This window comes from Bradysia coprophila, assembly GCF_014529535.1.
Source record: "Bradysia coprophila strain Holo2 chromosome X unlocalized genomic scaffold, BU_Bcop_v1 contig_39, whole genome shotgun sequence".
Lineage (NCBI taxonomy): Eukaryota > Metazoa > Arthropoda > Insecta > Diptera > Sciaridae > Bradysia > Bradysia coprophila.
Window position 1 is genome coordinate 3,261,914 of NW_023503329.1, and position 107,453 is coordinate 3,369,366.

At 36.5% G+C, this 107,453-nt stretch overlaps 16 protein-coding genes, 1 long non-coding RNA gene and 1 other non-coding gene across 27 annotated transcripts in view; 10 read left to right on the forward strand and 8 right to left on the reverse strand.

Annotated features, from left to right (window-relative positions):
- Positions 1 to 1,930: 1,930 nt before the first annotated feature.
- Positions 1,931 to 47,690, reverse strand: LOC119069828 (RNA helicase aquarius). Its single transcript, XM_037173990.1, has 16 exons — positions 47,488 to 47,690; positions 46,931 to 47,402; positions 46,745 to 46,863; positions 46,458 to 46,685; positions 9,857 to 9,970; positions 7,338 to 7,550; positions 7,039 to 7,252; positions 6,765 to 6,813; positions 4,797 to 5,702; positions 4,645 to 4,730; positions 4,368 to 4,572; positions 4,174 to 4,309; positions 3,332 to 4,108; positions 2,902 to 3,270; positions 2,297 to 2,470; positions 1,931 to 2,233 (listed from the first exon to the last, which is right to left on the reverse strand). The coding sequence occupies exons 1-16, from the start codon at positions 47,587 to 47,589 to the stop codon at positions 1,994 to 1,996; spliced, it is 4,404 nt and encodes a 1,467-aa protein (XP_037029885.1). The 5' UTR covers positions 47,590 to 47,690; the 3' UTR covers positions 1,931 to 1,993.
- LOC119069831 (general odorant-binding protein 19d-like) lies at positions 14,189 to 15,685 on the forward strand. Its single transcript, XM_037173999.1, has 4 exons — positions 14,189 to 14,288; positions 14,972 to 15,139; positions 15,209 to 15,333; positions 15,387 to 15,685. The coding sequence occupies exons 1-4, from the start codon at positions 14,232 to 14,234 to the stop codon at positions 15,469 to 15,471; spliced, it is 435 nt and encodes a 144-aa protein (XP_037029894.1). The 5' UTR covers positions 14,189 to 14,231; the 3' UTR covers positions 15,472 to 15,685.
- LOC119069830 (G-protein coupled receptor Mth2-like) lies at positions 24,085 to 34,956 on the forward strand. 4 transcript variants are annotated; one of them, XM_037173995.1, is made up of 10 exons: positions 24,085 to 24,551; positions 30,843 to 31,285; positions 31,355 to 31,547; positions 31,688 to 31,802; positions 31,978 to 32,056; positions 32,117 to 32,274; positions 32,347 to 32,491; positions 32,558 to 32,656; positions 33,200 to 33,369; positions 34,371 to 34,956. In XM_037173995.1, exons 2-10 carry the CDS (start codon positions 31,005 to 31,007, stop codon positions 34,397 to 34,399), a joined length of 1,269 nt encoding a protein of 422 aa, XP_037029890.1. In that variant the 5' UTR covers positions 24,085 to 24,551; positions 30,843 to 31,004; the 3' UTR covers positions 34,400 to 34,956. The 4 variants fall into 4 exon arrangements, with proteins under 4 accessions (XP_037029890.1, XP_037029891.1, XP_037029892.1 ...); XM_037173996.1 differs by having other exon boundaries at positions 24,085 to 24,464; XM_037173997.1 differs by having other exon boundaries at positions 24,085 to 24,346.
- LOC119069829 (probable G-protein coupled receptor Mth-like 5) lies at positions 39,237 to 45,280 on the forward strand. 3 transcript variants are annotated; one of them, XM_037173991.1, is made up of 9 exons: positions 39,237 to 39,274; positions 41,472 to 41,671; positions 43,111 to 43,238; positions 43,298 to 43,450; positions 43,878 to 44,062; positions 44,123 to 44,317; positions 44,378 to 44,547; positions 44,622 to 44,757; positions 44,828 to 45,280. In XM_037173991.1, exons 1-9 carry the CDS (start codon positions 39,252 to 39,254, stop codon positions 45,084 to 45,086), a joined length of 1,449 nt encoding a protein of 482 aa, XP_037029886.1. In that variant the 5' UTR covers positions 39,237 to 39,251; the 3' UTR covers positions 45,087 to 45,280. The 3 variants fall into 3 exon arrangements, with proteins under 3 accessions (XP_037029886.1, XP_037029887.1, XP_037029888.1); XM_037173992.1 differs by lacking the exon at positions 39,237 to 39,274 and adding an exon at positions 40,766 to 41,318; XM_037173993.1 differs by lacking the exon at positions 39,237 to 39,274 and adding an exon at positions 40,766 to 41,236.
- Positions 47,691 to 49,608: 1,918 nt separating the features above from the next.
- Positions 49,609 to 50,304, forward strand: LOC119069832 (cytochrome c oxidase subunit 6C). Its single transcript, XM_037174000.1, has 3 exons — positions 49,609 to 49,765; positions 49,891 to 50,063; positions 50,133 to 50,304. Exons 2-3 carry the CDS (start codon positions 49,891 to 49,893, stop codon positions 50,206 to 50,208), a joined length of 249 nt encoding a protein of 82 aa, XP_037029895.1. The 5' UTR covers positions 49,609 to 49,765; the 3' UTR covers positions 50,209 to 50,304.
- A 1,888-nt stretch (positions 50,305 to 52,192) lies between these two features.
- On the reverse strand, positions 52,193 to 53,850 carry LOC119069833 (zinc finger protein OZF-like). The gene is made up of 5 exons (XM_037174001.1): positions 53,377 to 53,850; positions 53,071 to 53,308; positions 52,797 to 52,997; positions 52,513 to 52,721; positions 52,193 to 52,445 (listed from the first exon to the last, which is right to left on the reverse strand). The coding sequence occupies exons 1-5, from the start codon at positions 53,799 to 53,801 to the stop codon at positions 52,235 to 52,237; spliced, it is 1,284 nt and encodes a 427-aa protein (XP_037029896.1). The 5' UTR covers positions 53,802 to 53,850; the 3' UTR covers positions 52,193 to 52,234.
- Positions 53,851 to 55,458: 1,608 nt separating this feature from the next.
- LOC119069834 (sprT-like domain-containing protein Spartan) lies at positions 55,459 to 57,928 on the forward strand. The gene is made up of 4 exons (XM_037174002.1): positions 55,459 to 55,709; positions 55,820 to 56,137; positions 56,212 to 56,331; positions 56,390 to 57,928. The coding sequence occupies exons 1-4, from the start codon at positions 55,605 to 55,607 to the stop codon at positions 57,824 to 57,826; spliced, it is 1,980 nt and encodes a 659-aa protein (XP_037029897.1). The 5' UTR covers positions 55,459 to 55,604; the 3' UTR covers positions 57,827 to 57,928.
- Positions 57,929 to 57,952: 24 nt separating this feature from the next.
- LOC119069836 (probable enoyl-CoA hydratase, mitochondrial) lies at positions 57,953 to 59,770 on the reverse strand. The gene is made up of 3 exons (XM_037174003.1): positions 59,505 to 59,770; positions 58,218 to 58,933; positions 57,953 to 58,140 (listed from the first exon to the last, which is right to left on the reverse strand). Exons 1-3 carry the CDS (start codon positions 59,593 to 59,595, stop codon positions 58,075 to 58,077), a joined length of 873 nt encoding a protein of 290 aa, XP_037029898.1. The 5' UTR covers positions 59,596 to 59,770; the 3' UTR covers positions 57,953 to 58,074.
- A 1,940-nt stretch (positions 59,771 to 61,710) lies between these two features.
- LOC119069837 (trafficking protein particle complex subunit 10) lies at positions 61,711 to 66,353 on the reverse strand. The gene is made up of 7 exons (XM_037174004.1): positions 66,200 to 66,353; positions 64,771 to 66,122; positions 64,261 to 64,701; positions 64,076 to 64,197; positions 63,200 to 63,324; positions 63,022 to 63,140; positions 61,711 to 62,963 (listed from the first exon to the last, which is right to left on the reverse strand). The coding sequence occupies exons 1-7, from the start codon at positions 66,222 to 66,224 to the stop codon at positions 61,809 to 61,811; spliced, it is 3,339 nt and encodes a 1,112-aa protein (XP_037029899.1). The 5' UTR covers positions 66,225 to 66,353; the 3' UTR covers positions 61,711 to 61,808.
- Positions 66,354 to 67,086: 733 nt separating this feature from the next.
- LOC119069839 (serine--tRNA synthetase-like protein Slimp) lies at positions 67,087 to 68,506 on the forward strand. The gene has a single exon (XM_037174007.1). It carries the CDS (start codon positions 67,165 to 67,167, stop codon positions 68,473 to 68,475), a length of 1,311 nt encoding a protein of 436 aa, XP_037029902.1. The 5' UTR covers positions 67,087 to 67,164; the 3' UTR covers positions 68,476 to 68,506.
- Positions 68,505 to 69,671, reverse strand: LOC119069840. The gene is made up of 2 exons (XM_037174008.1): positions 69,552 to 69,671; positions 68,505 to 69,495 (listed from the first exon to the last, which is right to left on the reverse strand). The coding sequence occupies exon 2, from the start codon at positions 69,488 to 69,490 to the stop codon at positions 68,606 to 68,608; it is 885 nt and encodes a 294-aa protein (XP_037029903.1). The 5' UTR covers positions 69,491 to 69,495; positions 69,552 to 69,671; the 3' UTR covers positions 68,505 to 68,605.
- A 24-nt stretch (positions 69,672 to 69,695) lies between these two features.
- Positions 69,696 to 71,612, forward strand: LOC119069838 (60S ribosomal export protein NMD3). The gene is made up of 4 exons (XM_037174005.1): positions 69,696 to 69,871; positions 69,951 to 70,774; positions 70,835 to 71,282; positions 71,356 to 71,612. Exons 1-4 carry the CDS (start codon positions 69,801 to 69,803, stop codon positions 71,567 to 71,569), a joined length of 1,557 nt encoding a protein of 518 aa, XP_037029900.1. The 5' UTR covers positions 69,696 to 69,800; the 3' UTR covers positions 71,570 to 71,612.
- A 2,638-nt stretch (positions 71,613 to 74,250) lies between these two features.
- Positions 74,251 to 91,447, forward strand: LOC119069841 (zinc finger protein 800). 3 transcript variants are annotated; one of them, XM_037174010.1, is made up of 5 exons: positions 74,251 to 74,541; positions 88,068 to 88,325; positions 88,384 to 88,963; positions 89,031 to 89,178; positions 89,249 to 91,447. In XM_037174010.1, exons 2-5 carry the CDS (start codon positions 88,164 to 88,166, stop codon positions 91,272 to 91,274), a joined length of 2,916 nt encoding a protein of 971 aa, XP_037029905.1. In that variant the 5' UTR covers positions 74,251 to 74,541; positions 88,068 to 88,163; the 3' UTR covers positions 91,275 to 91,447. The 3 variants fall into 3 exon arrangements, with proteins under 3 accessions (XP_037029905.1, XP_037029904.1, XP_037029906.1); XM_037174009.1 differs by lacking the exon at positions 74,251 to 74,541 and adding an exon at positions 79,584 to 80,310; XM_037174011.1 differs by lacking the exon at positions 74,251 to 74,541 and adding an exon at positions 81,147 to 81,445.
- On the forward strand, positions 87,762 to 87,844 carry Trnas-gcu. The gene has a single exon. It is a non-coding gene; the product is annotated as a tRNA-Ser (tRNA).
- Positions 91,448 to 93,761: 2,314 nt separating the features above from the next.
- On the reverse strand, positions 93,762 to 94,390 carry LOC119069842. The gene is made up of 2 exons (XM_037174012.1): positions 94,129 to 94,390; positions 93,762 to 94,061 (listed from the first exon to the last, which is right to left on the reverse strand). The coding sequence occupies exons 1-2, from the start codon at positions 94,278 to 94,280 to the stop codon at positions 93,854 to 93,856; spliced, it is 360 nt and encodes a 119-aa protein (XP_037029907.1). The 5' UTR covers positions 94,281 to 94,390; the 3' UTR covers positions 93,762 to 93,853.
- A 1,195-nt stretch (positions 94,391 to 95,585) lies between these two features.
- On the forward strand, positions 95,586 to 95,877 carry LOC119069843. The gene is made up of 2 exons (XR_005086416.1): positions 95,586 to 95,671; positions 95,733 to 95,877. It is a non-coding gene; the product is annotated as an uncharacterized LOC119069843 (long non-coding RNA).
- Positions 95,878 to 99,717: 3,840 nt separating this feature from the next.
- LOC119069844 (dnaJ homolog subfamily A member 1-like) lies at positions 99,718 to 103,137 on the reverse strand. Of its 2 annotated transcripts, none has more exons than XM_037174013.1 (4): positions 102,979 to 103,137; positions 102,543 to 102,857; positions 100,403 to 101,207; positions 99,718 to 100,300 (listed from the first exon to the last, which is right to left on the reverse strand). In XM_037174013.1, the coding sequence occupies exons 2-4, from the start codon at positions 102,845 to 102,847 to the stop codon at positions 100,187 to 100,189; spliced, it is 1,224 nt and encodes a 407-aa protein (XP_037029908.1). In that variant the 5' UTR covers positions 102,848 to 102,857; positions 102,979 to 103,137; the 3' UTR covers positions 99,718 to 100,186. The 2 variants fall into 2 exon arrangements, with proteins under 2 accessions (XP_037029908.1, XP_037029909.1); XM_037174014.1 differs by having other exon boundaries at positions 102,543 to 102,865.
- A 3,417-nt stretch (positions 103,138 to 106,554) lies between these two features.
- LOC119069846 (dnaJ homolog subfamily A member 1-like) overlaps positions 106,555 to 107,453 on the reverse strand; it is a 54,538-nt gene continuing 53,639 nt past the window's right edge. For both annotated transcript variants that reach the window (XM_037174016.1, XM_037174015.1), the window contains exons 4-5: positions 107,158 to 107,453; positions 106,555 to 107,088 (exon numbers count right to left, since the gene is read on the reverse strand). In XM_037174016.1, coding sequence (XP_037029911.1) covers positions 106,972 to 107,088; positions 107,158 to 107,453 — 413 coding nt within the window. In that variant the 3' untranslated portion in view covers positions 106,555 to 106,971. The remainder of the gene's footprint in view (positions 107,089 to 107,157) is intronic.

Below are 107,453 nucleotides of genomic sequence, written 5' to 3' on the forward strand. Positions count from 1 at the left end.
AGTGTAAAATTTTGTATGAAGCACTGTCAAGTTTCAGTACCCTATTTAGAGTACCACTTTAGCTTGAAGTGCCTTGATAGTATATATTACTACACAAGGGAAGGAATTTGATATTTTGTATTAAGATGGGCTAAAGCCCTCGGACACTTTTACTCGTCGTGATACGAAATGTCAAATTATTTCCCGAGTGTAGTATGACGTAAAAAAAAATTAGAAATATTCAAGCGCACCGAAAAGTCATATTCCGAACAAAAATAAATGGGACGAAAAAATGGGAAAAAGAGGTTTTCCTGAGTCTATGCACCCAATTTTCTAGGCCGGTTTATTTCGTAGGCCCTATAATATCCATTACCCATACTCTATGTCTCGAAGTAATATTCGGTGCAAGATTTTAAAAGTGGAATACTTCGTTATAAGACTTACTGTAAAAAAAAAGGTAATTAATCTAAGAACCCGCACAACAGACCCATCTCTCTTGGCTCAATGGTTTCACCTTATTTTTTTCTTGCGTTTGGTTCGCTTTAAGCTCAGTCTTGCTCTAATCATTCGTTAAACGTCTCACTTGTCCTTATGGATGCATTTAAAGAAAATTTTAAATGAAATTCCCTTAAAAATAGGTCTGAACGGTGCATAGCATTCATTTCAGTATATATGTGTAACAACTTCTGTATGATGACTCCAACTAAAGTTCTTTTTCCGTACCCTTGAGCTTATGTAATAATTGGTTATGGCTAAGGTATTTCACCTATCCGCACACATTATACATGGTACAAAATGATATTTTTAATTACACGGCGCTTATCATAGTTTAATGAAACCAGAGAGACGTGAGTGTGGGTACATCATACATATGTATAATTAGAGTGTGCAACTGTACAACCTCTTATATATATATATATATATATATAGATGATGTTCCGTACACATAAATATCACCATCATCAGCCCATAGTAGTAATAATAAGATGAAACACTCAATAAAATAGGATTTAGATTATGGGGTTTATGAAGGTACACTTTCTTACCTCAAGTTATATGCTCAGACTTACCATTAAATTATTTGTGGTCGAGAATTGAGCTTTACATGTACGTACATACATCATAATTTCGTATATGTACGGTTGTTCTTTGAGTAATATCCAGCTTTCGTCAGCTCTATATGTCAGTAATAGTCAGTATAGGATATAACATGATGTCTACACACCAGACTGCAACAATAAGTTTTGGTTTGGTTATTGTGGTTTTGGGGTTGAAACAATGGATTTGGTAATCGGGTTATTTCAGTTTTAAAGAGGTATTTAAGAGGAGTCTTCAACAGCACCAACATACAACAGAAATGGATTTACTAAGCCGAGGTTCACTAGCTCCGCTCTTCTATTTCTTTATGGAAAATATTAAAAATGTTTATTACGCCGGCAATATTGCAACATTTCCAAGCAACAGCATTCTAAAATCGCAACAAAATTTGTAGTTAAACAATCGGCTCATCACATCGTTTGTTTTTTTGTTTTGCTGAAGAGGATTAGGCTCTTGGTTCAATTGTATCTTTCGTGGATAGGTTTTTTTGTGGATACTTTATAATGCCATCGTAATTACAGGATTTAAATGGAAACGATACATGATTGGTGGGGTAGCGATGAATGGAAGTATTATTAGCAAAAGCAAGGAGGTCCGTACTCTTTCACTTGCCTGCTATACAGAATTGCGCTGCATTAGTTGAAGATAGTTTAGTGGCTTTCTGCATTGATTGGGATAATGCAACGTTGATGTTTTACAGAAGAATCGTGTAGTTAGTGTCAACGTCATCTGACAAAATATTTGTGGATCACAAGAATGGAACTTTTAGGGAAATTTTTCAAGGATTTGTGTCACTTAATTTGTCTTTAACGTTCACCAACTTTCGCAATTATGTATCATGAAAACTCACTCATTTTCACTGTCAATCAATTTCTTTATTGAACAGAATCAAGCAAACATCATATACGTGGTCCCGTCACTCTTCAGCCATTTGGTTGCTTTCAGTCCCTTGCTCGATCCCTTGCTCCGATTCCTTTCGCTCCAACATCGATACATCGATATCGATCTCGTTGCGTATGGTGGTCGGAACGAATTCCTTCTTTTCAGCCGGTTTGTTTTCCCGTTGCTTTTTGGCTGTTGGTATTGTGACTGGTTCTTCGGCCATTTCAACATCGTCTTCGGTGGGAATTTTTTCGTACACATCTTTGCAGGATGCCTAAGAATTCGGTAAAATTAGAAAAGACACATTTCGGGGGAAGTAATTGATTGATGGACATACCATTGCCTCCTTCATTGATTCGACTTTTTGCATGTACAATTTAAATGTGAAATCGGCCATCTGGGTCATGTTCTTTACTACCAGCGGGGTGCTTTTGATTTCCTCTGATGCTAAACGATCTGTTGGATAGGTCTCGTCTGGTAGCAAGTGCAAATCTTGCGGTCGGTTCATGAACTGTTAATGAGATTTTTTTCATTTAAAATCAGAAATTCATCAACCAGGTGGAGATTACGTGGTCTTTCGTAATAACTCCTTCGAGTAGACGAAGGACCTGATTTTTGACTAATCAAAAAGCAACAAGATTCAAATATACGAAAGCGTTGGTTAGAAGAGAGGAGAATGATGGTGTATATCTTTTTTACTGCTCTAACCAACGCATTCGTACATTTGTACAAATGACTCGCTCCCCATGCCTAAACTATTTTTTTAAATTCTAAAAAAAGATACGGGTCCAATATTTAAGCCTTCCGGACCAGAAAAACACCTATTCAGCCCAATATCCCACACTCCCCGGAGTCAGAGCAGGCCTAAACAAGAAACGTGATCACCCACAAATTTATGTCTACAAAAAACCTCCCTTCAAGTCAATATTGCAATAAAATTACCAATTTGAACACCGGCTGCAGTTCGAAGCAGTTACGAAACAGTGACGCCCGTCCGAACACGTACAATCCCAAACGAGCTCGGCTCATTGCCACAACCAGACGTCGCACGTCCCGGAAGTGGCCGACCGCTTTGGTTCGAACCAACGAAATTAAAATGAAATCGTTCTGTTGACCTTGATATTTGTCCACGGTCGTAACTTTAGATGGTCGACCGATCAGTGGATTTTCGCCACACCTTGAATTGATAACATCGCGAATCAGATGCTTTTGGCCATTGTACGTTGTTAAAATCGAGATTTTCTCGGCTGGATATCCGAGGAGTCTCAAGTACATGAACACTGCGACAATGTATTCAGCTTCGGCCAAATTCTGCGATTTGATTTAAGTGGTAAGATCGAGCAGTATTTTAGAAAGCAAATGCGAACATTACCTGATAAAAGAACGGATTCGGTTCGGATTCGCCCACCCCATTGAAATCTTCCACATTGATCAGCTGGTAATCGTATACGAAGCCCGAATTGGCTACCTTGTACTCCATTTTCTCCCTAATGTGATTCAAGTCGTCCAATTTCTTGTACCGCCATTTGTACAACTCACAAATGCTGGATCTGGCACGACCCTGACCATCTAGATCGACTGTTGGCACGCCCAATCGGACTAATCGGGTGAAAAGTGACTGTTCCATGTTGGAATACTTCTGGAACGCCATATTCTTAATGACAGGAGGCAATTGGTGATGATCTCCAATCATAATCCAACGTTTCAGTCGATTGTAGCCGTCTAAAGGATTTTGCAGCAGCAATGGAATGAACGTTTCGATTTCCAATATCTGAGCCGATTCTTCCATCAGGATGTTGTCGTATTTGAATTCCATGTTGACCAGTTCTTTACGTTTCAGTGCTGCATGCGTACATGTCATGGCAATGATTTTTGCTTCTTTCACCAGCAAATACTTGGATCGATCCAGACCACTGCGCAGCAATTCAAAAGCTCGAAACTCTTCCAGTTGGGTGAATATTTTCGAAATGTAACTGAAGCAGCCGTTCGCCACTTTTAGATCATCATCATACGACTGCCCTTTAAAAAGCGGTTCGGTCGTGTTATCGAAGAATTGCGAGAACGGAAATTTTTCGGCAAACAGATTCGGTGTGTAATTATCCGCCAGCTGACTGATTTCGCTAAGAAATTTCTCCCAGCGTGCCACAACCTAACGACGAGATTTCAAAGGCAATTGATTAACCTCACCAAACGGCTAGGAATTGCGTCAATTACCTGGTACAAATAAAAGTATCCAGCTGTTTCGCACGTGTACGACACATCGCCTGACACTTTCAACGAATCTTGAAGCTTCTGCACTTGGTTAAGTAGATCTAAACGTTTTGCCAAGACGTAATTCACGCGTCCATATCTGTAAATGTTTGTCATGTACGCCACGTGGTTACAGTATTCCCACCAATTCAACAAACCTGCTATAGTCCTTTTCCGTTTCCAGGGCCTCTTCACCATGACCCAGACGAAGTAAATGTCGTTCGTCAATGTCCAATGCCATAATTTTTTCAAACAATTGATTCAACGCCTGATTGGAGTGTGTCACGATAAGTGTCCGCTGGTTCGGATGGTTGTGATAGAGATTCGAGATGATCTGAACGGCAACATCTGTTTTACCAGTTCCTGGAGAGAAGAGAAGAAGTTGCAACTTGCATTACTGGACCGTTGCACTAATGTTTATGCTATGCCGTTTACCTGGAGGTCCCACTACTAACGTTAAACCCGGTTGCATGCCAGCCCGAATTGCCTCGATCTGAGTTGGTGTAAAACGAATGGCGTTCCTGTGATTTAACCGAAATTAATTGATAAATAAACGAACGGAGATGATGCTGGAGAAAGAAAATTACTTTTTTGGTTCATCGTAAACATACGGACCGCGATTGCTGAAGATATACGGTTCAACATTAATGACCTTGGGCAGTGACTTTTCATCATCATCATCTTCGTCGTCCATGTCGTCATCACCAGAACGCTCCACTACGTCTTCGAATTTAAGTTTAAATGGCCGAACCAATTGCGACTCGTCGTTGGTGGTAAAACGCACTTCGTAATCCGGGAAACTTTCAATTAAATGTTTAGTGTCCAAAAAAGTGTCGTTAAAATTCAACGTTTTCTCTTGATTTGGCATCCTTGTGTAATGAGCGGATCCCGGATCTCCATAACCGAGCAAAATATCATGCAACCAAGACGGCACCACACATTCGGTGTTCATCAAATGTCGAATTGTTTCCAGGACCGCTTTGAAATTGTTCTCTTTCGGCTTTCGTCTCATGATTATGTTGAACTCTTCGTACGCATCATCAGCACCTTTATGCAGTGCCTCCATATCCAATCGATATTGATTACAATCCAACCATACTCGGAAAGTCCGTTGCTCTCCGACCAGCTGTGGACGCGGATCTGGTCCATCTTCAATCACCCGACCGTTTGCATCCAGCATGCCTTCAATTTCACATCCGCGAACATTCACCAAACCTACTTGCGGTATAAACGGTTCACGATGATTGTATCGCGTTCCAATTGGTTGGGTCGGTCTAACAGTTATTAGGAAGCACACGTCATGCTTTCGCAGATTTTCCCATTCCTCTTGTATGTCGCGCCGAACACTTAGTGTGACGGATACGTCGGCTCTGACACGAGATGGCTTCTTTTCGCCTATATGTGGTTTGGACACTTCAACGACAGCAAATGATGCTATGGGTAGAGCCATTCGAGCCCATCCTCCGAAAACGACTTCATCTTCTTCCGATTTCCTGCAGGAAACGATTTAACAAGATCACATCAACAGTTTGATTAGAATTTAATGGAGACGATGGAATAAATAAGCACAACAACTCTGAGTATTTTAATTTGTACAGATCGGTGTCCCTAATAGAAAGAAAAGTGTGCGGTGAAAATGGACGGTCGTGTTTTTCTTTTCGCTCCGCAATTTTTGTGAATTTCTCGGTTTATTTGGGGTGAAAATTGTTTCCGAGGGATGTGTGTACGATTTAAAGTTAGCTGGAACTGTCCCGTGTGTGAATAATGTGAAGTGTGAGCGTGAGTGCTGCGTGAATAGCCGGTTAAGTCGGTCTTTGGCGCCGTGACAATGCGATGCAAAATGAGTGAACTGCACAATGCTAAACGCTGAGATTGCTACGGTATGGTATACGTTCGCCCATGGCATCGAAGCGAGATGCTGACGGATGATCTTTCTAACATGTATATTGTATGAAAACTGACCCCTCGACCCTACGTAAGAATCATCTCGAGCAAAGGCTCCGGCGAGCGGTTCATCTCCCTGCTGCCAATCTTCGGGTCTACGAACGTTGTTATTACCGTACCCGTAGGCCCGTCGTTGGCTAGAACAGTCGACTTTATAAACGGACTCAGGTAACTGGACGAATACAGGTAATTTAATGAATGCAGTGGGATGACAAAGCAGGTAACAGGTAAATTTTCCTTGCGGCATTATATTGTGTCGGACTGTATTGCAAGCCTATGAATGATATATGCAAAAGTAGCTAGTCCAGTCACTTAGTCCGGCGACGGTGATTGTTGTTAGTCTTAAGTTTAACACATTTCGGATGGCGGTCCGGCGCTGTTCAATACATCGATACGATGTACACACAGAGTAACAAAGTATTGAACAAGGAGGGCAAAAAGGGGGATCCAAGTGGGTCATTCCACTGTGAGTGATTCAACGTTCAAGCTCTTCCGGAAAGACCACAGGGTCCTATTCGAAATGTGCAAGGTCAAGGTCAAGGTCAAGGAGACGATGGAATAAATAAGCGATCGAAAAATGTTCGAAAGACAGGTAAATTCAAAAGACTTACCAAGGCAGCATTCTGCTGACTGCGTCTTCTATGTCCTGGCGAATTTCATCTGAAAAATATATCGAACATTAATGTCTCCAATCCAATGGCGTACGACGTCTGGGGAACGCAAATGGATTATAAAAAGGGTACTTTTATGAGTAAACATTTCTCACAATTTTCGTGAAAGCATTTTTTTCTTGTGAGAAAATTTATTCAATGAACTGAGACTCAAAGTTAAAGGAAACGCCTTTACTCAGACATAGATTATGTTTAAATCCAATTGCATACGTACATGTCGATTCCAAGCGGAATAGATTGAAATTCCTCAGCAAATAATCGTGCAACGTAAGAAACTGCAAGTTAAGCTTCGGTAAAGCTAGACAGCCCTCTCCCGAAAAGTATTCGGTTGGCACAATATTTTCGTCCCAAATAATGTCGTCTGTGGGATATAGCGGCATTTCATTCAACGCATCCAATTGCGATACGCGCCGTTCGTGTCGTGATATCTATTGTTCATTATTTTAAACAAACGAAATTATTTTAGTCACCGTGTTTCATTTACACATCTATTTATAATGCGGCTTTATTTACCAAAAGTTCTCGCAGAAAATTGTCATCCACACGATGCCAATCGAATGGACTTTCCAGTTGATCGGGAATTAGATTTAAGTAGCAGGCAATTTCTCGTAAATTCTTAGCGTCCAATGCACCGAAATGTTTAATCAGTTTCTCGCGCGTATCAACATTACCAACGTTTGTCAGTGCAAACAGTTTAAGATCGGGAAATTTGGCAAATGCAGCACGCTGAAATAACAGTTACCAGTTGAAACAATAAATTAAAAATTAATCCAGAAGACCGGAAGTACGTCACGGTCACAATGGTTATTCCTTTCTCTGCGTTATTGCTAAACTTAATATTTAATTTCCACAAGGTGAGCAAACAATTCAGAGCAAATGTTATCGCTGGTAAGTGACTCATTAATTGTGTACGCACGCACAGTACACAGAGAGAATTTTGAGTTAAACTATTAATTCGACGAAAGATGTTTGTTAGGATTTCCTGTAGAATGTCGAGATGGATATTGATGTGACTGTGTGTCAGCGACCTATCAAAACTAAATTGCTTATGTGGGTGGTACAAAAAAGATGGCAATATGACCATTCGTATTTCATCTCATTAAAGTTCGGATTAATTTAAGCGGGCTTTTAACACAAAATAAACCGATGATAAGTAGGATAAATAGATGGAAAACTGATAGTGAATCAACCTACAAAGCAGCGTGTCATTAAATTTTTCTACCATGTCTATTGTAAAGCTGAAACAGCTCATAGTTGTATCTTCTTCTACAATTGCCGTTCACATTGACACCTTCAAAAATTTATCGAAGAATTCTACATTAGTTTGAGCTCATGTAGCAATTCCCCTGGCATGAGCTACACATTTCTACCATGTTTTTGTAAAGCTGAAACAGCTCATGGTTGTATCTTCTTCTACAATTGCCGTTCACATTGACACCTTCAAAAATTTATCGAAGAATTCTACATTAGTTTGAGCTCATGTAGCAATTCCCCTGGCATGAGCTACACATGGTCAAATTCATCAAAATAAATCGATTAAGATGGCTCGGTCATATACAAAGAATGAATGAGGAACGTGTACCACTGAAACTGCTAAATACAAATCCCGATGGTAGTCGCAGAGCAAGAAGACCGAGAGCGAGATGGAAAGATGCAATTGAGTCTGATCTGAAACTACTAAGAGTGAGCGACTGGAGAAACCAATAGTAGGTTGTAGTGCCCGCCTAAGTAAGTAAGTAAGCTCAAACTAATGAAATTTTTTTGCTGTAATCCAAGAAATTAGTCCAACAATAAGCTTGTGTATAAGGATCCACATTTTGTGATTCCTTAACATAAATTCACAAATTCTATTTCTAATTTATGTCGTTGCAAAGAGATGTTTTTGAAGAGTGGTTAATTCTCTAAGGCAATTGCTGAAGGTAAAACAATTTCTTATTTTGCATCAACCACTCGTCTAACCAAGTCCAGGTCATATTTTAGGAAAAATTCATTCAAATTCTCGAAAATTCCAAAATTCTGGGCTCTCTTTAATATTAGCCGATTGTAATCGAATTAGAAAAGGTCATAGAAAAAACGGAGGTACTTCATTCTACTGTTATTTTAGATAAACAGATAAAGCGTGACGGAAAAATTAAGGAATTTTCGGGAATTTAATTCCCATAAAATAGGCCCTGCGTCCAACCCAAGATTTCTCTCTGTGTTTGTTTCAAATGAATCGATAAATCCATGGTTTATGTCTCGTTAAATGTATGATAAACGAACCAAAAATTACTAATCGAACATGTATAGCTCATCAAATGCACAGAAAATTCCGTAATAATATTTTAAATATCCGCGCACTAATTGTCACAAATTATTTTTGAATTAATTTACAATCGTCAATTGTGTTGGTATTACATTATATTTCGCTAATAACCGAATCTGTCACACAATCAAATTACCATTGATTCCAATATTTTGTCGTAGGCGACAATTCGTTAATTAGGACGCTAGTCTTTATTTGGTAATTTTGTTTTTTTTTTTTTTTGGAGACAGTTGAAGGTTTTACTAATATTCATAGACAACAAACGATTCACATTAACCCTCAAAGAAAAATTGTTTCTAACAACTTTTAATACCTTTATTTTTCCTAAGACGCACGATCTAGTTTCGTCTATGGAAGAGAAGCATCAGCGGAAACCTAATTAGCAAATAAGTTCGTGTTTCTCGCTACTAATTGGTAAAGCTGTACGAGACAAGTTTTCCTTTGAACGGTATAATGAAATTTTGTCGAATAAACACTAGAGCACCAACAAGCGCAGAACAATCCTGGTTGTAGGATTAAAAATGTGAAAATTGTGTTTTCTCTCTCGATTGAATAGAAAAGGAATTGACGGCGAAAGAATTAATATTCGAACTATTTTACCGACAGCGCAGACCAATACCGACTTGTTTGTTGTTATTTTTTAAGTACCTTCGCTTTACTCAATCAATCCATAAACAAACAAGCATTTACGCGATTCATATTTCATTCACGTATTTGTTTTGCTTACCTGAAGTGATATAATTTTCGAATAGTGAATTTGTGTCATATCATGGTCAGTAAGTGCGTCACCAGATTCATCATTGATCTCAAACCGAGAATAGAATCTAAGCATTTCCAGAAGCTGCAAAATAAAAGAAAAAAAAAATAAAATCTCTCAATTCATTTCGTGTATTTTTCAGGTTTTTTTTTTCATCCTTCATGTCTATATATCTACTCATGTCAGATTTATAAACTGTGAACAGAGCATTCAGAATTGTATTTTATTTGACTATTCTGCGCAATATAACGTCCACTTAACAATCCTACACTAAAATCAATTATCTCATTATAAATATGAGCAACGAATCATTTATGTTTATGTTTCCTACGGGCTATGTCTAACAACCACTCAAAACATTTATCACATTTATATCAATTAATAACTCACGCACTAGCACATGGTTACACATAAATCAAAAATAAATGCGAATTTTCATAAAATTAAATGGGCTTTTAATTAATTAGCTTATTTTCGGTTGCAACGTAATTCCGACTGGGATATCTTGCTTGAAGTGGAACCATACGATATAGAGAAGAGAAACAATTCTCGAAATAAATTACATTGCCATAAGTCAAATTTTTTGAATGTAGCCACTGAAAGCGTATTAATATAATAAGAACATTAAAAACAGAGAGAGATAGAGAGTGAGAGAAACGTCGATCATTAATATAAAAATTTTACCATAGAAGAATATCGCAACAACTAAATTCATTAGATAAATTGGCCACTGGTAGTTATATATTTTTGGTAATTTACAAGAACGTTAAGTCAGATTGAACCGAAGTAGTACAATTTATTAGAAACATTAGGTTCTTGTATCCAGACCAGATTTTGCATTATCTCTCTTAGGTGGCAATCAATGACCGAATACGAACCGAAAAATTTTAATGCTTTTGTTTGTAGTACAACAAAACGAAAACAATGAGAAATTGTTATATGACTGTAAATAGCAAAATTTTGCTTGCATATGCCGCAAGCATATTTGACTACAGTAACACCAGTGGATTATCGTGCTATATGTGCAACTGTTATTGAATGTGCTTTCAGTTCTTTCAGTTCATTCATGAGACATACATTACATTTCTAAGATACCGTCTACAAAAAGCGCACAAGGGTTGAATCGTTGAATGGATTAAAATCCATGAGTCTCTAACGCTTTCCTTAACCTCTTAACCTTTTAAAAGCATTATTGGTGATTTGCAAGTATAATATGCTACCAGAAGCAGATCCTCAAAAGGTAGAAGGAATTGGACATAAAGAACTTTGTAATTAAAGTACTTCGTACTTTGTACGTAAAGTATTTAGTACGAAAAGTACTTTGTACGTAAGGAACTTTATACGTAAGGTACAGCTGAATTTTTTTATAAAAATAATTTTGACAGACAGGCTTGTATGGAAATCAAACATAACAACGAAAAAAATTTTGAATTTTCAGACAAAATTCAAATATTTAACGGTCAAAAATTATTTTTATAAAAAAGTTCAGCTATACTTTATACGTAAGGTACTTTCTACATAAAGTACATAGGGAAATAGTGCCAGTCAGATGCGAGTAATAAGTATATGTCGCAAAAGTCTGGTGAAAAACATACATCTAATAAACTTGGGATCGCCACTGCACTTTAAAATACGATAGCTCTATGCGGTTACAAGTGTGTTATGTTTCAAGAGAATTATAAACGTTGATGATTCATCTGTTGTAAGCTAAACAATCATTCTGCTAAGGGGTCGTGCTGTAAATTATTTCTAGGAAGACATGAAGAAATTCCCATTAGTGGAGAAAAAAGATTAAGATGAGCTTTCCCGGTGTGATATCTGAACGCAAAGTTATATTATTCTCATCTCGTTGGTAAGTAAAAATTCATGAATATTCAAAAAAACAATATTTTTTTTCATTTATTAAAATAGAGCCAGAGGCATTAATTTCAGCATAAATTTGCTTTAGGTGTTTTTAAGCTGATCCACACATACATTAAAAAATACTGTTGAAGCTACTACACGCGAGCAAATTAATGCTGAAACTTCACTACCTCGAACTGTTCACAACAAAATCACGAATAATTAAAAATGCTCACTTCAATGAACTTTAACAGGAGTGTGAATGTCACAACTCCAATAAAATCAGGAGACACTAGTGAAAACAACAATAAATTCTCGTTAAAAACACAAGATCTGTACGGATAAATAATTTTATTTGCGTTGTATACGAACCTCTTAAGCACGTTTCTTGTAACATCAATGAAACTTTTTTGCACTGTATTTTCTTTTGCTTCAAAATTTTAAAATATTTCTTTTAGTACCAATCGACGACGTCAGCGAAACTTAGGCATGAATTTGCTTGAGTTATTTTTCAGCTGGTTCATTCATACAAACAAAGCTGATCATACGTTCTTATACAGTTTTAACACTACCACGCGCAGTGCATTCGTGTAACTATCTCACCAGATAAATAAGTGTAAGTGTAAGTGTAAGACCTTTGGTTTGCACGATTGGACCAGCTGAAGTCAATTCATGCCCAAATTTTCTTGACGCCCATTCAAAGAATTCTTAACAAACTTGAGAGGATTAAGGAACATATATGTAACAAGTAGGGAGCTTTAAACCATGTAAGTACCATGGACCAGGGCCTATTTTAAGGAAATTAAATTTCCAAAAATTCTCAAATTTTTCCATCACTTTTCGTCAATTCATCTAAAAACACATCAGATTGCATCATCGTAAATGTTGTTTTTACTGCTTTTTTAGTTGTTTTTCATATCTTTGAGCTTAACTGATTACTTCGGAATTAGATCTAACAGAAAACAAAATTTGGAAATTTTTTGGAATTTTTGTGAAATTTTGGAAATTTTTGGAAATTAAATTCCTTAAAATAGGCCCTGCCATGGAAGTAGAACCTGCACCTCTCAACGTGACATTCTTTAAAAGTGACTGTTCTTGTAGAAGCATCATGAAGCGTTAAATGGATATTGTGGTGCTGTTCGCAACTGTTTCAATCTCTGTCTTTTAACAAGCAAAAACAGAGACATCATAGCTAATTTTGTACAAAGTGAATAGATTTGGCATAATATTTCATCTATGTGCCGGGACTACTCACACCGGCAGAGAAGAAAACGTCGTTCACTTGCAGTATTGAACAAAGCATTATCGATTTCCTCTAAATATTATTACAGCAATGTGACTCTAATGAAAGCATTACGTGTAAACAAGTATTATTGCTGCTTGAATAATCCCTCATAGTGATGTACATGGTAAAATTGTTTGTAAGATTTAAAACACATTAATGACCATAACTTTTACATTGAGAACGCCATTAATAAAACTTTGTAGAGTAACGCTTCAAGTTTTCGTTTATTATTATTCTACTTACTCTAAGACCACTTGATTGCTTCGCATAAGGCAACTTATTTCCCTGTAATGATATTTTATTGCACAAAATGTAATAATTTTGCAGTTGCATTTGCAGAGATTCTGTGTTATAGAAGTTTATAATTTCAAAGTCTAAATCTTGTTACGGCGCGCATTTTCGATGTAAATTAAAAGTTTGCCTGGTAAAACTTCTATGACGAACGGTCTAGCAAACAAAATCAACACACAAATAATAAAATTATCGTATTACAGTTTCAAAGAGAGATTATTCGTTTATCGTACCCTGGGGTCGTTGGATATAAAAATTTCGATATATTTTGCTTGTATGTCATGAGTATACTCGAACACTATCGTCCACAGCGATATCAATATTTTCTTTCTAATATTTAAACCAGTGGAAGTATATCCCTGATTGTGAGTGACATAAAATTGTCTTGGGAAAATTGACGACAGCATCATCAGCATCGCGTTCACAATTGGATCTTCCATCCGGAAGTATTCCTTTAAAAAAAAATTAATGCGGCAATGATAATGATACTGTCAGACCAGATTTAATGTTCAGTTAAAGTACTGTTAGTAAACAATGATAAACAAATTCGACGTACTAGACGTTTTCGTTCAATGTGATTACCTCGATGGCTACATTTTGCACAATATAAAGATCGTCCAATGATAAACTATTAATATTTTGACTCAGTAGTTGCAATAATGATAATAATTAACCAAAAAAAAGAAAACAAAACCAAAACAAACATTGAAAATTATAGATTCCGTTTCCCTGTATGTTGTATTTATGGATATTGTGTCTTCAGTGAAGAGGAACTTAGAATGACTTTAAGAAAATGAATTCGAAACAATTCCCCGACGAACAACAATATAAATAAGAAATTTGATTGATTGAGTTATTAGTTTGTGTTTATTGCTTGATAAAGCTACTGGGCTTAATTTTGTGCGTAAAATTTTGAAAAATCCAAAAATGAATATCCTTCTTAAAGTTGTGCTATTGGTTTGTGTGTTAAAGGCTAGTGGAAAGGTAACTAAAGACTATAAATTTTCTCGGTCTACTGCTTCGTATGTGAAGTGCAGAAATCATTCAAAGAAAATTGTCTGTTCGCTGTATAGATATACAATTAAAATCCGGCCGGTAGCTCTTGTTACAGTCATGAACACCTAAAGGAAGCTTCGTGTCATCAATCTCTTATTTTTAATAGTGCAATTTGTGCCACATATTCACTGGTGTTTCACATGTGTTTAGGTCACAATATATGAATGTGTGGAACAAAGTGGACTTGGAATTTGAGATTTCCGATGAAAAACGATTCTTTATGGGCGGTATTACCAGATTTGTTCAGAATCTTTTTCAGATTTATCATTTCCGTGAACAGTCCGTTGTCTGGTGTTCATGAGGTATTTTACGAAAATTTTCCGAAAAATTATGAAGCTCTTCTCAATTGACATCAATTGACAGCCTTCGTAAAAACTTGAAAGATTTTTATCTTAAACAAAGAAAGATTTTAACAAACTTCTGTTGGACCTCATTTGTACAGCTAATTAGAAAATGAACAGACAGAAAATGGTTGAAACAACACAAGTAATAGATATATTGATATCGTGATAAGGCCAATCGTTTGTAAAAGGTTTATTGGTGTTAATTAGGAGCCACTCCCCTCCAATTTGTCTAATTTGGAAGAAAATCTAACACTCTCCTTTTTGCAGCCAATAACACCGGAAGAGGGTCAAGCAATGTTTCTTGATATTCTAAATAATTGTAAAGGAGCAGAAGGTGCAAGTGAAGACGATGCACTAGGTATTATGACACATTCGATTCCAACGACTAAAACCGGCAGCTGTCTAAATATTTGTGTCATGGAAAAAACTGGAATCGTAAGTTGCTTTTATCGCTGTCGGCATTATCAAACAAAACAATTAACCGAAAATGTTCTTATCAATCAGGTAAAAGATGGCAAATTTTCGCTTGAAGGTGCTGTTCAAATTGCTGGAATGGGTGGCGATCCACAAAAAGCGACAAATATTGCCACTTTGGGGGCTGAATGTGTGTCTCTTGTTGGAGCTGATCGGTTTGTTTCATTAATATTGTTTTGAATATTTTTTCTTACAATTAATTTTCCAGCTGTGACCTTGGAACAAAAATTATGGAATGTTTGCATAAAGGATCTGCGGCATTGGGAATTAATCCAGCCACTGATTTAATGTAAATATTCGAAAATTTGATTGATTAGCCAAAGCTTCGATGATCGATGCGCTACAATGGACATGAGTGCAACCTGAATATTAGGTCATTATGATTACTATCGTATATCGACTGCAGACTACATTCACCACTTCAAATCAAGAGAATTTCATAAATGATTTATCATCTCCATCCTTTTGAAACCATTGTCTTAAGTAAACTGAATATCACAAAATGCTCAATTGAAAATCGTTTCTGTGTTTTTTTCTCTCTTCAATTAACTAAGCCCATAAAGTGTGTGTTCGCATTTTCAGATTTCAACTTTAAATTCTATACAAAATTATTCCCTTGACTGAAAGTCATGGGTCTTACGGATGATAAACACCCTAAAATGTTTGTCACACAATGATCACTACTATGATTGAAAATGCATGAATGTATGACCAAAAACCTTAAATACAGAAAATGTTTGTCACACTTTGATGATTCGTTAACTTGAGTAATTTTCAACGGATTTTCAAAAACTTTTTTTTAATCGACGGGGAATTAAATTCCTCAGGTTAAGTTCGAAGATGGGCTATTACGGTCGGGTGTTCTTAGAGATATTCCCAAAAGAATTTTTGTCTCGTCCCTTGATTCCACGATAACTCGAGTAGTTTTCGACGGATTTCCAAAACCTTTTTTTAATCGACGGGGAATTAAATTGCTGAGGCTAAGTTTCAAGATGGGTCGTAACGGGCTGGTGATCTTAGAGATATTCCCAAAAGAATTTTTGTCTCGTTCCTTAATAACACGATAACTTGACGTAATCCTCAACGGATTTCCAAAAACTTTTTTTTAATCGACAGGGAATAAAATTACGAAGGCTACGTTCGAAGATGGGTCGTAACGGGCTGGTGATCTTAGAGATATTCCCAAAAGAATTTTTGTCTCGTTCCTAGATAACACGATAGCTTGACGTAATCCCCAACGGATTTCAAAAACTTTTTTTATTCGACGGGGAATTCCATTCCCGATGATAAGTTCAAAGTTGGGCTATGACGGTCGGGGGATCTCAGAGATATTCCTAAAAGAATTTTTGTATCGTCCCGTGACATTATCGTGTTATTAGTTGAGTAATTCTTAATGGTCCACAAAATACAATTATCCCACTAAGAAAGACATTTTTGGGTTAAGCTCGTTAATGGAATATACTGGAGTAATATTCTAGGATTCATTCCAAAATTTTGTGTGTGTAATATCTTTATATCGATGATAAGAAAAAAATTAAAGTTTGGACGAGTGTGAACTTTGCACACTTTGCTCGTAATCACACGAGTTTCATTTTTATTCAATATGTAAGCAAGAAATTCGCCTCTTTCCAGGGTCTGTATCTCGTGCTGCCTTTTTGATGGTATCTTTTCATCAGAATCCTTTTTTCAAAACACACGACCACGAATGTATTAGCTTTCAACAGAAAGTAGATTTGGTTGTAGTCACTTGACCAGTTCTGAAAAAAGTGACCAGTGTAAATTTTCATAAACTGCTCAGTTTTCTCAGGGTTGGTCAAACTGCTACAACCAAATCTATTTTATGTTGAAAGCTAACACATTCGTGGTCGTTATTGCGGTCGTACATACTTGAAAAATGATAATTTTGGTGGAAATATATCACCAAAAGACAGTATTTTAAAATCACCCAAATGTATACTTTTCAGCAAATCATCGATGCCTCTTAAGTACTGAAAATACGTATGAGCCAGTATATGATCAAGTGCTGGAATTTCTCATATACGTGTTTTGTATCGAAAGTAGGGTACGCATACCCTGGTATACGTTTATATACTTTTAGAGTGATTTTTTTTTGCTCGGATTACAAAAATCTTCTTGAGAAAAGTAGTCAGTCAGTCAAGGGATCTGACCCATCCAAAAGATGGGGCCTAGTGTCGTGTACGTGTCCACAACGAGACTGGACATTACGGATTTTCGCGTATTGTTGCATCGAGAAGAAACTTGAAACTTTGTCCGGTAAAATTCTTATTTAAACACAGTAGATACATACGATTAAGCAGTTGTTACATAACTTTGTCCAACGACACTTTTTATTTGTCTTAAAAGATACAGAAGAAGCACAGTCCATCTTTGTCCAAATTTAGATTTAAATTGAATATGGAGTAGTTATTTTATCGTTTAAATATTGTCATTAGATAGTTCGAAATTCAACACTCATAATTCGATTGACAATGACTATGAGTAATTGTCAATGCTAGAAATTCCCACACTCGCAATACCTTTTATTATTTTCCACAATACAACGAAGCATTGTATGATAATCGGCGGCATCGACAATTGCATTGAAAATCTGCGGGATGTTTTTCATGCAAATGGTTCGAGGAATTTACTGAATTTACGATATATCGACACTATGCAAATTAATCCAATTCCAGCAATTGAATCATTTAATAATGATGCTGGAATTCCAAATAGTTATGGTGCGGGGCAAATAATTTTAATTTGAATAAAATTTACTTGAATTCGAGGACTCTCACATTAGTATACTCCATCAGTTTATCGCATAACCTGCGTTAAAAATAATTAACCCCAAGCGTCGTAATAACATTATACTCCAGCATTGTTAGATGAACCATGTTTTTTGGCAAAGCACCTGGCATAGTAATAGAGAATTACCTATGTCAAATACAGTAGTTTTTAGTCCGATTCGCCATTTACGTCCTCTACGTAAATGAGTCTTTGTGGACTGAGCTTCCATCAGAGATTGAACGTATGAATCAATTTACAATTTTCATGACATGACATATTGCACGGTTGTGACTTAGTACTCGATTATTTTCTGCCACTAATATACTAGGCGATTTGTGTGACTTGTTGTTGGAAATTAAATTTCTTGGAAATAATCGCAGACAGAAAAGTACAAGAACGTATTAGAAATGATTACTGATAAATATAGGTCGATGGAGCGGTGCGTTAATTAATCACCTTTGCCTCTTGTTTACCATCTAAATGACGCAGTTTGTTTGTAAACAAGGAAATCCGAAATTTATAATGAATTCAGCTTGACTAACTTTTTAAGGCAGAATTACTATCTGCGCGCAACAACCAAACAAATAATAGTTCTCCGACAAACACTGATTCACTCAAAGTTGTTTTTTTCTCGATTTTATTTGTTCGGATCTGCTTGTACTTTGTTACAACGACGTGTTGTTTAAAGATTGGACGATTAGCATTTAACGTATGGAAGTGGATTTTGTTGTTTTGCAATTTTTTGTCGTATTGTTTTGGTAAATCAGTGTTTACAGTTGGTATATTATCGAAATGGACTTCCAAGAATGTTAAATGCATGTTGAATTTTCGTATCAATTTTCGTCTAGCAATCACATTCATATAAAATAGTCGGAAAATTCACGATACTGAATTTAACTTACTGGCCACTCAAGTTCCATGTTCATGCTAGAAGCAGTGCTGTGAACTCATACAAATTTCATTGTTTAGAGATCGTGGACATTTCAATCTAGTTGTTGACATAGAAATATGTCGTATTTCAATTCTCGGTGGCAAACAAGCTAAGCACCTGGCATAGTAGTAACATATTGATAATGTCAGATAGTATAATATTTGAACTGCATCATGCAGCATGTCCACTATGTTAGGTGAAGTGAAACATGTCATTATACAAATATAAAAAATGGGGAAATGTACAAATATATGGATATCCAGCGGGCTGATTCTTACGGATATAGGTTCAAATGTTTCTTTAAGTTATCCCACATTTCACACATGGTTTCCATATCAAAAACTTTTCTTCAATTCCGTTTCAAAATCTAGTTCTAATCTCTTAGTTCTTTCAGTTATCATCGTTACGTTTCCTATTCCAATATCTATGTCCATTACAAAAATATTCCCCATTTATCATCGCACAAGAGTTTCTTCACTTCGAACAGCTAGACGTATATTCCTTTCTTCGAGTATATTTTATGTTTTCTAATGTATTTTATCAAGACATCTCTTTCAATTTTTCATTCATATACGGACAAGAAAATCGTATCGAATGTCTTAAAGGTTTTACTTTAAACTTAAGAGAAGTTCATCTGTATGTAAACCCAATAACATTTTAATTTGATTAGAAGATGACTTTGAAATCTTTTAGTTCCAAACAGTGATTAAGAATCAGTGTTCTTCGAAATATAAGAAGATTAAGGATCCTATCCTATTCTATTCAGTCTGAAACTGATCTACACGTTAAGAACGAACGCTATTTGGAATTTTCAATCCTTCACAAATCAATGAGTTTCACACTGTCCCTGTGGCTCTCAATCTAGGTGTGAGAAATGAAGCATTGTTTATCGAAACTTCCCAAACTTTGGGTAAATTTGTACATTTACTCATCCAAAGTTGAATTACACCACCATCTTCAGCCTTCAATGTGATTTCAAATTTCATCGAAAATCCGAATTTTCACAATAAATAAACTTTGTTCAAGCTATCATCGGAATCCTTCAAAACGCTATTAACATCCTGCTGTATGTTCCCCAAATCGAATGTAAACCACAGAATATTTCAATCTTGTCCGATTTCCTCTGTTCATCATTAAATCATCCGTGCATCAACATTTTCTGAGTGCATATTATGTATAAGTATATAAACATACAATTAAACCACAAAAAAGTGTCATAAACATCAGTTCAATCGAAAACTAAGAAAGAATTTATAAACGATTCGAACTTGAAATTTGAACTCAAAACAATCGACAATGGAACATTAAATTCATCGTCGTGGTTGTAAATAATATAAATCAAATCGTCAAAATTTATTATATAGAAAGCAATTAACCAAAAAAAAAACTTTAACGATTTAAATGCGCCTCTTCATCAATTTTATCGTATTCAATGGTAATTCCTATGATTTGTTATGTGTCTATTTCTACTGCTTAATAACTTTTATGTTAAAGGTCATGCGATTAATAAAAATTATTTTCAACCGAAAAGCATCATAATTATGGTTCGGTTGAGTAAATAGATTATTTAATAGAAAATTTATTAAAAGACGAGAGAAAAAAAATTGGCAAATTTTTATTTGATTTTTTTTAGTCATTGAAATTGCATCGTAAAAATTTGCCATTGTATTTTGGAAAGTATGACGTAAGTACGTAAAAATGAGGTTATTAGTGATGCGTATTCTGTAAAAAAAAGTTACCATCCATTCCATATGCACAGAATGTTTGTGTGAACAGGTAGAATAAGACTGGGTTGGGTTTTATCAGTACATGATAAGGTAATGCTTCAGAAAACGTATGATGCAAAATGTGGTAACATTTTTCAACGTATCGACCGAACTGGCCTTTCATAGTAAATATATAGTTTGCAGTTCAGTTTTAAATTAATTTCCTATCAGGCGCAGGATCGTAGCCAGACAGGGCGGGCTTAGAGACGACAAATTTTTTTTTAACTTAGAAATTGATGAAAAACGGGTATTGGACAAGTCTCAACGGCCCGCAGAAAATTTGTTGCCTCTTTTATTTTCGGAATGTTTGACAACTTTTACAAAAATCACACAAAGAAATTCAATGTTACAAAGTCTCAGTTTAACAAAGTTAAAGTCAAGTTTTCTTTAGTATTCTCTTGTCTGTTCTGGTTTTTGCACTTCAGAAACGTTTTTTGATACATTTTCAGAGCCTTTGTTAGCTAAAAAATACGAAATCAAGTCAGTTTTGGTGATGTATTGGAGAAATCAGGTGGAAAATGCTCATGCTAAAAATATCTGTAAAGGGAGTACACTTCCGTTGCGGAAGTTCCATACTACAGTTAGATAGTGCAAGGTTAATTATTCCATCTGTAAATGGTACAGTCACCTAATGTCTTGGACTCATTGGCAATTGCTAAGGGTAAGGGAGATGTAAGGGAGTCTGCAATCAGTCTAAGAAGTGACAATTCAGTGAAGAAAATGTTTTAACAAAAGAGAACAGGGACAAAATTCATGTTTGCATTGTCCAAAATATCATTTCTTCATATGTATCCCTATCGCGCAGAGCGCATTTTCTCACTTCTGTGACTACATTGCTGAAACAAAATCCATAATAACATGAAAGTGCGAAGATTTCCAATAAAGACATTGACATTTTCACCAAAGCACACCCAAGACGAGAAAAAATGCAATGAAAAATCGTTCATGGGGATCTGGTGAGTAAAACAAAATTGCATGCGAAATTATGCATAGATGTTACTGAAAAGAAAAGGGTTTTTTTCTCGGTATTGAAATTTCTTTGGGTTGGCTTGGTGGTTGATTCGAAGGTCCTTTGTAATCGGACGATAGTGAAATGGACTTTTAAAGAAAATTTTCTAAAATGAGAAGTAAACATTCTGTGCAATTTGTCCACGAAATTATGCATACATAAAATTCATAAAATGCTTTAAAATTGGTTTTTCTTACATCCATGAATCTTTCACCACTGGCACTTGCAATGCTCAACACCAAATTCTATAGACAATTTATTAGTCCCTAGATGAACATTTTATATAAACGAAAAAAAGGTTTACTCTTTCATAAAGCCTATTCATTCTGTGCAATGTTTGTTTTTTTATTTATTTATTTTTGTCACTTCGAAGTAAGCGGAATGTGTAGTCGCTATGTTTGTTTCAAAAAAATGTAAAACATACCACTCAGGAGGGAAGCACGAATTTTATACTGTTCGATAGTCCGAGTTAAATTGTAAAGTCTCAAACGGCCTGTACAAAACCGAAACGATATCTGACTTTTCGTCAGGCACATTTTAACTGATTTTACCATTTCACAGACCGGCACTGTAACAAAAACGAAATTAAATTTTCCGTACGTTTTTGTTGATTTTTGTTTTGCTGTGATTGTAATTAAAAGTTGGCATGATGGTACTACAGTTTAATTAGCGTTCGCATAGAACGTGTATGGCTAATAAATTTCTGACTGCATTCAATTAGACTTGTAAGCGTTGAATGGAGTATGTCATTCAATTAGTGAATAAGGTAATTGCAATAACATTATTCGCGACGATATAAATGCTAAAATGTTTATTTTGGAAGTGAGAGATACAATGATAGGGATTTCTGCCGGCAGCATCATTGTAAACAGAATTAACACGAATATAAACCAAATTGAAAAAATAGAAACATGTAAACGATTATTTAGTGATCGCTTGCTTATTTGGCTTGGTATTCTAAAACTGTAGTTGCTTGCTAGTTCCCATACGATTGATTGGTTAGTTGGTCGGAAGCTGAGCACTTTTATTTGCACCAGACTGACTGCAAATCTATGGATTTATCACATCATAGTAATCGGTCACGCAATGAAAAACTCAACAGTTGAGTCAAAAGACTTTATCAGAAAATTTTATCTTACCAAAAAGGAGGCTTTCGTTGGCCACTTAAAATAGCTTCTGTTTAGTAAATTGTTTTGATGGACTGACCCAAAGTCATCAAACCAAACCATTTGCTTATAAGATAGTGATTTGAGCTTGTGACATTCAGATCTCTGGCTGTACACATTTAAATTTGTGTCGACCAAGGAGGTCACAGCAAGTTTGAACTAAAGGTCAGATCTAACAAATTTAAAAAAAGGAACCTGAAACCGGTTTCATTCAAAACTGTTAACTGACCTGTTTCGAGCTTTATTTTAAATATATTTTAGAGGGTACGACTCGTTTCTTCAGATCTACACAACAAATTTTCTGAACTTTGGTAATTTCTTCGAATCGCAAATATAGTGCCACATGTTCCTTTACAAACTAGTGATGCTTATCCACCAATGTTTCAATAAATTGTTGTCTCATTGTGGAATTATTGGAAATTCGCTGATAAAAAAAATTTGCGTGTCGTAAGCTCAAATACAGAACACATTTCCAAAGCATTGACAGTGCTGTGTGATGAACTCCACGTGCATTCGAGTGCCGTTCGCTTTTCCCACAACGTAACTGAACATCTCAATATTCATTTTCTTTTATGAACTCGATTACATTATCACCGTTTACCTATGAAAGCTTTAAAGATTGCCAATAAAGCCTGTTGTTGTTTGTTTGTTTATCGTTCTATTGAATCATAAGGCACAGAGTCGATTAATGTTATATTTTCCGGAAAATCGGTCAACTCAATGAACAAGCAATAAATTGGTGAATGAGTGTATTGCCAGTAATGCAGGTCAGTATGTAACTATTTTATTGTAAAAAACAACAATATGTTCAACCTGTAATTTTATTGGTGAACGGATGCGGCTCTATATCGTAAAGCAAACACTCTAACAAGAATCTATATCTTATCAAAAAATCATAATGTTTTAAAATTAACCAAAAAAAAGTTGAAATAAAACGTTGTGGGGAGATAAGTGTTGATAACAAAAGTGTGAAATAAATATAATTATGTACACAGAAAGAAAAGACAGACATAATAACGAAAAAAGAAGAAGAAGAAAAAACACAGCACAGAAAATAATCCACTTGCACAAATACAAGAAATAAGCGATTTACACATTGGAACAACACTCAAGCTCAATAAACGATAATAATATTATACACAGACCCATTCCAAATGAAACAACATTCGGTTTTTATTCAGTTAATAAGTTGCTCTGGACGCGATCGGACGCAATACAAATTCAATAAATTGTTGAAATTTACATGCAATTTATTTTTTGTTCATTCTTTCTTTTACAAATTTTAATTTGATTAATAATTCTTTCACGTTAGCGCGCGACGGTTTGTTTTGTTGTGAGATGGTTTATTGAAAAGATTTTTTTTTTCGTTTTCGTTTAATATTTCAGTTTTAAAAACATATTTCGCTTGTGTTTATTGAACAATTTTTTATTTTATTATTTTCCATAATCTGAAATTAATAACGATTATTAAATCTATAAATATATATACGCCACTCAGACAATGAAACGGTGGATATTTGCGTATTAATATCTGAAAAAGGCGATGCAACATTGAAATTTTAAACATTTCCACCGATGCACTTTATTAATTGTGTTAATATTCAGCAAATTTTTATGATAAAAACATGTAAATAAAACAGAATTAAAAAATCGTTCTGTTCATTAAACATCAACCAAAATAAGTAAAAAATGAAATAAAATGTGAATCGAATCCGTACGTTATCCATTCATAAAAGAGGCGTTTATAACGCTATTTATCTTTTAATATTGTGTGAATTGTTGTAATTAAAAACTCTTAACCTCCACAATTCGGTTGTGAAGATTAAGATTACAGCAAAGCTGGTTTTGCGGGATATCAAAGAATCTTTCGAGTTAAAAGAAAGACAGAAAAAAAACCATAAACCGATTAACGTGTTAGTACTAAGACGACAGTGTCTCAATTGTTGGTTGGGTTTTTACCGTCTTAATTTGTTCGTTCATTTCTAAAATAGCTGAATCGTGTGTTTAGCTGATAACCTAATTTGCGAAAAATATGTGCCAAGGTATTTCACCAAAAAGTTCAATATAATAGAAACGGAGAAACTATGTCGGTTTTTTGTCAGGAGTGTCAACGGGTTTTTCTTATTAATATCGAAAATGTGACACACAAACATACCGGTGTCTATCAAAAAACCTTAAGAATTTCATACGAATTTGGGTAGATAATTTAGTATTTCATTTTAAGTTGACTTTGCACATTGCCATTTCTCCTGAACTTATCTGCATTTGAAATTGTTTCAGGTAATAAATTTTTGTGTTGATAGGAAAGGAATGCAACGTTTTGTCACAACTCAAAGACGAAACGATAAGAGACGATTTGTCGTGGCAACGTTGTTGTCTTGCTCCGAAGGAAGAGTCAGAGTTAGGACTTCTTATGCGTTTCACAACTGTTTCAAACTTTCGTCTAGCTCTCTTACTACATGTGAGCTTCATTAGATGTTGTTCACAAATTACGTAATGCAATACTATGGTATAGTAAAAATGCTTACGGTAGCATTTCTGCTTGCAATGTTCGATTGGCAACATGAGGAAAAGATCACTCGAATGTTTGGATCGTTTTATGCATGCAAACAGACTTTATTCAACCAGAAAACTGTTTTTTCTCTGTATTTACTAATCATCAGGTTTTAATGGGAAAATCTGTGAGACTGCGACGGATATTAAATTAGAGAATAGTCAACGAGCTATCTTCTGCATCATTATTTTTGGAGGGAAACAAAAGACTGGATCATTTACGACGACGAACGAGTATTTTAGTGCATCTCGCGAATATTGTCGGAGCAACGAATTATGTGTTTACAATACTTTAAATGAGGACAATAGATTCGTTGAAATCGTTAGAAAGAATTTATTTCCCTACATCTATTGTAAAGCGTCATTGTTTTCCAAAAAAACAAGCGCTGTAATTTTACGCTATAAAGCACCTTTTCAGTATGATTGTAGGAGTCAAAAGAAAAGCATAACAAACTAAACTCGACTTTATGAAGCGTGAGTTTAATTTGATTTGATGTATTAACGGAAATGAATTGTCCTCGAGTATAACCATACTTGATGTCTTCTGTTATTAAGTGCATCAATACTTTTATTCCCTGTCATTCACAAAGGACTTCCCCGCTATTTTCAACATCTTTACCCATCTTCACCTAAGGAAAGGATGTGTTCACCTTTGCAACACTTTGCCATTTCCTTATGATATGGTTTCTAAAGTGGAAGTCGAAGCATTCATTAATGTAATAAGAATTAGATTTTCTTTGACCGCCACATAGAAAATCACAAAATTCGGTTCCAAAACCTTACCCCAATGTTCACACTACACAAAGTCATCGAGATATGCTGGTAGCAACAATGCGTTTTGTTTACATAAGTTCTTCAAAATATTTTTTTTTACGTGATCTCGTGCCATAAATGAAAAATTTCATTGTTTGCTTCTAATTTCCACTTACGACAATCGATCGTGTTGCCGAAAATGTTTTACAGCATGTAATGGTAAACAAAACGATTGTTTAGCATTCAAAGAGTTACACCTAATTGTTTAGTACTCAATCGATTATGAAGGCATAAATAAGCGGGCCGTTGAATGTAGGTGACAATTTGACAAGATATTCATAAAATTAAAGCAAACGATTTTCCACCTAAAACAGTCAAAGTTAGATGTATACATTTCGCATAAATTAAATGCGAACAACTCGGTTTGTTATAACGATCCGTGGCAGAGCTTTTCAGCCTATTTATGTAAATTATTATAAACAAAAATGATATTCCAACCCAAATACTTAATATTCAATTAAAAGAAAGAAATTTTATTACCATCGAAGTCTGAATGAAATTGAATTACGATTGTTGAAACTGTAACAGCTAAAAAATGATAAACATTCTAATTTAAATTCAATTAAGCTTTCAATAGAATAATTTACGATGTGATCTGAAATTTATTTTGGTTGTAAAAACCCAACTATACCCGTTGTGTATAAAAAACACTGATATTCAGTCTAATATTTTTGAAAAGTAAATTCAATGTCTGAAAAGTTCATTGGTGCCGAACAATTTAACATTCTTTCTGGTTATTTTTTTTTGTTCGAGCAAACTTTTACTCTTGAAAGTATTGAACAGTTTTTCCGTCGAGAAAATAAATTTTCTTTTCTATGAAAATAAGAGAAAAGTTTAATAACTAACATTCAACTACTGTCGTTTGAAAGGATGTGTATAATGGGCTGCACAATTTTTTCTTTCAATCTATTGCTTTTTCTCTCGGATAAGCTATATTTTATGTGAAAATCAGTTGAAAATAATGTTATACGTTATAAATGCATTGAACAGTCTCCACGAAGCCTATAATACTGCAATCTGCGAAATTACAAGACCGCATTTTTTCAGAGGTGTAACAAAAATTCCATTGATTTTACAGAGGAAATAATAATGGCTATGTAACACAGCACAGCTCTGAATAGGACGTCGAATAAAACCGCAACAGAAACTTTTATTTCCCATTAAATGTTTTAGTTTCTGTGGTTTTTTTTTACACTAAAACTATTTCAGTTGCAAATTTAAATTCAAATATTTTCTGGGTACGGCAGTATTATTCGTCTAACTAATAAAAGAAAATCGTGAATTCACTTTGCTTTCTCATTTAATGCTAACTTCAAAATGAAGAAACAAAATAGAAAATTCAGGGAAAAACATGCATTTTCAACTCGTTCAATGCCATTGAAATGGAAATTCAGTGCGATACACAATTTCGGCGAAAATTTTTTCATTTCCAACGTAATTCGCATTTTCTATTCTATCAGATTTGCATCGTGAATGCAGTGCTTTATGGCATATATTCATTGAATCAATTTTATCGCTCGCAATATTTTTGTGTGTGTACAGAATTAGGGCCCTAAATGTTACAGATTAAAAAAGGCGCCAGAAACGAATAAATATTTAAACAGAAACGTATACACATTAGCTTTGCTTTGGAATATGACGTCAACGAATTTTATTTTATTCAACAGTGCAGGGTGCAATAGTTATTTACATAGTTAAAGTTATGGATTAAAAGTACTATTTTCATGTGAAATTTGTTGATCCGAGGAAAAGTAAACGTGAATCACACGAAAAACTTCTTTTAGTAATTTTCTCAATTTTCTCCGCTGAAACTTTCGATAATTTTGTTGTGCCCTCTCGCTACGCTCTGGTCACATTTACTTGGAAATGGAATTTCAAACTTTTTTTTTTGACTAAGTTAATAAATAAAGTTTGATTTGGATGTTGTGTTGCTGGCATTTACAGGATGGGGTTAGAATGCCAGCAATACAAATTCTTTCGATGGATTAATAAATAACTATTTCACTTCTATTCCGAATTAAGTACACAATTTTACATACGGATCGTAGAATCTGGGTGAAAATCCATTACACCATGGTCTGAGTTGTGAGAAGTTTATTTAAGTTCACGGTGGAATAATTTCACCTTATGCTTTTGAGTAAACTACCTCACATTTCAATGGGACGGATGGTGGAAGTGGATTCTTGTATGATTATTTACCTCGCATTTGGCTCGGAGCAACACATTGCAAACGACTTTTCCATCATATGTTTCTTAGGGTATGTAGAAGTCAATCTATAGGGAAGTGTTACGTGTTCAAGATTTTTTTCCGACTATTGACCATTTTCAAATTGTATCGCTTCATTAAGAATTCTGATTGAAGCAATAAAGTTTAGTAGACCGAAGTCCAAAGGGAAGAGAAACAAGTCGAAATATGGAAGCATTTAATTAGTGGCATAGGTAATCATTGTTTCTTTCTATTTCGCTTATGATTTACTAGATGTGTAAATGCAAAAAGTTTTTATATTTCACTAGGTCTTTGAAAAACGTATGCAAGATGGGGAGTGTGTCCCTTTTGAGTGACCACATTTTTATTCGAAAATCTCACACATTTAATGTGACTGGGGAAGAGGGTGCTTTGAAATCGGAACGATTTTTATTTATTTATATGTATCGTAGTTTGACCTTGAAAACACACGTTACAGTTAAACATAATTAATCGGACCATTCCATTTCAATTCAACCACATTCCATTTTGTTTATAACCAGTTAAGAAATAGACTTTCCATCGTGTAAGTTTAAATGAACTCACACGCATTTAGGACATGCCTTTCAGTCAAATCCTTTAGTTCTGCACGGTACAGAGAAAATTTAATGTAGAACAAATTAAAACGAACATAGATGATGCAATGCCTACAGCTAAATACAGTTTAAATGCGAGGTTTTATTTCTAGTGTGCCAGAGCAGAAACATTTTTAATGGAACAAATGACTTCTTTTCAGTTATAAAATTGACATTATAAATAACTGTTAAATGTCATCATATTCAAACCATCCAAAAAATCCTAAATTCTTTTCGGCAGCAAAAAAATTCAATTAAAACTAATGCACTTTGTCAGTTATCTTTGTGAAATATTTTTTTTATACAAAAATCCTCTTATCATAGCAAATGTTTTTATGAAAGCTAAACATTTTCAAAACCGAAAGTTCATAGACATCGTGACACTTACAGTCGTAGCAATTAGTTTTGCGTACAGAACATAATATTTAATAATCCTCCACTTTTACGTGTAATCCATCCGAACATCTGAACCTTGAATTTTGTAATCAGGTCAAACCTGGCAAACCTTTTTGAAATATTTGGATAAGAATTTCGGTTAACCTGGTCTGACGGGGTTTTTCAAGTGGTTGATCTCGACTGACCTACTCCATTTTCGCTCTGGAAAAATTAGTGAAATGATCTCGTTCCTTCTTTTCTTAATCTAATATTAGGTGTCTGAAAATGAATTTCAATTTTACAGGTCGAATAAAAAAAAATCGTGGAATATTTCACCTACAAAGAACACATTTTATTTTCAGACCCAGGCCAGACTCAGAAAAATTTGTTAAATAAAACTACAGTGTGTGTCCCACTCGTGGTAGATTTTCAATCACTTGAAAAGTTATTCAAAGTAGTAAAAACCAAAATTTCGAATTCTTTCCGTTGGCATAAAAGGAATCAAAAGCAATGAACGCTACAATTCGTATACAAAACATTTTTCCGAGACTGTAACACTAGTACTAGCATACACTTAGCGAATGAATAATTGAGAGTACATTGTAATAATATTGGTTTTTGCATGTTATCATTCCAAAGCTGCTGCTTAACATTCATTTTTTATTGAAAGTTACTTTCGGTGCAAATTCATCAAATTATTTTCGGCCAAATGCGAACATTGATAATAAACGTTTTGAACAGCACTTAGTCAAGTGAATCTGTCGTATAAATCAGAATTAAAGAAAATATTTATCAATCGAAATTCTATGCATTTTTAGAAAGAAAATTATCATTCAGGTCGAGGTTGAGGGAATATCGGAGAAGTATGCCAATAACATCTGAACCGACAACCCTTCGTTTTCGTTTGAGCAAAGTAGACTGTACTTAGTGGCGTGAACAACTATAACTTTCTTAATTTCAAAAGTGATATAAACATTATTCAGATATCATTTACATTTAACGTTTCTTCATGAAAGAAACAGCAATAAAATCTGAACTTTTCTTTGTTGCGAATTACAATAAACAATTTATTGTCACACTGGGACAACGCTAAATCTTCGACAGTAAATCGATCGTTTAACAATAAAAAAGAATATCGAACGCGTTACCTAAAGCTCCATTAAAATAATTCTGAACAAACATTATGCAGAAAGCAATTCATGTAAAATTGTTCAGCGCTGGTATCGACAGATATATATCTTTCCACTCGTCACATTGAATCATTTTTTTTTTAAATAGAAAAATGTTAGTCTATATTTACATACAATGCTTTTCCAATCATTCCTCGGTATTCCGGCAAACATTTTCAAAGTTGATATCCTGTAACACCACTTTGTCAAAGGAATAAGTCATGTCAGCGAATCAATCGCTTACACACAGCAAAAATAAAATTATTTCTTTTAAGAAAACATGAAAAAACTTTATAAACTGTGCTGCACAAACAGATGATAGACGTTTCAGAAACATCTAGACAATTTTTTTTTTCCAAACAGTTTAAAAGAGAAACGTATACACTGCAAACGATACGAAACCAATTTTTATAAATAAAAAAAGAAAATAACAAAAAATGTGTTTTCGATTTATGTACGCCATTGAAATTGTGATATCGATAGCAATTGTAGCTCGATTAGCCGAAGCTAATCAACATCCACCGCCGTGCTGTGGACAACAAAACATTTTGAAGGATCGTTCGTGCAACTACAACGGCCTCAAGGGCCAAATTTTATTGGACTGTGAAAATGGAAAATACCTATTGGACCCGAGTGACAATAAGCTCGATACATACCACATTTTGGAAAATGGATATTTACAGATGAACTCAAGCAGTCCGCCTGTACCAATTGACGCGTAATTGAATGAATGATTTTTTTGTTTAGTAAATTTTAATCAAATTGATCGATCAAATCGACTACGCAGATATTGTATCACAAATTACCTGGGAAATGGAAGCAATGAGACGAGAGAAGTTGCGCTGGTATGCTTTGGTCAGCATGTCAAAACCGCACCAATTATGTTTATGGTGAAAGGGACAATGGCATTGATTTCGGTTTTCTTTTTACTACTCACGCTGTACGTTTACTGGATAATACCAGATCTACGAGAAACGCAAGTAAATAAATTGTGCAAATATAATTCAGTCGCCCGAAGTAAAGACACCTCCCAGCCTTCCTTATAACCATATTGAAAACGAAATTTTAAACTTAATATTAAATCTTCAATTGACTGGGAAATTCTACTTCAATTCAATAGGACAAAGTCACCTGTGTAACACTCATTTGTTTGATGATATTTATGCTGGTGCTTGGAATTATTCAAATAGCAGAGCCAGAAAAATTGACACAGTCTTTCGTCTGTCAACCATTCGGTAATTGAACAATTATTGCACACCTGAGCGAAAAGAAAGTTTTCAATTGTCGTATGTCGCTTGACATGCACATATTGTAACCACCCAAATGGCAATTTTGAACTACATTTTTCGCCTGTTCCTCTGCTTGTATAACCATTCCGTCTTAATTTTATATTTGAATTTTCTTCTGTAGCATACATAATTTACTACTTTTCGGTTGCATATTTCACATGGCTCAACTTGATAATGTTAAATGTGTGGAAAAATAGCGTGTAAGTTCATGTGCAAAGCAATACACAAGCAATTCCTTCTTACAAGAAATCTTCTCCCAGCATACCGAAATGGAATATCGTCGAAAAACATTGGTATAGATTGAACCACGTCTACGGCTGGTGTGTACCGACAATTCTGACAATAACGGTTTACATAACATCAATTCTAGAAGGAGGATATGACCCTGGTTTCGGTGAGAAATCATGCTGGTTTGAAGGTGAGTTTCTTTTATTTTCCGTTGAATTTTCCGACAGACAATAATGTAAATATGGAAAATTTTCGTGATTAGAAAAACAGGAAACATGGACATTCCTCTATGCTCCAATATCGATAATGCTGATAATAAATATAATTTTGTTCGCTTGGTCCGCTTATGGGATACATTCACATGGTAATGATGTGAGTCCCGATAAACGAAGAGCTTTGATATACAAGTAAGTAGAGCTGTCTTACGGCTCTCAAAGACGGTTCAATTGACACTATACAATCATCGTTCACAGATTCACGTTGTATTTCAAATTATTCATTTTGGCCGGATTTACATGGATCTTTGAGGTTCTGTCGTATCATTTTCAGAAAGACTTTGATATTTCTTATTGGTAAGTTCTTCGTTAATTTGTCTTAATTTGAGTTATTCACAGGGACCAGTTGTCTTTCCAACCATATGCAAAGTAGATCTTTTCTAAAACTAGTTCCAATGTCGATTTTTTACAAAAACATCATGAACCTCCGTAATATACATTGAATTTCTTAACTGTATTAAAACCACGAAATGAGAGTAACATACAACTTCGAACCGGAGAGAACTATCAGATATTTCTACTTGAAATCAAATTTACAACCAACCGCCTGCACTTTTACTAAAAATTCTGTTTATCGAACGCATATTTGATTAATTCAATCAGACTTTGTTAGGATGACCTGAAATTGGTCGGACTCTTGACCCACAAATCTTTTGTTTGTGCGTTCAAATTGAAACTAGCATGACATGAGAGTGATCCATCTCCGAGATAAACAAAAACATCACAATCGAGCAGATGTTTTGTTTACTTTGTGTGCAATTCGTAGGTTCGTCAATGTGCTGCACTGCACACAATCATCACGGTCCAATTAATTTATTTGATAAATCTTAATTGCAACAGGTTCATCACAGACATATTGAATGCATTGCACGGTGTGCTGATATTCTGTGTATTGGTGGTGTGGCGCCGGCGAGTACGCAAAGAGCTGGCGAATCGACGGATATTTTGTTTACGAACACCGGCTAGTTGGGCAGAGAATCGTGATCCAGAGGAAGAGCAACTGAATGATGGTATTGTTACGAAATGATTTTGTGTTTTTATTGTTTTCGAAGCTATACGCATTCAAAAACCACTCTCATGAACCATAAGTAGTCATTTCCGATAAATTTAATCAAAATTGAATGTAAGTAATTGGATCCGCACTAATCTTCACGTGACTAACACCACATTATACACAAGATGTGCGCGCCGCATTGTTTCAGTGCAGGAGTTTTAAAGAAAAACAAAAACCACTAAAACAAAACACAAGAGCATTAACACCAATTGAGGGCCTGCACCGGCATTTTAACTGTTAGCATTTCAATTTTATGTTTTCATGTACTCATTTGCCGGTTGAATCTATATTATTTCTTTAACGGATCAATAGACATTTACATAACAACAGATGATAAGTTGAAAAGTTGAAAAGTCGAGTTTTCGTGTGAATTTTGTTGAGCCGAGGCAGAGCCGAGTTTTGAATTTGATTGTACATTCTAAGGCCGTCAAAGTTCAGGCAATTCGATGAAAAGAACGATTTTCGACCCACAAGCACGTAAAATAAATTCATAAAATTGCGACATCTACGTATATGAACGTTAAGAGACTTTCGTCGGCGCACATGTCTAAGCAAATATTAAATGAAATCTTCCAAATATATTAAACATTATTGTATGGTACACATAACATTGGTATATTGAACAACATGTAACAAATGTGGTCTATTTCGAATTCTTCATGCATCAGCCAGAGCGTACGAAATAGAAACAAGTGTTTTGAATAACATCGAATAATTGAATGTGTAGTTACAAAAAGAATAAAAAAATATGTTCGCCTGCGTTATTGTTATTATAAATATATATCCGCAATATATAGCGAATGTACGATCATTTTTTCGTCATTTTGAAAACATCCAAAGAATCGAGTTTTAGTTCATCAAAAATTGACAATACTCTTTCATCATTAGACCTTCATATCGTTTTACTAACCAAACTAATATTTTGCTTTTTGTTTTCTATTTCTATTTCTTTTTCAGAAACTAAACACCACTTGACACATAAATAATTCATGTCGACTAACAGCCGAATTCAATATTCATCTCTGTACATAACTATTTCCTTCACTTTTTTTTCGAATGAAAACAACGCTTAAAAACATTGACTCTATTACTTTTGACTCGGTGTCGCCGGGTGTATACCACCCCAAACTGAGTGCATAACATTTCGATTATAAGATAAATAATAGTTGTTAAGATTTTAAAAACAATCACCATAAAAATTAGTTTAATGTAGAATTTATCTATACGAAGCAATTAAACATTCACGGCATCATCATTCACATTTTACTAAATGAAAATGTTATAAGTTCATTAAAGAGTTAACGAATTTATAGTTTGTATAGTCAAAGTGCATTTAAACATTTCAAAGTGTTTGTATTTAGTTAACGTTTCCATTTCTACTTAAATTTACTAAGATGTTGCTACGAGTTATAAAGCTGGCAATGATATTTTAGATGTAAAAGGTTTTTTTTTTCGAATGAAATGGAATGAAATTTGAGACAAATTCTGTATTAGGATGTTTGTCGATTCTGTATTTTAAATTTTATTCTCTTTGTTGTATAAATAAAAACAGAAGCTTTTAATTGTGTAAAATCGATTGATTGAATGAAATAAAGAAAATTTTATTTTCTCAATTGCTTTTTCTCTTACTCGAAAACCAGAAGTAAGAAAACAAGAAACAAGAATGATAAATGGTAAGTGGGTCGTTGAATCAATTCAAATCGAAGTAAAACAACAACGACTGAAGGACCTGAAGGTATTCTCGAACTTTTAGTCATCAGTTATTGACATCGTGTTCTCTTATATAGCACAAAACTAATCATATAAAAGAGTATTAAGTAAAGAAAATGTACTTGTTTTCACGCATTGTAAACAATGGAAGTAATAGATTTAATAATTATATGGTGATGCCAGCAAATATTTGATATTTCTCAACTAGCAACTATCAAAAATTCGACCAATAAATGGGTAAGTAGTCAAAACAAAAATCAGCCGAAGCAGAACTCTCGAACGGTACCACTGAATGAACGAAAAATTATATGAACGACTGCTTCAAAAATTGGTTCACTGCTATTTAGATGTATAACAGCCGAATAGTCGGAAGTGTTGCCAGATAAGCATTGGGTTTTTAGTTTCGGGAGTTCGAAATTTGGTCAGGACAATTTTTTTATTTACGACAGAATCTACGGTTAATCGTTCAAAATGAGTGACAAAAAGTATATACGAAAATCTATTTCATCACTCAAATGATGCAAGAATAAGACCACTTTTCGCAGCGCCGTTGCAGAAATGTGGCTTTTTGAGCACCAGTCTTGAGGCTAATAAATATATCACTGACACTGTTCGTTGTTGTTTATTTGAACTACAATTGCAACGCCTCAATTAGCCGATAAGTATGTTTTTGTTGTGAAGTAATATAGGACGATAACACATATTAGAACCTAGCATCAAAGTATTAAATCGATTAATGACGTAGAAAGCTCACAATAATAAATCATATAACACAGGCGAATGTTGAAAAATCTACTGACTTTGGTTTGGCATTCGCTTCTTCATACAAACAAGAACCGAGCAGAGCGGTTTCATAGTTGAATCATACAGTCAGAGTCAGTGAAATTTCAGCATGAATTTGCTTCAGCTGTTTTTCAGCTGATACACACATACAATTAAAACCGTTTATACGGTTGAAGCTGCTACAGACACGCGCGTGGAAGTGGTAAAACCGTACAAAACATTTTTGATTGTTTGTATGGATGAGCTGAAAAACAGCTGAAGCAAATTCATGCTGAAGTTTCACTGCCTCTAGCTGTAGTTAATTTTCAACATATTACTCTGTTTATTACACAATTTCCCTGAGATTAGACTGAAATGAAAATATTTCCAACAAAGACTAAGACTTTATGAGAATGACAAAAATGTGCTACCCAAAATTTTTAGCTCCAAGATGTTACTCTATAGGAATCACAAATGTCATAAATACAAACTGAAACAAATACTATCTGAATGACGTCAACCTAAAACGCAGACCTACGTAGAGTGTGTTTCTATGGTTAGAATTATAAATAAAATATTTTCCAAATAAAAAGTGGGAAGCAAATTTCTTGTGAAAGCCCTTCTGAAATCGGTTGTTTAAACGACAAATAAACCAATACCAGCCGAAAAGTCTAGAGATTCATATCGCTCAGTCACGTAAGTGATTAAAATGGTAAGGTGTGAAGTTAAGAAAAAGCATCAGCACATGCTGTTCTTAAGTGTTTCAATAAACGATACACGATTACCAATCATGTAATCGTTCGTTGTATTACAATTGCAATCATGATTCAAGTTTTTATCAGTGAAAGGTAACGAGATAGGAAAGTGGTTGCAGCTATTGAAAGTTAGTTGCAACCACTTTCCTAAACATACAATTCGAAAATGGGGTAGCTGTTTTGAAAGCTAATCTCTGTGTCCTTTTTTCCATGGTTATGGACATTAGTACTGCTGTATTGTAGGATTGATAAAATTTGAATCAAATTCCGGAGTCTGTATCCGTTATGGTTATCAAATAAACTTGAGTGAACAAAGAACTTAAAAAACTCTTTGAGGACTTCCAACTTCAAAAGATTTTCTTGCAGATTTATGAGAATTTTCCTCTGAATTGTCAACGAATGTACTTTAAGATTTTCAAGATTCTTTTGTTTACCTGCTCTTCAATATGACTAACTTTTTCGTCTTATTTCGTGGGATGGCTGAGAGGTCGTCTGCATTGTTGTGGTTCTTTCAACTCTAAATTTCGTTGTTGCAATATAAACCGAAGAACAAACAAACAAAATGTTTCGCTTAAGTTTGTATATCACGTTCATATTTCGATTCAACATGTTATAATGTGGTTTAGATGTGTACAGTTGTGCACGAGTCTGAGCTACATTATGCACAGTTGGTTTCCTCAATTTCAAATGTAAATTTTTGGAAATTATGGAAAATGCGTCCATCAAGAAATTAATTGAATTCGGATTTCGGACTGCATATTTGTACCGGTGGTTCTGGGGGTGATGCAATATTGACGGCCAGATGTAGGTAATGGGTTAAAGAAGACGGTAGGTGTTGACGGTATAGAAAATATGTGAACGCAAGCGAACAAGGGACGAAAGTAAAAAAAATTCAACCGTGTGCGAAGTTTGCAGCCCGTGGCCGAAGGCCAGGGCGGCAATCGCACAGGTTGAATTTTTTTACGTCGTGCCATGTGATCCACACAACTTTTCATTAAAACAGCTACGAAAATTGTAATTTGAGCTTCCTTATAATGTTCCAACTGATGAAATTTATCGAAATAAGCTGAAATATGCGGGGGTCCAGGGGGCGGCAGCCTCCTGGTAAAAGAAAAATTTATAAATTATTGGCCACGTTCTTTTCTATCACAACAATCACAGTGATCACAACGACACCAGACGGAACACATGTTGTTGCTGTCATTTACTTTCGCATCCTCGTTTGAGGGGCGAAAGTACTTTCGCTCCTCTGTTGGGAGGCGAAAGTATTTTCGCACCTCTTGTGATGTCGTGGCTAACTGAGAGTTGAATTTTTATACTTTCGCATCTCATTCGGGAAGCGAAAATTACAACTTTCGTAGTTGGTGTAATGAAAAAATATGTGGACGACCTCTTTAATCTGTCACATACGGCTATTCATCTGTTATCGATAACGATGACGAAAATAATGACAAGCTGGTAATCTGGTCCATTATGTAGTAAAATGCATATTAAAAAAATTGAAGTACAAGATTTCAAATCAACAGATTAAAAATGCTTTGATCGATGGAAGTAATAGACCCGAGAATAATATTGGTCATATGCTTGCCGTCTACAACAGGTTAAGTAAATCAAATCAATTGTCAGTTTGTCATCAATCAATATTTTGGTCGGTGCGGACTGATTTACGGTCGCTGGACATATATCAGGCTAACGTGTCTTCAGTTAAACCAAATCAATTTAATTATTTTTTAATTATTTTTATGATTAACTTGCCAATACTCTCAAAGAGAACAAGTGAGTGAGCCATGAATTAGTTTATTTAATTTCCAAATTTAATTTTTGTTTTGTTTCTTATGTACAAGATGTGCACTGAAGATGATGTAAATAAACATCGAAACGTTTGCTGAAAAAATATTGTTTCACTCAAAACAACTGGTCCAATCCAAAGAATATTCCCCAATTAAAAAAACAAATCAATTTAACTCTCTCAAGAGAATTCAAAATAAAGATGCAGACGACATCAATGAACGGCAAAATAATATCGCCGAATTTTCGATTTAAGTTTTTATTTTACTTTCTTGGAACAAATAATGGTGATGGACATAAGGTCACACAACTAAATATATTTAAGTTAAACAACAAACTGCCTTTATTATGTCTGTTATTGTTTTACCCAAAGAGTTTCCTATAATGTGACTGAACTACAACACACACATCATCATCAACAGGAGCAGCAGTAGCATTAAAAGTAACGAAAACAATTTTATTGAAATGCAACAACAAACAAAAGTTTAATGAGAAATAAATTTGCTGCATTAACAATTTTGTAAATAGAATGAGTCGACACATTGCGTTCAATTCATATTCAATGAATTCCGATATGAATCACAACCGCATAGCACACACACACACACATACACAATGTTTTCCATTCAACAGCCAACAAACAAGTGATAGGGTTTTAAATTGCAAATATGTAGCGATGCATTTTCGAGTGCACAGTTACAAACTTCCAAGTAAACTTAATTCGTTACACTTTGTGAGTTGTAATGGAATAATTTTATAGATATTTTCCAGACGTCAAGAACCGTACATTATGTCCCCCTTGATAATTGAACACCGCCAATGAATGTCTACTTCCGCAGATCACAGGTAAGATTACAATAATACAACACCGTTCGTTTTAATGGTATGAGTTTAACCGAAGCATTTGTTCACATATACATCCACTAGTTTAGTGCAGTGAAAACTATAACGGCTAAATTTTCGTGTGGTGCTACATGCAAGAAAATAATGTATGTCCTCTTCATAGGGACGCGCACCTTTACGTGTTGACTTAACAATTTGCGTACAAGATATACATAAAATGAACAGCAAATCTTTTCATGCGACTAGTCTTTCTATGCTGGTCTGATTAAAAACGGGGAATCGGTTACAGTGTAACAATAATATCATCTTCAAAACTTTTCCCTGAATATCTACGCAAGTTCCAGATTCGCTTCGCGGTACGCGTTCAAATTTGAACTTTAAAATAGCAATTTTTACCACCTATCCAGTCTCATGAATAATTCATAAATGACGAAATGACTGCCAAACTCGACTGTGACTCATGCTGTCAACTTAACATCTCAGAAAACCGTTCCTATTAAAACCGGCTGTACATACGCATCATGGTGTCAATTCGTAATGAACAAACCGGCACAGAAATTTGAGAAGAAAGTCGATAAAGTTAGCTGAGAACTCGCCAAAATTAGCTGAACATTCGCTAAAATTAGCTGAGTATTCCTAAAGTTTGATGTGTATTCACTAAAATTAGCTATGCTTTTGCTAGAATTAGCTAAGCATTCGCTAGAATTAGCTAAGCATTCGCTAGAATTAGCTAAGCATTCGCTAGAATAAGCTAAACATTCGCTAGAATTAGCTAAGCATTCGCTAGAATTAGCTAAGCATTCGCTAGAATTAGCTAAGCATTCGCTAGAATTAGCTAAGCATTCGCTAGAATTAGCTAAGCATTCGCTAGAATTAGTTAAGTATTCGCTAGAATTAGCTAAACATTCGCTATAATTAGCTAAACATTCGCTATAATTAGCTAACCATTCGCTAGAATTAGCTAAGCATTCGCTAGAATTAGCTAAACATTCGCTATAATTAGCTAAGCATTCGCTAGAATTAGCTAAGCATTCGCTAGAATTAGCTAAACATTCGCTATAATTAGCTAAGCATTCGCTAGAATTAGCTAAGCATTCGCTAGAATTAGCTGAAAATCCGCAAAACTTAGAATTCGATAAAATTAGCTGTATATTCGCTAAAGTTCGCTGAAATTAACTGAGCATCCGCTAAAATTAGCTAATAATTCGGTAAAATTAACTTAAAATTCGATAAAGAATTTTTATGACCTGTGGAGTTTACACAAATTTATTCTCGAATGCTGGATGCTTCTAAATAAAATTTATTTTTTACGACAACGCGTATACGAGAATTAATGTTTGCAAACAAAACCGCTTCGGGTAGACTCAACAATTGGCACCACACTAATAAGTGTTACGAGAATATCATATGGAATGGAAACATGATCGGACCACTAAATGAACGAAAAAGAGAAGACAACAAGAAATAAAATAAAATTTTTATTCATTCTGTAAACACGTATAAAATATCCAGTCAAGACTCTTGGTAACAGACGAAAAACCACACTAATGCAATTTACTGTAAAACAGAATTTCAACACAAATGGTTGTTTATTTGAACTAAACGAAAAATTATCCGACATAAAAGAAGAAGTCGAATTGAATTTAAATACGAAACGAATAGTTGAAACTGTTGTAACATTACCAAAACAAAAATGCTTGAAGATTTCCATCATAAATTCGTAAAGCAATTGTTCGGAAGTGAAAAGTGACGCTACGTTGTACGAATAGCGTATGAGTGCAAATCTTTAAAATCAAAAGTTAAAGTTTTTTTTTGTTGATGTTTTCGAACTCCGACGAACAATGTGCGTTGATGACGTGATGCGAAATAACCATTAAATACAAACGTTGTTGAACGCTGGTGAACGCAATTTGAATTTGTTTTTAAGAAAGGAGTCTACGCGACATTTAATTGTCCTCTTTATGGGTGATACATCGACTGATTTGATTTTTTGTTTATTTATTTAACTAGAAACGTGTTGAGTCACAAACATAAATAATTCAAACGGGAAAAAATCGAACATTTTTCGCACGAACTGTGAATCTCTGAACGGCATTACAAATGAAATGTTATTGAAATTGTTTTAACATTACGGCGCGGTGGTTATACGCTTAAATCTATTAAGCCGAGAGAGTGGAACAATAAAAAACAATCTTTTTAGGATTCAATTCGATAAAAACACAAGCACAATGAAATCAGTTGAAAGAATATTGATGTGGTTCGGGATGTACGTTCTTTTGTCAAATAAACACTTGGTAATGCTACAAAAACATGGACCGAATGCTGTTAGGATAAACAAATGTTGTGAAAAGAATGAAATATTAATAGATCTTCGATGTACGGAGGTGAATCGAACGGCAGGTGAGTTTTGTGAAATAGAATTTAGAAAAAATAAAGGGGAACCGTTTACGCAATGTTGTGCTTAGGAGGTGTGCTTAATGAGAATCAACAAGTATATGGGATATTTACACGCGGCGAGTTATTCAATCATTATTTAATCAGCATTTTGTCTGTTTATTTATAGGAATAGATATTGCAGCGGGTATTTGAGTTTTTTGGGATCAATCGAACCTCAGAGTAGCGGAGAGTTCTTGGAGGGAATATTTTTCTGATATTTCCGGCGTAATCTCAAAGTTAAACACAAGATTTAAGGGATCTTTGAGGTCTAGATGTTCGTAACTGACATCAATGTCGATAAATCGATTTTAAAATTTATTTCCTAATCCTAACCCTCTATTCATATTCCAAATCTCCGTATCCATATACCAGCCCGAAAAATTTCTAATCTTTAGAAGAATCGAATCCCATTTCGGGAGATAATGAAACTCGTCCCAATGAATCGAAAAAATCTCCTCAGTTTCCATCCTATAGGTTCAGTTGTTCTTTAGAAATCATCAACGGTTTAGTATGATTAAATTCGTCAATATACATTTTCCCAGCCTAATTCCTTTCAATAACCTTACCAATAAAATCATCAAACAAGAGGCTATTCCATGAACCGGATAAATGTGAACGAAAACCAAAAAAAAAGTTATGACGATTTGGTGAAATATGTTGAACCGAAATGTATTTTATTAATGCGTCAGTATCCCATTCAATTGCATTTTTCATTAAAACATTGACAAATATTCAACCATTTCGTATTTATCAAATTCATCTACTGGTCGGATAAACTATTTTTTGTCATCAATTTATTCCAACGGTCCTACATTCCATAAAAAAGATAAAAAACTGAAATTCGAATAGTAACAAAACAAAAACGTTGAAAATTGAAATAAAAATAATCGACGACAATTTCAAGTGATTGAAAAGCAATCACCATTACGATTTGAAAACGAGAATGGAAGGGAAAAAAGAAACTATCATCAACAAAGTGATACAGTTGGTGGTTTTATATGTACAATGCATACCCTCCATATACCATAACAATCTTCTCACCATAATACCATTTGAAAGTGATAATACAATTAGATAAATGATCGAAAGAATGAACGTAAAACAGAGTTTTGTCTAAAATCGAACACAGAAATAGAAAAACCCATAAAAGAAAATAAATTCTTATCTAAATAAAACGAGGAAAAAAAAAGAAATGTTTTTGATTGGTATATACTACACCAGAAAATAGAAAAAAAAAGTCTGTAGACATAGTATAGAGACCAGAAGAACACCAATGTGTAAGACGATAAGTTCGAAAGTGAAGTTAATTTTTCGACGGTATACATTAATGTTGTTAATCTCTCCATACTACCGTTGGAAACTAATTTATTTTCGTTTATTTATTTATTTTTAAAATGTAATAGGGCTCTGGCAACCATTCTTCACTGGCTATGATGGCAGAGAAAATGTTCAAGTTGACGAATTTTGGTTCGCCATCGGAGTACCAGATTGTGGACCGATGCAAATGTGGCCCGTTTATCATTATCAGAAGGTATGCTCGGTCGAAAACAGCGGATGTTCTTCTATTTAATTCGCATCATTTTGAAACAGAGTCAAGACAAATTACATTTATTACCCGATGGTAAACTGAGACATTACATTAAAAATCCAGACGATGAGGACGATTTGTATGAGAAACATATCGAAAAGGATGAGTCTCCTCTATACTACGACTACGAACAAGGGCAGTATTGCATGGATAAGGTAAATATTTTTAGAATCGAAAGATCAATACCACACACTTTGATAGCGAGTCTGTGAAGTAAGGTCAAGAAAAAAACGAGCTCTGGCTGCAAACTGTGCCATATATTCTTGCAACAAACTGGCATAGTATATGTCATACATTAATGCTTTGTCCAGTAGTCGGCAAGGAGATGAACTAAAATGTATATAACTTACAGCCAAGACTGAATGATACGTACAACAAACCTATTTTTTGTACGAGTACCTGGTACAATGAGAGTTCTATCTCTAAGAAAAATGGATAGTTTGCAGCCAAAGCAATTTTTTGTCAGGTTAAAAAGCTTTTCACTGCTAAAAAGCTAAACTTTGTGGAATAAAGTCTGTCCAAGACATTCCATTCTGTTTAAGTGATCAGCACAATTTCATTGAAATTTATCGCTCAATTCAGGCTATTTCAACAACCAAGTCCGAAAGTGTTGCTCAATTTGCTATGGTCTGTTCGCCGGAAAAAGTGATTCATTGGACCGACACTGACTTTCTGTTACGCAAAATTATCAATTCCGTTTGTCATGGCATATCCATCAGCATTTTGATGATTGTAGCAGTCATCTATTTCGTACTACCAACGCTGAGGTAACTTTTTCGGTATCGTTTTACTTGGCGTTTGATTTTACCTTTTTTTTGTTTTATCAGAGATCTAGTCGGCAACATAATCACAACGATAACAATTTGCCTGATCGTAAGCCAAGCAGCTAATTTGGTTAGAATTTTTACGGAATTTAGCAGTCACGTCAGTTTTATGGTTGCTGATATCGTTCTGTATGTGGCCCTATTGGGTGCATTCTTCTGGCTGAACAGTTTAGGCTATTACATTTGGCGCACGTTTAGGTACGTATAGTGACTGGATTGACCAATATCAGTATGAAGTACGGTTTTACATCTCATCAGATCGCGAAATGTTTTCCTGAGAGTGACTGACGGACGAAAATATTGTTGGTATTCGGGGTATGCTTGGACGGCCACTGGATGTATGGCATGCTTTGCGGTATTTGCTCATTTCTATTTGGACTCTGTCCATTCGAAAAAGAGATTTATGGTGGCCGATCAGGAAACAATCGGTAAAGGACAATCGGCTTTTCTGAGACGGGAATTTGTTCTCTAATTAACCAAGAAAATCAATTTGTCAATTTAGGATGGCTTGGCATTGTCATATTCTTTACGCCAATTGCATGCACAATTATCATTGACATTTTCTTCTACGTAACAACTATGCAAATAATCAATCGAATGAACACATATGGACGAATCCATCACAAACTGAAATCGAGGTACCGGCATTTCTTTAACGGATGTTAATTTGATCATTTCATTGACACTGAGACTTTTTTTTAATTTCAGTTTCGTCATGTTCTCACTACTGCTTCTCGTCATGTCAGTGTCATGGCTGTTCTTGATTTTGTCTTGGATTGACTACGACGGTCTACTCTACGCTCACATAATCGTCAATTCTGTACAGGCTCCGTTTATATTGTACATCTGTGTGTTACGGCAGAAACATGTGAAATTTTTGCTGAAGAAAACGTGCTGTTACAATGAGCCGCCATCGGCGTCAGATTGGGGAGATGAAATGACTTACATGAATGGGGGCGATTATTGATGACTAAAGACTTTTATGGACTTAAATACGGACTTATCATTCCCTCCATGTACAAAAATATGAAAATCATAGAATTTTAGTAAAAATACAGATTGCCTGCCTGCCTCTTAATCTCAATAGATTGATATTTAAATTAACAAAAAATTTTATATTTTCGTTTGTAAGGAGAAATACAAAGAAAAACTTTTTTTAAACCAAAATTTTAGTGAAATTCTGAATTCCGCGCATATACCAATACCACGCATATACAGAACGGTATTTTTTTATTTAAATGTGACAATAAGAAAGAGTGTTTCATTGTCTGGCAGTTTGATTGGTTTGAAGTACCGTCAGTTTCTGTTACCAGAGAAGTAACAGTTTTAAAAAAAAAACAGTCTGGCAAGAACAGTTGCCTCGAAATTCTTGAAAATCCAATTGTTCAACTGTTGCAAACTGAAAACCCGAAATGACAGTGAATGTCTGATTGTCAGATAACACTTCAATATTACTGTTAGCTTCGGGGGCTATTGAACAAAAGTTTTTACTCCACTCAATCAACCTAATTTCAGCTGACAGAAAGACATGTGAAACCTTACGTCTCACTTCCTCAATTGCTTAAAATAATACTTCCAAAAAGACATTTCCCAAATAAAATTTTTTCGGTTCATGCATATCTCTCCTCAGTTAACGTTGCAATTCTTTTAGTTATTCTGACTGACTCTCGAAGTTCAGTGCCATACTTGATCGAATGGATACCACATCCTTTTTCGATGAACTTTGGTAGTAAAGTCCAATGCGCCTTCAGTTATAACAGAACTTTGGGGTGGGTTATTGGGAGTGAGCAGAGATTGTCAACGGTCAATTTAAACAACTCTAAATGGAAGAAAAATGCCCTAGCCTTTAGAGCAGAAAATTTTGATTAGATTGCAATAGCATATTTAGGCTGCTCCTACAAAAATTGATTGATAGTTGGCAGGACGATAATTCAGCAAAATACATTTCTACATTTCTTTTGTTGTTACTGTCCAATGAATTTTTTCCGTAAAAAAGAGGACATTCTTAAGAAGTCTCACGTTCGGTGTATTAAGACAACGGACAAATTCACGAACTTTAACCCAATGCACTCATTGTAAAAGCTAGAACTTAAAAACCTCCCCGTTTATAATCTCACAATTTTTTCAATTTCTTTGAATTCACTAAATTTCACTAACGTTCCATATCAGATCCGACAATTTCCAAACAAACTCTCTAAAGTCATTCCGTCGATAAATTCTCTTCAAAAATGTCTTAAAATTCCCCTAGGGACACTGCACTCTTATTATTGTCGTAACAGCACATTTGATTTATGACAATCATTCTCAAAAAACGAAAAGAAAAATCGTTTCAACTCACCTGAGAAAATAGCTTTCCCTCTTCCCTCTTGGTTAACGGTGCCAGGGAGCAGCGAACGACCAAATGACAGTCATCCATGACTGTATTGAAGAAACGGCGTGTCGGCAACAAAGCCTCTAAGTCGATCAAAAACTCCAAGAAACGTTCACAATAGCGAACCGTTTCGTCGGCGACAACATCATCTTCGGATATTGATTCGAGAATTTCCATAAATTTCACCATCAATCGCTGTGCGATAATAAAATCAGATGAGCGACTGAGTCTTTAAAAACATTTTTTGATCTCACCTGCAAGAAGTGTCGTTCCCATTCCAGTTTTTCTTTCATTTCGGGCTTGTCTCGCTTCTGTAATTTTTTCCACAATTTTCTCCATTCCGGAAATGCTTTCAGTTCCTGTTCACGACGTTCTGGTTGAAGAAAAAGAATATTTGTAAACAAACCAGGAGGCAAGCACATGCACGACAAAGTACTTACTCGGTTGCAAACAAGCCCACATTGACAACGAGACTAATCGCTTCGCCTGATCTCGGCATAACGGTACTTCGAGGCTGTTGAAGCAATGGTTCAAAAACAACAGCAATGCAGTCTGTTCGCGTAGGTATCCAATACTCGTTAGCGGTTTCTTCCAAAGACAAGCTTCGAGAACTTTTTGGAAAAAATTGGGAAATTCCGCCGGATTCGAATTAAACACAGCCCAAGCGTCGACTCTTTCGCGAAATTTCTCATTTAGCATAACGACAATGGACATCATGTGTGCGTGAGTCGAATCGGTGTGGTTGTAATTGGGCCACAAATAGTTCTCCAGATACTGGCTAAACTCCAGCATCATAATCCGACGGATGGAAAAGTCCGATTTGCTGATCTCTTTGTAGATGTCGTCGATAATTTTTGCATTGTACGGCTGATGGCTGTCAATAGTTTGTGGGGCCCAGTACTGATTGGCGAGCTGTCGAATCAAACAAAACGAATCAATCCAAACGAATATAATGCCGCAAAATATTATGAGGTTATGTGCCGTTGGATATATTTACCAATGTCAATTTGTCGGCATTAATTTGTGATATGGTCAAGGCAGACGTTTTCGGTTTTCCGGCAGCCGCAGCTCCATCATCCTTCGATTCTTTCTTCGTCATAATTCACTGAGACGCAAATTGTTTGCAGCAAAACGATTTAAAGTGAAACCGATATTAAAAACATGCAAACAAAAACAATGTATTAAAACGTCATCGCTAGCTGTCATCACAATTCAAGAGGTGAATGCGTTTAATTTAACCGACCGATGGACCGAGATCCTAATATTGCGCAATGCAAGTTTATAATGCAATCTTGGCGTAATGTGCTAGCACCAATGAAAGTCTAGAACAGGTATGGTCGATCGGCGAATTCGACTTAAACGCACTCACATTTTGTGTCAAAATAATATGAAAATGAGTGCGTTTAAGTACGAAAATCAAATTTTTATGTCCTCCCGGCGGACAATAGACCATACCTGTTTTACACTTTCACTGGCTAGCACGACTAAGGCCAAACTATATCTATCTACAGATTATTTCTAGTTGAATATCAGTACTGATTAGTACTAAATGGCAGAATAGTCATTTACGCAACAATGACAAGGACCGACAGTACTTTTCCACTGATTGAGAGGATTTGGGAATGTGAAGAAATGCCAGAAGAATGGGCAATGAAAGTAGATAAGTAGGTATGGCCAGTCCATACAAGTCGGAGCACATACGGATTTGCATGGCGCCACCTCAAACGAACTCATTTCTAGTGGAAATTTGCACTAGAAATGAGTTCGTTTGAGGTGGCGCCATGCAAATCCGTATGTGCTCCGGCTAGAACAAATTTGAACGTTTGGCCATACCTATCTATTTACTTTCATTGAAGAATGGGAACTCGGAATCATTTGTCCAGTGTATAAGAAGGGTGACAAATTGGAATGTAGCAACTACAGAGGAAGTAATCTATTGAACAATATTTGCGGATATTTTACGGCAGCGTCTCATGGCGTATTCGGAACCAACAACTGGTGAATACCAGGGTGGATTCCGCAACGATCGCTCAACAAACAGACCAGTTGTTTAGCATCAGGCAGATCTGGGAGAAATGCAGAGAGTTCAATGTTGCTCTACACCATTTGTTTGTTGATTTTGAAACGGCCTATGACAGGGTTTTTCGGAGGAAACTATGGAATGCGATGGTGGAACTTGGTTGCCCCAAAAAACATATTCATTTGGCTACAATGACTCTGTCACATGTGAGAGCCAAGGTCAGAATTCGGAACAATCTATCTGATACCTTTGAAGCCTTGGAAGGACTTAGACAAGGCGATGGACTGGCAGCTCTATTCTTCAACATTGTTCTTGAGAAGGCGATAAGAAAGAGCGACGTGGAAACCAGCGGTACAATCTTCAGAAAGTTGAGTCAGTTGTTAGGATATGCTGATGACCTAGACTTAATTGGACGTAACATTGACATCGTTAAAGTGAATTTCACGAAAATTGAAGATAGGGGTGCTGAGATCGATGTCGGTCTCAAGGTCAGTGAGAGAAAAACCAAGTACATGACAACTTAATTGTCTTATGGCAGACCAACGGACCATACGCTGGAGGTGAATGGAAAACACTTCGAGACTGTCGACAGCTTTATTTACCTTGGGTCGCTGGTCAATAGTGATTGATAATAGCATCGGAGAGGAAATACGTAGAAGGGTAACGCTTGGTAACAGGAGTTACTACAGTCTTCAAAAACTCATCCGGTCAAAAACACTCATGCTTGCAAGCAATTGTTAAGTTAGCAAGTATGAAAATGATCCAAAAATCGCTGTTCATGCCTTTATTTGAAAATCAATTCAATTGACGGTTTCGACAATTTGTAATTGTTTAAAATTTTGTAACCTCTTCCTTTGGGTTAATTCGGTTCATTCGCAATCAACTTATAACCAATGACAGTAGAGAACAGGTATGGTCGATCGCTGAATTCGTCTTAAACGCACTCACATTTTATGTCAAAATAATATGAAAATGAGTACTTTTAAGTACGAAAATCAAATTTTTATGTCCTCCGGGCGGACAATAGACCATACTTGTTTTACACTTTCATTGCTTATAACCTTCATAAAACAAATTCAAATGAAAAGCGGTACTTAGCGGCACATCAAACTGTTTCTGTTAACATTCAGACGCACTCCGTTTAACTGACAGCAATTTTCACATTTCCACCATATTTACTTGTGAGGCCTGACTCGAAAAGTAATTTTTTCCACTACGTTTTTCTGAAAAGCCGATTATTCCGAGTAAAATTAAGGTAACGCACTGCTCCCGTCGGACACCATTTATAGCATAAATTCGGTCCTATTACCATTCCAATATAACCAGAATCCTGTCGTCAATATTCATTTGTTACGTAACTAAATTCCTTGCATTGTATAGATGGCTGGAGCTTCTGCTGTTTCCACTCCTGGTCGACCACAATTGAAAGGTCTCCACAATGCTACCATTAAACGAAACCTGGGCATTGCGATTGGTCTATCATTCATGTTCATGTTTGCATACAAATTCGCCGTGAACGACCCAAAGAAGAAAACATACGCCGAATTCTACAAGTAAGGAAAATTTAAACGGAATTGATCCATGACAATATGAACTCAAATAAATTTTGCCTAATCTCATAGGAACTATGATGCCAATGCTGCATTCGAACGGATGAGAAAGCATGGCGTATTTGTTTCAGCACCAGCTGACAATTAAAGGAGTTCTCTAAATTTAGTCGCTTCACCTAAAATCAACACTTGAATTTGAATGTTTAAATGCAAATTAATAATATTACGATGATGTGAACTTAAATTGGGTGTTTGCCTTCGGTAATATTCGCACTGATGCTGGAAGTTCTGAGAAGGTTTCGAATACAAACATGGAATGCCCACAGTAGAGGTATTTCTCTTAGGGAATATGTATCCCCTTTTGGGTTCCTATTGCTCGCACAATCTGTAATATAAAGCGTCCATGGCACAGTCATTGATAAGTCATCTTAAATTTCTATTTTGCAACCTAGTTTCTGCCTGGAACCGAATCAAGGTTGAAATGCGCTAGTTTTGGTGCACTGATTTTATCACTAAAGCATTCGAATCACTTTGACATTGGACCATTTTACTGACTTCCGTGAGAACTATCAGAAGTTTGTCTCAAAAATTCCCGAAATAATTTTTGGAAATTTTCGGAATAATGACGGCAGCATAATGAGGATGACCTAGGAAAATTTGGAGAAAAAAAAATTGATGGGAGGAGCATTGACCTTTTATGGTAATTTCTAACCAGAAAACATTGAACTGTGTTCCAGCTCCGAGTCCAAAATAAAAGAAGGGAAAATTGAGCTCGAAAAGTTGGAACGAGGGGTTGTAAAAAATTGGGATCTCCTGAAATCCATAGAAAAATCCAAAAAGTTACTGAAAAACGCAAAAAATGTACAGAAAAGCGAAACTTGAAGTCTTGAAGAGAGCCCTTAAAAATAAGCAATGCTATCTTGTTAGGAAAGTTGTTGTGAAGAGGAACGTAATAATTCGAGGCGAGGCGCTAGGACTATATTTTACACGTTGAACGATACATTTCTCAATACAGACAGTGCTTTTTGCTTCCAGAAAATACGAGATATTGGTATTGGGTGTTCTCGTAGACGTATTATGTGTATCCAGTCCAGTATATGGAGCGAAGTTCTTAGAGAATAAGTTTCGTTACCGGCAAATTGAATGACAGGTCAAAACAGCAAAGAGATATTAAAATAGCTCGGGGATTCACTTCTAGGTCTTGGTTACCGAAAATATCCATTTTTGAAAAAGAAAATTTGGTCCACTACTTTTTATTCCCAATCACGTATGATACCTGAAAAGCTCGAAAAACGTAATGCGAGCGGATTGACACAAGGAACCAGACTAAAGAGAAATAAAACGTAATCTGCAGGGTATCGGGTAATCTGGCACACGAAATATGACATTCTTAAAGTCCATTTTTCACAATCTCGTACACATAACTGTTTGTCAGCTTTGTCATCAACTTAATTATCCCTTTTACGAAGCTTTAGTGAAGTAAAATTGTGTGCGAGTTCACTTGCGTTATTTTTGCACCGCGTGCCAAATTACCCCACGCTATCTGCAGACGAAGCGGACGAGCGCATAATGACGTATTTCCTGGCCGCAAGCATGAAATAGTTATTTATACAACCGAGTGATAAGTGCTTTTTTAGGCACTAGATGCATCGAGGCCGCAGGCCGAGTGTGACAATACACATCGTGTGCCTTAAAAAGCATTTATCATCGAGTCGTATACAACGTTTTTCGCAATAAAGGCAATGGAAAGTCCTACTTTTCGTAACTTGTTGCGAAAATACTTTAAATCGCTAAAGAAATATTTCTGCGAATTTTTTGAAAGTTTTTTTTCTCTTAGTTATTTGATCTCGAATTGAAAGTTTGTTCGTTCACGTAAATAGAATCATAACGGTTATAAGGGTTCCTCTATGGATTTATTCCGAGTTACTTTTGTTGTTACTGTTCAATGAAACGTCACTGCTATGGCTTTCAAACAAAATAACAATCTGAACAAACAACAAAAAATTGAATCGCAACCATTGTCGTAGTGGCGTCTCTCTCTCTCTCTCTCACTCTCTCATTAATATTAAGTGAATCGAATCGTTGTATAGCTACTTTGTTTCACACTAATGGGTCACCAAACAAGTTAATGGGTCACTCAAATCAAAATAAAATATTTAATTTTCTTCATGGACTCAATAAACCGCCACATTTTCGGTGACCTCCGATAAATTACTCCTCCCCGTTCCATCAATAATAGCGTCGTGTGCGGACACATAATGATCATCTAACTTCCGACGCTGTGGGAAGCTCATATCGCACAATGAACAAGTGTGTGACTTCTTCGTTAACACATCTTCCATTGCAACACCCGGATGGGATTTGTAATGCGCTAGCATGGTGTATCTGTTCAAACAACAAGACAAAAACGTCAATCAAATTCTTTGACCGGTGGATTTCCTATTTTCCTTACCGATAGGTGAAAAGTCTCTCGCACAACGGACATTTGTAGGGTTTCTCTTTCGAATGTGATCTCATGTGAACCTTCAGATGGGTCGTTTGGACAAAACTTTTGTCGCACACCGCACAGCTATGGTTCCTAATATTACCATGTACCAACAAATGGCGTTTGAAGGACGACTGATAAATGAATTCTTTGCCGCATGTGTCACATATGTGGAACTTAAATGGCAAGAAAATTTTTGTTGAGGGCAGTGATATGGCGAATGTTACGTCGAAATCTTCATCATTTTTTACCTTTTCTCCCGTATGGATAGACATGTGTCGCATAAGACCATTGCTCCGCGTGAACACCGTATTACATTCGACGCACTGCAGTCTATGTTTACCTTCGTGTAACGGTATGTGTTTTTCCAGGACTTCTTTATCGGGATACAGGCCCCTACAAATAGGACATCGATTTGCGTCTTCTGTTGTATGAGCTTCTTTTACGTGATCCTGAAAAGGTACCAAAATTTTATGGTTCCTGTCCAGATAGTGAGCTTGTACAGCACAAAAGTAATAAGCTAACCCGCAGCTCTTGTCGCTTGTAAAATGAGCATTCGCATTGGCTGCAGCTAAAGTTTCGTTTCTTGATTTTCTTCGATTTGATGGTTGGGCTGGAATTTTTCATGGTCTTGATAGCCGGTGAAGGGGAAATGTCCGTAAAGTGTTCCATAATTCGAGTTTGCCCGTCTTTGTTGATTCTTTTGATGATCAATCCCTTGATTTTCTTTGGCTGATGAGTGTGAGTGGTGAGTTCGCTGTAACTGATTCAAATGACCAAAAAAAGATCAGTCAAAATTGTGGCATGATCAAGTTAATGCTGCAAACTCACCTTTTAAAATTAATGTTGCAGACGTTGCACCGCATCACACTCACCTCCACTCCTTTCGACCCACCTTTGTGATTATGTTTTCCATCTCCTTCATCGCCGGACAATCCATCCGGGTTATAATCACTGTCCGATTTACTATCGTCGATTTCCTCCTTCTTTTGTAGTAAATCCTTCAGTTGATTTTCCATCTTCTTGGCGGTCATGCAGGCCAGATCGTATTCATTTATTTTAATCATACACGCCTGGCAGATGACCGTTGATCCGTACCGATTTTTCGGCAGGAATGTGGTCAGTTCCAACTCTTTGGCGAACTTCTTTAAAATGTTGATGACCGGAGTGTCTGTGTGACATGATTGGATGGTGAACACATTCTCGCAGTAAATTATTGTTTTGGTGTCACAAATGAAACATTTTGGCAAGAGCATTTCTTGTTATTATTTTCCTTTTCGTATCAGTTAAGTGTGTTAAGTGTCAACTGTGTTTTTCATTACCGCTGCTCCCGCTCTATTTCTCTTTGACACCATTTGACAGAAAACACGCGCAAAATACTTGAAATATTAACAAATAAGCAGCTCCAGAGAAGGTACTGGTATTTTAGCATAAATCTTAAGTAAGTATATTGTCGCGGACAGATTTCTTCTTTAAAATGTTCATAAGTGCTTTACCTGATAAACGCTCAACGGTGTAAACAATACTCTCTCTAGCAAACAAACTCTCAGCGCTCTGTGTCAAATTCACACCTTATCTACAAACACTATTCTACATTTTGACTGACTACGTCGTAATGTACTTGTAAATTCCAAAGGCTACTTGATTCTTTCACCACCTTAATAAAAGTAGTTTGGTTGCTAGAGAGGGTATTGCTGTAAACTTTGGTGAGGTCTTGACAGTCTTGATAAAAGTGGTCTTTCAGAGTGATATTGCTGATTGTTAAACAGAGTACCAGCAAATAAGATAGGAGAGATTTCAGGTACAGTCAGAGGCTTTGAAATTTCAGCAAGAATTTCCTTCAGTTTGTTTATACTTGTTTATTATACGATTGAAACTGCTACTAGCATGCGTGTGGTAGTGTTAAAACAGTATAAACAGTTTTGATTGTTTGTGTGGATCAGCTGAAAAACAGCTGAAGCAAATTTATGCTGAAACGTCACTGCCTCTAACTGTGCGTTACCGAATGCTCTTAGAACGTTTAGGTTTGAAAATTGTCGCTTCACTGTACTGGTTATTGGATTGTCATGTACGAAGTGAAACTAGAGACCTATTTTCTGCTTACTTTGCGAAGTACTACTATCTACGATGTATCTGTCACTTTTAAACATGCATATGTTGGGTGCCTACGTAATTTTTTATGCTGATTTTTATCTTTTGACGCTTTTGATAGTACAATTTGCCCTCTTAACTAAGAGGGCAAACACATACCAATAAACACTTCGCATTTCATGTTGGAACCATGTCTTACGTATGCATTTTACGTAATTTTGTTCGAAATTTCCTCTATATGTATAATTACTCTTACGATTTTAGCACATATTACAAGTGCAATTAGGTTAATTAGGTATGCGAGCAGTCTTTTTTTTCGCTTTGAATAAATAAATAGATTTGGTTAATTAGTAATATAAAGGCAAAGCATGTAAATGTGGCTAGAGTTAGCTAATCCACACAAAGGATTATAAATACGTCTATACGTAAAGAGAGTGACGAATATCTTGAGAACAACTTATAACCGATTTAGAATAGTTATTTGTTTATCTGTTTTGGACGATTGTTTTTAGGCAATTTCGCGAGTTGTAGCCCGAACGAAGTGCCTAAAATCAATCATCCAAAATTATTTTCTTTCTTCGAAATATCCTCGAATCTGTGGATTTAAATTTGAAAAGATAGGTGGGCGAAATAAACGAAGACATTGCCGAAAAATGCCCTTATTAACAACAGGTTTTTCAACGTTTCTCGCACAGATCCACGGCAGCATCAACTGAGAAACATTTATTAAAACCGAAATAGAAATGAATTATTTAGTCACCCGTGCCTTTGTATCGAAAAAAAAGACTGTCTATGTGGATCCACTGATTGTAGACGGTCTCTACTTTTGCCGCTAAAGTGCTGTCAAATTTTCGTTACCATCTCAAGTGTATTTGAAACGAAAATTTTTTGGCCTCAATTCGTCGTTGTAATTTTTTTTTTTTGTATGATGTGCCTATGTTATTAATTAATTTACGTTAAACGCTATTATGTCGGCTAGTGATTATGAATTGGCATTGCGAATGCAAGAAGAACTCAATCGGGAACTCACAAATACCGAGGTTCGAGGACGTCGAGAAATCTCATCACCAGAGGTGGGAAAGTGGTTACAGTTATTTTCTGCTCCTTTGTTCGCTTTTGTGGCACACACAAAACTGATACAACGTTGCATTCAATTTTCACACATCAATTTATTTGACCGTAGATCGTGAAGTCGCCTGAACAAAATTCACGTAAACGTCCATACTCCGAGTTCGATTTGGATGGAACTCAACAAATAGTCCATCCATTATGGGAAACGTTGGATCCGACACCCGACATATTTGGAATGTTTAAAGGATTCGACACCAAGTTTTTCCAGGGAAAACTGCACTGTGTCGAGTTGGAATGGAGCAAACGGATGTATTCTTGTGCTGGGATTTGTTATCAGCGCAGGAACCATTACGGAATGGCTTGTACCATTCGATTGAGCGAACCATTACTCAAATTGAGATCTCGGAAAAATTTAGTTGAGACGTTGCTGGTATGACGTACATATTTGCAGATTGTCCATGGTGACAATTTCAACAAAGTTTGTTTCTATTCCCCTGTTCACAGCACGAAATGATTCACGCCTATCTGTTCATCCTTAATGTTCGTGAAGGAAATGGTGGACACGGTGCAAACTTCTGTCGAATCATGACCAATATCAATAAGGCAGCTGGGACCAATATCACTGTAAGTGACGGGATGTCATAGTTTTATGAAAGTACACTGACCAGCAGTTTCCTTGCAGGTCTATCACACCTTCCACGACGAAGTAAATTTCTACAAGACTCACATTTGGCGTTGCAATGGCATTTGTCAGCATCGGGGACCATTTTTCGGCTATGTTCGACGAACAGCAAATAGAGCGCCCGGTGCGAACGATCAATGGTGGGCACATCATCAGGAACAATGCGGCGGAACTTTTCTTAAAGTATCCCAACCAGATCCGGTTGCGAAGAAACCCAGAGGAAAGGCAGGCATCGCGACGGTGACTGCTGGCAAAACTAACAGCAAAATCGATGATCCACGATGGGGCATGGTCAAGAAAACGATACCAAAAGCAAGTACGGCATCCAAAGTGTCGACTATAACCGTGCCGAAAACAATAACAAAGAAATCCAAAGACAGTGTTCCAGCGACCAATCCATTAACTGCTGACCTATCGGCTGGTCGCAGTTTGTCGAATGTAGTGGGATTCAGAGATCTGAATGGCGATAATTCAGCTGCTTCGTCGTCAACAGCCAGAATACTTTCATCGACGAATGGGCGCACACTGGGCACATCTAGTTCAACTAATCAATCCAAAACTTCAACAGGATCTACGTCTGATCGTCGGGCGAATGTTCGAGACATTTGGAGTAAAAAATTCCCAACTTCATCCAGTCCAAAACAAACACCAAAGTCAGATCGATTGGCTGATGAGCAACCCACATGTTTGCACTCACCACCAAAATCCAATTGGGTTATGATCGACGACGACATCGAAATCGAAAATGTTGTCCATGAAACGGTCACTATTTTGGATGATTCCATTTCAATTGATAACGACACTTCATCCGAGAATCTGGTGCGACAATCATCCACCGAAGGAACCATCAGACGCGAAATAATGGATTCGTTCGACGACGATTTAACCGACAGCGATATCGAATTGATTGATCACGATTACGATGACAATGAAGGAGCACCAACCGGTGGACTGTGTGACAAAACAATCACCGATAATTTGTTCAGTTGGAACAAATCCACCGAAGATCTGAACAAAATTCACATGACCGATGAGGAAAATGCCGGCAATCGGGACCGGGAACTCGTAAGCTGTCCTGTTTGCAATATTAAATGTGAACGCGATCTAATGTCGGATCATCTCGACGGATGTTTCGGAATGGTGCGGAAAATCGATCCACGCAGAGCTGTGAAACCACCGTTTCGTGGTAAAAAATCGCCGAAATCTACAAATGCACGCACGAGCACGGTTACTTCATCTACATTTATTCCTACTGCGGCTGCCGAAGATGAGGAGGAATTCAATCGAAGAATTTTGAGAGAAATGGAAGCCGAAGCTAGAGAATCTCGTTCAAATGGCGGGGCCGTGGGAAGAGATGAGTGGACAGAGTGTCCTGTCTGTACAAATTCCGTCAAAGCAGCTGAAATTAACGATCACTTGGACATGTGTTTGGCTTAGTTTGATATTTGTTGTCAGCGCATACATTCCGAAAGAATTTTTTTTTTGCTCAAATAAAAATGATGTAGAGACGATGCCAAAGCTGGCTGACTTCTCACGAACTGACGAAAAGCGTTTCGATTTTGCGTAAAATAGATTTTTTTAATCGTTTTCCAAACAGTACAAAATGGATAAAATAAATGCAATCATGTAATCAAAGGTGCTGACATGAGCGTACCAAGGCTGGACCAACATGTTTATCGCTTAGCTTATTCGCTGGTGAATTTTGGTGGCCGTTTCTCAACAAAGGCGGTCATACCCTCCTTTCGGTCTTTCTACAAATTTTTGAAAGGAAGAAAACTTTGGTCAGTAAACTGATCCACAATGGACCGATCCGATTGATTAATCTTACCGTTGAGAATGTGGCATGGAAATGGCGTTTTTCGAATTTCAGGCCTTCTTGCAGCGAAACTTCGTATGCCGTGTTCACAGCTTCCTTGCACAATTGAACAATCAATGGCGAATGTGTACTAATTTTGTCTGCTAGTTTCACAGCCTCCTCGACCAAATTGGCGGCTGGCACCACTCTACTAACCAAACCAATTTTTTCCGCCTCAACTGCATCAATCATATTCCCGGTCAAGCAAATTTCCATTGCCTTCGATTTACCAGCCGCACGAGTCAATCGCTGAGTACCACCAGCTCCGGGAATCGTTCCAATAGCGATTTCCGGTTGACCAAATTTCGCTTTATCTCCAGCGTAAATGATGTCGCACATCATAGCCAGTTCACATCCACCTCCCAATGCATAACCATTCACAGCAGCAATGATCGGTTTTTGTAGACGTGCAACGCGCGTCCAATCGTTCAAGAAATTACCAGTAATACAATCGGCATATGTGTTGTTTTGCATTTCCTTGATATCGGCACCGGCAGCAAAGGCTTTTTCGCTTCCAGTCAATACGACCACATTGATCGACGTGTCCCGCTCGTATGCGTCGAGAGCGTTGCTCAATTCGGTCATGAGACCTTTGCACAGAGCATTTAAGGCCTTCGGACGGTTCAGTGTGATCAAGGCGACATTCTTATTGGCACCAGTGGTTTCCGTTTTGATAAACTCGAAATTGGCTAAATGAACGGGAAGAAGAATCGAATAAGTTTCCTTTCGCTTAAGCGTAAAGATATTGAGGTAATAGTCGCTCGCATATTGCCGACTTTGGACTTTGGTGATCAAGGTCAGTTCTTTCTTTGCCAAATCGACTATCACTTCAAAGTATCAACAGATAATAAAATCAATGTGAAATCTAACTGCCGTCCTGTCTTATGTAGCTCGCCCACCACACCCAGACCTAAGGTCAAGATTTTATAAAAGTCGATAGCTACCAAACACTTTACATCAATGACACTATGCATCAAACATCAAGATGAGTTAAGAGGTAAAGAGGGTAAACAAGTCTTGCGATAGCGACACGATACAAAAACAACCAATTATGAGAAGCTACCAGCCAAAATGTATGCTATTCTGGTTATTGTATAGTCGCCGTGACTGATTAAAAAAAAAGTAAGTAAGTCGTTTATCACCAATTTATTGTTATGTAACGAGCGTACAGTCCGACAGGCCCTTTCAGTTCTTGTTTTTTTTTTCTTGCTACTGTTACTATCCACTCAAATTGTATCTTAACCCCACAATATTTATTACCTGATGCAAATGTACGGATGCTGTGCAATCCAATTGGAAATTTGCCCATTGCTGGAAGCCGACCGGCACAAATTTTCGCGATATTTGCCATTATGATCAATTTAAAGACTGCCGTGTATGATGTTTACGATTAAATGAACACAATAAAAGTGATGTGCTGTCGCAATTTGTACCGCTTATCTTTCACACTGGTTCAACTACAATGATGATGATGATGATGATGATGTATGTTTACGTGTGTGTATTACATATACATATACGGCTTTTCAAATATCACGCGCAACAGATTGCCCGTATTCGGCTTAATGTGAAGTAACTATTCGCTGTGGTAATTTTGAAAGTACGAATTCGGATTATTTCTTAGCACACAGAGATAACCCGCGAAGCACTCTGCGATGAAAACACACAAAAAAATTACCCGCACGAAGCGTGTAAATATGCGAGTAAGGTGTGCGTCTTGTGAGATATAAATATAACAGAACAGGTCCATTCGTCGAACTAAATTAGTTACCCATTAAAGTCATGTATCTTGAAACAATGTTCTGCATCGTTAGGCCGCTTCATTTAAAATAACACAAAGCGATCCACTTAACTCAGAGATTCTAATTCGCTATGCAACAAACGATCAAGAAACGAGTAATGTTCGGAACGAATGGTATTCGGTCTGACTGGAACTCGAACGTGAACTAACATTTCAGTTAACTCGAACCTGAAATTTTCGATTTCACGCTCAACCCAAACCGGACACAAAACTGGATTGGCTCAACCAAAATGGGACCCGAACCTGAACTTTCACTTTTAGATATGACCTGAACCTGAACCTGAGCCTGAATTTTTCAAGTATCAGGTCAAGTTCAACAAGATATTTTTCGTGAAATCTTCGTTCATCCTCGGGTTGAAATCCGATTCGGGTCAATCTGAATTGAAACAGGCCAACCCGAACCGATCTTTAGAAACAAGTAATTGTTTAGGTTCAAAGAAGTTAAGAAACGGTGTGTTTGCTCGAGGCCTGCGCCAGATCTCTTCGAGGGATTCTTTTGAAAAACGTAATCTTGAAATCGGACGCATTTTCCATTTGACTTTTTTATATATGCCCAATAAGGTATTCGACCCCAGAAGCCAAAACCACTTTCAAAAAAATTCTTCGAAGATTGTGTTACTAGTGTGAGGTGATCAAAACCCGAAAACATGCCCTTTTCTTACAAAAATTTCTCCAGTTACTCGAGCCGTACAGGGTCGTGTGGGGTGTCATTTGAACGGTAATTGCATGTATATTCGGGGCAAATAGGGTCTTGTTGGGTTTAAAATTCATCCGCACTGAGATATATGCAGTTGACGTTTTCAACCGAGAAAAGACTGAAAACTTACACTTTTCTTACAGAAATTTCTCGACGTTCACGAAATGTACATGGTCGTGTGGGGTGTCATTAGAAAGGTAATTGCTTATACTTTCAGGGAAAGTAGAGCTTACGGAAGTTTGGTAGCATCTACGATTCAATATAAGCTAATAAACATTTGAACTTCTCATAATTCGTCGTAGATGCTTCCAAACCCCAAATATATTCTATTTGCCCTGAAAGTACAAGAAATTACCTTTCTAATGACACACCACACGACCATGTACGTTTCGTGTACCTCGAGAAATTTCTGTAAGAAAAGTGTAAGTTTTCAGTCTTTTTTCGGTTGAAAACGTCGAATGCACATATCTCAGTGCGGATGAATTTAAAACCCGAAAAGACCCTATTTGCCCGAAGAACATGCAATTACCTTTCTAATGACGCCCCACACGACCCTTTACGGCTCGTTAACCTGGAGAAATTTCTGTAAGAAAAATCCATGTTTGCAGTTTTCGATCACCTTCCACCAGCCACACAAGCTTCGAAGATTTTTTTTGAACGGGGTTTTAGGTTCTAGGGACCAATACCAATCTAGGCACATATAAAAAAGTCCAATGGAAAATGTGTCCGATTTCAAGATTCTGTTTTTCAAAAGAATCCCTCTTCAGATCATGTAGATATATACACAATCGCTCCGGCCCTATTTTTTAATTTTATGTCTGGTGCATAATTTAACCTATAACACACAGACTAGCTGATGATAATATTATTTCTGTGTTCTAGTGGAAGATGCTACTCCAAAATCGAGGAACCAACGAACGCCTCAATCAATGATGTAATCAAATTGTTAAAATGGAAACATTTCGCGCTTAAATTCCGATAAATGAAAATATCTTTATTGTGTGTCTTAGATACAGTGTTGTGTAGCTTTGTAATTGTATCGCTAAAATGTTGGCCGACAATAGTACTAGTTTCCCTCTGTAGCGCTGGCTAAAACATGAATTTGAACACTCTTCGTAGCATTGTACACTTGGCCGGGTGGAAATGGTTCCAATTTCGGATGGATTTCATTTCGTCCAGCTGGAATGTACTTTGACAGTCGAACATTGGGCATCGGTAAGAAACCGGCACACAGCGGCAAAATGTCCAAAATGACCGATTGTCCCTCTGAACTAATAACACCAGCTGTTCGTCCACAAACCGCCCACGTATGCTGATCGGGCAGCACTTCGTACATTAAATCGCCGAACGAACTTTCTTGTATTTTACAGATCGATAGATTCAAATGGCACACCGAACCGACCCGACACAGTTCGGTTGACTCAATTTTGGCGTAGATACGAAACAGAGTCGTATAGTCTTGCACATCGAATTTGCAAACAAAATTTCGCTTATCATCTGGATCATCACTGTGGGCGTACTGAACGTTAAAGTTTACTTTTATCACCGGCAGTTCATTTTCGGCTTTCAACGGTTCCACTTCAATTTCCCACAAATAAGATACCGTCAGACCCTGGTAGATTCGAGTTTCGTTTTGAGATTTGGGGTTTTGATCCTTTAAATTAACGCCTTTGTAGTCGCAGGTCATTTTGGCTGCGGACAAAGTCAATGATGCCTCCGTTCCTTTAATTATAACTTGCAGATATTTCCGTGTTTCCGATGAGTGTAACCGACACGACGCTACAAATGGCGGCATAAAATGCAACGGAATGGGAATTTCGTTCCGTGACCACGGACAATGCAAAGAGACCAAATGCTCAAAGTACTTTTCGTCTCGTTGTCCCGGCAATTCGCAAATGACTTCCAATGAAATTGTCATTTCGTCGAATGATTTGAAATTCTCCAACCGAATGGACAGTTCCGGTTTGAATGTACTGTCACAGTCATTTTCGAACGATCGAATTTTCAAGTTTTTCGAACATTTCAGCGTTATCGTGGTGGACTTTGGGAATATGAAACTGCCACCGGAAATGATCAGTTTTACAGGTTGTTTGATGCCAGCCACCAGATTCTTAAAGCTAAGAACAGCACTTGCTGCTTTGGTTGTAATCTCGAACGGTGTTTGTTTGACCGATAATCCATCCGATAAATATTCCATTTTTTCGTCAACAACAATGGATAACTGAAAATGATTCGTTTCAGAGTTTATTGTCGCTTGATCTTTCTGTAACAATCCTTACCTGTTTGAATGTCCACGTGCCCACTCGCGTCGCTTTAGACTGCAGTTCAATAATGTTTACACCCGGCTTAATGGCAATGTTCTTCGTTGAAATTTCGTTATTAAAATCGGAGCGAACAACTTAAAATGTAAATCAAAAATAATTTGGCAGCTCCATGTTAGCTGATAAAAATAATTACCGTTTCGCGGTAGCTTACTGCTGCGTCGACTACTCGGTTGAGATTTAGATGTGCACACAACTGATGCTGTACTGAGACTGTTATCCTGTTTATGGTCTAAGTGCAACGACATGGACAGCATTTCACTAAAGAAGAAGAAGGAAACAATTTCTTGCGTTTATTAGGTCGAAATAATTTTTCGTTGGATGAAAAGGTTTCATTTACAGGAGAAGAAACAAACAAGAATGCATGAGGACTGGTTGAGTTCATAAAAGTATTGTGGTGGAGAATCAATTCAACGCTTTTGCGAAAATGAGTTTATTAGGAGCAAGCTCTGTTGACTCTGCTGACTTCAATGGTTATACATACTGTTGCGGACGAAGAGGATATATTTTGAGACGAGACAAATAAATTGCGCGGTCAGAGGTGATAGGCGATTAAATAGCATGCAAATTTTCACGCAAATAGATTATCAACTTTGAACCGTTGAGAGCGTTAGGACGAAAAATTCATTCTTTCTCGTGATTGGTATCAGTTATATCAGTACTTAAACCGAATATTTTTGAGTTTACACTAGCTTCCCTTTGACCCATGGAGCCAATTTTTTTTCATTATGTGCATAATTTAACCACCACTCCCCACAACTCGTCTGGGTGCCATGTATACGATGGTTCGGATGAGTTTCAAAAATTTTGCTGGAAACTTGTTAAGGGCTACGAGCTGATTAAAATATTCAAAAATAGTGAATTTCTTCACACACTTTTAACACTTAGTTAAAGTCCATTCAGGCACACCGTGAGAGTCTGAGGACCTGAGTCATTGAAGAAATGGGTAGGAAGGCATATCAATCAAATTAAACTTATTTGTTAAATCGAGTCATTGAGCAAAATAACTCACTTCTGTTTCGTTGAGTCGACAACAAGTTTATCGTAAGTGCCATAAGCCACTGAAATTTGATTAGCCAGAATCTCTCGTGGAAAATGACTTTCGATTTTAATTTGTGCCACGATGACATCGTCCTAACAATAAAATAAACATTCAAACAGCGACACGGCAACGTTTTCAAACCGCAAATCTTTTACCTGAATAATTTGTGCCGCATTCTGTACATCAATCGATAACAAATGGAAATGGTCTTCCAGCCCATTGATTATTGTCTCGTCGGAACCATCGTCGTTGAGTGGTTTTTTGATCGTTTTCAACGATAGCAGAAATTCGTCAAAGTAAAATGTTCGGACCAAAATCTCCAAATCCAAGCAGCAAGATATTGATCCACACGTTCGTGTGTACGCTGTGAAATCTTCCATTTTCCGAAAGCAACTCGCTAGTTCGAGTAGCGTTTGACTGGCTAGATAATTCCATTTTTCTGTCTTCAATTCGCGCAACAGATCAGTGAAGAATACAACAGCTTTCTGAGGCTTTGAGAGCGTACAATAGAAGTTGCCGAGATCCAATCCCACTAATCGTGCTGAACGTAATCTGCCAACGTGTTTGTATGTGCTGATTGCAAGTTCACTCAATTCCTACAAGGAAAACAAATATTTCATTGTCAGACTTTGACCCAGTCAACGTAAACTTAAGGTCGCACTCACCAGATATAATTTTTGGAACGCCTGATTTGATCCTAACGCTTCTTTGAGCCTATCCGATGACGATTGTTTCACTTGTCTTTTAGGTGAATGTGATCTATCGGTTTCAATGCCTTTAGTGTCATCATCTAGAAAACTGTCTCCAATCCCAGCAGACAGTTGGACCACCACATGCAGTTGCTCCGATGTCGGTGTGAATCCGGGCAATAGACCACACAGTTTACCCAATTCATAAAGTTTGTCCTTAGCTAGATTCCATATCGGTGCTGAATGATGGAACACATTTGTCATATCCTTTGATTCCACAGCCCGATCGCACACATTCAATACTTCAAGCGCACATACAAATTGCCAACATGCCAGTGCACCGTCTGGAGTTTCATTTTTCAATGCGTCAATTTCTTTCATTGTAGCGAACAGAAAGGGTAGCAAACGTTCGGCTATTTCCCATTGGCGATCCGATGCATTTAGTAGCACTGCCTGTCGCTCAAACACATAGCTACGAAATTCCAATATGCTGGCCGTGTTGTCGACAATTTTTTTCCTTGTTTCGACCATTTTTTTCGGATTCATGGTAATGCCATTGAAGTCATTGATCTGTCTCTCGAACACCTTCAGCCATTGATGCTTTTCGCCGAACACAGAATTCAATACGAATTGGGAAAACATTGCGTCCAATTCGTCGTATTGGACTAACGCTTCCATGTGCAGTCCAAGCTTTTCCAATACGAACGCTAACTGTTCTTGCAACAAAAAATACTTGATGAAACTCCAGCCCTCCTGGTTCCGTTTCTCTCGATTGGTTCGAATCAGTTCCTCGTATTTGACAATGTTCCTATTGTAGCCCGTCAACATAAGGAATCGAATGCGTTGCAATAGACAGCGAAACGATTCGGTTGCCTTCATCTCAAATTTTATCGGATTCAATACGGAAATGCAACGATCGGCGTGTTTCGCCCCAAAGTCCAATCTCATCTTGTCCACGACCGTGGTGCGTGGCAAGATGTTCTTCGTCTTTTTTATGTCAACGGTTTCGACCAGCAATATCATCCAATCAAAAATCCCATGGTTGGTGAGTATTTTCAACCAATTCTCGATCTCTTCCTTCACCGTACTCTTGTACGTTTCGATGTCACACTCGGTGACATACAAATGCAGCACCGGTTGTTCCGTAATGCTCCAGCAATCATTTTTGAATTTTTCCAGCTGCTTTGCATCGAACGGTTGAAATGATGCCTCGACTCGGACATTTTTTACGGGTCGACCATAGGATCGTTTCCATTCGCATGTGTCCAATGGGACTGATGTGACCAAGTGAGATTCTATTGATCGAAACAATGGACCATTTCCACAAACTGAAAAAATGGGAAGGGGAGTAGAATAAATTGCTGGTTCTGTGTCATGATCACGCTAACAAGGAAACTTTACTAACATGTCAGTGTTGGCTTGAAATCCATTAGCGATTCTCGATTATCATGAATTCAACTTATTTTTTATGTTTATTTGTTTTGCATATTTGACAACAGATACTTTGGACACTTCTTTTTTATTATCATCTTTGACAATCCATCGTCATTAAAATTTGATGGTAATGCAGATCCACCATATGAGTGTTTAATTCAAAGTTTCTTTCTCTGGTCTTCAGCGGATCACAGAAATTACATTAGTCGAATTCGAGTCCAGTGATGATACAAATACCATTCTGAGTTGTAATCATTTAGAGAACTAGGGATAATCTAATGTCCCATAAGTTCATCCACGTCGAAGCCGATGTCGATAAACGCACGAAAACATGACTTTTCATTTTCGTCTGGAGTTATGTAAAGTATTTTATGGCCTTTGTCATGCGAAAGTTGACCATTACAAGACCCTGCAAAAATGATCCATTGAACATTCGCTCGGATATGCAGACTCTACACTTGTCCAAAAGACAATATAGCCTAAGCTTGTTTCTCAAGAAGCACACTTGTGAGTTTTTGCATATCACAAAGTTGTTACCTCTAGTAATGAATTACTTGCGCAATATCCAATGTCATCACAGTGGCTCGTTATTCCTTTTCATTTTTTGCAATTTTTGACGACCTAAAAATCAGTCTCACTACAAAAGCATAAAGTGACTATAATCGAGAGGCGACACGCTGGTGCTGCGTCTGCACCCATGGACACCAGCAGACATGTTCACTAATGTCAGTGTCACCATGTGATCCCTCGATGTAAAACCCTATAAGGAGTCCTCGTGAACGTCGTGAACTGAACATATTTCAAAATTCGTGCCAATAAACACAAAACTTCTCCAAAATTATGCAACTGTCACAGATCGCCCAGCTGTTGCAGCTGTCACAACAAAAGGGTTAGATTGCATCAGAGATTCGACCTTACTCCCGGTAAAGTGGAATTATGTTATTAAGAATACCACTGATTTATCACTTAGTCCGCCGTAACGTATCCGCATTGTATGGCGATAGAACAAAAGGAAACTACCCCATCCTGCGACCGTACTTCGATTTCAACACAAAGCTTCACGACAAACAGAAATTGGAACAGAACATTACGCGACGAAAGCTGAACATTGACTTGAATAAAATCAACAAGCTTTGGTCAACGTACGCAGCACTGTCCAAAAAACAATATGATCTGGAACGGAGGCCAAAGGAGATAGTTGACTCTATGAAGAATGTCGATCCAAAGGCAAAAGGAAGTGACGATTTGACTAGGAAATACGAGATTGAACTAGCGATGGTCAAATCGGACTTGAAAGCATTGAAAGAGAGCGCTCATGCTGTGGAGGATCTATTCATACACACATTTCTGGACCTGCCGAATGACATCAACGAACGAACACCGCTCGATGTGAATAGAGTCCACTTCAGTCACTCCGATCAACAAACCATCACCGAAGATGACACGGAAAACCATTTGAACAAAGTCAATTACTTGGAATATCATGATCCGCACTGTTATTTCCTCAAAGGTGATGCCGCCGAATATGACCTAGCGCTGCCATTCTATTGCATGGAAATGTTTGGTTCGCACGGTTTCATACCGTTCTCGAATCCAGATTTCATCCGAAGCGTTCTGGCCGAAGGTGCTGGCGTCGATAAGAGCGACTTAATGACTATTGTGGACGAAGATCTCGATAATAAATTAAATCTAATGCACATAGCTGGCGGTGGTTCAATGCTCAGTTTTTTGGGTTTCGTCACCCGATTGATGGTGTACAAAAACCTCCTGCCACTGAAGTTTGTGTCGAGCGGTAAAGTGTTTTCGAATCGAGACACCAGTTCGTCGGAGGATTATGGATTGTATTCGGCATGCCAAACGACAAATGTTCAACTATTTTGCATGACCACCAACGGATCGGAAGCGTTGAATCAATTCGATGAAATAGTTGGGCAAATGATTGAATTTTACAAACGTTTGGACAGAATGTTTCGCGTTGTGTATGTGACTGGCGATCAATTGGATCAAGCGGAAGATTCCCGAGCCGTATTCGAGATTTTTTCACATCAACGGAAATGTTTCATTCCGGTTGGTCATTTAAGTAGCTACGGTGATTATGTCAGCAAAAGGCTTCTGATCGCCTTCAAGGACGGTAATGCGAAGGAGATGCAATTTCCTCATTTGATTTCGGGAAGCCTTATCAATGTAACGAAGTATTTAGCAATTCTGTTGGAAGACAAAGGTGCACTTAAAACACCAAAGATGTGAGAAGATTTTTGAAATAGAAAAAATTTAAAAAATCTTTAGTTTTTCATTTCCTTCAACTGGCTAGTGTAACAACATTAAAAACTGAGACGAATGGTAAAATAAAATGTTTAATAATCACCACCAGCGAATTTCACATATCACACAGCATCACCTCGGTATCACGTTCATAAATGTCCATTGAATCAGTTTTTGCTTCTTCAACGTTACCACTCGTACTGCTCGCTTCCTTAATCGTTTCGTTCGTCGCCTGATTTCGACGTTTCGGTATCGCTGCCAAAACGGATACGTTATCAGAGGACTGGTTACCGGACGTCGACGCAACAATAGAACTTCTTTCTCGAAAATGTGATTGACTGGAATAATCCAGGTCGCTGTCACTTCCGTCACTCTCAAAATCGTCATCCACAGCGATTGTTGAGCGATTCCTGATCGTCTTCTCCAATTCGGCAATTTTGTCCTTTTTCGCGTTCAGAAGTGCGGCGAATTTTGTCATCAGAACATTTTCCATTCGCACTTTTTCGTCGACGCACTTTTCCAACGCCGATTTCATACAGTCATACGTTTCATTCAGTTGACTAATTTCCAGGCGCAATGCGTCGATTTGAATTTGTTTTTCTTCATTCGATTTGATTGAATTCAGCAGAATTTGCTCAACTGCATCGGTTTGCTCCACCAAATCCACTTCACCGTAAGTTATTCGAAGTCCGGCGTCGGTAACTTTACAAAATTTAAACGACTCACTGGTCAAATGGTAAGTGAAAGTCGGAAGACCGTTCGGAGTGCATAAGGCAAGTTTGACGTCAACCAGGAATTCGCTGGCATCCGTTTCCAATGCGTCTGCCGTAGCACTTAATTTCGATTTTAGCAACGTTCCTCTGTAGCCCTGTTTACCGTTGGTGGAATACACGCTCATTACGATTGACTCGTCGGTCCACAACGTTTGGATGACTATTGTACCGCTCGGAATGTAGGAATCATTGTAATTGGGTAATGAATTCACCACGCAATTGTTCATGTTCGCTGCGATCAGATTTCATTTGTTTAATTCAAGTTTTGTGTTGTTATCACGGTCTCACCTGTTCGGCAAATTAATGAAAATGTTTCTCAAAACGATATCCTTCCGCAGTTGTAAACACAAGACTGTCAATCTTTGTTTGTTTATCAACTGTGTGAGCAGAGCAGTGTGAGCTGACGCACTCTAATGCTGATGATGACAGTTAATGACAGTCGCAATGACATAAGGATTTTCTACAAATGTGTGGATAAACATCGTGGTCGATTCAAGAAATAAATTCTGTTTTCGCTATTTGATAACATCCATAACGATGGAGTACGTCAATTTGAACGAGTATTCAGTCAAACAGGAGTCCGGCACAGATGGTTCGAAGGCTAACGTGTAAGTGAATTACGCCATTATAATACCACGAACCAACGTTATAACCTCACTAATCAACCAATCGTACATCCTCGCTCAGATTATGTTGCGAATGTGGAATTCTCATCGAACCGAATCCTGCGAACATGTGCGTCGGCTGCTTGCGTACACATGTCGACATCACCGAAGATGTGCCCAAACAAGCAACCCTGTACTTTTGCCGCAATTGCGAACGGTACCTACATCCGCCTAGCGAATGGGTCCACTGTGCTCTGGAGTCCAGAGAATTGCTGTCGATTTGTCTGAAGAAGTTGAAGGGATTGAAAGATTTGAAATTGATCGATGCTGGATTCATTTGGACGGAGCCGCATTCGAGGCGACTGAAAGTGAAATTAACCGTACACAAGGAAGTGTTCGGCGGGACGATGTTGCAACAAGTGTTTGTCGTCGAATTTGCAGTAAACAATCAAATGTGCGACGATTGTCATCGAACGGAAGCGAAGGATTATTGGTCGTGTTTGGTGCAGGTACGACAACGGGCCGAGAACAAGAAGACATTCTACTATTTGGAACAGTTGATCTTGAAGCATAAAGCACACGAGTCGACATTAGGCATTAAACCGGAATCGGGCGGATTGGACTTCTACTACGCTAATGAAAATCATGCGAGAAAGATGGTCGATTTCCTGCAAACAATGTTACCAGTGAGGTGCACCGAATCGAAGCGTTTGATTTCGCATGACATCCATAGCAACACATACAATTGCAAATTCACATATTCCATCGACATTGCTCCATTGTCCAAGGACAGTTTGGTTTGTTTGAATAAAAAGTTAGCTCACCAGTTGGGTAGCATATCGCAAGTGTGTCTGGTGGCTAGAGTCGCAAATACAATCCACTTGATTGATCCGAAAAGTGCACAACGTAAGTAGACTATATGCTCATTGCAAAAACGATGTTTCTCATCGGGCCATAATATTCTAGTTGCTGAAATATCGGCGAATGTCTTCTATCGTCAGCCATTCGACGCGATATGTAATCCAAAGCATCTAACCGAATACATTGTGATGGATGTCGAAGTGGTGCGTAACCGAGATTTGCATTGTTTCCCCGGTCAAGGTAAGATATCGCAAAAACACGTCGTCTCCGATATTTGGGTGGTGAAAGCATCTGAGCTTGGAATCAATGACAACACCATTCACACCAAAACCCACCTGGGACACATCCTGAAACCCGGCGATTCGGTGTTGGGCTACAATTTGCTCGATGCAAACATCAACGATGCTAATTTCGACAAATTGGATAAAGATAAGGTGCCCGACGTTGTTCTCGTGAAGAAATTCTACGGTGATGCGCTCGGCCGACGGAATATGAGAAATTGGAAATTGAAACATTTGTCGGAAGAGGCCACCAATTTGGATAAAACTCACAGGTAAGTTCACTCCTGCGGCCCGTGACCGATTTTCTGTTTGCATTGAAATTAATTAATTTTGTCATCCATCCAGGGACTACAATCAGTTCTTGGAAGATTTGGAAGAAGATCCACAACTGCGGCAAAACGTCAACATTTTCCGTGATGCTAATAAACAAATTCCGGTCGACACAAATGATATGGATGATCCGTCGGTGCCGAAAATTACGCTCGAAGAAATGTTGGATGATTTGAATTTGGAAGATGTGGAAATGGGTGGTGAGGATGATGGTGATGAAAACATGTAAACCGATTTATTGATGGACCAATAAAGAAACAGTTCCAAGAGAATTCAGAAAATGATGAAAATAGGAAAATTGATTGATTGGTGGGTTGTCATCAAGAAATTTATTCGAATGAAGAGTTTATTCACGTAAAGGTAAGTCAGTAAAGTCTTGTCGAAAGGGAAGCTGAATTTACTTCTTGCCATTTTTCCTCCTTCCGATTTTCAATTATTCTAACAGGCAGGTCTTTTGACTTTTATTTGGAAATTCCCTCTGAAGTTGAAGTTTATTTAGAATTTTTAAATCCTTGAGAGATCTTTAAGGCAGGGCCTATTTTGTAGAATTGAAATTCTAAAAAATTCTACAAATTTCTAAAAATTCTGAATTTTTATACAAATTTCTTAAAAATTCTTTTTTAGAATTTTATAGAATTTTTCAGAAAATTTTAGACATTCCAGAAATTTGTATAATTTTTTAGAATTCAAATTCTAGAAAATAGGCCCTGCCTTGAAGATCTCTCCGCTCACTCTGTAAACTGAAAATCTGATGAGGTGTGTCCGATTTACAGACGAAGACCGAAATTGTACGACGGGGATTTAGTAGCTTTTTTAACTCTATGTACACTGAAAACGAAAAGAACTCAATGCTAACTGATTCGCTTCAGAATCAGTCTTCCAGTTGTTGTCCAGAACATCAGACTTTTTAAGAATCATTCTCTATCGATTGGGGTCTATATCCCTAGAAATATTCTTCCAAATACAATTTTAGTACAATAGCCACAATTAATCCGACGAATGCGTCAATTTAAAGATTTAAAAATATGTTCTCATGTCCATTTTAAATGACTGCAAATCTTCAGAAATATTCTTTGGGGTCGATTCACATTAGTCTAGCGCATGAACAATGTGATACCCATGGTCATACGACAAAGACATCTTTAAAAAAATCGAATTTTACGATATGGATGAAAGAAAAGCTGTGGCAAATGACCAACACTTTTGCAACATCAATAATTTCATAAAGGCACTGCATATCAATGAATATCCGAGAATGTTTCTAAGATTGGACATTGAAGATCTAGATAATGAGAGAAGCAGAAAAACTGGAAAAAGTTTTTATTTTGTGAAAAATGGGTTGCTTTCATTCATTCGAAATTTTTACAGCTCATCTCAAACTGCATAAAAGAGAAGAGTGTAGAGGAAAGCTTTTACCGTTGTTTCCGTTCATTTTCAGCATTATCGTTAGGAACTATGCAAGAACCACTATTAATTACCATCTGATCTTGAAGTCTTTGTATCAGTGTAAGGAATATGGGGTACTCAGTACTCAGAACTCACTTCCAGTAAACACCAGATCTGATGATCTCACTCTTACAACCTGTTGTGAACATACTGTTTTGCGGGCAATTCGACCAATTGGTGCAAAACAACTCATATGTGAATTGTATTGATCCACGGCGAGTTCGGAAGGGTTAATTTTACCTATTTATTCCGAGTGCTGGAATCGAATTCGATACAAAAGCCTTTCAGAACAAGTTAGGAACAACAATTTTCCAAAACGACGTTGGAAATACGCGACAACGTCGCGATATTGCGACACTAGTTAGGAAAAGTACTTTTCCTAACTAACTTGGAAATGTCGTGACTTCGTTGAGTATTTTCAATTTCAACGTCGTTTTTAGGAAAAACGTTGTTCCTCACTTATGCTAAAAGGCTTAGAGAATTTGATACCAGAACTCGATTCCGACTCGTGTTGAAAATCTTTCATTCGCTAAGAAAGTCTTTTAGCACGCGTTAGGAAGGTTAGGAAGATTATGCTGAAAACGTTAAAAAGCGTCCTTGAAAAGTACGGTTTTCGATGCATGTGAGCATGTGTCATTGAAAATACTTTACGCTACCAGTGAAATCCTTAAGGGTAATAGGAACTACACAATTTCTTTTTACACCATTTCTTCGTATTGTAAGTCAATTCACGCCGTAAGTGCGGTCGAAATTCAAAATGGAAAGTGCAGAGGTTGTTTGGGTTGTTTCAAAGGAAGCGTTGAAATGTATTTTTCGGTTCACTTTTTCATCGAATCATTCTCTTAAAATTCAAATTTTAGGCACACTTACGGCGTGAATTTCCTTTAAATCGACTTTTCTGGACGCAACTTCTACAAAATAACCTAAAAGTCGTAAAAGCACACCAACCGTTTCAAAAGAAATCTTTTTTTTCCTCATTTCGATGTTTTCTAAATTTTCTTGATAATGAAAAGGTGAGCTGGGGAAGAAGCTAAACCGGCTACATTTGTGAGCCAATATAGACCATGCGGTAATATTCGGTAATATTCGGTCGAGTCGGTGGTGAAGAAATGTAAACTGTTAGACCATCTACATCTGTTGGGATTTCGATTTCGATTATTTCGATCAGTAAATGTAGTGGCAATGTAAAATCCCTCAACATAATTCGACAATGATACAAACTCATTGTACCGATAAAACATTTTTACTTTTCATAAACAAAGACCTTCTGCCTCCATCCACACACATCGATAGAAAAGAAAAAGGTTATAATCGTTCTTGTTCCGTACACAAATATAGCAGTGTAAAATCAATGTACATATGCACAAGTAGTAGAAAAACGATATGTATCTTTTGCCCCATAACCATGCTTGATACTCTCTCAATACACAACATTGTATATTCACAAGTTGATATATGTGCTTTTTAGTCACACCGCTCAGAAAAGACAGTGTATTCAAAGTAAGCATAACAGTTCCAATTAAAGATTATAAAAGACGAACAAATTTTCATCAATTTTTATTTTTAAAAGAATTTTATTGCTAAAATTGAGTAAATTAAAATCGATTTTTCCGAATTGCCAACTATATAAATCGTCGAAAACAAATATATTAATAATAAACCGACAGCAGAGAGCGACAGTGTATTATAGTGTATAGACAGTTTAAACCAGTCAGTCAATCTCGTCCCCGATAAAAGAAGTCTTGTTCTCGAATGGTGAGTGTCGATATAATATGATAAGGAAACGATTAAAATTTTTTTATGTTACAATGAATCAGAGATACCAAACTGCACTGTGTACACCTAACTAACACCTCACTGCAGGGAACATATTGTCTGTGCTTCAACCTATTTTTAGTTTTAGTGGGCAAAACAACGAAAAAAAAAATAATTAAATATTTAAGGTCATGCACAATACACACGTCAGTTACGATAATAATGTTGAATCCACATTAGCACAAAATTGCGGAATGGTTGAATTTAAAAAGAAAACATTTTTGACGAACGACAATATCCTTCTGGTTTGTTGTATCAATTTAAAATCTGAATGGCGATGGTGTACATTGTCAACAGAACTTTCAATATTAATTTCGATATCTTTTGCTAGAGCCTCTCTATATAACAGCGATTTAACAACGAAAATTATTACAATGAAACGAGTGGATTTATTAATGCCGTATGCGATAAGTGAGAATGATGAAATCTTATAAAATTCACACATTTCTTTGATTATATTCGTGTGTATTGTAAAATCAGTTTTCAATATACGTTAAAGACTGTGGCAACTAACGAAACAATTTCATCGCAAGCATACATGCATTCTATAGTTGGTGATTCGAAGATTATTCATGCGGAAGTATAGTGTAATGATGAATTTGGGATTATTTAAGGGCACTTAAATCCAGATTAAGCCCACCACTACGCTTACGTATCTGGTTTCAGTTATCGCTTAAAATTTCAGCTGAATGATATTCCGCCATGTTAAAAATGTTGACTAAGTAGTTTTACATGTAGCATCCCATGGAAATGATTCATTCTGATGACATTTGTAGTAATTTTATTTTCCGCAGGATCTAACGAGGGAAGTACAGTTGAACTTAGAACGTTTTTATTTTGACGAGAGTGCAGTCAAAAGTCCCATGCAAGAACTATTATTAGTCAAAATAACAATGTTTAAATGGTGACTTAATCTAATATTTATCTGTGATCTTCAATCATATATCTTCTTTCCAATTTTTTTTGAAGAACCGTAAACAAAAGATCTGATGAGCCACATGGTATGAGAATGACAAAATTTGGCACTGTAGCCTAATGTAAAAGTTAGGGTTTTTACGTCATAAATCACGTAGGAAGATTCGGATATCATGTAGTTGTTTTACCAGCTAGTCCACTCATGACTCATCCGAACACAATACTTATAGGTGTTTGTAATAAGGGTACAAAGTCACACGCATGTGAATGTTGATGTTAAACCAGTGTAAAAACAGACGCAGTGTGATTTTCTTGGTGACGTAAGTTGGTAAAACAGCTGACGACAACCTCAATTTGATTGACATTTACTGAATTAGGGCTTTAGCCAAAGGGAATTATGACATTAAGATTCAAAATCCTATGCTATGGTCCTTCCAATAGATTAAGAGTGGCTCGTTGGGTATGTATGAGCGTTTTTAATTTAGGTGGAAGCACGGGGTTTCGGTGTGATTTAAAATTGAGTTTCTCTATGTTGACATTGCAACGTCAAATATATGTCCAAGATCTTTCATTTCGACTAGGTGCAGGCTTTTTTCACCAAGCAGTCTGCGTAGCCTTCCAATTTAAATATCTTCAATTTGTCAACAACATGCTAAAAACAAAAATCAAAAGCTCGATCAAAACGTACTTGAAACCGGTGGCGATTCACTTGCCAACTGACAATACATGAACCAATTCAAGGCAGTTCTCCAGCAACAGATCATCTTCAAGAAACGGTACCTTCAGACGTAACCTCACTTAAGCTTCGTTTGATGTTTGGTTCATTCATTCATTTGTATGAGTTTTTTACGTGGATGTCGTTTCTTAACGGCCTTGAAGATGATCTACTGCACACGGATTGTCAACAACACTTGGTGGCCAAAAATTACCCGACGTATCTTGCAAATTTCATTTGTATTCATGATTTTTGGCATTCAAATGTTGTTGACAATCCGTGTGCCGTTGCTATTGTATCCCTTGGATCTAAAAATCCTGAAACGATGATGTCCTCGTTTATGCATATGTAAATAAAAATCGTGTGAATTAAGATTAGCTCGCTTAGAATGCGTTTATTATGTACACGCACGGAATTTCGAAAACCAACACATTTTCAGTTTCTATGTTTTACTTGAGTTATCGATTTCTCCATATAAAAATGCATGGAAAACTCACAAAAAGACATAAGGTTTTGAAAGAACACCTTGCAAAAAGCCAGTAAATCACAAAAAAGAAAATGTGTCGGTTTTCAAAATTGCGTGTCTGTAGGTGGAAGCACGGGTTTTTAGATGGTAAAATGTATGAATGCATGTTGGCCAACTTCTAAAAATTAAAACCCTTTCCTAACCGGTGGTGACTCGCTTGACGAACGAATATTATGAGAACAAATTCCTTACTCTATTATGGCACTAGTTTTGCTCCGGCCACAACAACATACTCATTGCGCTTTTGTTAAGACGAGACTGTGAAAATCGGGAAAGTGGTTTAAGTCAATACCCTCTCTTAGCAGCCAAATTGTCTTGTCTAAGTGTGTCTGGTTATCAAGAATAGGGCAAAAGTCATTTTAGCAACAGCAGCTAGATCGTGTATTTCGACTTTCACCTGCACCATTTGTCATTTCTTCACCTTAAGAATTGATTCCTCGTCTAATGAATGAAAAAAAAATTCTTTCGGTTATTACTTCCAGACCACCAGTCCGTTATAGCCCATTTTCATTACGCATTACCTGAGGAATTTAAATCTTCGTGAAACGAAATAAAGTTTCTGAAAATCTGTTACTCAAGTTGTTGTGTTTACATCAGGGAAACCTTTTTTCGGATATTTTTGCCGATAACAAGGCCGATACCGAACTTTTCCAATTTTGACCTGAATGACCTGAAGAATGTAATTCTTCGTCGTAAAAATAAGTTTTGGAAAATCGGTTGAGGTTTCGAGTTATCGTGTTAAGAATAGTATACAAAAAAGTGTTGTCACGGTGGGGCTGAACCACTTTATTTTGCGAAGGTCGTGAACATGGGATATTTTCATTGAAAATGATAGAGGGGTATGCTACGAGTAATTTGCAAGCGAAATTAAAATCCTTTAGCAGGGATAGCATATAAAATTTCCAAGTATTAACTCTCTCATGGGACACATGGGAGGATACAGAAACAGATATAATGGAGCTTTAAGAAGTGAATGAAAGAAGCTCCTAAAACTCATTTGAGACCCAATTCACAACCATTTAGCCAAACTAAATTCAATTTGAGACGATTTCAGAAATATTTACACAAAAATTGTGTAAACAATTGTGAAACATTCGGTAAAGACTTGTGAAACTTTGTCTAATATTAGTCCCTGATATCAATCATAGTGATTCGCACGTAATATTTTCGGAAATTTCATTTCTAAAATTTCACAAAACTTCTTTAACACGTAAGGGATAATGCTCGAGCAAGCACTTTAGGCACGCCGGAAAGTGCTAAGAGGTCGAGGAATACCTCCAAATAAATTTCTAAAAATCAAAAGTCAAATTTTTGATTTTTAGAAATTTATTTCGAGGTATTCCTCGACTTCCTTAGCACTTTCTGGTGTGCCTAAAGTTGACAAGTCACAATAAGCGGCAACATGTTAAATCTCATTGGGTCGGGCTATAACGTCCTTACTAGTCAAAATACAATTTTGGAACCACGGGCGTAATGCACTATTTATTGATTCCTTAAAATAGGCCTTGCGTTACGTACCAATTTTCTGTTCAACAATCAGTGACTTTCAGTGAAGGGTAAGGCGTATTTTCTTCTTCTTTTTTTAAATTAATCTTTAGCAAGCTTCCAAGTTCTCATAAGCTTGCAATGGAAAATCATTAAAAAACCAAACTCCAAAAGCTGACAAAATCAAAAACTTCAATGTCAGCGTTTCTTTACATACAAAATCTAAAAATCCTGTTCAAACATCCCTGATGATGCTACTACTGCTGGATATATCAATCAATGTTTGTATGTTAACTTGTTTAAACACATTTGTGTGCCGAAGAGTGTAACTCCGGTATAATGTATATGCCACAGGTCCGCATAAAAGTTAAACTGCGCAAAAAGGGACATAAACACACATTTTATGAATCAATTCGAGATGAATTACATTTTCCATATATACTCCACACTCCACCCTCAATAAATCATTTAACTAGCCTCCTCACTCCGTCTCACACGAAACACAGTTTTTCTTGTGTTCCGTTATCCTTTCTGGAATTTTTTTCAGTCATTTGTGATGAGCGCATCCATTCTACAGTAGTGTGTTCCCATATTACAAGACTGTTTTTTTTTGTAATTTATTTGTCGGACTCATTAAATGACAATTAGCACACAATGAGCATAATATACCGAACTGAGACCACTGTACATTTTCACAATAATGTTAACGCAATTCAATTGGTAGGTGAAACCTAACACAATTTTTACAGTTTTGTGTTTGAAGTTAAATAGATAATCGGTTTTGAAGAGTGTGAAAGACACCATTATATTTATAACATCATACGACATGGATATAATATTGTCGCCGTACTCTACCTGTTTGTCATTTAATTGATTAACTTGAAGTGCGGAAACGATATTTATGTTCTATAGTCTCATTTTATAAGTTCTGACATGCTAACAAGTTGGGATTTTTTTTTGAAACCAAAAACAAGTTGTCGTAGTATAGTACACCCAACCGAGGCACTAAAATTCAGTTCTTGCATTGTATTGATGTTTTACGAACAGAAAACAATTAAAATAAATCGAACGAAAATATTCCAATGAAATTGGTAAGAAAAAAGCCGTAGAAGAATTACACACGATTCAGGTAACATGATGGAATCATAGCACACGCATCATTGGACGAATATAAATATTCGTAGTAGTGTGCTTCGGGTATATACATATATAACGCTCCGTCTTACAAACACATGTAAACTGCTAATTTTTCGACATATACCGTATTTCGTGCTCTAAAATTTCATTTTTTTTTCTTTTTCTCCTACATAATATCTCTTTTGCCTTTGTAGCCGACACTCCGCTGCCTCTGTGTGTAAATATACTTCTTCTCAATAGTGTACTAACTCACATTTTGTAAGGTTTGGATAAAATGAAATAAACAAAAATATTATGTGAACAGTGTATCCGCAGAGAAATTCGTCAAATTTTTTTTTCGATTTGTGTTGTAATCCTTGGGTGAATCTGACACTCTTGGTTTCTTACTGGATACGAAATGATTACGGTTCGTTTTCTGACGGTCTTTAAGTGTCCCGTATTCCAAGTACATATTGATGGTCGGGTAGAAAGTTGAACAGTTCAGTGATAATTCCTTCGGTGGTGCAAATCGAACGCAGTTGGTAGTGAATATTAAACCGCACCTGACATTATCTGTGTATTACATTTTTCCCCGTCAACATGTTTTATGTGTATATGATTCTATGCGAATGATGTGAAAATAAGACGGTACCAGAGTGCTCGTTTCATTTAATTTTTTTTTATCAAATTAGTTTTTCGATCACAAAAACTTATGTAATGTATAGTATGCGGTGTGTAATTGTACTTTATCGGTGAAATCATTTAATACTTTTTGTGAAAAACGAAAATGATTTAAAATTTACTGCCACAAAGAGAGGGAGAGTGAGCGACAGAGAGAGAAGGGAAAAAAAGCTGAATGAGAGTTTCATCAAATTAAAATATTCACTTTGACAGTCAATTAAAAAAAGACTTTCTGAAAACCGTTTTTCTACTTCATATCAAGCCGAATCGGGTAAGTTTCACAGTTTTTGGTTCCTGTAATTGTCGAGAAGAAAAGAATTGTGTAAGCTCACATTGTGTCATAATACGAATCAAAACTTAAAAACAATCGATAAACTGCCGTATTATAAGAAAACCTTTACTTGGATTTTACTATTCAATTAGTTCTCCCGTTGAAATCTAAACTTACGACATTATTGGAATCTCTTACTCATACAATCGTTTATTTTATCATTAGTCAATTTGTTAATAAGTGGGTTGTCAGACCAGAGCAGAGCAAACGGAAAACGTTAAAATCACACTCAACTGAAATGTCCATATTTTCAGTTTTCTATTTAGTGTAAAATATGATTGAAAACTATCGGACAATGTATTGGGACTGTCGTAATAATAATGTCAACCGAAAATAGTCTATATCTCAGTGTTCCACAGTAAAGCGAATCACGTTAAAATCAAAGATCTCATTTCGAATGAATTACAAATATTTCGGATGATTTATTATTACTCAGCACCTTGCAATAAATATAGAGTATAACGATTTTTACATAACAATAAAGAAGAAAAAAAAAAAAAGAATCCAATTCGTTAAGCTAATTAAATCATAGTAGCCACACAATCTTGTCCGGGATAATTGAAAGTGGATTTTTTTTCGAACATTCTTGATTAATAAGTGAAATAGAAAACGGATTTGTTTTTAACAATGTTCCACTCGTCTCATCCATTTTTGATTTCTTTTTCTTTCGTTTTTGAAACAAGTTAACTAATAACTCTATTGCATACAAGTTCAGCACTTCGCTAAAACTTACAGTTTCACATCAAAACTCCATATCATTATTTCCTACTTTGTCTATTGAAATGCATGACTTGAGTGATAACGAATTTGCATTTGTCGTAAATTTGTGTTTCTAGTTCGACAAGAAAAACAAAACGAAAAAAAAGTTAAATAAAATGTGTAATTGATTATAACAGTCCGTACATACTATACGTTCTTGTACAGTCAACAATTTAAAAAATATTTTGCGGAAAGAAAAAGTTAAACTTAAAATTTTACAACAACACAAGAATTTCATGAACATACGAAAACACGTTGTTATTTTGTAAGTGGCCCCAATATGTACCTGACCACCACAATTGGGAAGTCACTTTCGGTGAGTTTGTTTTATAGAGACAAAAAAAATAATTTCAATATTTTCGTGTGCAGCTGGGGCATACCAGTCGGGGTATATTACGTCTGTCAAATTGAGGTGAATGAAATGACTCCTCAAACAAAACAAAAAAAAAGTTTCCATTCATTGATGAAAATACGTTAGTTGTGTGTTTAATTATTTACGTCAAGGTGTGCAGATGAGAAATTATAAACAGATCGTCGCATAACAATTTGACCGCTAAGAACATTATCCTAAAAATTCAATTTTTGATCTAATAATCCCCATAAGTTACCACACACAACGTACATATACCATACCATACATTCTTATAATTCATCTAATTAGTGTATCAACACTTGGAGGTTGAGAATTGCTATCTTTTAATTTTTCCATTGTAAAGGAACACATTTTAGTTATATTTTTCAAGTACACTGTGTATTTAGCCATCACACAACTACATGTTCATTCAAAAAGCATAGTGAGAGCACGACAAAATGCCATATTCATACACGCTTGTCCATATTATACGTACATCAGTAAGATATAGAAGCCCTCGCTGGTAAGAGTAGTGTGCATATTATACCACATTTAAGTTCGAATTGTCTTTTGCAGAAAATGTCAATACCGATGACTATTTTTCATTTATGGATATATGGCCTTACCGTTCAGTTATGTGTCACATCTCCATTCAATTTGATCCGATTAAGTCGATACAGAGAATCTTAATAAATGTAAAAGTGTTTAAACGTAGATAGCATATCGCTTACAGTGCTAAAATTTTGATGGGAAACGCAATGGATTGAAAGCATACTCATTTAAGCCCATTGTCATTTCGTCAAAGAGAGAAGGACCAAACCATTGTGACTCAACATTACAATTTGTCTCGATTCGAATATAATAAGATTGTTCGATTGTAGTCTAGAAATATATAGTTGGTTCTGTCACAGAACTTCTGAGTCTTCTCTTCATGCAATTAATTGCATAGATAGTCGCGCACATCGTTTGGTTATTGAACAACCGTTCTCAATTGTTTTTCACATTTTACGAATTAATACAACTCGTGTCTATATGGCGTCTGTTTGGCGTTAATTTCACTTTCTGTTTGAATCAACTAATGTAATAGTGCGATAAGAACATTGCTCTGTTGTACACCCTTGTAAACAGAACCAAAATGAAAATGTTTTACTGTCACTAACAACATTATTATCAGTTTTTACAAGGCACATTTCTAATGCTGCATACACACTGTGAGTACAAAAAAAAAACAAATCCTATATGCACGGACACGATAGAACAGAATCAATTTTAATTAACTCAATCGATGGATTGCACAATCAATTTTTTTTTATTGCAACTTTGTTTTGTTTTAGATGTATAGTTTTGATCTTTGCGCAAAACGTTGTACAAAACGTTTTGAAAATTTTGTGACTAATCATCGTAGCTTTAGGAAACATCCTTTTTTGGATTGAGTTTTTGATAGTAAAATTTTTTAATGCATTTTCCCTCCGGAAAATTAACATTACATGTATGTATGCCCCCCTCGGAAATCGTTCATTACCTATGGACACATTTTTTGTCCATTCGGGAAAGTTATTACCTCCCTAGAGGGGTTGCTTTCGTTATGATCCTAATAAATTTTGCTGCAGTCGTAACTTGAATTGAATGCACAATAACGTCAACAAAAGCAACAAAAATCGCATTTCCATATGTAGTATCTTCCAGAACAATTCAACATGTCGCCAAGACAACGGTGACGTTACAGTAGAACATACTGCTGCAGCAGTTACAACTGATGTTTTTGGGATCAATATTTTTGAAGAAGTGTGTGTGTCTGTGGTGTGTGAGCCAATTTCGCCAGAGAGCTAGATTCGTTTGTGTAACGTTTGAATGCAACAACAGATTGTTTGTTTTTTCACTTTTTTTTGTGAGAAGGAAAAGTATTTGCCCAACGCACTTCAAGCAAAAGTGGTACTCTAAATAGGGTACTGAAACTTGACAGTGCTCCATACAAAATTTTACACTGTAAAAGAGTGGGGACAAAATTTCATACAAAATAGTACTCTATTTGGAAGCTGTCACTCTATGATTACTAACGGTAGACCAAAAGTGTTGCATTGTTGCATTTTTGTTGTATTTCAGTACAAAATTTTTTGAAATTGTTGTATTAAAACAACACTTTTCCTAAGGGTTTAGAGCTTTTGCTTGAAGCGCGTTGATTTGCCTTTTTTTTCGTAGTTGTTCCTCGGGGCGAATACATAAATGTAATGTTATTTTCCGGAGGGGCATGCATTAAAACTATATACATTGGGTGCTGCTTGGTAGTATATTTCATAAGGGATCAATTTGTGAACTCGCGAACTCACGCGTGTGTTTTAAGCACCTCTTTGGTAATTTTGACTTCGGCTCGGATATGCAAACTCTACCCTGGTCAAAATAACAGTTTTCAAACCTTGGTGCTTAAACACACAGTTGTGAGTTCCGCTCTTATCACAAATTGATCCCTTATATAATAAACTACCTCCACTACAGTAACATACTATTAATACACGCGCAAATATTTTGAGAAATTTAGTTCTTACCAAGTACTCAACCTAGTTCAATTTGAAAAGCAAACGGCAAGGTCTGTGAAGGTCTATGTAAAGCATCATGTTGAGTGTACATTTTACTTTGACATTCATCGAACTGTACTTATATAAAATAGTAGCAGTAACGTGAGTTTGTCCTCATTTCCATTTTATTGTCATCAGGTAATAACAGACTGAAATAACTCGTGCCTTCGAGTAATGATTATGGATGATTCATATATCTCGAACATTCGGTAATCGTCACAATTTCTATCTGTATTGACTCGTAACTTCCGAGACTTGACAATAAATGCACCATTTGTTCCATTGTCAAGTAATCGGCAAGCCTAGATGTTCCCCTTAAATGGCAGTAATGTATATTACTTTACGAGCGATTTAATAGTACATTACTTACCAATGGGGTAAATGAAGGAAATGGTACTTCTTGTGTGAAATTTACCGATAGATGCGTAGAGGAGGTCGGTAAAGACACAAGCCCCATTGTTAAGTAATGCAATATTATTTTCACTTCTCTAGCGGAGTTACTGTGAAAAACACAGAGCTCCTAAAGATCTAGTACAAAAATGATAAGTCTATTGCAGTGGGAACTCTTGGCGGTTGTAAAAGAAATTATTGTTCTGCAGAGACGTATTGACACACTTTACAGTATGTATCTTACCATATTTAGTTCCACGTACTTAATCGAGTCAGACTAGAAAATTTTCTTAATTGTTGCTAGAATTGTGTTTCAAAGGACCTGATTTTCCTCAGTTCCACATCACTATTTCATACCGCAAGACAAAATGCAAATGAAGAGTTTATTCAAATAGTTGAATATGCAAGTGCTCGCGTAACAATCGAACTTTGTTGAGAACTATACACCACATATTGCACTAGTATCTCACATGAGCAGTTCACATTGCTGCGAAAATTTTATGTATCAAAATTTGTAAATTGTAGAGTATATGCAACAACTCCTGGAAACGATTGCTTATTGAACCAATTGAGAATTGCTGGTGCAATTGGTTACACAACCAGTTTGTTCGCGCAGTAATTTTTGTTGTAAAAAATGATCATATTGAAGTTCTTACATTTATATCATTTGTTTCTATATATCATTATCGAATGTAATGTGTTATCGTTAGACTATGTGACACTATGTGACACCTTATTCAAATTTAAATTTCTGATGAATGTGGATTTGTTAGTTTTGCAGCTAGTCTGTGATATTAACTAATGAATGAACGACTTAATGAAATATATAAATTCTTTCTACGACTGAATATTCACAATCCAGGCCCTTTGATGCTTGTACAAGAGTACCTGTATCTCCTTCTTTTTTTAATTCCGTTTCGAGTAGCTACCGGAATGGATAAGTTCGACGGGAAACTTTACATGAACTATGTGGTTTATTTGGTAAAGTAAAACTTCGACGAACAATTTTAATACTATTTCTAGAGTACTAAATCGTACGAGGAAATATTATAATGAACAAACGCATTTCTCAGATATTATAAATATAAACTTCAATTACCATACAAGTCAGACTTGAGACTACACTTCGTTAATTTTAAAACGGAAAGAAGATTTTCGTTTTAAAATATGTGTAAAGCAAAACGTATCTACTAGTCATCTCAATACTCATATATAATTTGCGCGAACTTTAATTTTTCTTCGTTATTGCCTCATTTCTGGGATCCTGGGTGTAGAACGATTTACAATAACAGGTCCATTGTTGTAGACTGGGTAAATTTCACTGGAGTGCAGAATTTGCATTAGCTGACCTTTCGCCAGTTGGCTAAATTATTACTGCTATAAACAATAGCATGAACATCAGCTGGTAAATTATGCACTTCAGTGAAATGTACTCGCATTTATTTCCAGTTCAGAGATGTTATTGCACAAATAATTCAAATGCTAAATCCATGGACTATTTTTCCTTGATTTTCCCAAATTTCCTCATATATTCGAAAACGTTTTTCCAAAACATTTCAAAATAAAATCTGGAAAAATTATGGAAAATACCGAAAATGTTAAGAATGGGAAAATGTTTTCCGAAAAATAGTCCCTGAGTAAATCCTTTGTAGCTAAAAGGTTTGGTTCTCTTTAACGAATATAAAATTTAAAAGAGAATTTATAATGTTCAATTTATTGAAACTAAAACCAACATTCAAAAGAGACAAATCGTTGGTTAAGACTGTTATTATGGAAGAACTATTTAGGCAATGGAACTGGGAAATTCCTTTCTTCGATTACAAGGATTACCTGGAATTTGAACGCCAGCATCAAATTGAACATTTACATTCCGTTCAGGGCCAAACCGTTCGAAATGGTGGAAAAATTTGGTTTTTGGACGTTCGCAGTTTTTGGAAATTTTTGGCAATTTTTTGGAAATTTTGTGAAAAATTTCCAATTTTTTTTGTTCAAAAATAGGCTCTGATTCCATTTAAAATCGACGGCAATATTACCGTTCTATGAGAATTTGCGGAAGAAAATAGTGTCTCAAATTTACTGTACATAAGGTAGTCTGTGAGCATCTGTCAATGTATCCAGTGGATAGATGAAAGATTTTTTTAAAACTTTTAGCATCGGCTTCCGGTAGTGATTCCCTTTAAATTTTTAAACTCTCTGTCTGAAATGGCAGTAATAATGAATTTTGTCGTTTTGGATTTTGTTTATTATTCGATTACGAAAACGCTTTGATGCAAATTACCTACAATGACGAAAGTTTCTAAAAACTACGCATCGTAGATGAAATAATGGAAACAAAATATTTGCATAATTCACAAAAATAAATCCGCAAACCGTTCAGAAAACATTGTGTTAGAAATTTCGTATGGTAACGAATGCCACATCGAAAAATTGTCTGTATAAGCAAAGGAGAGAATTACATCAACAATACTGCTTGAAGGTCTTTTCCCCTACTTCCGATGTTTGTCTTCAATGACTGCATAAAGTTCTGCCTGACGCCCTTAATTTCATTGCTACTGGCAAATGATTCTGTAACAGAGAATGATTTTAATACTTGCAAATAAATCATACAAAATTCTATTCCAATAGAACAACATAATATAACCGACCCTGAACCCCAACTGAGATAATGTAATGAAACGGACGACATTGATTTTTTTTCTTGAATTTTATTTCGGTCTATTGGTGTGTATACTGATCTGAAGAATGGTAAAATTAGCATCAGCAATTCTAAATGGATCTCAGTCAATCGAAAATAAAATAATCTTCGAGTTACTTCATTCATGACCACCAAAATATCTATTTCTTGAGTGTATGAGTCACCTTTAAAACAAAATATTTAAAGAAAAAAAAAATAAACAACAGAAACATATCGTCGCATCGTTGAGTACATTTCTTTTCCTTGTTGCGGGAAAAAGTAACTCTTCTCTTATTGATGTAGCATAATATATGTGGAAGACTGATTTATATTTAACGAAAATTGATTAGTTTGAATCAATTTTGTTCGTGTTGTGATAATATGGAATCGTTCGACCAAATTGAATTGAACGCTGTTTTGCTACATATGTTAGGATCGATATATTTCGGATGGGCATGGCTGTCGTAACAGCTGCTGCGTTACAGCCCAGCATAGTTTCAGTGGCAGGGTGGAATTATTGTTGCACTGATATTATTGTCTGTACAGGGAAAAAATCAATTGTCTTGAATTGTGTAATTCATTGTTGTTAATCAGTCACTATATCTCCGTTCTACACTACGGTGTTGTTCAGCTCAGGGACAAGGGCGAAGTGGCCGAGTGGACTAAGGCGTTGGACTGCTAATCCAATGTGCTCTGCACGCGTGGGTTCGAATCCCATCTTCGTCGCATTTTTTTTTAATTCCAATTGACCCGTGTGATTTGTCCACATATAATGCGACTGTTCCATTGGATTATTGGTTAAATGATTAAGTTTTCCGCATAAAACCACTATCCAAAAAGTGAGACAGATTTCAATGAAATATTGTTGAACGATGTTGTTCTGTTTTCATTACTTTTGCTCAAAAAAAATCTTTTTTCTAATTTTCATCTTTTTCCTTTCCATTTTCAGATAAAGATCTACAAATGCGATTGATGGGCAATCCCGCAGATGTATGCCGATTCATACAGTGAAGTTAATTTCCATTCCAAAATCGAAAAATAAAATATGAAAATCAGAGGTGGCCCCAGCGATGCAACACTGTCTAACGCTTGTCTGGAAAATAAGAAAAATGGCATTCGTGACCTCAGTATTTTACAGAAGCCGATTCAAACGTCCATAACGGGATTCAAGGAAGTCGTTAAGGCTTACAAGGACGGAACGGAGGAGGTATGTCACCAACGAAATAATTTGGTCTTAGGTTTCACAATTGAATTTTCGATTTCAGATAAAATTGCTTCTATCCAACGAATGTGATATAATTTACGAATGCAAAGCGTGCCGTAACATTTTTCGAAGCTTAGCTAATTTCATCAGTCACAAACGTACCTATTGCACAACCAATTTCAACTCTTCACAACATTTCCATTTCCGTCAAAATGACCAAGACATTGCAACCATCATTGAGCATTCGGACGCACAATCGAATAGCAAAGAGACCAAGGAACATGTGCGTGACCTGGGCAGCATAATCGATCGGTTAATGCGACGCGAACAGACCAGTCAGGTGATAACGTTGAGTGATTTGTACGACCAAGCGAGTCAGAATTTGACACAAGATGAAGTGATTAAGAAGAAGCAAATTCTTCAGTTAGACAAAATGGTGAATAGTGATGTGGCTGTGTATCAAACGTTGAAAAAGGAAGACGGTGATAGCATTAAGAAGGAGGTGAATGAAATTCACGATATGTTCGAGAATGTTCAAACGGTTCTAGGACCGGACGGCAAAGTATCTGGTGGAGGTGGCAATACTGCTGGTCAAAGTATAGCCTTGAAAACGGAGTCAATGCGATTTTCCTGTAAAATTTGTGAGTTTCCCTTGATGGTACTTTGCGAACGTGATTCATCAATTCGCCCTACTTTTTGCTATTTCAGGTTCTCGTAAGTTTATAACCGAGAAAATGTTAAAGCTTCACATCAAAGCTAAGCACATACCATCTACAAACGTTTATCCATGCAATGCGTGTCCGCGAACATTCCTACTGCCAGCAGGATTGATCAGACATCTAAACAATGACCATAAGTAAGCAGCGGTCTTCCTCCTCTGTTTTAACTCCGACTAATCTCGATTCAATTTACTCTTTCTTCCACAGGAAACCAATGCGTCGCATTCGTCTAATGCGTGAAGCCATTTTTAAACGCCGCACCAGAAAGGACGAAGTTCAGTCAAAGGGTCCCAATCGTGAATTGTCGCGCTTGCAAAACGGCAACCGTGAACCGACTGCAAGGTCATGGCAATCCGACAACATTGAGAAAATTAAAGTGTCGTCGATATGCATATTCTGTGCGAAATCTTTCGAACGTCGGGCAGCCCTGATAACACATACCAAAAATTGTGCACAACGCGGGAAACATTCGATTAGCAACGGTCACGCGAACAACGAGGACGAGGATGACGATAATGTCGACAAATCGGTTCAGAGCTTTATGGCAATGCTGAAGAGGGAGAAGGAAATCCAGGCCAACGTTCAGAAATGCATCGATGAAGAGGAAGATCAATTGATTGAGGAAAACAGTTCACATGGCAACGATTCATCTGCAGGGCTTGGTTTGGATGTGAATAAAAATGATTCGGAAGAGGTGACGGTAGTTAAAAATAAACGCAAGCGTCACATTGTACAGAAGGTAGACCAGCCCACAGCTGACGATATTATTGGCAACTCAACATGGCACATGGATGACAGTGATCACGTAAATGGCAGTGTCGTCGAAAATGATGCTGCAAGTGCAAAGCCATCGGAGAAAAAGAAGAAGAAGAAAATGATTTTGGAAAAAACGACCGACTGTACGATGTGTCCCAAAAAATTCACCAACATCAGCAACTTGCGCAGACACGTAGCCATGTTGCACTATCGACAGAAAACGTTTGGCTGTAAATTGTGTGACTACAAAGCATTTCGAAAGATTGACATCATAAACCATCTGGGCGTGTGCCACCACATTGGTGGAGAGCCCGATGTGTGTTCGGAGCTGGTGGTGAACATTCAAATCGATAGCAATAAATTCAACGATGAGAAAATCAAGGCAGTTGCTCCTGCCTTAAATAAAATCGAACAGGAATTATTAAGCCAAAGCAATGAAACCGACAGAATCGATACAGTGGACACTCTGAACGGCTCCGATAGCGTCGTTCATCCGATCATTTGTAATGAAACAATTTCGTCAGGCAGCAACAGCAACAGCCCAGATAAATCGACCAATGCCAGCGATTCGAAAGAAAATTCGTCGAGCGAAAAACTGAAAAAACGCGGACGACGCCTCAAAGTCAAACAATCAAATGCAACGGAAGGTCGGACAATTTCTCAAAACTCGTCCAGCGAATCGTTGCCCGACTGTCAGCCCTCACAAATGAATCGACCCGTTCGCAATCGCGTCAAAATAATGAACAAAGACTTCGTCTATGATCTCTCCAATTTACTTCGCAAAGAAGCTGTGGTATACAAAGAACAATTGATTCCGATTGTCATCAAAAATCCCAAACGCAAATTGTCACAAACGGCCGAACTATCTTCGTCCAGCCGAGAGAAAGATGAACCGGTCGAATTATTACCGAAGAAATTGTCACCGGTTGACTGTATCGCTGGCTCGGCCAATACAATGGCACAACAGGCCATCGACAGTTTTCGAGCTTGTTCGAGTAAACCTCCAGAACTGCCATCTGAACGACCAATCGTACCTGCTAAAATAATTCAAATGCGTCGATCCACGAATGGCATACACAATTGGAACGCTGTACATAGTGAAGACGGAAGCAATCGACAGTCGTCTAGTGACAAGCTATTCGAAGCATTAGCAAATAAGAATCGCTTGTTCGAGGCAAGCACTGTGATTGGCAATGGAACGGACATGGTTCCCGAACAAGCTGCCATCTCGCCGACGGATGAAACCGTACCGCCGCTGGCCATTTCATCGTGTTTGTCAGATAAAAGTAGTGACCAGATGTTTTGCTCCAATGAATTGGTGTGCCAGCAGTTAGTCGTTAATAATCTAACCGATCCAAATAATGCATTTCTAGTCTCAACACAAACCGAATCGCTGCCTACCAACGGTAATAGCAAACGAATCACATTGCTGCAACGATTGATGGAAATCAATCAGTCAAAGAAGAAGGGGAACTGAAAAGGGTTCCGCGAAGTTTTGTCACACCATTTTGCCATTTCTCCCCGATTTTGCGGGATATTTAAATAATTTTTTTTTTTTAGAAAGAAACTTAAGAAAATTACTTTTCGTTAATTCAAAAATTGTTAATTTAAAATGGATGATTATTTAGTGAAATATAATTCACAAATTCATTTCCAAGTTATATCCAATTCATCAATTAGATTTGAATATAAAACAAAACTATTAATATTAACGTGCCGTGTTAGCCGTCTGTTTATTTCCGTGCCAAGGATCTAATTTCGTCTATTTATGGGGTAAGTGTAAGCAGTTCTAATTTATAGTCGACAAAAAACCGAAAACCGAAACAGGCAATAAAAGTCACTATGAAACAAATCGAAAGAAAAATGCAATCCGCGACAAGAAAGAAAAGTTATCCCAAAGTCCGAGAAATCAGTTTTAAATTCGATAGAGATACTTGTTCCACAATTTTAATCAAGAATCATTTGAAGCATTCCTAGCGAATTTAGTGGTTTTCTGATGGTCAATGTCTGCGTTATTTCGATGTGCGCCAGCATGATTACAAAAGTTCTCTCTATTTTAGAGATCATTTTTCTTGGAGGACCAGTAGTAATCAAAAGCTTTAGATCTATTCATAGGATGTGTATGAACACGATGTATGAACTGGACCAAGGACATTTGATTTTATCTGAAGCAGACTGACATCATCTGGACCAATACTCTATAATGTCAACTAAACTGATGAAATATTTTCTTAAGTAAATAGCAAAAATATCCATCCGACAGTCACTTGTACGCTCAATTTTATTGAACAGTAGAGACGAAATATCTAATGTTGAGACAAGTTTATCATCCCCTATTACATTGCCAATTCACATCATCACCCTTTGCTATATCTCTGACGGAATTCATCGGGTTGTACCAGTCGGTTATAATAACAGAAGTACAAATTTTGTTTCAGTACTGATGAAAGTTACATTTTTTTTTAGTTCGAAATGGACCTGCAATATTCCCTTAATTTGTCTACCTGTCTAACATATTGCATTTAGATCCAGGAGATTTCTCTATGTCTAAATTAGCAAAATTACTTGTTTTTTGAGAACATTGTTTTTTGCAAGTAAAAAATTGCTGAATTGAATCGCTGCAATGCTCTATGCCATGTAGTCGTCAGCTAGCATTCAGTTACACAGTACATCTTTTAATTTCGCTGGACCTAGCTCAGATATATCCTGAAGCATTTAGATGACTCCATTACAAGTAAATTCAAGTAAAATAATCCATATAGACTTCAATAACCCTGTCATACGCAACTGAAATATAGCAATTTGACGCAATTTTTAAAACTTTCATTTTATTCTCATCTCATTTCATCAGTGTGAGACACAATTAGAATTATTTTGGGTTACAAAGTCATTCGCACAGATCTAGAATAGATTAGTTTTCATCACAATTTAGAATTGCACAGTTCGTCGTTAAGTGTAAATTCGTTTTAATAAATTAGGATAAAAGCAATCAGGGCAAAAATAATTAGGACAAAAATAAATAGGACATTGAAGTAACCGTATATGAACATGTAAGGATTTCTGATGGTATGGATGCAGATCTGTAATGGATATCTCGTGTTATCGTCTCAATATGTATGGTGAAAGATATAAGAAATTAGTCGACTGTTATACGCATTTCACGGTAGGTATGGACCGAGTGGATGGGCTGTGAGACAGTACCGGTCTTTTGATGTTTTGTCTGAAAGGTGACACACTCCTTCTTTAAGTATATGCATCAATTGGAAGCTGATAAAATTATCGAATGAAAACCTTTAATACTATGTACATAAAACCAAGGCGCTGAAGGAACAGGTTAAGACACCAACTACAAAGTCTGCCAAATTTGAATGGTTCAGTGGATATTTTTCATACAAATCTTAGTCCACAGAAAGTTGTTAGTTGGAACTTACTTCTTCTTACTTCTACGGCGCTACGTCCATTTCTCGGACTTGGCCTCTTCCAGAATCCAGTTCAAACGCTAGTTTGAACGCCACTAGAAAATTTCAGTGCCAATGCCTTTGTGTTCGAATCACAGGTGTCTTAGCCAGTGCTTTCAGAACATAGAATGCACATCTGTTCAGTGGATTTTTTTATATAAATATTTTTGGTATACAAACAAGCCTTTAAAACCTTGCAAATACTTCTATCAGAAAATCCTTCGAAATTCAAGGAAATCCTCAAAATTTAAAAGAAAATGCATGAAAATCGAGGAAAATCCTTGAAAAAATGTAGAGAAAATGCTCTTGAAAACATAGAAAATCATCAATTCCGCTGAAAGTGCTTTGTCAACGAAATTTATCCGCCCCTCGTCCATCACGTTCAGAGGTTCTTTCTTGTTCCTTTAGAAACTTGAGCTGCAAAGTATTTCAGATAGTTAAAGTAAGCTATTAAAACTTATCGGTTAAGATTGCAGTTTGTTGTATTTCTTCAATGTTAAATAAGATATTATCGAAACTTAACTTAAAAACTTAACAAACTAAAGTAGAACTAATGCGTTATTTATTATTTTTTACACTTTGCGGTATCAATCAGCCTTCAAGTCTCATTCTGCCCATCAGTTACAATAGTTTCATCAACAGATAAGTCTGCTGTCTCCAGGTCATTTCCGTTCTCGTCCAATTGATTCGACTCGTCTTCCTCACAGTCTTCATAGTTGTCAATCTCTTCTTTCAGTATTCGTTTCATACTGTCGTAAAATTTGGTATTTACTTCATTGGTGTTCCACAAGGTGGCAAAGAAGCCTCTGCAATCAAGAATTTACTTGTGTTTTCATACAGTGGATTAATAATTGAATTAATTTGAAAATTTACCTCATAACGCACACATTGGTTATCAAAAACGACAGAACGAAAATAATCTCGGCACATGACCGTGAAAATATTTTATAATTTACAATAACCGGATCGGTTTTAAGATATTCGAATAACGGAATCAATAGGCGAGTGTTCAAATTGTTATCCATTTTTCTATCGAAATTCTACGTCAATTTCGTAGAACACCAATAATGGTCGTAACAGTTCCACCGCAAAGCTCTATACTCAAAAACTTTCCGTTCATTTCAACTGTAAACTTTCGTTTTGATTACCATTAATTTCTTATATGTTGAGTATAACATGCATGGATTACGTGCTGTGATTTCATAGGTTTTCTGTTGCCGATGAATTTTGCATTATGAACACGTTATTCTCCCTTCAACGAAGTGGTTAGGCGTTGTTATTATGTGGATAGCTCTTTGTGGTGTGTCGTGGCGGACGATGACTGGTGGTACCGTTTGTACGTTATGTTAAATACAGGATTTGACTGTATAATGTTCTGTACAATTTTAGAGCACGAGCTACATCTAAAGAGAGTTACCTATCAAAGGTATGTCTGTTATCGAAAGATCACACGATAGAGCTAAGTGATGAGTTGGTAGTATACATTTCTTGTAAATTGTAACATTACAAACCGCCACATAATAGTTATTTTGTCAAATCAGTGACGAAAAGTAAAAGTTTCGTTGCCTTTTTCAGGCATACAATGTGTATTATCACACTTGGCCTGCGACTTACTCTAGTGATAATCTACTACACATCTTGTGCCTAAAAATGTAGTTATCACTCGGTGCCACCGAGTGATGAATAGTTTTAAAGGTGCTAGACGTGTAGATTTCTAATCCAGGCCGCAGGCAGCGTTTTTTCAAAAAAGATGACGAAAGTTTTACTTTTCGACATCTCATCAAATAAAAATTGATATGGGCAGGCTTGCAGAGAAAGTTTTAATTTTTTCCTTGCTTACGTTTCCATTTACTCTTCAATTTCTTCAGTTTGCATTATCTTCCAAATATTTCGTGGACCCCCTGGTTCTTAGGCTCTGGCCAAACGAGTTGCCAACTGTACTAGCTCAATCAATAAAAAAATATAATTACTAAAGTGCTATGGGTCAACCCATTTCGCACATTCGAATCAACCTCAGATTGATGTAAGTACGTTGTAATCGAAATAAATCGCCATATAAATGCCGATGAAAAATTCATCGGAATTTCCATACAAATTTCTAAATGACCTAAAAATATAGAAATTTCTTTCAATCATAAGTTGTCACGTGTACATTTTTGTTGTGGTCAATGTTTCCTGGAGTAACACTGGTAGACCGAAGAATGTCGTGGTAGCGTGAAGTCATTTTATAATTCTGTATTTGAGTATTAAGTTTACTGCCAAGACCTATCATATTTCATAGCAGCGCAATCTTTAAGAATTAGCGTATCTGACGTAAAAATACGGAGTAATCTTGTAATAAACTAACAATGGACATGGACATAGCTATGTATTTGAAAGTGTTTCTCGTATTTTTTGTGGCCCTTTTGTGTATCAAGTAATTAATTTGTTCAAATTTGTTTTAAATGGAATATTTTGGCAATTTTTGCTTCTAACAGGGCGCTCTCTTTGGCAATAATGCTACCACGCAAAATGAGACAAACGCATAAAGTAATGGCTAATGTAATTGCAAACGCCGAAAAGGAATTTAAAAGACTGGAGCAGAACGCTGACAAAGAGAGCAACAACAACGACAACAAGAAGTATGAATGAAAACAGCAACATTTTAGAAGAAGAGGAATCACCAATGGATTCAAGCCACCAAACACTAGACTGAATTTAATTTCAAACGCTATATTTACAGTGCGATATTTCACAAACAATAGTGAGATTGCGATTGTAGGTTAAAGTTTTGTTAAATGTATTGGGTATTCATTGATCAACTTATAAATTATAAGTGAAAATCGGAATCTCTCCTAATAACCGTAACTTGTCAAACATTTTATAAGATGCCGAAAATCGAATTGTCCAAAGTATAAAGTACTGTCTGACCTGACGGACCTGACACTAGAACGGTCAATTTTCTGTGTCAGGATAATTATTGTCGTTGGACATTATCTCAAAATTGATCCCAATACTTACGATTTAGGCACATCCTCATGGGTTCATTCAGTTCTAGAAGTAGGCACGAAGGAGACGGTCTGGTGTTAAAATTCTGTAATTCGTGTAATGTATTCGCAACTCGCATATTGGCTATTATTTGTAACAGCAATATTTTCTCTGGCATTGTCTTTGGTCGTTCCTCACGAAATAGTCATTTCAAATAATTCAAATAAATACCGAAAAGGGGGATATCACGTTCACCAATGAAAATAAGTTCGCTTCGGTTGAAGTGGAAAATGTTAAATAAATGTGGTGCCAAACGAAAAGTGAATATTTTATACCATAAATCGAATAAGATCGAAACGCGTGTGTTTAAATCCCTTTTCAAACAGTAAACATCAGTGTTATTTAGGCATGAATTTGATACAGCTGCAGCTGATACAGCTCATGTTTGTATGCTTCAGCTGGTCAAGCAAAATCACGTCTAAAAATCACGGACGTCGGTTGTGTATGTTAAATTTGTATGAAATTTAAATTAAATTATTTGATTTACAATTTTCCCAAAATCCTTTTCATTTGGCTACTTAATGTGAGCCAAGCACTTTGTACAGGTACACATGCTGCCATTGTATTTTGCCAACGTACTTCAAGCATGAGTGGTACCAACGCACTTCAAGAAAAAGTGCTTCTAATGGCACCTGCCAAATTGAGTAATCTGGAGTCGGTTAAAGCTGATTTCCACATATTTTTAGGGTAAATTTCCTCTAATGGCTAGCGAAATCAGCTTTAACCGACTCCAGATACACGTAATTAATGTAACAATTGCTGCAAATAACTTATATCACTTATTTATGAAGAATGCATAACAATTCCACTCATCCTAAGGGAACTGGCACTTGAAGATAGATGATAAATTGAAAATTTCGTCGTAGAGTGACCTGCTGCAAACAAAATGTCGTAACAGATACTTGTTGTGAGGCTGGTACGGCGAGTGTGGTATCGTTGTAAAGCTTAGCAGGCTGATCAGGCATTATTGTTTTGTTTCAACTTGTGTATTGCAGATGAGCCCTAGTTTCGCCGAGGATGGTGAAAATACAATTTTTCAAATATTGTGCAATTCAGACAAATTTTGTAAAATCCATTCTCGACGTTTAATAGAGCATGGAATCCTCTACCAATATCGCCATTCAAAGAGTTTCAAACTTTCTTCGTCAAATTTTCGACTTTAGCTGGCTGTAACTACGTGGTCAAGTTGTCCAGGGGAACCATTTCAATACGAATTTGCTTAGAATTAGTCCCTCTATCCGTTGCTATAACAATCTGCATTCAAATTGACTCGTCGGTCCCACGCAGCCATGAGTGCCGGTTCTCCGAAACGGCTGGAAAATTTTGCGAACTGGATGTGGTTCCTTATAGTACTCGAGTCACTCAATAAGAATATAAAAAAAATCAGAGGTGGTGTCGCGACTCTATTTAAGTTTTGTTCAACCCCACCGTGTAACGGAGAAGACACAATTTGTGACACAAGATATTTTTTTGTAAATGCGACAAAAAAGACTGCTCACAATTATGGCGCAATTAATTTCTCAAAAATTAAAAATTACAGTAAATAAATATCATCGATCTTCTTCTTCCCTAATGTTCCCAAAATACAAGCAGCGTTACCACGTTGAATTGCGATCGAAATTCTTTGCAGAAGGTATTCTTTCGATTTTACCTCACTTGTTGCCTTTTTCATTAAAGAGCCATATTTATCAATAAATTTCTTTATTTCCGGACTAATGCAACCTAAAAGCCTCGAAAGCAAGTGGGGTTAGCAAATAGTTTTGTTTCAAAGAAACGTAATGATTATGCTTATGTCTCTCTGTTTTTTCAGCAATGGAGCGTGCTTTCTTTGATGAATCATTAATATATGACGCAGCCATGGTATCCTGGACGGTATTCATGTCTAACGTATTTTCCTTCTGTGCATTTAACACAAGATAAACCATGCAATCCATCTTTTTCGACTGTTTCACCGCAAAGACATTTATGTTCCTCACATATTTGAGTGCCTAATCGAAGACCAACAGCAATTCTAGCAGAATTGTTATCCAGTAGTAATCCTAACTGACTCGATGGGATCACTTGCAACCACTTTGAAGATTCTTTAGTCGATGATGCAAGTAGTCTGGCTGCCAGTCTGGAACGAGTTTTCAGGTCACCATTTTCAAACAATTCATTAAATTGGTTTGTCCCAATTCTTTTGTTCCTTTTTAAGGGTATCGCTTTCTGGAACGAATTCTCGAGGAATTTCATTAATTAATTGCATAATATGTTCATTAATTATTCGTAAATCAAATCTTCGAAGAATCACGTCACACAAATCTGATGAAGAAAAGACTGACAACAAGTAGGCTGGTATTGCCAAAACCTCAACTTTCCTAATACCCATACCCCCGAAAGACAAGGGAAGCGACGCTTGATCCCAAGAAAGGCCTTCTACCCTATTATTAGTATTCGACTTCAATGTTGACCTAAAAATTTCGTCAACAGACCTCAGCTTATCTGGAAGCAAGTAAGCTCTAGAAAAGCTCGCATCAAATAACTGAACCTACAACTGCTTAAAGATTTCCTAAACACACAAAGCAGGATGTACGTCCATCAACTTCAATCGAGCACACATCAATTTGATTGATGCAACCTTGACGAAAACATACTCTCTAAACCTGTCTCAAACACCGGTGAGCCTAACAACTCAAGGGTAGACTCATCCACCTTCTTAATATCCGGCAACAAAGCTGATATCTCAGCATACATATGAGCTTCTTCATCATCAGTTGCATTGATAAAGAAAATCTCACACTTCTTAGCGTTAAGCCGCAAACCTGACACGTCACAAAAAGACAAAACTTTCTGAATATCATCTAACACTACAGACAACTCATCACCTATAGTACCGTCATCCAAATAACAACCATTAAACCGAGACAAAAGAGCATGCGTCATCCTCATGATACCTATACAAAAACCTGGAGGATTTAACGAATCCCCCTGCTGAAATCCTCTCTGAGACAATAGAGGATCACCAACAAAGTACAGATTCGACACGAGCCTATACGCTTGTTGCAGCAAAGGAAACAGCTCCGGACAAACATCCCGCACTTCACCTAACATAAACTTCCTAAACAGCATATTGAACGCATTCTCAAAATCAAGCTTAACAAGAGCCATCGACCCAGCAAAGTCGATAGATCGTGGCATTACAACTCCAAAAAAATCCCCGGAAAAATGACGGATATGAATTTTCTTCATTGAATCGGTCTCCCATTATTCTAGTGATTTATGGCTGGCAGTGCCATCTTGAGCTTTTTGACGATAAGTGCAATATTTAAATAGTTGCCAAATGTACTTGTTACAGGTGATTGAAACACTATTTTGTAGGCTCGGGCCGCCAGGGGCAACTTTTTGTCCATATGGGAAAAGTAGTCACTGATTGACTGGACCGCTAAAATAAACGACTGAATGTCACAAATTCTATTAATTTATTCGTCTTTTCTTACGTTCATGTTCAATTAATAATACAATTTGTTTTTATAAACACATTAGCCTAACGTCGAACCACCACATCAAGTTAAAATATTTTAAAATAAAATGATAAAAAATAAATTCTTCGCGCGAAAAAATAATTTGAAACAAAAAAAAATGTTTCATTGTCTCTGCGGAACGAAACATTTTCGCCTAACACAATGTTCAATTTGTTTTTTGTTTCTATAAACGGACGAATCGAGAGCTCAGATTCTACTTTTCGTCTTCAGTAAAACAACCAACTTACGAAATGGTCTCTGCGTTAAATTTATATAATATATAGCATCAATGTGGATGCACGTTCAAAACATTATTTTACGTCTCGACACAAAATAATTAATAAAAATAAATTCTCTCGCTCTGGACATTAATTCGATTTGAGTAAAAAAAAAGGTAAATGCGCTTAACTAGTTGTGCATTGTTGTATACGGGGACCTTGATTATATCCATCGTCGTCTTCTTCGTAAGCCTGTTGGGAACGTCTCTGTCGATTATCCTGTTCTGGATTGTAGTCTACCTGTAGTAACCGAAGAAAAAAGAAACAAATTTCAATCTAAAATGAACAACTAACTCCCCGACTGGCGATGTGCTACACGCCCGATCAAAACAAACTCCTTACCAATGTGCATTCCTCCATCGAATCTGAGTCCATCGAAATGTCGATTCTCGGTCGAGGCGGCAGACACGTTTCAAGCTTTGGTATTAATTCGGGAGCGATAAATGTGGGGAAGATCACTTCAAAATTAAGGATAAGACGTCCCTTCTCGAAGGGATTCTTGTACTGTGGCATTCCTTCGCCCATGACGCATTTGATGTCGCCGGTTTTGATTACCTGGCCGGGCAAATGCGTTATCAATAGATCTCGATTGTCCAATGTTTTAATAATTTTCCTAAAGCCACACAACGATTCGGTTAGTATTATCGGCAAAGTCAGCAGCAAATCTAACTCCAGCCGCTTGTACACCGAATGTTTCTTTTCATTTAACACTACACTTATATCGCCAGGTTCAATATCCGGACTTTCCTGGTTCCCTTGTCCACTAAAAACAATTTTCTGCCCATGTTGCATTCCCTTCTCAATGTGCACCTCCAACACATTTCGATCGCGTATCGTCTTTTTGCCATTACACTGTTTACACCGATCTTTAGTCGCAATTGTTTCACCCAGTCCCGAACATTGTCGACATATTTGTTCCACTTGTTGTACCATACCAGGGAATATTTGGTGTATTCTGATTTCACTACCGGTGCCGCGACACGTTTGACATTTGGAAACGCATCCCTTTTTGCCACCTCGCCCTTCGCATTTATCACAGATCACGATTTTCTGCAAAGCTAATTTTCGGACCGCTCCGTTGTATAATTCTTCTAACGTTACATTTAGGATGTGTTCGATAATTTTTCCACGACGTTCTCGTCGACCACTGAAAAGGAAAAACGAAAATTATTGTTCTGTTGCACAATGACTGATGTGACGTCAGCAAGAATGAGCTTCATATGATTATTCAGATTGATTACGTATGGCATAACTTAATGGTAATTTTGTAATGGCAACCGCAACGAAGCCAACGAAAATTCATGTCGGTCTGATCTTAAAACAATTCCACTCGTCAGACGACCTCTCAATAAGATTTTTAGTTTCGTTCCTCACTTGACACCGATGTCGTTAAATGGTAGAATGAGCTGACTGAGTTGCACGTACACAAGACCTACTCTTGTTAGAGTTAGAGCATCCTTAACGCTAAAAAGACTGGCCTGATCAAATGTTATTCGTATCATAAGTTTCAAACTTCACGAGACTGATGTGCACGTGGCATATCAGATTGAAAGTCGACTGTTGCAAATAAAATTAAACAAAATTTTTATTTCGTACGAAAATTTGCAATTATTAAGTTGGGTTGTGTCTATAGTCACATCTTCATTCAGACCATGATAATAAATATTAGGAGAATTCGCGAAAATGATACACAGAACGTCAGTTAAATTTAGACACGAACTTGCTTCAGCTGTTTTTCAGGCGGACGCTGGGTCACTTATACAACAACTGTGTTTCGTAATTAATCAGGAACGATTACGTATTTTCTAGAGCGGTGTGAGAGCCGTGAGAGAACGAGATGTCAAGTAAACAAAGCGAAAATTAAAAAAAAAAATCATTTTTGTCTCTCACACGGCGTACTTTTTTGGAAAGTAGAAATCAAGGAAATCTTGGATCCTGGCGAAGCCTTAATAAAGTTTAGAAATCAGAGTTGACTGGTCTGTAAGGCAATTAAATTCGGCAGCAAAAACAAATGCTGATTTGTAAACTTGGTATACGTAAATGAATTCTGGCACGCTCGCTGCACCTATTCATTTATATTATGTTATACCAATTAGCAACGATCTAAATTCGAATGTAAACAGTGTAAACAGACCCATCAGTCGTTATAGCCTTGTAGTAAAAGTTGAATATAAAGCAAATGAGAGTCTCTTATTGTTCTCTCTCTTGCTTGAAAGAGCATGTTGACGTCAAATGAATGGAAATTATTTTGTAAATTGGAACATTTTCCTATGCGAAACTACTCGTATTTTGATGTGTACTACGTAACACTTTCATGATAACCAAGTCTGGTTTCAATGTCATAAAAATTCAAAATATTTTTTTTTACAGCAGGACAAAGCAGGTCCCATAAACTGATAACAGCGCCATTATAGTTCGTAACCATAATATGCATGAATAATCTATAAAACCACTTCACCAGTGTTGACCACTGTTTACTCACCCCGATCGCATACCACCGTTGATGAACATTTCGAAAATGTCCATAGGACTCATGAAACCTGGACCACCGCCGCCAGCACCACCTTTCTTGATAGCTGATTCGCCACCCTCGTCATAAATTTGCCGTTTTTCCGGATCGGTTAACACTTCGTACGCCATCGAAATTTGTTTGAATCTTTCGCCCTCATTTGGATTTTTGTCGGGATGATATTTCAAAGCCATTTTTTTGTATGCTTTCTTTAAATCTTCGGATGAGGCATTTGGCTGAACACCCAGCAAATCGTAGAATACTGTTTCTTTCACCATTGTTGTGTGTCCGTGTGTCTGTGAACGTATATAACATTAAATCAGTCGTTTTGATAAACAGGAAATTGCATTTCATTGGAAAATTCAAAAAAAAAAAAAATTGGTCTCTTAGTATGGCGAAAAATTCTTACCTAGTGTCTAATGAAAAATTATATTTACAACGAACGTCGCCCTTTGACTCTCTGCACAAAAACTAAGTCTATTTTGCGTTATAAATTCGTTGTCTTACTGAATGGTTCGATCGAGTGAAATGTTCATGAATGTTCCACAGCGACGACAAAAATCCGACATCTAATTTCATATAAAAAATGGCTGTGAGGTGACTTGCAGTGCTGACAAGGTATAATTAGAGAAGAACAGAAAATGCGATAATACCGATACGTGTATGAGCGTGGTTTTGAAAAATGGCACGACTAAAATCCGACTATTCCGGTATTTTCTGTGTTACAAATAAATATTTAATTTATAAAGGACAGCCAAGTAACGGCAGAGTAAAAGAAACCAGGCAGGAGCGGTTCATTTTCGAAACATCAAAAAAGTGACCAAATACACTGTATGAAAATGAACTCAAATGAACACTGACACTATAGTCGCAAGCGCTACTGCCTGGTTTACTTTACTTACTCTGCAGTGGAGATGTTAAATATTCGAGTTTTCGCATTTTAGTACGCACTGCCGCGCCGGCATGGTAGACTATATACAAAATTTCATATGAGTGTACGTAACTCTCGGTTCGTAAAATCAAAACTTGTGTTGGTGCATAATGCATACATCTATAGAATCCAAGGTACATATAGTGTGGAGGTAATGCCATTCAGACGCGACCTAGTACATTAGTACATAAATTCAAAGAAGATATCACGCTAAAAATCAAGCTTTACCAGCCACTGTCTTGAGACAAATTTTCTGAATAGAAAACTTTTCTTAAAGATAACTTTACGAGAGACTGATATGCACGTGGCATATCAGATTGAATGTCGACTATTATGAAATGAAACAAAATTTGTATTTCGTACGAAATATGCAATTATTAAGTCACATGATAATATACATAAGCAGAATTGGCGAAATCAAAAGAAAACTTTTCAAAATGATACAGGGAACGCCAGTTAAATTTAGACATGAATTTCCTTCAGCTGTTTCTCAGGTGGACTCTGGACTTTTCATACAAACACTGAATGAGCAGAAAAACAGCTGAAACAAATTTATGTTTAAATTTCACTTTGTGGCCTATGTTTCCACATTTTTCAGGAACGATTTTGGAAAATCGAGAAAAATCAGAAAATTTGAATCGCTCAAAACCACTTACAGTGGAGGTGTGACGCAAGTCCTTTTATTCACTTACAAAAGAACTGATATCGGTTGGGATGACGCTTACAGCTTCGACTCGCATAAAGAAAAGCAAAAATTGTACCGAAAAAAATTCTAGAAAAAATAAATAAACAATGGACGCCCAAATTACGAAAATAAGTGAAAAGTAGTAGGAGGGGGAAAAGTCAAAAAAATTGTGTGTTTATGTTCCTCAGTCCTGTGGATTTTTTTTTAAATTTTTTTTTAGTGTGAACGGACTTTCGTCATGGCCCTTTACTAATGTAAGGACATGATAATTATCTCCAATTCTATTATATTTTTGATGAGACTATTTTTATTGATTTTGAGAAAATTCACAAAAAGTGAAAAAATTAGGGAAATTCTAGAAAACCAGGAAAACTTTTGTTTCCGTTTTCTGTCAAAAGTTGCAGTTGTTGCAGGAAAATTTGTCTCCAGGCAACCTACTATAGCTGCCACAGCTACAGCAGATAACAACATAGATTACCTGGAGACAAAGTTACCTGCAATAGGTAAGATTTCAATTCTTTTTTGTGTGTATAGTGCTAGATTAATGCTTAGTTTCCTATTGCCAAAAAAGTACTCCGTGTGAGAGACAAAATTGAATTTTTTCAATTTTTCCTTTGTTTATTTGACAGCTTGCTCTCTCACGGCTCTCCCACGGAGTACTTTTGTTGATCTGAATGGACACTTAAACGTTACGAACAATGAAGAGTTCATAAATCGTATATTTAAAAGTAATTTCGAGGTATTGGCCCGCTTCATCAAAACAACTAACAACTAGATTAAAAAGCCCCAACTGTCAATCGATTTTCTGAAATTAGACGAATTTTTGAAATCAAAATATACTTTTGTTACAGTTTAGTGATTTATATTTTAATTTAATTTACCTTACCAGTTACATATTGTACAAGTAAATTGCTGCTATTTAATTAAATAAATTAACCGAGAAAGAAAGAAACAAAATCTATTTTGAATAAAGCTATCGTGATCTGGATGTCGTAAACTCAAGTTGTAATTAATCGTTGAAAAACTATAATTGAATTAAATTAAATTCCAATGGAAGGATGGGATGTCTTGTGTGACCGGGAACTATTTCCAATATACACAAGATTGATCAATAGACTCAAATTTACACCAAAATGACGCTGTAAACGACCGACATTGATCAAATATCTCATGGTATGTTGACAATAGATCCTTAGGATTAGGACAATGAAAAACAAAACAAAAATAATGAATTTGGTCAAGTTGTTTGTATATTTATTTACCGATGGAGGTATACTAAGATATCTAATCAAATTTTGTGAGTTGAAACATGATGATGAAGATGATGTCGATGATGATGTAATGGTTACCTTTTACTAAACTATTTAGCTTCATAGAAAATTGTAAATGAATTTTCATTTGTATGAAGACAAGAAAAAGCTTTGTTTTTCTACGTTTTTTGTTTAAAAAAAAAAGTGATTCACTTCTTTTGTGACGGGATTACGTTTGTGGCTTATCATATGAATCCGAATCAAATATACTTGCCATTATGTATGTAGGAAAAACGCACACATATTTCAATCTGAAGAACTATTTGCCGAGTAGCCGTATCAATCTCATGTAAACTATACCGAGCTAAGTTTCGCAATGACACTGCTACATTTTTAACATTCGACGGACCCGAGTACCATTCAGTGCCGGACTTACCCTATGGGCGTTCGGGCGATTGCCGAAGGGCCTTTTGATTTTTGTATTGATAAAGGGCAACGAAGGGCCTTTTGAAAAATTTCTTCATACAACGACCGAATGGCTTTTTTGAGCCAGTCCGGCACCGGTCCTATTAATAATATAGGGTAAACACTGTTAATTACGAGTCCCCTGCTAGGTACGACCACTGACAGAGAAAAAATCGAGTCACACAAATGTGTGCTTGAACTGATATTACTGATATGTTTACCCTATTACCGTCTTCCGGTAAGAGTTCAATGAAGTCATTCGTTTCACCGAAATTGGTTCTCAAGAAACTGAGCGAATCTTGTCTTTTATTTGATCAATTGTCACATTTTTCTCTCTGATTAAAAACATTTAATTGAAAACCGTTTCGTTTAATCCGAATAAATCCGAGACATGATCATGTCCAGTGAAAATGAACATCTAAAAGTACACGATTTTATGACTTTCTAGAATGGTCATTTCACATTTCACTATGGGTCTCCCTGGAATAAATTGACATAGCAATCAAATCAGTGCAGAGCTGGCTGTAACTATAACCGGAAAAGAATCACATGTTTTCTGATTAAAGGCAATTACGTTCAACAAACAATTATTTTAATAAAAATAAAAATGATTCATTCGCTACATACATAATGGCATAATATGTGATGTATTTGGTTGAAAAAAAAAAGAACAATTTGAATTTCTCAAAACGAACGAAATTATTTGAGAGATTAAAATGTGGCGAAAAATACACACAACGACGCGGCGTCAAGTCAATTCGCTCCGAATGTTTAATACAACGTTAAAAACAATGTTTTGACCGTTTTGACCGACGCAAGCTGCTATCGTTCATATTACGGCAAAATGTTAAAAACTGAATGAAAAAAATAAAGAAAAATTCTAATGAAAATTCGATGGGAATGATGATTTTTCAGCAATTCTATATAGACGAAGTGTGTTTCGTAACAAATCATTTTTTAGATAGAAAATTAAGTTTTTTTTCTCAAAAAAAAATTTAAAGAAAAGAATTCAGAATCTGAATTAAAAGTTCTCAATGTTTCCGATATTAAATGGTGTGATAAATAAATTCTTTAACTAGTGGAACATTGTTGAATCCGAGGACCCTGATGATAGTTTTCATCATCTTCTTCATAAGCTGCATGAGTATGTTGTGATCGTCGATTGTCTTGTGCTGGATCAAAATCAACCTAAATCGAGAAAATGAACGGCTTAGTCACCACAACAAAAAAAAAATTTAACAAACAATGTGTCCTTACCAATGAACATTCTTCCGCATCAATGGGAATATCCACTTTTGTCCGCGGCGGTAGACACTTTTCCAGTTGAGGTACTAATTCAGGCGCAATGGACGTCGGGAAAATCACTTGGAATTGAATAATGAGAAATCCCTTCTCGAATGGATTCTTATGCTGAGGCATTCCTTCGCCCGTAATACACTTAAAATCTTCGTTCTTAATAACGTCACCCGGCAAATTGGTTACAACCAATTGTCGTTCGTCCAAGGTCTTGATTAACTTTTGAAAACCGCACAACGCCTCCACCAACAGCAACG

What these genes read in the sequence shown, in the direction of transcription:
- LOC119069831 (XM_037173999.1), top strand. Translation starts at nt 14,232, where the DNA reads ATGAATATCCTTCTTAAAGTTGTGCTATTGGTTTGTGTGTTAAAGGCT. An exon ending in TCATGGAAAAAACTGGAATC is followed by an intron (nt 15,140 to 15,208) that starts GTAAGTTGCTTT and finishes CTTATCAATCAG; the next exon opens with GTAAAAGATGGCAAATTTTC. An exon ending in TCTCTTGTTGGAGCTGATCG is followed by an intron (nt 15,334 to 15,386) that starts GTTTGTTTCATT and finishes TTAATTTTCCAG; the next exon opens with CTGTGACCTTGGAACAAAAA.
- LOC119069830 (XM_037173995.1), top strand. Translation starts at nt 31,005, where the DNA reads ATGTGTTTTCGATTTATGTACGCCATTGAAATTGTGATATCGATAGCA. An exon ending in TTTCGTCTGTCAACCATTCG is followed by an intron (nt 31,803 to 31,977) that starts GTAATTGAACAA and finishes TTTCTTCTGTAG; the next exon opens with CATACATAATTTACTACTTT. An exon ending in GAAATCATGCTGGTTTGAAG is followed by an intron (nt 32,275 to 32,346) that starts GTGAGTTTCTTT and finishes TTTCGTGATTAG; the next exon opens with AAAAACAGGAAACATGGACA.
- LOC119069829 (XM_037173991.1), top strand. Translation starts at nt 39,252, where the DNA reads ATGTCTACTTCCGCAGATCACAG. An exon ending in GGAGGTGAATCGAACGGCAG is followed by an intron (nt 41,672 to 43,110) that starts GTGAGTTTTGTG and finishes AAAATGTAATAG; the next exon opens with GGCTCTGGCAACCATTCTTC. An exon ending in CATCACAAACTGAAATCGAG is followed by an intron (nt 44,758 to 44,827) that starts GTACCGGCATTT and finishes TTTTAATTTCAG; the next exon opens with TTTCGTCATGTTCTCACTAC.
- LOC119069828 (XM_037173990.1), bottom strand. Translation starts at nt 47,589, where the DNA reads ATGACGAAGAAAGAATCGAAGGATGATGGAGCTGCGGCTGCCGGAAAA. An exon ending in GGGAACGACACTTCTTGCAG is followed by an intron (nt 46,686 to 46,744) that starts GTGAGATCAAAA and finishes ATTATCGCACAG; the next exon opens with CGATTGATGGTGAAATTTAT. An exon ending in GTCAGCAGAATGCTGCCTTG is followed by an intron (nt 5,703 to 6,764) that starts GTAAGTCTTTTG and finishes CGTTTCCTGCAG; the next exon opens with GAAATCGGAAGAAGATGAAG.
- LOC119069832 (XM_037174000.1), top strand. Translation starts at nt 49,891, where the DNA reads ATGGCTGGAGCTTCTGCTGTTTCCACTCCTGGTCGACCACAATTGAAA. An exon ending in ACATACGCCGAATTCTACAA is followed by an intron (nt 50,064 to 50,132) that starts GTAAGGAAAATT and finishes CTAATCTCATAG; the next exon opens with GAACTATGATGCCAATGCTG.
- LOC119069833 (XM_037174001.1), bottom strand. Translation starts at nt 53,801, where the DNA reads ATGCTCTTGCCAAAATGTTTCATTTGTGACACCAAAACAATAATTTAC. An exon ending in TGCAACATTAATTTTAAAAG is followed by an intron (nt 53,309 to 53,376) that starts GTGAGTTTGCAG and finishes CATTTGAATCAG; the next exon opens with TTACAGCGAACTCACCACTC. An exon ending in GAGAGACTTTTCACCTATCG is followed by an intron (nt 52,446 to 52,512) that starts GTAAGGAAAATA and finishes TTGTTTGAACAG; the next exon opens with ATACACCATGCTAGCGCATT.
- LOC119069834 (XM_037174002.1), top strand. Translation starts at nt 55,605, where the DNA reads ATGTCGGCTAGTGATTATGAATTGGCATTGCGAATGCAAGAAGAACTC. An exon ending in ATTTAGTTGAGACGTTGCTG is followed by an intron (nt 56,138 to 56,211) that starts GTATGACGTACA and finishes CCCTGTTCACAG; the next exon opens with CACGAAATGATTCACGCCTA. An exon ending in CAGCTGGGACCAATATCACT is followed by an intron (nt 56,332 to 56,389) that starts GTAAGTGACGGG and finishes GTTTCCTTGCAG; the next exon opens with GTCTATCACACCTTCCACGA.
- LOC119069836 (XM_037174003.1), bottom strand. Translation starts at nt 59,595, where the DNA reads ATGGCAAATATCGCGAAAATTTGTGCCGGTCGGCTTCCAGCAATGGGC. An exon ending in CATCCGTACATTTGCATCAG is followed by an intron (nt 58,934 to 59,504) that starts GTAATAAATATT and finishes CCGTTCATTTAG; the next exon opens with CCAATTTCGAGTTTATCAAA. An exon ending in TCCATGCCACATTCTCAACG is followed by an intron (nt 58,141 to 58,217) that starts GTAAGATTAATC and finishes AAAAATTTGTAG; the next exon opens with AAAGACCGAAAGGAGGGTAT.
- LOC119069837 (XM_037174004.1), bottom strand. Translation starts at nt 66,224, where the DNA reads ATGGATTTCAAGCCAACACTGACAT. An exon ending in TTTCAAGCCAACACTGACAT is followed by an intron (nt 66,123 to 66,199) that starts GTTAGTAAAGTT and finishes CCATTTTTTCAG; the next exon opens with TTTGTGGAAATGGTCCATTG. An exon ending in CGTTCCAAAAATTATATCTG is followed by an intron (nt 64,702 to 64,770) that starts GTGAGTGCGACC and finishes TTTTCCTTGTAG; the next exon opens with GAATTGAGTGAACTTGCAAT.
- LOC119069839 (XM_037174007.1), top strand. Translation starts at nt 67,165, where the DNA reads ATGTTATTAAGAATACCACTGATTTATCACTTAGTCCGCCGTAACGTA.
- LOC119069840 (XM_037174008.1), bottom strand. Translation starts at nt 69,490, where the DNA reads ATGAACAATTGCGTGGTGAATTCATTACCCAATTACAATGATTCCTAC.
- LOC119069838 (XM_037174005.1), top strand. Translation starts at nt 69,801, where the DNA reads ATGGAGTACGTCAATTTGAACGAGTATTCAGTCAAACAGGAGTCCGGC. An exon ending in TGATCCGAAAAGTGCACAAC is followed by an intron (nt 70,775 to 70,834) that starts GTAAGTAGACTA and finishes ATAATATTCTAG; the next exon opens with TTGCTGAAATATCGGCGAAT. An exon ending in AATTTGGATAAAACTCACAG is followed by an intron (nt 71,283 to 71,355) that starts GTAAGTTCACTC and finishes TCATCCATCCAG; the next exon opens with GGACTACAATCAGTTCTTGG.
- LOC119069841 (XM_037174010.1), top strand. Translation starts at nt 88,164, where the DNA reads ATGAAAATCAGAGGTGGCCCCAGCGATGCAACACTGTCTAACGCTTGT. An exon ending in ACAAGGACGGAACGGAGGAG is followed by an intron (nt 88,326 to 88,383) that starts GTATGTCACCAA and finishes TTTCGATTTCAG; the next exon opens with ATAAAATTGCTTCTATCCAA. An exon ending in GCGATTTTCCTGTAAAATTT is followed by an intron (nt 88,964 to 89,030) that starts GTGAGTTTCCCT and finishes TTGCTATTTCAG; the next exon opens with GTTCTCGTAAGTTTATAACC.
- LOC119069842 (XM_037174012.1), bottom strand. Translation starts at nt 94,280, where the DNA reads ATGGATAACAATTTGAACACTCGCCTATTGATTCCGTTATTCGAATAT. An exon ending in ACCAATGTGTGCGTTATGAG is followed by an intron (nt 94,062 to 94,128) that starts GTAAATTTTCAA and finishes TCTTGATTGCAG; the next exon opens with AGGCTTCTTTGCCACCTTGT.
- LOC119069844 (XM_037174013.1), bottom strand. Translation starts at nt 102,847, where the DNA reads ATGGTGAAAGAAACAGTATTCTACGATTTGCTGGGTGTTCAGCCAAAT. An exon ending in AACGGTGGTATGCGATCGGG is followed by an intron (nt 101,208 to 102,542) that starts GTGAGTAAACAG and finishes TTTCCTTTTCAG; the next exon opens with TGGTCGACGAGAACGTCGTG. An exon ending in CGATGGAGGAATGCACATTG is followed by an intron (nt 100,301 to 100,402) that starts GTAAGGAGTTTG and finishes CGGTTACTACAG; the next exon opens with GTAGACTACAATCCAGAACA.